This window comes from Meles meles, chromosome 12 (genome assembly GCF_922984935.1).
Source record: "Meles meles chromosome 12, mMelMel3.1 paternal haplotype, whole genome shotgun sequence".
Classification (NCBI taxonomy): Eukaryota; Metazoa; Chordata; class Mammalia; order Carnivora; family Mustelidae; genus Meles; species Meles meles.
Window position 1 is genome coordinate 20,421,091 of NC_060077.1, and position 140,945 is coordinate 20,562,035.

General features: G+C 59.4%; 1 protein-coding gene and 1 long non-coding RNA gene across 8 annotated transcripts; one reads left to right on the top strand and one right to left on the bottom strand.

Annotated features, from left to right (window-relative positions):
• Positions 1-263: 263 nt before the first annotated feature.
• GALNT9 (polypeptide N-acetylgalactosaminyltransferase 9) lies at positions 264-72,288 on the bottom strand. 6 transcript variants are annotated; one of them, XM_046025833.1, is made up of 12 exons: positions 71,911-71,999; positions 57,282-59,588; positions 49,611-49,791; positions 35,478-35,644; positions 34,027-34,201; positions 30,102-30,299; positions 24,403-24,520; positions 9,014-9,199; positions 6,243-6,380; positions 5,221-5,316; positions 3,077-3,244; positions 264-1,219 (listed from the first exon to the last, which is right to left on the bottom strand). In XM_046025833.1, the coding sequence occupies exons 2-12, from the start codon at positions 57,364-57,366 to the stop codon at positions 1,073-1,075; spliced, it is 1,659 nt and encodes a 552-aa protein (XP_045881789.1). In that variant the 5' UTR covers positions 57,367-59,588; positions 71,911-71,999; the 3' UTR covers positions 264-1,072. The 6 variants fall into 6 exon arrangements, with proteins under 6 accessions (XP_045881789.1, XP_045881788.1, XP_045881791.1 ...); XM_046025832.1 differs by lacking the exon at positions 57,282-59,588 and having other exon boundaries at positions 71,911-72,288; XM_046025835.1 differs by lacking the exons at positions 57,282-59,588; positions 71,911-71,999 and adding an exon at positions 49,984-50,159.
• Positions 72,289-131,832: 59,544 nt separating this feature from the next.
• LOC123954438 lies at positions 131,833-134,986 on the top strand. Of its 2 annotated transcripts, none has more exons than XR_006821079.1 (3): positions 131,833-132,549; positions 133,405-133,673; positions 134,633-134,986. It is a non-coding gene; the product is annotated as an uncharacterized LOC123954438 (long non-coding RNA). The 2 variants fall into 2 exon arrangements; XR_006821080.1 differs by having other exon boundaries at positions 131,840-131,949.
• The last annotated feature ends 5,959 nt before the right edge of the window (positions 134,987-140,945 follow it).

The window sequence follows — 140,945 nt, forward strand, 5'->3', positions numbered from 1 at the left end:
GGCCTCGGGGTGCAGCCAGTAGTAGAAGGTGCTGGTCCCTATCAGGGAGCAGCTAGTGTTGGCGCGCACGGAGTCTGATGGGGGACGGGGACAGGCACAACTGTGTCCAGCTTCCCTCCCAGGGCCCTGCAGTGTCCGCTGCAGTCACGGAGCACGGTCCTGCCCAGAAACGACGGTCCTGTCATCTCGGAGCCCCCGGGACAGCCTCTGCGCTCCTGCCCTGGAGCAAGAAGGCTGTGCCTGCCAATGCATAAACACATGTGTGTGGCTATGTGCCAATAAAACTTTATTTATAAAAACAGGTGCAGGGCCGTTGGTCATCATCAGCTGAGCCCTGCCTCAGAGCAACGAGGGAAGGCTCCTGGCCCCAGGCGAGACACTGGAACAGGGGCCCCGACCCCGGATGACCCAGCAGCTGGGACTCCTGCAGACGGGACGAGCTCTGTCCCATTAGCTCTGCGCTGCGCTGGATCGAAGCAGCACAGTCTCCTTGTCTCCCCAGCTGGGGAGTCGTGGGGACCACTGCGCCATGGCTCCCGGCTCCCGCTCCCCAGCCTCGGAGAGGGCACTGCTCTGCTCTCCTGGGTCTTGCCCTAAAGACCAGAAGACGGAAGGGGCCGCAGTTCTGCCCGGAGCGGACGGGAGCTCGGCCACCCTCTGAGTTCACGGGGGTCATTTCCGTGAGGGGGGAATGGACAGGGGGCTTCAGCACATGCACAGTAGGCCGTCCCGGCGGCCTGGACAGGAATACCGTAGAAAAGGCACGTGATTTGGAGCTGGAGTTGGCTTCAGGGTCTGTGCTCCTGGAGAGGTGGCCAGTCCCAGCCTCTGCCTCTGGAGTGCACAGGGAGGCCCCCGCTGTCCCAGGATCATGGCCTCATGGCCTGCGGGCAGCCGAGGTGAGGTCCCGGCTGGGGATGGCACAGGGCACGGCTGGGGCCCTTTGGGTTCCAGTGGCGCGATAGGCGGGAGGGGCCCAAGTCCCAGCACCCGGCCCAGCCGGGGAGCCCGCCGCCTTCCCCAGGTGTTCAGGGTCTGCGTCAGGGAGGGGTGCGGGGTGGGGGGCTGGGGGTCAGTGCCGCCCGTGCTTGATCCAGTTCCTGATGGTCCACTTCTGCCCCGAACACCTCTGCACCACCAGCCGCAGCCCGAAGTTGGCGTCCTTGGACATTTCCACCTCCAGGCACCTGCCGGTGTCCCGGCTCACGATGGGGCCGCTCTGCGGGGAGGTGCCCCAAGTCAGCATGGATGCCCAGGGCTCCCGTCCTGAGAGCATCTCGGGAGTGGGGGTGATGACAAGCCCCACGCAGGTCACTGCATAACCACCCGCGACTCGGGGGAAGGTCCCCATCCCTCTGCCCCTTTCCCGTTCTTCTGTTCCCCCTAGTTCCTCTGCCTCCTGTCCCTCTGTCCCCTCCTGGTCCTCTGTCCTCAGGCATCTCCATCCTATCACCCATGTCACCTGCCTGCCTTGCTCCTGGGGAGTGACTAACACAAGGGAGATGGGGCCCCTCAGATGGAGGGCTCCCCCGGGTGCTTCCCACCTCCTGTCATGTCCAATTTGCCCACTGGTCACCCCTGCAGGCCTTCTGGTCCCCCAGACTCTGGCCCAAGCCTGAGAACCCCAGGACGGTACACTATGCACTCTCCATTCTTTTTCAAACAGGTCCTTCTTGCTGTCTCGACCCCAACCGGGCCTCCTAGGGACCTCTGACCCTTACAGGCTATGCCTGAATCCATGACAGCTCATTCCACAGCCTCTCCTGCAACCAGAAACCCCCAGACCCCAGTGTGGAAGGCAGGGTCCACAGTGTTTATTTGTCATGAGTCTGCTTGGTGGGACCAATGGCAGAGAGCGTGTGGGGATGAAATTGGGGGACGGAGACAGATATGTCTCCCAGAAGACACCTGCTGCCCATGGCGGGGAGGGGAGGAGCTCAGGGTGTGGGCCGGATGGTCAGGGGAGGCTGGAAGCGGGTCCCCAGGTCTCAGAGTCCCAAGAGCCTTGCAACAGAGTAGCATGGGCGGAGAGTTCTAGACAAGCAGGTCAGACACACCGAGTCCACACCCCAAACCCGGCGATGTGACCTTAGGGTCTGAGCAGCCATGACTGGACAAGGAGGTCACAGCAGAGCAGGTGGCCCTCCTCCCCTGTGGTTGTCCTCGCCGGGGGAGAGATGTGGAGACAGGGAGGGGGACACAGCAGGTGGTGGGAGGAGGGACGGAGCCTGGGGAGGCTAGAGAGGCAGAAAGGATCCTCCCGCCCCCAGAGCCCGCAGCCGGAGCACTGCCCTGCAGAGCCCGGTTTCACACGGAATTGCCGCTGCACGAAGACAGCGAGAGCGTGCGTGTCTGTGGTCGTTTGCGGCAGCAGCCCCGCGAGACAGCGGGGATTTCGGACCCAAGCGGGTTTTAGGGAGAGGGGTCGGGTGCTGCTCAGGGCTGGAGGGAGATAGGGGCTCCAGGCGAGGTCATGCGAGGACGCGTCCTTGGCTGAGCTGGGGGGACACATGGGAGGCCATACCATGGAGCATGAGCCAGTGGAGGCGACGTCTGGTCGCCCAGAGAAGGGTGTGTGGTACCAGGATGGACGCAGTGCAGGGGTGGGGGGAGGGGAGCTGAGGGAGGACAGAGGGCAGGAGGGGCTGTGGAGGGGGCTGTCGGCAGGAATGCCAGCCGCGCAGAAGGACAAGCAGGAGTCCGCCCACAGGCGGCCCAGAGCCAGCGGGGCTGGGAGGTGCTGGAGGGCCCCTCCCTGGGTGCGGGCGGCACCCTAGGGATCAGTGTGGGGTTCCTACCCAGACACCCCCCCATGCACCACGGAGGCCGCCCGAACGTTTGCTCTGGGGCTGGAACTGCTCACCCCTCGTGCCCGAAGCCCCAGAACCCCACAGGGGCTGGTTCCAGCAGAGCTCAGCCGGCAGCCACTACGAGGCCGTCTGGGGGTTGCCCACACCGTGTCTTCCATCTAAACCCCGTCCCTGGGGGACCGACGAGGCAGGAGTGCGGAGCCGCCGCAGCGATGTGACCGGACCGGCGGGCCCCTCCCCACCGCTGGCCCCGCAGCCCCCCTGACCTGGGTGAAGTCCCACAGCCGCTGCGCGGGCCGGGCCACGTCCTCGCACTTTTTCAGGGCAGGTGCACGGGTCCTGCCGTCGTCCACCAGGCACTTGGAGTCGGGCAGGAAGGCGGTGGAGCCCAGGGGGCCCAGCTGCAGCAGCCCCTCGGCGCTGTACCGCACCAGCTAGGAGAGGACGTGGGCAGCCCGGGGTCAGGGAACGGAGCGGGTGGGGCACCCCTGGCCGCCAGTCCGGCCTCTGGAGCTTCCTTGGGGAGGGCCAGGCCCAGGGGGAGTGGGGAGGGTGCACAGGGAGCCCACCTGCGGACGCCATCCAGACCGCCCTGCTCCCCCAGCCCCTGCCGCCCCCCAGGGCTCCCCAACAGCACTGCCTCAACCTCCTTTCCAGAACTTTCCTCGGACCCCGATTGTTGGAGAGAGAATTTTACACACCCCCTTAGGGTGCCCCCTCACAGAGCCACGAGGTGAGCACTTATTTCCACGGGGAGAGCAGCCCCAAGTCCACGCACGCCTGGATCCTACTTCACACTGTTCGCAAACCACCACGGAAAGAACAAGCAAGCGCTCAGGAGGAAAACCCGCCCTAGAGGTCCTGCCGCTCCGGCTGGCTGCGCGGCCTGGGGCAAGTCACGTGACCCCTCCCTGCCTGGGATGCTGGTCTGGAAGCAGGTGGTCCCAAGGGCACCTGCCCAGGGGTGACGGTGGGGATCCAGGGGACACGACCCAGAGGTGCTCAAGAGTAGTGCGAGCTCGTCCACCAGCAGGTGTTGCCGCACCCCTCCCCCTCCCATCCCTCCTCTTCCCTCTGACCGAGCACGCGTGCACACACACGCGTGCACACATGCCTGTGCGGCCAGTGTGTGCACGGCGGCTCCCCACTGAAGGCTAGGTGTTCCCGCACAAGCCGCCACGCTGCCTCCCACCCTGCATGCCCCGCAGCGGGGACTTGGGTCCCCCAGGAAGGCTGGGGGTCTGCAGTCTCCCCTGGATCTCTGTGTCTGGCTCTCCCGGGGTGCCTGCCCTCAGAACTGGGCAGCCTGTGCGGAGGCCACGTGTGGAGGGTCCGAGGCCCCCTGAGCTGAGGGCCAGTGCGGCTCACCGGCCAGGGGAACAGGGGCCGGGGCTGCTCGAGCCGAGACTGCACATGTATGAGCCACATCTAGAGGGGTCTCCCACCCGTCTAGAGGGGTCTCCCAGGGCACATGGTGTGCGGCATCTCTCCTCACACTGCGGGACTCTGGGGGAACCTCAGTCTGCCTGGTCACCTTCCGTGGCTGCTCACTGGCTGTGTTCAGAGGACCCGGCAGGACGGGGCCTCTCACGTGGGCTGCGGCCCCAGAATGGCCTCTGACCAGCCCGGTGGATTCCTTCCCAGAGGCCACGTTTGACTCTGTGATGCGTGATGGGTGATTCTGTCTTCTTTGCATGGCGGGGGTCCTGGGACGATGCGCGGGAGGTGGGGGCACACCCTCCGCCCCAGCCTCACAGGCTGGGTGCTCACGCCCGAGATGCACCGCCGGGCGGGCAGTGTGGACGGGGCATCTCTCAATGCCCAGGCCTGGCACAGGTCCCCGTGCGTTTCCACTGGAGGGATGTGTGTGAGTGAGGCTCAGCCCCGCAGAGTGCTTGGAGTGGAGCAGAAAATCACTTGGGGAAAGTCCTCTGGGGCTTAATTTTAAACGACACTAACGCTCCTTCTGGAGAAGTGTTGTCTTTACCAGCCGGGATTCACGGGGACCAGAGTCCTAACCCAGAGCTCTCAGAAAACACACCTGTCCCTGGGCCATCTGGTTCTCCGGGAGGCCTGGCGTCTGGACGTGGGTGTAGACCTTTTTAAAGCCCCATCCCTGGGGAGGAGCTCAGCATCAGAACCAGGGCTGACCCTTCTTCTAGGCAGCGCTTCTGGTTCCGTCCACAGGGTGGCAAACGTGTTCTTCCCACACGACCCACCTTGGCCCGCACGATGGCCCTGACGGGTTTTCACCCCAGCTGGCTGGACAGAGACGGAGGCAAGCAATGTGCCGTGCCTGCCCAAGGTCTGCTGGGCCCCAGAAGCCCTGCTCTTAGTCCCCCAGGGCGGGCCCTGCCCGAGGATCCCCACGCTACCCCGAGAGCCCACTCACAGCCTGCCGCGCCCCTACCTGGGAGGACATCCCATGGCAGGGGTAGAGGATGGCGCGGTCATCGTCTTCCGCTCCCTGGTCCAGGCAGTAGCCGCTGGCTTTGCTGTTTCTCACCTACAGCCAGAAACCAAGGGAGAAACCCCATGGTGGGGGGTCCCTGAGGTCAGGGCAAGGCCACCCCGTCCCCACTCAGGGGCAGAGGGCCCCGCTGGGCGGCCAGCGCCTCGGGAAGGTGTGCGCTGTAGTCCCGGCCAGCCAGGACTGTCCGCCCCGGACACCCCTTTGCCCAGCCTCCCGCTGAGCACTCGCCCAGGGCCGGCATGCTGGTGGGGGTGCTGGGTTCCCCAGACAGCTGGAGCCCCGAGGGAAGGGAGGCCGCCCCCCCAGCACAGACCAGGGTGACAGTGTGTGTGGGGGGGCTCAGCACCCTCTTACCAGCTTCAAAGAGACCTGTGTGTGTAGTCGTGCACGCGAGGGCTGGCGTGACGTGCGTGTGTCTGTGCAGCGGCTGTCTCATGCTGTTTGCACTTACACGCGTGCACTGTGCCTTCTGAACACAACGGTTTACGTGAGTGTGTCAGTGTGTCCGGTAAGGGAGCACCTGCTGACGTGGCAGCTGGTCTGGACGAGGGTGTCTGCACGTCTCTGTGCACAGGCAGGCACCTTTGGGTTTGTGCACACGAGTGAGCTCTATCAGAAACTGTGTGCACACGTAGAATTTCATGTGAACGTGCACTTGTACACATGTGTGTACAGACTCTAACGTATTTGTATGGATCCGCGTGCACACACGTGAATATGTGGGCACACTCGCGCGTGTATTGCGCACACGTGTGTGCAAATGCATGTACGTGTCTCCGCATCTACTAGCGTGTGCTTCTGTATGCACGTACACGGGTGGGTCTGCGCTCGTCCTCTGCTAGGCGCCAGGTACGCATGAACGTGCCCGCGCCTGTGCCCACTGCCGTCTATGCCCGGGAGCCCTCATGTGGGTGTGGGTGAGGGTGCGGGCCGTGGGCCCCTCCCGGCGGAGGCGGTACCTCTCCGTACGTGAGGGTGTCGTTGTAGGTCCTCATCTCCGGGTACACGTTCTCCAGGTACCACTTAAAGCTGCGGCATTTCAGCCGCTGGCGCAGGGCCAGCCGCTCAGACACGTCCCCGATGTCCACCCCTGGGTTCTGTGAGGGGGAAGCGAGGCAGGAAGGGAGCCGGTGTGGAGAAGTGCCCACGACCCAGGTCTCTGCCCAAGACGGGGGAGCCCCAGGCCCTGGGAGCAGCCCCACCCCTCAGGGTGTGACTAGGGGTGGCCTCTGCCTCCTTGCTCCAGGGACCCTTGGCCAAGCTGCTCCGGGTGCTCCGGGAGGGAAGGGTCTGCTTCTCCAGCCTGGACGGATTGTCCCTGGCTGTGGGCTGGCTCATCCACAGGCTGCACACTCCAAACAAAAGACTTGCCCTTGGCCCACCCCAGGGCGGGGGGGTGGTGACCTCCAAAGTCTTGGAACGTCCTGCATGGTTAGAGTGTGGTTGTTTATCTGGGGTCTAGGTCAGAGAGTCACGGCTGGAGGGTGATGTATGGGGGGGGCTTTGGGCTGTGGTGGGCTCTCAGCTTGACTTCTGCAGGGGCTAGAGACTGTCAGCCCCGTGGGAGGCTGGCCATGTGTGGATGGAGAAACAGAGGCTTGGTGGGCGTCCCTGGTCAGCGACATGCTGTGCACAGTGTCACACGGCATCACCGTGAGTGGTAAGTGCTGTCTGTCCAACCCCCAGGAGTCTGTATCCCTCACTCAAGAACCCGCAACCCTGAGCACAACAGCTTTGCTGGTTCTGGGTCCTTCTAGCCCAACACTGAACCTGAGGTGGCCTTGGGGCCCCTGAGGTGGCGGTGGGCACAAGCCTTTTGTGGGTGTGAGTGGGCTTGAGCAAGCGCCTTCCCCTAGCCAGTGGGCTCGGGGCGCCCCTATCAGCCGTGGCAGGCGTGCTGCCCTTGGGGGCCCCCTCTCCCTCATCCGTGTGATGGGTGTGGCCACAGAGGAGCCCCTTCCAGCCTTCCCTCCAGTATCGGGTGAGCCGTGGGTGTGGAGGGCCCCCAGAGGGCCCTGAGAATGTGATGTGGGAGGGCATCTGCTGGGTTGTGGCTCAGAGCTGGTGGCCCCTCCCCCACATGTGGCCTGCACCCGGGTTCCCTTTCAAGTAGTAATGGGTACATTTCGGAATCAGTCACCTTGGTGGACAATGAGGCTTTACGAGAGATGGTGAGCCCTCCTTCTGTGTCTGATACGTGTGTGCGTGTTTGCATCCAGTCCTCATTCGCTAGAAACTGCTGCATGAGGGGCCCGTGGGGAAGGAGGTCAGGCTTGAGCAGCTGCTGGTCGCTCCTCAGAGGTACGGTGTGAGCTGGTGACCCAGCCGGGCGCCCTAGCAGCCTCAGCCAAAGGCTGGGCACGCCCCGCCGGGGGTGTGGTGGGCTGGCTTAGGAGGCGCAGAGAGAAATGCATAGAACAGACGTGAGGGCTGTTTCTGTGACTTCTGTACGAGTCTGAGGCTCTGCATGTCGACAGGTGAGCGCATGGACACAGACGCACACATGTGCACAGGGTCTGACAAGGTGAGCTCTTACTGGGGCTGACTCAGAAGTCATTTCCAGCCTGGGCGCAGCAGGGAGCTAGAGCCTGGCACTCGCCCATCCCCGGGAAGCAGCATGGGAGTGAGGGCTGGTGGCGGAGCAGGTGGGGGTGGCGGGGGGTACCCCATGTAAGGGGCCGCCTCTCTCAACACCTGCCCTCATTACTGTCACGGAGGCAGGGAGCCCATGTTTTAGGTTCCCAAGAAAAACCAGAATAGGGGCTATCTTTGGGAAATCAGCTGATCACCAAGTAAATCGAAAGCCCAAACAGCAACCCCTAACTAGATGTGGCTCGAAACTGCATGGACCAAAACCAAAGGCACAGGGAGCACCCCTGGCATCTGCGGTGGGTGGGGGGTCCACCAACGGCAGCCATGCACACCCCGGAATGCGAGTCGGCCACAGAACGGAAGAGGCGAGGTCACACGCGGACCGACCCTGAGAACCTGAGACGTCAGACACAACAGGGGCAACGCTGTAGGGACCCGTTTGTGGGATGCGTCCAGAACGGGTACATCCAAAGACAGAGCAGGCTGCTGGCTCTGAGGGCTGGGAGTGGGCGAACAGGGAGCTAGCCGCTCATTGGGCACAGCAGCTCTTTCTGGGGTGGTCTTTGAAACTAGGTAGTGTCGATGGCTGTCTGGCTCGCGCGTGCTCAGTGCCAGGAACCGCGCGCTTTGAAAAGGTCCAAGTGGCAGAACTTAGATCACGTGTATTGGCCGCAAAACCCAAGGAGACCCCCACATGATGTGCGGGCTGACCGGCGGCGCGCTGGGGCTGCGCGGCGCCAAAGGACCGGCTGCGTGGCGGGTGTGCTGCCTCGCCCACACATTTGTGGGTGCGTTTCTAGGTGGATGATGTCAGCACCAAGTGCAGCCAGTGGGGAAGAGCCAACCCTCACTTCCAGCCATCGGCAGTGCCTCCTACCAGGGAAAACATTCATCAAAAAGCGTGTGTCACCTAACCCACTGGGCCCGCGTTCAGAGAGCCCTGTCCTAGACCGGCCCCACACGGGGCAGAGGTAGGGGGTACCCCAGGCTGCCTGCCATGTGCCTGTTCTCTGGCTGGCTCAGCTATGCGGTGGCCCCAACCCCTCCAGCTCTCCCAGCCCACTCCGCGCCTTGGCCCCGCCTTCTCTCCCCTAGCCCCGCCCCTCCCCTCGGCCCCGCCCTCTCCTGCCAGGCGTACTGTCATAGGGATGTTCCAGGCCATGTACACGTGGGACTTGAAGCTGTCCATCCACACCTCAGCTGCCCGCAGGGCGTTGCGCTTGGCATAGTAGTCGATGTCATTGTTGTAGGGCTTCTTGGTGCGCTCGATGTGGGCCACGCGGGAGCAGGGCAGCACCTCCATGCTCCCGCCACACTGCCACACCTGTGGGGGGAGACCAGGGCGGCTGGGTGGCCCACGTCCCTACTCACAGGCCCCAGGACACGGGTTCCAGAAGGCGCCAGCCTGGTCTTGTTCCAAGGAAGACGGCCCAGGAGGAGCTGTCCAGGGCATTAGGCTAAGTGTCCCAGAGCCTGGGCACAGGGCTGCCACCCTGTTGGGTTTCCTACCCAATTCCATTCCCCACCCCACCCCCAGGCCTGTTCGGTGCAGGGGGCCTGGTCCCAGGGGGCTTTACACACCAGCAGCTGCCCCCTGCCGGGGGGACAAACCCACAGTCTAGTTTGAGAAGAGCACGCCAACCTCCCGCACAGCTCGATCCAGCACTCACCCCACAGAACCCTGCCTCGAGCACTCTTACAGCTGCTTCCTCGACAACAAAACCCCCTGAAGAGCCTCACTCATGATGCCCTTGACATGTGCCCTCGTCTGTCTTGTCTCAGCGTGCTGCCCGACCTTCCTGACAGCTTTCCAGGCTGTCTCTCCTTCCTACAGAGCCCCGTCCTTGTTCAGGCATAATGACAGCGCGGACCCCCGCCTCCTCCCTCGCCTGACGTCACCTTCGGGAAGCAGAGGAAGGTGGGGGAACCCCACAGCTGAGGACTGGGGCCCCTCCTGATGTCACCCACAGCCGGAACGCGTCATATCTGCGCGGGTCGGATGCCCTACATGTCGGGGCAAGCTATGGGATCTTCACGGTCTGGGCTCACAGAGGCACAAATTCCCAGCACACAGTCACCACCATCTCTCCCTGCTTCGCTCCCAGCCTGCCCACACCACCCCTCTGCAGCCCGTGAAGAGCCCAGCGCACAGCTCCTTCACGAAGCTGGTGCAGACCCTGCCCCTGGGACGAGGGCGCGGGCTCAAGTTCGCTTCTTTGTGTTGAGCGACGGGATGAGAGGCTGCACTGTGTCCTGCTTCCACAGCCTGGTGCCGGGAGGACGTGGAGGGGGACACTTATACCACTTCTGCTCACAAGCCTCCGGCTGGACTGCCAGGGCGCTGGGAACACAGGTGCACATGTGGTGAGCCAGGAATCTTCCAGAAGGCCAACATGGAGGTGTAGGGACAGTGCTGTGCTTCCTGCACCCTCCTATGGTGGCCACCGCCTCCCTCCATCTCTGGAGGGACCGCCACGCTCAGCTGCTGTTCCTGCCGCTGGCCCTGTGCTCCCACAGCTCCCAGGGCTCTCCAGCTTCACCGTTCTCTCTCCCTCCCCATGGCCCCAGGGCCTGTGCACCTGTTCTGCCCTCTGGGGGCACGCCATCCCCTGATTTCTGCGCCAGGCTGCCCACAAGCCTTTGCTCAGATGGCGCCCTTCATGGCGCCCTCCTCACCCTCCCATCTGAAGCTGCAGCCCCTCAGAGCTCCTGGTTCCCCTGGTCTGTCCTTCCCACTAATGTGTGAGCTCCAGGACCACCGCCCCACCTGCCACTTTCAGAACACAACTTGTACCACGGCCGGGGCTCAGGGAACAGTTGTTCAATGAATGAATGCATTCCCTCTTAGGGGTTTGCTAGCAACTGCCAGCCCTGTGCTGCCCAACAGAATCCCACAGGACCTGGGCAGTCAGGCATGATAGCCACAGCCATTCGTGGCCACTGCGCCCTTGAAATGTGGCTGGCATGGCTGGCTTGGCCGAGGAGCTGGTGTCTTTATTTTATTAGATGTTAATTAATTTGGAATTGATTTACACAGCCGCATGTGGCTAGCACAGCCATGCGACGGGACGGCTGGACAGGACTTACCACATCTGGCTCAGCGATGTCAAGCTTTAGTCATGTGAGGACGGCTCATGTGGGCTTTTTGGGGAGTTCAGGGCCCTTCAGCTCCCCACCACTTTGTTGGGTGAACCTGGCCTCGGAGGGAGGGAAGGGTGCCGTGGCAGGGCGCTGTGTGGCCCCCGAGCCAGGACATCGTGTGCAGGAAGTGAGCAGGCAAGCTCAGCCTGGGGGTTCTGGGCACGACCCCGTGGGCAACTTCTGTGGGGGGCAGGAGGAGGTAGGGTCGGTGGGGGCATTTCTATGTGGAGGTGCAGGATCACAGCTCCCAACCCTGACTCAAGTCGCATGTTCCCGGCCCCTCTGCGGCTAGAGGGGACCTGCCAGACTGTTCTGGCCTTTGAGATGAGGCGGGGCTTTAGGGAGGCTATGATTTGTGGACGAGAGGTCCAGGGGGCGGCAGCCGTCTCGTGGCCATGACGCAGCCCACACGAGGCTCGAGGTCTATACACCAAGGACGGCCAATGGAAAGTTAGAGCCTATCAGCTGTCAGCTTTGTGAGAGGCCTGGATCCCCCCCGGTCCAGCTTCCCGTAGTGGGATTTCTGTCCCTACGTTCCCAGCACAGGAAGCTGGACTAGGATGTGCCGCTGGGAGGTGCCGTGGGGGTTAATGTCGTTCTCATTACCGAGGTACTGTGCGGTCATGAGACGGGTCAAAGGTCACACGGCAGCTTCATGGGCGGAGGGGGGACAGGGAGCCGGAACTATTGCGTGACCCCCAAAGCTGCCTCTTCACCCAGAACGGAGGGGCAGAATCACAGGGGCTGGATGTGACCGTCACACCCACCTCGCGCCTCAACCACTAATTACTTCAATCAGCTTGCTTAATTGGCACCCAAACAGAAACAGCAAACACAATGGGAGGACCAGGTGTCAGGCCTGCCGGCAGCTGCTCAGGGGCGGGGGATGCCCTCCGCACCCCCAGATCAGAGCTCCTCCGACGTCGAGCCCGCGTCTGATGGAGGGTTCCAGAACTGTCCTCCGCCCTTGCAGGCGAGACCTACTGCTTAAACTGTGATGGGTCAGCACAGATGCAAGGGAGGGGGGCTCAAATGGGCCCCGCTGCCGCTCTTGGGTGGTGTGAGCCCGCAGGGCCGGGACCGAGCCCCACGGGGGCCTGGCCACCACGGTGCCTGCACATCGGGACACATGCAACAGCTAAAGCAAGGTGCCCTGTGTCCTGCTTGGTTCTCTGTTCTCTTTGTGCCCCTATGAACAAAACGACGCTTTTGTGGAGGGCCCCGCTATCTGCGCCGGCGCAGAGAGGGAGGACCGGCACCGCGGCGTGGCTCTGCCCTGGCCTGTAGGGCTCCGGGAGGAGGCTGTGCCTGCCGTCATCTTTATGGAGATGTTTTCTGGACCCTGACTTCATTTAATTTGCACTCGGCCGCCCAGCAGCCAGAAGCGTGGCACCCGCCCCTCAGTGATGCTGTACTTCTCAGGGTGCCCTGTCCGTCCTCACCGGCCCTGAGCTGACCGGAGAAGGGACACCTCGGCCCAAGCTCACAGAGCGGGGCCTCCGGAGAGCTGCTGTCGGCCAGCCGGGGACAGGAGCCCCAGACGTTGCTAGCCATCAGAATCTGTGGGAGGAATTCAGAATCCTGTAGTTCAAGCCTCACACCTGATCGACCGCATCAGGCACACCCACACTCACACACGCACTCACATGCACACACGTGCACACTCACCCCTCCCGGTCCTTCCTGTGTCTGTCTCAGCCCCACCGGGAGCAGCCCTCCCGCCTCGCAGAGTGGACACTCAGGCGGCCACCGGGGCCTCTGCATTCTCCGGGCGGCATGGGAGCCCTGGGCCCAGCTCACTGGCCTCCAGGAACAGAGGCCACCCCACATAACAGCACAGCGGCGGGGGAGATGCCCGAGTTAGAAGATTGGGGCCTCCTTGGAGACCTGAGACTCTCGAGGCCTTCTGAGCTGGCCCTGTGCAACATTGCTGTGGTCTCAGCAGGGGGCGAGGCAGTAGGGGTCCTGACGCCCCCTCCCCTGACTCACAGTGGCCCCCATAGGCCTCACCACCTCTCCGGGAAGACCTAGTTGGAAATACTGGTCACAGGCAACCAGCTCTGGCCAAACTGAACTCCTAGAGGTACTGCGGGTGGGGGTGCACGGGAGAGGGGTCCACGGGAGAGGGGTCCATGGGAAGAGCAGTTGGTGTCGAAGCCAGGGGTGCACAGAGCAGCTCCTGGATACTCAGAGCAGCCTGGGCCTGAGAGCAGCACAGTCAGCCCGGCCCCCGGGTCTCCTCCATCAGAATCTGCACCGTGACCTTGCAGAGAGCAGTGGGAAGGGGTCCAGCCCATGGAGATCACGCTGGGGAGGAAATGCCACACAAAGGCACTGGGGTTTGCAGACCCAGGTTGTCGCAGCACCTTCTCAGCCACTGTGACAGAACGGAAGTCATTAGGCTTCACCCATGATCTACCCAAGATCCTCACCTCTTTCTCAGAGCATGTGCAGGTGGCACAGAAGGGACTTTCAGGGACAAAACCCGTCCCTTGCTCTGGGCTGCACCACAGTGTGTGCAGATACACTCAGCGTCCAAACCAAGGCTGGGCGGAGTGCGTCTCCGTGCGCCCTGATGTGAGCTCAGGTAGGAAGGACTTTCTGAGCCCTCAGCTCCCGGTGACACTGTTTCTTTGGTAGCTGCCTTGACTGAGAGTGTGCCATAAACCCTCCTAAAGACAAGTCTTTCCCCACGTCCCTCCCAACCTGTCCTTCCCCCAACCATTCGTTCACCCACCCAGCCCCCCAGCCAGCCATCCACTTGCTGTCCTCCCGCTGCTCCCCCATCTATCCATCTACATCCATCCATCTGTCCACCTGTCCATCCATTCGTCCATCATCTACCCTCCACTTACCACCCACCCATCCATCCGCCCTGGTCCAAACAACCCCGCCGGATATCCGGGTATAGTACACGGCTGTGCATGAAGACAGCACACAAGCAGAGAGGTAAGCAAGCTCCGCCTCCCAGCCCAGACCTCCAGGCCACATGCTGGAAGCTGGCAGGACCAAGGCATCTGGCCCCATAGGACATCTCACTGGTGCAAAGCCACCAGATGCCTGGCCGCCATCTTCCTTTTGGTCGTGCGGAATCTCCCCCTCCAACAAAGAACCACGGCCTCATACTCAGGAGAAAACTGTGTGTATGATTTCTGCAGATTTTGCATCTGAATCTAACTTTAAAAATTTACAATCTGCTCGATGTCCTTACAGCGTGGGCCCAACCCAGCCACGGGCTGATGCCTGCCCCTCACCACCAGGACCCTCACTCTGCAGGAGCAATCCAGTTTCAGGGCAGACAGACAAGTCCCATCTCCCAGGGTCCAGCTGGGCTCAATCCATCCATTTTTGACAAGAAAACGTCTCTCTCGGGGATGATCTGTGCATACGCATACATGCCCCAACACAGGTGCTCCCAAGTCCCATTCTCGGCGCCAGACCCCGGAAGCTTCCGAGCTGGGCCTTCATTCCAAGCTCCTGCCGTTTGTTTTCCTGAACATCGAACCCCAAACAAACAAGAAGTTAAAAAAAAAAAAAATGGTTTCCTTGCTTCCAAACGAGTGGATCTCAAAACGGGATACCAGGCCGGCAGGGGCAGCCTTGCCCGGGGTGCTCTGGAGATGGGGGTGGTCACTGCTGCAGACCTCTGAGTCGGAAACTCTGGGGTCAGCCCGGGCCGGCGGCTGCATTTTAACAAGGCCTCTGGGGGGTTCTGATGCTCATGGAGTTTGGGGGCCGCTGTGCTAAGTGCCTCCCTCCCCTCCGTCTGCCCTCTGGGCACCTTGGGCGTTGGGCACAGTCCTCTGTCCCATGGACACTTCTTGAAGGCGGGACTGCGTGTCCTTGCACGTTCTGTCCTCCAGCAGGGGTGAGGCTGTGCCTCCTGGGTCACGCCCCCGCACCGGCCCAAGTCAGAGCCCCCTACAGCTGGATGAACAACGGAGGAGGTGGGGAGAACCCCACGGACGTGGAGCTCTTCCCTGTCTCCCCCCAAACACACAGAAACGGTAGCTACATTATTTAAAAGTTAAAAGCACATATGGCTCCCCGCCTCGAGGAAGGAGCGGACACGGGCTGGCGTGTGGGGGCCAGAGATCTGGGGTGTGGGCGCCTGAGCCTAACAGAGGGCCAGGGACTGAGTGCGGGGTCCCGCGTGAGGCCTGGGGCTGGACTGGGCACCCCGACCGTGACCAAAAGCTGCTCCCCGGCCGCAGCCAGACCTGGCGAGACAGGAGGAAGCAGAGACGCACAGCCCCGGGAACTAGGAGACTCGTGTGACAGCTGGCCATGGGTCTCAGGGTGAGAGCTAAGCCACTCTGCTTTGAGCCAGGGTCTGGGGGGCCGGCACCTGTAATCCGAAACTTCCACGCAAGGACGGGTAAGCATGAAGGTACGATGCCCGCGAGCGCTGGGATCTCACAGATGTGCCAAACGCACAAGGAAAACCCAAGCCCGGAGGAGTCAGCCCCCAACCCCAGATGGGGTTCATGGAGGAGAGGGAACCGGCAGAGGGGGACGTGCGCAGACCGTGAGGCCTTCCAGAGAGGACAGAGCGGGGGCAACCAGCCATGGAGAGAGGAGAGCACAAGTTAAAACAGCCTACGAGTGGCTGCAGGTGACCAACAGGAACACAACGTGTCACACACATGAAACACACCCTCAGTGCAATGGAAACAGGGGCTTGCACAGTTGTCTGGACATGGTTGAAGAGAGCTCTTGTTCACTGGACGTGGGGCTGAGGCGATCACCCAGGACGCGGGGCCCATCAGGGCAAGGACGGCCCGCCAGCTATGCGGCTGGACCCCCGGGCCGTGAGGTCACGTGCCAGGAACACCGGATTTGTGAGAAGACATCAGCCATGGTCAATGGCGTCTACCAGGACCTGAGGAGAAGACAGGGCAACGAATGCACGGGCGGGAGGGGGTCGGGGACCTGGACGGTACCCTGGCCACTCCTGGTGGCATGCTGACTGCGGCAAGCTCGAGACGTACACAGACAAAGCAGGAGAGGCTCGGTGTTTCTAACGTCCATGTGAAAGAGAGAACACAAGATCAGAGCCACAAAAACTCTACAGCGATGACAGGGAAAGACGTACTCGCCGGCACCACCTGACCCACGATGCGGGAGCGAAAGGACAGGTGTGCGTGCCCCGATGGCACTGGGGTTGTGCCCGGCGGCGGGGAAGGGTGGCGTATTTGATGAATGCAGTGAGAAGCCGGGTCTGCTATTTTCAAACAACAGAAGGAAAGATCACAACCTTGCTTGGATAGAACATCCATCCCAAGTGGATTCAAGCCTTTACTGTGGAGAAGGGACAGCTGGTGTCAGAAGGAGCTGCGGCCGAGCGGCTGCTCAGACGGGGCTCTCTGAGTGGGACGGCGAAGGCGCGAGGATGGGGTACACGCGTGCTGACATGGTCTCTGTCTGCGAGAGGCCGGCGGCACAAGGGATGAGCGGGACAGCACCTGCATCACACCACACAGGGCCAGTGTCCCTAAAATCAACTGGAAACAAGGAACGCCACCAGAACCCACTGATAAAGGAAGAAAAACATACGGTCAACACACGTACGGAAAACGTCCACGCTCATCAGCAAGTGAAAAATGCAAATTAAGCCAACAAAGACGTTTCCTTTGTGCCTGCCCTCTTGGCGAAAAAAGTAACAATATTTATTTCCATAGCGCGGTGTCCTATTCAGGCCTGGAGACTCTCTCCCTCACGCGCGGTGGCTGAGAAGATGTGCACAGACTGACACATAGACACACACTCACGGGCACACACACAGGGCAGTGGGGCCGGGACGGGGATTTGGCGAGAGCTATCAAATGCCCTGAAAACGGGCATTCCGTCCGGCAGTGATCCTGTCTCCAGACATCCATCCTGGGGGAGCAGCTGAGCCGTGAAGCGGACACCGGGCACTGACTTCCATGTGGCACAAAGTAGCAGAGCCTGCGGACAGTCTGGAGCGCACGTAAAGCCCGGGAGCCCTGGGCGGTGAGCCCGGCGCTGTCCCAGGCTTGCAACTGTGACGGCATCCGGGGCAGCGTTCCTGTGTGTGCACGCGCACGGCGGGGGGCAGCGTTCCGCGTGTGCACGCGCATCAGGGGGCAGCGTTCCCGTGTGTGCACGCGCACCGGGGGGCAGCGTTCCAGTGTGTGCACGCGCATTGGGGGGCAGCGTTCCCGTCTGTGCACACGCATCAGGGGGCAATGTCCCCGTGTGTGCTCGTGCATTGAGGGGCAGCGTTCCCGTGTGTGCACGCACATCCGCAGGCAACGCTCCCACATACATAAACCATCTCTGAAAGGATGCGCCTCTGGACGCCGGCAGGGAACTACCGTGACTTTCCTTCTGTCCTGGTTTGCTTACTTCAGGGTTTTCCTAACAAGAACTGGTTTTCTGAAGGAGGGGGAAGCGGTGTTCAGAAGCACACCGTGTGTCATCATTGTTACAGTCACTGTGAGCCCTCATTCAGGCGCTGTGAGCTTCTGTTTCACCAAATCCGCGCCAGCCCTGCAGGGCGGCACACCTGCCCACGACAGACGGAGAAACGAAGCTCAGAGAGAGGGCTACTGGCTGGCTGGCAGAGGGCTCTCTGAAGGGTTTTTCCACCGAGACGTCCAAGTGGACGGAGGTGCTCCCCTGGCCCAGAGGTCTGACCCTCTGCTCGGGGGGACTTGGCAGGCAGTGGGGAGTGGACTGTGGACTGTGTCCCGTGGGCTGTGGGGAGCAGGAAGGCACCCTCGCTGTGCTAGGCAGACCCACCGCTTGCAACTAGAGCAACCCCTTCCTGAAAGTCGCTAGAGCAGGACTTCACTATCAGATCCCCATACTCCCCTGTGCCCGCTGCCCGTGGAAGAGCATCCAGGACCGGCCCCAAGCACTCCCTGCACCCTCTGACATCCGGTGGCAGTGTGGTCACACATCCCTTGAGCCCTCCTGGAGTGACCGCACCGCTCCGCCGCTCTGGCGAGACAGGAGCACATCTAACTCCCCTCTGGGACGACAAGGAAAGTCCTGCCACCCAGCCCCCAGGGGGTTGACACCCATGCCCCATTGAAAAGGCCGGGTCTGAAGGCGTGGTGGACGCCCCCAGCACTGTGAAGGCTTTCCCATTACACCACGGAGAAGCAGCGAGTCCAAGAGTCTCCAAATAGGCAATGATTTCCAGCTTGCGTTCTGCTGATGGCTCTCCCAGACGGGACACACACCGCTTGGATTTGGCTTGACCTTTATTAGCCTAATGGAGGCTATGGATTCATCTCCCCTAATGGCTTCGTGAACTCTCGCATTAGGGGAGGAACTGCTGGCATTTCTACAATCACAGAAGTGGAATGTGGCCCTAGGACCACAGAATTACTCCTCTGAGTGGGCCGTGCTCCATGGCCACCTTGCCAAGGATGGACCAGAAACAGCGTGGCTGCAAGGTGCATCTGTGCCGGAAGGTGGGAGAAAGAACGCGGGGCCATGGGCTGCCTGCGGTCTCTGCCATGAGGGCCATATGCCTGCCAGGCACGCTCCTGCCTCAGGGCCTTTGCACATGTCGCCCCCCCATTGCACATGCCTTTCCCCTCAGCTGCCTGGCTTGCTTCCTCTCCTCCTTCACACCTGCTCAGATATGGTGTTCCTGCCCAGACTATCCCATGTAAACCGACAACTGGCTGTCCCTCCCCTGCCTGTGTTTTTCCGCAGGTGCCACAGACAGCATGCCATGCACTGGATACACAGGCCTCAGGTGAGCAGAGACCCTGCGGAATCCCTAGCACCTGGGACTGCATGGGAGATGCCCATAAGAAATTGTTCCACAAAAGGACAGTTTGCTTTCCCTCGACGTGTCCCCACCCTGGGCTCTGGCGTCCAGCAGGTCACAGAGAGGCCCTCTCCCTCCCAAGTGATTCCTGTGTTCATTCACAAAGGCGTGGGACACGGACTTACAGGGTCACCCGCAGAAGCTAATGGATGTGAACGAGACAGGTGCAGGCCTGGCCTTTCCGGACTTAGTCCCAGTCCACTGGGGCAGGCAGGGGGAGGTGTCAACGAGGGGCCACGGACAGAGCTATGTTGTGGGAGGAGCATGCTGTGGGGCTGAGAGCTGGGTTTGGAAGCAGCAGGGCTGGAAGGGAACCCACCAGAGAGGGGCCAGCTGGGCCTGGCTGCAGGAGGGGAGGCCGGGCGGCTGACTGTGCGCCGAGGTGGGCGGGTGTTGGGCAGGGAGGCTGTGGGTCCCACGGATCAGGAGGGGGAGTTTGGGCTTTGTTCTCAGGGCGTGGGGAGCCCTGGGGCTCTGAGGGCTTGTGTAGGGAACAGATAAGAGGGACGGGGTGAGGCCTTCACAGACTCCCCTGCTCCTAGCCGTCAGCATCTCTATGGGGACAGTGGCAGGTTCCTGCTCTGGGGACACGGAGGGAGTGTGCTGGTCACCCTGCCTCGCCCCTCTGCGCCTGTCTCAGGCCCGTGGCAGGAGGGTTTTTGGGCAGACGCTGCTCTAAACCTGGGGACGGGGCCGGGGCCCCAGGTTGGCGGCGGGTGCGGGTGAGCCGCTGTCCCGACACCACCACCAGCTGATGGCGTCCGCCACGTCCCGACTGTGGAGGTGCTGGGGTGGGAGTGACTCGGGACCTCTGCGGCGGGCCTGCCTGCACCTGGGTCCTCCCCGCTGGCTCGTGTCATACTTACAATCTACCTCATCCTGCTGGGATGTTCCTGTTACCCGGGACACTACCTTGAACGCCGCAGCAACAGAAATAAAAAGGAACATGTATGCACGCACACGTCCACGCGGTTTGTATGTGTAAAACTACTTAACACATGTGAAGCGGTGCTGTGTGAGCACGTCCACCTCTAGCGTCTACACTGGCGTCTGCTCGTGTGTCTACACTGTAGTCATATCTGTATCCGTACCGTGTCCATGCCACGTCGCCTCCCTCTGCAAACCAGTCCGAGGCCCCCTGGCAGCCCTCCCCACAGCTGACAGGACCTGCACACCCCTGAGTCCGGAGCCCACCATGCAAAGTGGACACCGAGGTGGGGGACGTCCCGGTCCCACCCATGGTCACAGCACCGGGGCCTGATCACAGCTGGGCACTGGGGTGTCCTCATGCTGACACCCCTCTTCAAAGGTCCCAGAGGGCTCCTGTTTCTGCTAATGCCCGCCTCCCATGCCCCGTTGGCCACCCAGGTGAGAGCCGTCCTTCCCCCATCTCCCAACACCAAAACCAGCAGCGGCTGCTGGCTGTTACCTGCGGGCTGGGGGTGCTTTGCCCTTCTCTGTCACCCCGTGTCCTTGCATTTGCCACGCATCAACCCCACTTCTGGACGTCACCATGCAGACGCCCCCTCCCTGCGGTCACCACGTGTAGCCTCTGCTGGGCGCCCTCTTCCCAGTGGGGCGTCCCCATGCCACGGTTCCCCGACACGCAGCACTCCACCTGTCCTCCGGGAGAGCCTCCCTCATGGGACGTAGTTCCTTCCCCATTCCCTGACCTGCCGGATTCTCAGGGAGGACGTGCTGTCACAGTGACATCCAGGGACAGCTCCTCCCCACCCTCCGGCCAGTCTCTGCTCAGCTCCGTCCGGCTCCCAGGGGTCGCTATCTGAGCAGGACCTGGTTCCTGGCATCGTGGACCCCTGGTCTTGGGAGAACCACATCATGCCGGTGTGGGGAGCTCAGCCTGCCCTCCCTGCTTCCTCTGGGGATGGGTCTGTCCACCTCCCCTGCCCCTGTGTGTCCTCATCCTGGACCTCTCTGCTCTGTTTCTCCCTCCCTGTCCTGTTTCCCAGGCCAGCTTCTGCCCAACCCCGCAGGCCCCTCTGAAGCCACAGCCCCTGCCTGGCCTCCTGCCACAGCAGACTGACATTCCCTGCCTGGCCCACTGGGCTGGCTTGACCTCCCTCTGTCCCCCAGGGAGGGCCCTGGAGGGGGCTCTGCTCTGAGCGGAGGGAGGTCCTCAGGGTTGCACAGACCCTCCTTCCCTCAGCCCAGCCGGGCTTGCCTTGGAAGGAGAGAAGGGAGCAGAAAGTAGTCGGGGCTTCCCGCTGGCCCTGCATGGACACCTTGTTGTCCCTGCAACCCTAGCTGGATGGGGTCTCCCCAGCGCTGTTCCCCACCCTGCAGCTCCCCGGGCTCCTGCTCCCTCTACCCAGCCAAAGACGCAGGGGACAGCCGCAGCCCAGCTCCCCGGCCCCCTCGGAGTCTGCTGCACATGCCGACTGCTCCTAGGACCCCCGTGTGCGTGCGCAGACCCGTGGCGGCCTCCCCGGGGCTCCCAGCCCAGAGCACGGCCCACACTGAGCTCACGCCTCATGCAAGGATGGGGATCGTTAGCGAAGGATTCGTGTCCAATGACCAGCGCGGTCGAGAAAAGTCAGCGTACGGCAGAACCTGCCAGCGGAGCTTCCTGCTTCCGTTTCTAATATGCATGATTGAAAGTTGACTCTAAATTTTCTATTTAAAATTAGTCTGTGTCAGAGAATTAAAGAGAATGGCAAACATTTCTGAAATGCTTCGGAGAATCTGAGGTTTGGTAGACGTTCCAGGGATCAGATACGCTAGAACTTTCCAAGCACCTGGGGTGGGGTGGGGGGGTTTTGGCTGTGATATCAGACCTTCAAAGGGCTCGAGCAGGAGAGTAAACAGATTATATCATAAGTGTCATTTTAAAAGATTCAAGGGAATTTAATTAACTCAAGGCAGAAATGGAACTGATTGTTGTTTAACGGCATTTAATCTGTTCAACCTGAGTTAATCAAACATTAATCAGAGGGAAAGGGGAGGTGAGTGTTCTTACCGGATTAGATTTATAACTGTAATCATCGGGCCCGAGGTTTAACTTAAGAGCTTAAAGCAAACAGGTTTAGAAAGGAGTGACTTCTACAGACTGGGTGGCAAGTTTTCAAGCCCAGCCTTTGTCTCCGTGAGAAAAGACTCCATAAGCAAAGGCAAACAACGCCCCCCAGAAGCCCAAACCAGCCGCAGTGCAGCCCGCTGAGCCCCAGCCAGGCTCCCCACCCCCAGCTCTGCTCCTGGGCATTTGCGGGGTGCCGGCGCCCCGCTCCCCACTGGGTGTAACCCTCCGGGGTGGAGACCGGGGGTCGACATTTTAAGGAAGCCTTTGGAGGCTGGAGGTGCAGCCCGGGCCCGGGCCCCTGCCCACGGACAGCTGTCTGGTCATCCCGTCCCCGAGTCACAGTCCCAGACCCTCGAGGGCCTCCTGTCCCTGCTAGGCCCCAAGTGAAGTTTAGAGAAGCGCGGCTGCCGGGCTGTGGCTTCACGGCCCAAGCACAGCAGGCCCCAAGGTGGACACCGTGGCCCCTGAGAGGGGACCTGGTTCCCAAGCCCCACGAGCAGAGCCTCTCCACTGTCGGACCCATGACCTAGTTAACCAGCAGCGCCGAGGAAGGGGTCTGTGCCCTGGGGGAGAGTGGTGGGGCAGGAAGGAATGCCACCGGAGTAGGACATGGGGAGCAGAGGCAGGGCGGGGAGACTGGGTCACTGAGGGCCCAGCCCGTCCCCAGAAGCCGCGCTGGTTTTCAGGAGTGACGGCCTGGGCGCTGCAGGTCCCATGGCTTTGGAAAATCAGCCCCCCGGCCTTGCCGGGGACACCAGCCTTCGAGCACACTGTGCACTCCAAATTAAAACCTGATTCATTACTTTCAGATGGAAACGCAGCACTGAACCATTTTTTCTTGAAGCAGAGGAGAGTCAGCGCCCACGCCGGCCCCGTGGTGGGGAGGGACCCGGCCTCTACAAGCACCGGGCTCCAGGGGACAGCCGGTGTCTCCATCGCCACGGGGACCTCTCTGCCAGCCCAGCTGCTCAGGCCAACTACTAGCAAGGCAGCTCTGACCTCCCTGAGTGCTCACCCCACCCCCCCCAAGCAAACCCCGGAGGGGCGCTTCCTCAAGAATGCACCAGACCACGCAGGATCTCACCACCCCCTCCCTGGTCCCCGCCACCTCACCTCCCCACATCGCTCCAGAAGCCCCCACTCCCTCCACCCTGGAATCCCAGGGGCCAGAGGGACCCCAGAAACATGGAAGCCAAGCCTGTGCTCAGAGCCGCCAATGCCTCCTGGCTTCCTCAGAGCAGAAGCCGACCCTCTCCTCCTCCCCACTTCCCCTCAGCTCTAACTGCACACGTGTGTTTGCTTTTGGAGCGCATCAGGCATGCTCCTGCCCCAGGGCCTTTGCACTGGCCATCCCCTCTGCCGGGAACACCCTTCCCTTCCCCTGATCATCCACAGCTCCCTCATGGCACCTGGAGGTCTCTCTATAGATGTCCCTTCTCGGGGGAGGCTTCCCTGACTGCCACCTCTAAAACTGCCCCCTCCTCTGCGCTCCTGCCCCTCACTGCCTCCTTTCTCCATTTGGTGCTTCTCACTAAATGACACACTTTCTCTTCTCACCTCCTCGCTGGAAGGTGAGCTGCAGGGAAACAGGATCTACGCCATCTGTTCCCTCCGTAGCCGGAGGCGGGCGCAGAGCCGGCGCTCACAGAGCTGGTAAATGAGGCTCAGCTCCCTGCAGGCAACGTGGGCTCCGGGGAGGAGGGTCTCGCCCAGCGTTGGCAGGGAGCTGGCTCTCTGAGTGCTTCAGATCTCCAAAGCCGCCTGCTCAGATCTGTCAAGTGCTGGTTCTGAGGGCTGTCGGGCCGCTGCCCCTGAAGGGGACCTGTGTTCCCGCCACCGACATTCCCAAAGGCCTGAGCGACAAAGTGCCCTCCCTGGGGGGCAAGGTCAGACCTCAGCTTCGGGCACCCGAGACAGAAGAGCTCTGCCACCCCAGAGACCCGGATTTGCAACCAAGATTCTTCCAGAACTTTCTATTAGTTCTCCAAGTTGCCAGGTGAGGAAGTTTGAAACCAGGAGGGGCTCCTGGGGCGCAGGGAAGAGGGTGGGAGGGGGGGGGGCGAGGGCGCATAGATCTCAGCTCGCGGCCTCCCTCGGAGATGCCCCTGGCCATGCAGCCCCATGCTCTCCCCCGTGGGGCCCCAGTGGCCCAGTCCTGCCTGGGGCCTTTGCACGAGCTGCCTCCACGCCCACCAGGAGCAGCCATGGGGCCTGCAGTGCCCATGACCCCCACCAGCACCCCTGCCTTCCACGTCCAACTGAGATGAACCTAGACCCCGTGCACGACAGGTGGAACAGCTCGAGGGCAGTTGTCCCACTGCAGACACTCGGTTCCCTGAGCTGAAGGAGCAGCTTTGAATGTTTCCAACCTCCCCACAGCACCGTGCGCACCCAAGAGCGGGTGGCGTTTGCAACGGAGCTAACACAGCATGGTGTCCCACGCAGTGCGGTTCCTCACACTGACTCCACGGACTCTCCCTAACCGGTCTGCACACCTGTTCTCCGGACAGGTCCGGGGGTCCCATGCGGTGCCACTTACCCTCATGCCCAGCTCGATGTTCTCGCCGCCATACACCTCCATACCCGGGTCCAGCAGCCCAATGTCCGCGAAGTACTCCCGGTCCACCACGAACGAGCAGCCGATCATGGCGGGGGTCCTGGCGGGGGCAGACACAACTGTGAGTGGGTGACAGGCATGCGGCCCCGGCCCCATCTGCTGCGGCGCTGGACACAGACCAGGCCGGCAGCTGGAGAGCCCGGGACTCAGGATAGCGGCTTCTCACCTCCCAGACCCAGGCGGGCCCCCCTCAGGGTCGTGCTTGTCCCCTTCTGAGCCCAGGAATGCTCCCAGCACAGGCCAAGTCCGAAGGCTAACTGAAGAGCATCAGCAGTCGATGAAAACCAGCACTTGACTCAGGCAAATTAGCATAGGGGATTTTACAGACACTAGTTTACTTAGTGAGTTATTTGACTGCCCTGAACATCATTTCCCAAGCCTGAGTCACTTGCTTTCCTCCTTCATCATTTTGTCCATTCTCTACACCAGGACTCAGGGCAGCACTGGGCCGTGGCATAGGTTGTGCACTGCTACGTGCTAAGGAACCTCACTGATACCAGGCTCTTTCTGAATGACACACCTTGAAGTTGTAGAGCGCACAACCCGAGCAGCTGTAGACCATAGACAGCCATCTGTTCTATTATTTCTATAATTATCCACACCCACACGTTTAAAAACCGTCAATCTTGCCTCGTCTGCAGAAATTCTATCTGTGGAATCAAACATCTCTGTGCTAGTTACATTTTCTCTAGTATGCCTCACAAATCTACCGGGTTGTGGGTCCCGGGGAAGTGGTCTCACAGAGCACCATGAGTGAAGCGGGGCATGGTGAGCCAGCATCACTGTGTCTGCTCTCACATAGTCATTCACTCTTCATTCAATCACGAATTGAGGGAACAGTGAGCATCCCCAGGCGGTAAGGATAAAAAGAGAGTGCAAGTTGTCTCCAGCAAGAAGGAGGCACAGTCTAGATGGCGCAAGGAAGCAGGACCTCTAGGCTTTGATGAAAGATTTTTGCCTCAAAACAGAGACGAGTCCCATCAGCTTGTAGGCTGAGGGGCTGGCGTCTTCTAGACCCTGCGAGGAGGCGGCAAAGGCCTTCCGGTGTCTACAAAGGCCCTGGGGTCGCTGCAGAGCAAAGCTTCCCCCTCCTCTTGCCACTGCTTCTACAGAGACATCCCTCCTCACTAAAAACAACAGGGAAGGAGGGTCTCCATCACAACTCAGGAGAAGCATTTCTGCTCAGCGAGTGGCTAGTCGGAAGTAAGTGCCCGTCAGCTGTCCAAGAATAACAGAGGCATTAAAAAACGATTATCCTTTTATTTGTGCAAAGAGTTGATTTGCTCTGTCACTAGATTTTGGTCACAAATCTAATGGTAATGAAATTTTAATCCTGCTTTTGACTTTTAATAGCAAGGGTTTGATGGGTTAAGTTATAATGCACCGACGTATCTCAGACACTTCTCTCGTTTTCTTCCCGGCAACGAAAATCTCCGGGCGGGCTCTAGTGAATTAGAGTGCCAGATTCCCTGCCAAGTCTGCAGTAGCTGGTAATGATTTTTTTTATTATTGCTCAGAATTCCAAAATAAACAGAAAATAAACGCACTAGGTGACGGGAGTGGAACCAACGGCCTCAGAGTTTGCCAGCGTGAGAAGATCGTGCAGTGATCACAGAACGCAGCAAGCCTCGGGCTGCTTTGGCTGAGGGGCTTCTGGGTTCCGGGGGAGACGTCATCGGGGGGCACCTTACATGGGCTGTTGCGTGACACGCCCGGCCCACGGCCGGGGCCCCACTGAGGTTCCTGCCTTGTAACAGACACGCAGACATGCACAGATGCACGCTCCCAAGCCACGGGCCTCTGGAGCCCTATGCGGGGGTGCTGATGAAACGAAGACCCCCAAACATGCCCTTTGGCCGCTGGGAGACCAACAAGGGTCAGGGTGAGCCCGCTCAGGCATCGAGAGGAACACATGCTCAGGGGTGCGGCCAGGCACCCTCAGGCACACTCAGGCTCAGTGAGTGAGCACGGGGATGGCACCCAGGGCAACGCACAGCATGCAGTCACGTAGAGCATGAGAGGCCTGCCTGCACGTGTTCCACGCGAGTGTGTGCAGGAACCGGTGTGGATGGGATCGGCCCTCCCGGGAAAGTCTGAAGCCACGGCTGGAAGGCCAGAAGCACCCCGTGCGCCCCGAGAGGTATCGAGAGCGGGCGTGGGGGCCCGGTGGGCTCTGAGCCCACGGGCCATGTGGCCTTCCCTGCGCTAACTTGGCTCCTCCGCCTGCACCCCACGGGCTGGTCGCCGCCTCCTCCAGCCGCCCCGCCCGCCAACACGGACTGCAGAAGCTGTCTGGAACCCGGGAGCCTCGGCGAGGACTGCTGTTGCCCACCCCGCCACGGGCATCTGTCCTGGGCACTAAGCTGGCGCGGTCTGCGGGAAGCTGCAGCACGGAGGAGGTCAGCTCAGAGGCCATCTGCACGGATGTGACATGAACTCGGGGGACGGGACCAGCCACCCAGCCTGCGGCAGCAGGGACCACCCAGCACCCCTGCAAGCACCTCAGAAGACAAGCGAGAAAGTCAGAGGTAAACGGTCACTGTTCTTCCACAGGGATTGGAGGAGCGTCCTGTGTGCACCCGGGAGTGCGCCCGTGTCTGTGCACGGATGTGTGTCTGCACACTTGTGCGTGTGGTGTGTGTGCAAGTGTGTCTGTGTGTGCAAGCAACTTTACGTGCCTGTCTCTGTGTGGTTTGTGTGTGCAGCTGTGAGTGTGTCTATCTATGCATGGTGTGTGTGTGTGTGAGATTCGGGCCCTGGCCCTGCACACCTCTGGCTGTGGGAGGGTCCTGACAGCTAGACCCGGAGGTCTCCCTTCCTGCAGGCCTGTCTTGGGGTCCCCCGGGCCTGCGGGAAGCCAGTTCATGCCCACAGGGCCCTCACCGCCCCCTGCATGCATATGTGGGACTCTGCTCCGGTCCTGGGGATGAGAGCTCCAGCGCTGGCCACGGGTTCACGGCCACGGGATGCACGCGGTTCCTGCACGCGGCCCCACACGCCACTCGCTGGGACGTGAGGTGGCAGCCGGGCTGACACGCTTCGCCCACGTCCACTCTCCCACTTCCTTGAGCTTCAAGTATGAGGAACAGCAAGAAAATTTCCTCAAGTAAATCTTCACACACCTGCCTCTCGGGCCGCGGGTGGGAGGGACAGTTCTTAGACTGCTTTCCAGAAGAGACCCGTGTGGACCCTCATGGACCCTCCACTGGGCTCGGGGAAGCGATCCGTCCAGTCGGGGTGGGTCGTACGACCTCCAAGAGCGCCTTCTGCCGGGAGTCAGGCACAGCCGGGCTCTGCCAAGTGGGCAGCGGTAGGAAGCCCAGTCTGGGGTGGGGAGGGGGCGGCCAGGGGATCCTCTCGGTGAGGACAAGGATGAGGGGAAACGGGCTTCAAAGCTCCTCCCTGGCCTGGGTCAGCCGAGGGCTCAGTACTCTGGCGCGTGACCCCAGCCACCTGAGAACCAGGGGAACAACCCAGAAACCCACTAGCCCCACCACCACGGGCCTGAGCAAAGCCCCTGTTCCCCGACATCTGCCGGAAGTCCCACGGGACATGGGGTCTCCAGGAATTAGTGGCAGCTCAAAGCTGACATCCAGCTCTCTAAAAGCCGGTCATGTCTCCTTCCTGCGCCCGTCACCGGCCCAGCCCAACGGTCCTGAGTCTCACCCGTGTTGTTACACGGATGACAGTTGGTCCCTTCAGCTCCACGAAGGGCGCTGGCAGCCGGACCGAGGCCGCTCAGCCTCCCGTTCATATCTGCCAGACATGGGCGGCGTTTCCAAGACTGGGAAAAGTGCGGCCATAGTGAGTGCCCGCAGGGGTCTCTACGTGGACACAGGCTTCCCCCGCTTCTAGCCCGACAGCCACGGGGATGGTGCGCAAGTGGGACGTGGCTACACCTTTAGGAGAAACGGCCAAACCTGTCTTCCCAAGCGGTATTGCCAATTCTGCCTCGGGGCTCAGGCAGAGCTCAGCAGCGCCCAGCGCGGCCTCCCCACGGCCCCAGGCACCTCCCTGCGGTCTGTCCATGCGTCCCTCCTGGCGGAGGCCGGCATCTCTGTGACCTGCGGGCCTCCCCATCTCCTTTGGCAGCGCGTCTGTCTAAAGGCTTCGCCTGTGTTTGATTTGGAGTTTTGGCCTCGGGGTTTTCAGAAGCTCTCGGGTAGGGCCAGTGAGGAAGGAAGTTTGAGACAAGACCCCATCTGGCCAGAAAATCCTGCTTCCCGGGTGGCTCAGGGCGTCCAGAGGTCGCCAAAAATTTCAGGTGCTTCCCCTCAGGCTGACTTCACTGAGTCCTACGACGGGAAACACTGGGCCCCGGTTTTGTGAACGAGGGATCAAGTGTATCTTGAACGAAGAAAAATTCCTTTCGAACTGCTCCTCCTTGCTCTGAGTGAGGCTGGGGCCCCGGTGGCCCGCTTCTGGGCATGGGTGGCTCTGCACCCCGCGTCCCCTGCAGAGGCCCCGGAGCCCCAGGTCCTGCTCCCTGTGGCTCTCGGAACATCGGGGCTGTCTCTGAGGATGTGGCTGCTGGGACAGGGCCAAGCCCCGAGGGGCTGCTCTCCAGGTCCTGGGAATTACTGCTCCGGGCAGCTCTCTGCGTCGACAACATTATTTTCCTCAAAATCCGCAAAACGCCGGGCTCTGGCTGAGCTGTTCATCCCCAGGGTCCGCAGACGTCACAGTGGGATGTCCCGGCTGCTCTAGGCCAGCAGGGGCTGCTACTTGGAAGTCCCCGCAAGGCCCTCCTAGGGGAGAGGCTTTCAAAGGCCTTGGTGGTTCCCGGGCTCAGTGGGCTGTTTCAGTGGGATTTGGGCAGGGACATGCCAGTTTGAACGGGGGGGGGGGGGGGAGCGTGATTCCCAGCCCCGGAAATCTCGAGCCCCTGTGGGGGCCCCCAGAGGTCAGCGAGTGACAGGCAGCCCCAGGACAGAGTTATGAAGCCTGGATTCCCAGGGCTCCGGCAACGGGGAAGGGGCTGCTGAGACAGAGCGGAGCTGCGGATGGACTGGGCTCAGCAGGAGGCAGCGGCTCTGGGGCGACGGGGAGCAGGGGTGCTGTGGCCGTTGGAGGCCTGAGCCTGCTCAGGCGCGGCCCTGCTCAGCTCCGGCCCATGGCCGCCTTGTGAGAGTGCGGGCCTTCCCACCTCCCAAAACGTGTGGGGTCTGTGTATTTTCAACATGGAAAACTCTCTGTTTTCATGTTTAGGAATCGATTTAAATAAATACACGCGTTTGAGGACAGCCGTGGAGTCCCTGTCTGCAGCCCTGCTGGCCTCTCGGCCCGCTGCCCGTGCCTGCGGCTCCCGCTCCGTGCCTGGCTCTCATGGCCTCTCTGTGCAGCTCCATCTCCCTCCCGCTCTCCTGCCTCTCTCTCTGGGTTCCTGTCCTCTTTCACTGGTTCCTCCTTTCTGCTCCTCCGCCTCTGTCTCCCTCCTGTTCCCGCCCTCCCCCCACCCTGCCCACAGCAGTCCCTGTGCCCCCCCCACCACCCCGCCCCCGCGGCAGCCCCTGCACACCCCCCTCGTGGCAGCCCCCCTCCCGGTCCCGGCTCCCACCCCCCTCACTGTCTCCCCCCACTGCCCCCATGGCAGCCTTGCCCCCACCCCACGGTGGGCTCACCTGATGGGTGCGGCCTCATCACCGCGGTCCAGCCAGTCCTGGGGTGGGATGATGTACATGCACCAGAGGCCCCAGTTGTAGCCGTGGGCCGCACTGGCGTACTGCTGCACCTCGAACGTGTCGTACTTGATGTTGTCGATGGCTGGCAGGACGATGCGCCGCCGGTCCTCCTGGATGCGCGCGAGCGCCGGCTCAGCCCTGCAGGGAGGCACGTGCCTGTGAGGAGGGCCACGGTGCCGGGATCCCCAGCTTGCTCCTGAAGATGGGTCCACCACCCACAGACAGGGTGACGTGGTCAGGCCCGCTAGACCGTGGCCCGCTGCGGGGCAAGGGCGTCGGCCCTGGGAGCCCAGGGGCGTCTGGCCGCAGACTTGCCCTGCCTGGGGCCTCGACCTCACCTTCCTGCCCTGATCCCCGCCAACGCCTGTCTGACCCCAAGGACATAAAGACCACCTGGGCTCCAGTCCATGACACCCCCTGAAAGGCAGCCCGCAGACTCTGCCACTGGCCTGGTTCACGGCTCCAGATCCCACTCCCTGCTCCTTCTGCTCTGCTCCTGTGAGAGCAGAGGTACACGCACAAGCCTAATCTGAGGACCAATTATGTATCACACTCTGGTCTAACAAACTGGAAAACATCCATGCCTCTGAGAGCTTATGGACTGTTGCAAGGATGAGACAGGCTATTGGACACTGTTGTGCAGTGCGCAACCAACACAACAGTACGCAGTGGTCCTGAGAGGGTGGGGGGCAGACATCAACATATAAGGGAAGGTACAAGAAGGTGACAGGTATTGTGCAGGAAAAAGAACAAGATAAGGCTGACTTGGGGGTTGCAGTTTAAAATAGGGAGTCAGTGTAGGTTGCCCTGGGTAAGGAGCGGGAGGGGTGTGATGGGTGTTGGAGGGATGGATGAGGGCACGGGCAGCACTGAGGCCCTGGGATGTGAGCCTGGAGTGGAGAGGTGGGACAGCGTATGCAGTAAAGCCAGAGAGCAGAGGGACTCGAGGGCCTGGGCTCTTGGGTGACCTCTCTGGCCAGCAGCGTGAGTTGCAGACTGTGGGGAGTCCCTGGGGAAGCAGGGACTTGGACGTGCCGCTTCTCCTGCAAGGACAAGCATGAGACAGCGCCAGAAGCCAGGGCTCTGAGCTGGAGTTCAGCTGTGGCCATTGGCGGTCCACTGCCTGGGGACCAGGGGCGGGAGCTGCAGGGAGGGCTGCTTGTGGGGACAGGTCCTCTGGTCCCACCTGGCAACACCTGCCACACGGCCTGTCCTCTTTCCCATCCTGCTGAGCGACAGCCGGGTACTTACTTGCCTTCCAGCTTTGAGACGAGGATTAATTAATAACTGTTAGCAAAGTGCCCAGAGATGAAGAACCCTCTGCAAATGCCACATCTGCTAACAAGGCAACGTCTTTGTGGAGGCCACTCCTGGGGGAGGGGAGACGCTATTTGCAGACGGATAACTGGGTTTTCGGTTGTGAAAATTAAAGTTACACTAATTTAAAATTGCATTTGAAGTGACTGACTTGTAGCTCTCCCAGATGGCTTCCAAATGCCCGAGGGAGCTCACGATACGGTAGCGGGAGGAACAGCTACCATGTATGGTTGTGCAGTGTGCAACCTACACAACCCCGTGGAGTGACCCTGGTGGGGGGCAGGCAGTGATCCGTAATGAAAGATAGAAGGTGATACATATTGTGGGAGAAAAAGGGCTGTCTCACGAGGGCAGCAGAGCAGAGAGAAAAAGGGGCCCTCGGAGGGGAAGTGAAGCAGAAGAAACTCGCATCTCTGCCAAATGTGCGGGAACAGAACCAACCCTTGGGACAAAAGCATGGTCCTGGGGCGACTGAGACGCTGCAGGAGAGGGAAAGGAGAAGGCTCCACTGGCCTAGGAGATGCCAAGCCCCTGTTGGAGCCAGCGGCAGCCGGCGGAAAACCACGACCTTGGAGACCCTGGGATGCCAGACCCTTGCAGACCAGCTGGGGACACCAGAGCCACGCACAGCCCTGGTCCAGCCCAGCCGCGCAGACTCAGGACTGCACCCAGCCTACGGGTCCCCAGTCAGCACGGCCACCACCGACCCCTCATTTCCTGCGGCTGGTATCCCAGGGAATGTCTTACGTTGGGCTTTGCAGTGTTTGAAAATATGCGTGGGGAGATTTGATACGGAAATTGTGAGTTTTAGTTTCTACTGAAATAGGGCAAGCTGCCACCGTGGGCCTACTTCTCCCTGCGGCTCAGCGGGTGGGCACCACGGCCCCTGTTCGTGCAGCCCCTGCAGAACCCCCACTGAAGGTTTAACCTCGATCACGTCACCCTAAATCCAACAATGAAGACCTTCTTGAGAAGCAGAAGAGGAAAGTCATGGACACACGGGGGAGAAGCTGTGGGAGGACAGAGGCCATGGGGATGCGGCCACAGCCCAAGGACACCATGGACTCTGGAGGCTGGAGGAGACAAGGAAGGACCCCTCCTCCCCAGGTGCCTTGGCTGATGCCTGTGTCCCCCCAGTGGACATTGAGCCCCAGAATGGAGAGAGTAGTTTCTGTTGTTTAAAGCCTCCTGGCTTGTGTGGCTCAGAGCCCCAGGACACCGATACACATGGTCAAACCTCCCTCTGTCCATGGGCCACTCCTGTGGGCACATCCTGTGTCCAAGGTGTCCCCTTGGTTCCCAGGCCACCTCAAACCAGGCCGGCCCCTGGGGGCTGTCTGCCATCCCAGGGAAGCTCTGATCTGACCCTGAGGCCTGGAGCCAGGTGCCCGCGGGGGCCTCCTGGACGGCAACCACCCAGTCTTGGCAACAGCCCCCACCCCTGGCACACGTCCAGCATCCCACCTGAACGCAGGGAGATGGGCGTGCCTCCCCCGCCCGCCCCCTGCCCTCCCCTGCCCATGCCATGCTGACTCGTTGTGCTGACTCGTTGTGCTGGCATGTCGTGCTGGCACACCGGACATCCCACCGTGACCGTCCCCTATCTAGAGTGTCCCTGCAGGATTGCTGCCCCCGCTCCCTCCCCTGGCCACGATAAAGCCCTCTCTCATCTGCGCAGGGCACCCCCCACATGCAGTCATCGGAGAGGTTAAGGGACCAGCTTGCCGTTGTCTAGAAAGCTCTGAAGCATGTCCTGCTATTTGCTCAAGACGTCCTCAGACACCTGCTCTGAGGACATCAGCACACCCCCTGTCTCGGGACAGTGGGGTCTGGACAGAGGTGGCAGGAGCAGCCCTGGTCCGACACTCTCTGGAGAACCGGCCTCCCCCTGGACTGGGGATAACGCACTAGGCAGCAGACACCATTCTTAAGGCTGCTGCAGAGCTGCACCAGGCTTCCAGGTGGCCTAGGCTGTACCCGTGGCACCTATGAGGACTCCAGGGCCTCACGCTGCAGACCCGAGGCTGCACAGACCTGCACTTCCAGCCGCCCCTCAGGGGATATTGGGGCTGCTGGCCGGGAGGCCTCACGGAGCACCAGGCCCGCAGGGCAAGCACTAGCCCAGGGAGAGCGCCCTAGCCTCCCCGCCGGGGTGTGGGGTCACACCTGCTCCTGACTCACCCTACAGCCTGGCCACTCCCTGGCCACGTGCCCCTGCAGGTGTCTGTTAGAGGCCCACTCCCCCCCAACATGGTGCACAAGAGGGCTCCCCAGGGCAAGAAACTGCTTCCAACTGGTGCTCGGAGCTTGGGCTGCTGACAGCGCGCCAGGACCCCGCGGGGGGCGTGAGCACACAGCTGTGTGTGGCCGTGCTCTCTGTGCGCGGTGGTGTGCCAGGCACATGGTGTCCTGCCGTCTGCGCCTCACAAGCGGCTTCCCGCCCGGGAGCCAGACTCGGATGCCCTGGTCCCCAGGCTCATGCTCTACTGGTCCCCGGGGAGTGCCCTCAGCCAGCCCCCGGCCCTGCCCCCCCGCACCCTGCTCTCACCAGCCTGTGCCGAACTCCACGTGGGCATCGAAGAAGCCCACCACGGGGGCCGTGGCCGCCTTCCAGCCCTGCAGCCGCGCCCGGATCAGGCCTTCCCGCCGGCTATTGCGCACGATCTTCACCAGGCCCGGGTACCGCCTGTGGACGTACTGGTCCAGGCTGGCCTTGAGCTCCACTGCAGCAGACACAGAATCGCCTCAGCAACCCGCGCCCGGGAGGGCCCCGAGGTCGCCCCAGGTCAGCGTGGGCAGGCTGGGGAGCTGTGTGCCCCGGGCCCGTCCTCCACAGTCCCTGAAGGGCACCCGCGGCGGCCAGACGTGCTTCGGGGGGCTGGGGATACGGTGGGGCTCACCCTCCCGTGTGGGCACAACAGGCAAAACCAGCCAAATGGGACTGACTGGACTGAGGTGTCTGTCACGGAGACAGGCACCCCCTGGGGCTGGGTTCCTCCCCCATGAAGAGGAAGGAAGGCCTCTCACAGACGCATGGGCAAGCACACGGGGTTGGCCCACACTGGGCGGTATACAGCCGTGACACCCGCTGCTACATGCATGAGCCCTGAGGACAGACACTGTGGGACCCCAGTTCCCCAAGGCCCCAACAGTCGCCACCTTCTGAGAGATGGCCGATCTTGGCTCCTTTCACAGGGTCAGCTTGGGGTCCCACAGTGTAGACAAGTAGCCGGCCCTGGGTTGGACGCAGCACCTCCTGCCCTTGGAGGGCTCCAGAGATGTCCCCCGAATTTCCTCCACTTCCCTCCCTCCAGAGGTGCAGAGGAGAGCCCCGCATGGTAAGCCCACAGGACCTCAGTCTCGGGGACGCCTATGGTGGGTTCAGGCTCCTGGCTTGATTGGTGCCCAGGTGTCTCTGGACCCCCAGCAGGGGCTTTGAGCCCTCTGCGCTTGGTGGGCATGGGATGCTTGCGGGGTCCCCGCAGTGATTGCCGACCCAGCTCCCCCACCAGCAGACCCTCACTGGAGCCCATACCCCCCCCCACAGGCAAGAGGCAGGAGGTGTGATCAGCAGATACGGAACTCAGCCCACCTGGGCTCTTCTGGGCAACATCTGTAGGGCATGAACAGAGCCCCCACTTTAAGGTCCATCCACAGGCTCAGAACGGGATGAGTTTCAACATAGGGTCTTTGTGGGTGTAACTGGCTAAGGATCTTGAGACGAAATCCTCCTGGACTTTGGGTGGGCCTCGTCCAACAACAGGTGTTGGTACAAGAGGAGACACACAGGGGGAGGTTGGGTGAAGATGAGGCAGGGGGGAGGGGTGTAGCTCCAGCCAGAGCTCGAAGGACACCAGCCGTCCCCAGAGCTAGGAGAGGCAGGGAGGATTCCGTCCTGGAGCTCCCGGGCGTATAGCCTGGCCCACCCTAACTCCAGGCTTCTGGCCCCAAGCTCCAGGCTGTTTGTGCTGTTGGGGTCCATCACTGGCCCCCACTCACCGCTGTCACTGTTGTCGTCCACCAGGATGACCTCCTTGAGGAGCCGCGAGGGCGTGCGGTTCACCACACTGTGCACGGAGCGCAGGATGACGGAGAGGGCCTCGTTGACAAAAATGAAGACCACGGAGATCTGGGGCAGGTCAGTGGCATGGGTCATCTGTCTGCACCTGCGGGAGACACAGTTTGTGGTCAGTGGTCAGTGGTCAGCGTGGGGCGTGCCCTCTCAGCTGCTTCTTGATCTTATACCCAATGGAAGAGCAACAAGGCCGTGGGGGAACGCCCAGACTCAGTGATGACGTCCGTCCAAAGCCACGGGCTCCAGTGCTCTGAGCCTCAGTCTGCTGTGTCCATGCTGAAAGTCAGGGAATGGCAGTCATGTCAGGTCGTGGTCCAGTGGTGAGTGGGGCCCAGCCCTGAGCCCAGTGCCATCAACACGTGGTTCCAACTGCAGGGGGTGTGCAGTGGGGGGCTGAGGGAGCAGCGTCCACAGTGAACCCTGCACCTTGAGTGTGGTGCGGAAAGTGAAACCCGGGTAGCTGGCGATGGGCTGAGGGGGGCCGGGTCAACGTCAGTGGAGGGCCACTGAAGTGGACATGAAGCAGGGACGGCCTCGTCATCGGGGCTGAAGGTAACAGCCTCGGCCAAACCTAAGGACTGAGGGGCACAAGGGGGGGATGTGTGGTTTTCCCAGGGGCCTCGATGCAGGGGCTGGGCGTGGGGCAAGGGACATCTGGTTCCTCGATCTGATTAAATGATACATATTTGCTAAGGGGCCTGCAGAAGGCAAGGGGCTGTTGGGGTAATAATGTGGTGGAATGAATTCACCAGGGGCTAAGGGAGACAGACAGGAACTAACTTAGCAAACGGTCAAAAATAACGTGAGGGAAAAAAAGAGGAAACAAGAGCAAAGGAAATAGAAAGATACACGTGGAGGAGCCCAGTCGTGTACATTTGCTGCCAAAATAAACGTAAATATACCAAATCTCTCCTTAAGATGGTAGAGGCCACTCAACTAGACACAGGCGCTCACACATTCACACACGCTCTCACACGGACTCACACTCACACATTCTCACACTGACCACATTGACACACATTCTCACACTGACACACACATTCATACACTCACACATGTTCTTACATGGACACATACGCTTTCACACTGACTCACACTACATTCACACACACACACCCTCACACTGACTCATACTCACACGCTCTCACATGGACTCACACTCACACATGTTCTCACACTGATGCACACTGACACATTCTCACACTGACCACATTGACACACATCTCACACATTCACACGTGTCCTTACACAGACACACATGCTCTCACACGGACTTACACATTCTTACACTGACTCACACTCTCACATGTTCTCACATCGACTCACACTCACCCGTGTTCTTACACTGACACATGCTCTCACACTGACTCACACTCACATACATTCTCACAATGACTCATACTCACACACAACCCTCCTCAAAAGGGCCAACTTCCCTCCTACGGAGTGAGTACAGCTGCAGTTAGAACCTGAGCCAGCAGTCGTGCCCAGGGCCAGCCACCCCAGCGCCGGCAGGAGAGTGCCAGTGACCCCTCCTAGCCCACAGTACGCTAGCATCTCTGCCCTCACAACGACGCACAGACAAGAACAGTGGACATGGCAGCGTGACTTTGCAGAGGAAGGGGCAGAGGCAGTGGCCACACAGGGTCATGGGTGGGGACCCTGGGGCTGTCTCTAGACCAGGCAGCCAAGGAAGAGCCATGAGTAGCCGGGCAGTGAGGTGAGCCCTGGCCTGCTCAGCTTGACTGCAGAACAAACACCACAGACACAGTGGCCTAAGCCACACACACACATGTGCTCACGGTCTGGAGTCCAGATCCAGGGCAGTGGAGCCGGCTCCTCCCGAGGCTTCCCCTCAGTGGGCAGACGCGGTCTTCCCACCTTCCCACCATGTCTCAGTGGCTGTGCCCTGCGTGTGTCTGCACCCTGCTCTGCTCTCCACAGGGACTCAGCCATAGGGGACAGGCCCACCTGGGAGACCCCACTTCACCTGTCACCTCTGTAAGGCCCTGCCTCCACATGGTCACATCCTGAGGTGCTGGGGGTCAGGGCTCCCAAGTATGAACTTGAGGGACACAGTTCAGTCAGAAACGGACCCGACAGGGAGGAACCAACACGTGGAGGATGAGGGGACAGGGAGGAACCGGCAGGTGGGGTGCACTGGGTGTGATGAGAAATGGGCTGCGCTGGTGAGGAGGGCTGTGGAGGGCAGCGTGCCCCTCTCCCATGGGACACTCAGTGCCCCTTTCTGCCCTCCGCACTGTGCACACATGCACTGACAGCCTCCCCCGCAGCTCTGGCTGTGAGTCCCAGGATTGATTACCACGTGGCATTGGAGGAGGCAGCAGCAGGACACAGGGGCCCCTGCGAGATGGCTGTTCTCACGACCTTCCACGGGGTGTAGACGTTCCTGCCAGCCACCTGCACTTCACCCTGGGGGTCATGGCAGCCGCTAACCTTAGAACACGCCGCCCTCACCGGATGGAAAATGCTCTTTGTGCAGGCTCATGCCCCTGCAGGTTCCTGACACAGACACTCCGGGGAGATCACAAGACTCCCGGGAATCCAGGGCAATAGAACCCTCCAGATACACTCTCCATCCTCTGCTCCGCAGGTCCATCAAGCGGGAACAAGGCCCAGGGGCTCAGAGGACATGGGCAGGACCACAGGCTCTTCTCGCTCCACAGCTTCATGGGGCTGAGAGATGCTCTGGGGAGCACAGTCCGGTTCCGGCACAGGTGGGAAAGCCCCCTCTGACTCCTTGGCTCTGATTGGGCGGCACGCCCTGCCTTGGACCAATCACCGTGGCCCGAGGAGACAGGACGCTCTGATTGGCTTACATTTGGATTCCTCACTTCTTGAGTCCCACAGTCTGGCAGGGGCTACACCAGGACCTCAGCCAAGGACGGTGGCTGTTTCAGGGAAGATGGGGGACCCTGATGCCGCGGCCCCGCACTGGGTCTCTGTGCTCCTGCAGATAAGGGAGCTCGCTGTGCTAATGATTTGTTCCAGGGCTTTCCACTTTGAAGAGTCCTCCCTTGCCTGTGGGTTGAAAGGTGCCACCTCCCCCACAAGAGACTCCACGAATATGACCCTCTGTGCTGTGGTGGTCCCCAGATAACCTCTCTGCCTTTCTCTGCTGTAGAAGCCACGGCCGGGAAGGAATTCTTCACACAAAGTGATGTTCCTTCTCACTTAGTTCCTCCAGGGACTTTGTGGATATACATAGTTCCCACATCCCAAGGGGAGAACATGCTGGGCTTCGGGTGGCCCCAACTCCAGTGACAGGTGCCACAAGGAGAAAGGCAGGGCTGGGTCTGCAGCCAGACCTGTGGGAGGCGGGAGACCTGCACAAGGACCACCCCATCCGAGGCTGGCTGGCGTCGTCATGACTAGGGGTCTTCGGGCACCCACCCAGCCATGCAGATCTGAGAACAGTGGGCATCATAGAAATGCCAAGTCCAGGTGTGTTTTGGGGCTGAGAGTCCATCCTGTTCATCTCTGATGGGGGTAACCAGGAAGGAGGTGGGCCTTGGGGCCATGGGGAGTGTGGTGGAGCTGCACCCCAGCGAGCACGAGGGGCAGAGGCAGGGACATAGTGTCAGGGTCAGACGTGGTCTCTGCTCAAACCAGGGGGACCAATGAACGAGCAGAGTGCCATCACGGAGACCTGCAGCTGACCCTTGTCCCAAGGGCCACGGAGCGGAATCACCCATATGGAACTCATAGGAGAGGTGGGACCCAGGCTGGGAGTCCACAGGGAACTCACGTCGGGGCACCACTCCCTAGGCCCAGACAACGTGCCCCGAGTTTCTAACTGACACAGCAGGATGCTGCTCCCAGATTAGCTCTCCACAGCCTGGACACACGTCTCACGGGGTTAGGTCAGTTCCCAGAAGCATACAAGCCCAGTCTATTCCATGAATTTAGTTCTGAGAGCCTGGATTCCGTGCTGGGCCCTCTGTGTGGTGGCGGTCCCCAGATAACCTCTCTGCCTTTCTGTCCTGCCTTAGAAGCCATGGCCGGGAAGGAATTCTTCACACGAAGTGATGTTCCTTCTTGAGGTTTTTTTCACTTAGTTCCTCCAGCAAGAATGAGTCTAGAAAATCCACAGAGTCATGTCTGTTATGGGACCTGGTGCTGTCCAGACAGGCTTTGTAAAAACAGCGTGACTGTGGTCACGATGATTGTAAAGCACGGGACAGATTACCTTGGAGCTTGGCAAACAGAAGCATGTAACCTCGAAGTGACAGAGTAAGCTGACTCCAACCCTGTGTCTGGGCTGTCCCCTCCCTGAGCCCAGTAACACTCAAGTATGTCTGGGTGCGGCTGTACGGGGACACACTGGGGGGATGGGGCAGTTGCGGGGACAGCCCAGGAGGGCACGGCTGTAGGGACACATTGGGGGAAGGGCCTGGGGGGACATGACTGAAGGACAGTCTGGGGGTCACAGGTGTGATAATAACAAAGCAGATGCTGGTTTCTGTGTTGGCGCACTGTGGAGCTGTGGTCTGGGGCGACTGGAGACTGGGATGCTGGCAGCCGGGCCCTTCTGTCTCATCATTGTGCTGAGTGTGGGGTGGTCCCCAAGCCTGCATGTACCGGCAGCCCCAGTGCCATCGCAGGAAGCAGGGAAGGAGAGAAAGGTCATGCCCTCCCCACCTGGCACATGCTCCCCACATCCACATATGTCCCACTGGCCACGACTCGGCCCCCTGCGAGGTTTGCAGACATCAGCCTTCATACGGGCTTCGCCCAGCCACGTCTGGGGTTCAGTTAAGGAGGAAGAAAGGGAGAAAAGATGGGAGGGGTGCCTGGGGGCACCACTGGCCAGGACGTGGCCCCTATGGGAACGGTGGGCTCCATGCAGGGGAGGGTGAGCCTTAACCCCATACAGCGTGGGAAGGTCAGCGTGGCTTGAGGCTCCTTCCCATCTCCACACTGGGGGGCCGGGGTGGTCAGGGGTGTTCCCCACATGAGCCCCGCTCATGGTACAGAGCCCTGGGGACGCCGGAGTCCGTGGGCACCTCACTCATCAACGAGAGTCTGCCTGCCCTCGCCAGACTCTCCCATGCTTGCCTGCCCACCATAGCACCCCCTCAAGGCAGCCCAGGCTGAGCCCCCATCACATAGCAGAGACACTGGCCCCCCAAGGACCACAGGCAGGACACCATGGGCCTGACCGCTGTCCTGTCCAAGGGCTCGAGCGGGCAGTGGGGAGCAGGCGCACAGACAGTCCTGGACTTTGGGCACCCCGGTCCACAGTCACGTGGTTCCACGGGCCAATCCCTGCAGGCATCGTATGGATGAGTGTGGCTGTCCGCCTGCTGTGGGACGCTTAAATTAGCACTTCTGAGAGCACGGGCCTTTCCCAGGCACACCTGCTGGGCAGGGAGAGGTTGTCTTTGCCTGCAGCGTTCATCTGCCCTGACCAGTCACCCCACTGGGAACGTGTGTACTTTCTAAGTTGCTGGAATTAGAAACAGCACAATGCATACGGTCCATTTTGTCCCAGTGCAATACTGCTCTAAAATAGCCTCTTCGGGGAGCCCTCCTACACTGTTGGTGGGAATGCAAGCTGGGGCAGCCACTCTGGAAAGCAGCACAGAGGTTCCTCAAAAAGCTGAAAATAGAGCTACCCTATGACCCAGCAATCACACTGCTGGGTATTTACCCTAAATATACAAACGTAGTCATCCGAAGGGGCACGTGCACCTGAATGTTCATAGCAGCAATGTCCACAATAGCCAAACTATGGAAAGAACCTAGATGTCCATCAACAGATGAATGGATAAAAGATGAAAGAAGAGGTGATATATATACACAATGGAACACTACGCAGCCATCAAAAGAAATGAAATCTTGCCATTTGCAACAATGTGGATAGAACTAGAGGGTATTACGCTGAGGGAAATAAGTCAATCAGAGAAAGACAATTATGATATGATCTCCCCGATATGAGGAATTTGAGAGGCAGGGTGGAGGGGTCATGAGGGGAAGGAAAGGAAAAAATGAAACAAGATGAGATCGGGAGGGAGACAAACCATAAGAGACTCTTAATCTCAGGAAACAAAGAGTTGCTGGAAGGGAGCGGGGTGGGTAGGCATGGGGTGGCTGGGTGAGGGACACTGGGGAGGGCACGTGCATTGTGTAAGCCTGACAATTGGCAGACATGTACCCCTGAAGCAAATAATACATTATATGTTAATAAGTTAAAAAAAAAAAAAAACCCTCTTCTACTCATAATGCAATCCCTATCCCGTTAGAGAAAGTTTGTGCTCAACAGGCAGACGGAAAGGGCTGTTATCAGGGAAGACTCATGGCTAACGAAAAGATAAGAACCAGGCCCCACTGAAGGCAGCATTCCTCCCAGCCTACCTGCATCACCTCCCTTCTGCCTCCTCAGGGGACAGGCCGTAGGTGATGGGGCTTAGTGTGGCCACGCGTCACCTGAGGTGGGGCCCTCCCGACCGGCTCTCTCTGCCATGTGCTAAGTACCCATTGCTGCTGGGCTGTGGCTGCCCTCGGGATTGTGTGGCACAGGGACTCAGGCCCTGCACGTCCACCCTCTCCACTGGCCATTGTGGCCCCCCGCGACCCCTGCCCCATCTCTCATTCCACCTAAAGCCAGATGATCTTCTGCCACGTGCGATGAAGGGGTCCTGACCCGGCGCTGGCCCTGGAATGCACATCCCCGAGCTCGCCATGCGGTGGGAGGGCTCTGCCTGGACATGCGGTGAGCTTCTCCCTCAGCAGACAGGACAGCCGGGAACAGTGGGCTCGGCACGGTGCTCGTGGTCACACATCTGACCACCGCCTCGTCTCAAGGAGGTTCTGTCCATGGGAGCTGGGGTTCCCTCGGCAACAGGGCTTTGTCCTGACCCTGCCCTCTGCCAGGACAGGCAGTCCCAGCTTGGGGCCTCAGCTCTGTGGGTGCAGGGAGAGGGCCACCTGCCAACCCGTCCGCTGAAGTCTCAGCCAGCCCCCAGGATCTGAGAGGCCAGAGAGCGAGCGGACCGAACAGCACAAGCACCTGAGAGAAGCAGACAAGCACCCCTGCCTCTCATAGCTCACAGAGCAGACGGGCAGACGGCGGGCAGACGGCCCAGGACACATGAGGCAGGGTCTGCAGAGCCTTCCGGCAGAGGGTCCTCTGTTCTTAGGACACACAAGATGCAGACACATATTTTTCTAGCCCCTCGGGAGGGTGTGAGGATGTGACACTGGGAGCTGCAGCAGCCACGTTGTGACTACGAGGATGGGTGTGACAGAGCAGAGAACTGGGGAGAGCTGGGGCCCTGACGCAGTCAGCCGCTGCCAGTTGAACGCCTCTGGACCCTCACTGCAGCAGCTGGTTACGGGAGGTTGGGAATTCCTTCCTTGTGCAGCCACTTCTAGCTGAAGTGTGGGATGTTGATGTGACATTATTGTCACTGACAGAGAACATCCACTCTCTCTGGGGGACCCCAGTCCTCCTGGGGTGTCATCCAGCCCATGTACCTCAAACACTGTGATGCACGGTCTCAAATAGGGGCAGTGGCCACCGTGCTTCCCGAAGAGGCCACAGCAGCAGGCTGCACCCCTGCATGCCTCGTCGGGACCCTCCCACCGCAGCCACTCCCACCCACAGAGCACAGCAAAGTGAGGCCACGTGCCTCTGGGCAGAGTCACGGAGAGCAGGATGCCTTTGTTTTCGGGGTCCTGAGGTACCACAGAGGCAACCCGACCGCCATACAGTGGTTCTCTGGTGGACAGCTGGGATCGCATCCACACGTGCGACCACCCCCGGACGACGCCAGCCCTGCCACTGCCCCGCCACGGAGCTCCCAGCCATGAAGGCCCCTGACATCACAGCCCCTGCTGAGTTCAGAAGGTCCGTGTCCATGACACCCAGTGTCCATGCAGCTGTGGCGGGGGGTGGGCTCAGCAAGCAGACGCTGGCACACAGTATGTGCTTCCTACAGGTGCGCTGGGCAGACGCGTGTGCGGCAGGTGCCGGCTGGCCGGGCAGCTGAGCTTGGCGCACGGCGACAACGGCTCAGACTCCGCGTCCCCCACCCACAGCCAGAGCCACAGGCAATCCTCAACCGCAGGGACAGCTCTGAGAGGATTTATAAACCCACAGAGGAGCAGGGCTGGTTACGAGGCCCTGAAGAGCCTCTTCCAAGGTCTCGGTTAGAGCGCATGGCAGGCACGTCCCAGCTGGCCTCTCAGGAAACAGGGCCATGGCAGCGACACTAATGGAAATTTATGGGGACGCCCTTTGTACTGCTGGAGGAATGAGTGCAGGACAGAGATGCAGCACCCCTCCCGGGGGAGCAGCAGGCTTTGCCTGCTGACAGCAGGATGCGGATCTATCTCCCGTCAGGGGCGCCTGTCCAGGGGCTGCGCCTTCCAGAGACATGACAGATGTTTCTGGGAACAGCTGCGGGCGGGTTCTCAGAAGCATGTCACCCAGGGAGTGTTTCCGCCTCCTGGTGGATACCTTCCTGGGGTGGCCCCTGCCTGCTGTGGGGGACACGCTCCCACCCTCACAGGAGCGTCCACACAAACACAGAGACCTTGATAGGCAAGGCCACACCTCTGCGAGGCCTTCCCGCTGGCCAGGCGGCAGAGGGGGCTGAGGCAGGCAGGACGCAGGGTGCCAAGAGGCAGAACGGCCCCCACCGCGAGCAGCATGGGGCAGACCCGTGCGACCCCTGCAGCCTGTCGCCTGCCTTAACCGATCACCCGTCCGCTCAGGACGCCTCGGGGCTGCCGTTCCGTGCTCCCTGGCCAGTAAGGGAACCCGGTGCCTTCCTCACCCCGCACACTCCCATGACGATTCCCGGTCTCCCCGTTGGAGGCGCCTGCCTCCTCCGACCGACCCCAAACCCAGGAGCCTCAGGAGCCTCAGGAGCCGGGACCCGGCACGAGGTACTGGATCCAGCTCCGCTCGCAGCCCAGGCTCTCCATCTGACTGACCAGCACCGGCAGCCAAGCTGTGCATGGCACAGACGGTTAACACGCACGGAGACTCTGCAAACAGGCAGCAGGGGGCACGTTACTGCACATGATGGAGGACGGCTCGGGCTCGGCCGCTCGCGTTTATGATCCTGGTTAATTTGGATCTGCCAGTCTCCCTTTTATTATCCCGTGGGCCGGTCTTAATAATCAAGATCTATGTTATGTGCTTTGTGGCATAATTAAAGCTGCTGCTTAATTGGAAAAGCTACCCGCTCCAGACAAAGGGAATCAATAATTACCTACCATGAGAAAGCGAGTGAGAACTTTGGTTTGAGAGTGGACAGACCGTCAGTCGGGGCAGGCACACACGCGGACACATGTACACACACACGCACGCATGCACACATGGAGACACATGGGTGCACACGCATTAACACAAGGACCTCGCACAGACATTAACACACGCACGCACGTGCAGCACGCCCACACCCCACGTGTGTTTCTAGTGGCGACACTGGTCAGCATCCAGCACGAGGCCATTTCTCACTGGACAGGTGGGCTCCGCGGGGGCTGAGGCTATTTAGGGAGTCAAAATCTGAAAGCTAAAGGCGGGCAGAGACGAGCTTCCATTTACGTGTCTGTTCAGTCGGTCATGCAGAGATGTTTGCTGGGGGCCTCCTGAGCTCACGAGGGCCCCCACAAACAGCCGCCAGCGTCACAAACCGAGAGGTCAGCATTCTGCAGTGGCCCATCCCGACCTTCCTCCCACGGGCTCCTGTCACCGACAACGGTGTGACTACCACCAGCCCAGACCCTCCTGGTCACAGCAACTGTGACCTGATTCCCCATTGCAGCTCCTGGAGGGCCTCCGCTGCGGGTCGTGGGCCAGCAAGGGTGCGTGGCCATCAGGTGGGCTGGATGGGGCCGTGGGGGTGGCAGCAGCCGGTCCCGCTGGCCGTGCTCTCCCTGTGTGCTCTCGGGCCAGTCCCTGGATGCTCTGAACGGGCACGTCTGGGCTTCCTCCCTATACAGAGGCATCAGGACAGGCAGACTGCTTCTGTGGCGGCTCACAGGCCAAGGCCAGGGCTGAGCTGGGCAGGGTGGAAGCCGCGGGCGCCTCACCACTTCACCTCTACCCTCCACTACTGGATGACCAGCCACAAAGCCCATCCAATCTAGGGGAGGGACGTAGAGTCCCCAGCCCTTGAGGCAGGAGAGAGAGCAGATTCTGGAAGACAGTTTCCCTTCCATGTTTGACTTATGTGGAGAAGGTGAGATTCTGGGGGGAAATGCACGTGGGGTTCGTGCAAACTATGGCCCATGGGCCCAATCCAGGTACTCGACTCTTCCTGCCTTGGTTTCCTCATCTGCAAAATGTGGGCCCTGTCTGTCCTCACAGCCTTGCTACAGGGTTGAATGAGTCAGTGCCTGGTCTGTAGGCAGTGCTCTGCAGCACACGGGTCTCAAACAAGTCCTGGGGCAATGATCAGGCACCCCACTCACTGAGCTGCACAGGGTGTGGGTCTCCCCTGGGATGGCTGGGGCTGTGTTCAAAGCCAAGGTCACATGCAGGCTGTCACCACATGACTACACCCCTGGCCCAGGAGCCTGGCGGGAGAGTAAGGGCTCAGAAGAGCTTCTCTCTGGTTTCTAGTTTGTCATCCACACGTGCACGGGGCAGGGGGTCTGTGCATGTCACAATCATCAAAGCCTCCCCATTTCTTTTTGGGAAAGCAACGGATATAAATAAACATGTAAGAAAATGGAACCCACATTCTCTGTTACAAGTACCCCTTCCAATCGGGGTCTGTAAATCAGATCTCTATCAATTAAGGCATATTGTAAATGTCAGCTCTTTCAAAGTTTGCCGTGATGTCTTCTTCTGTAACATGAGGCTGAGAGGGAACTGGTCACTCCCATCTGGCTTTATTTCAGCAGATGGAGCCTTCCTAAAGAGGGAGCCTCTGCCACAGGAGGGAAGGAGGGAAGGCCTCAGTCCTCAAAGGGAAAGCCAAAGGAACACCTTCCCCTCAGGCAAATGCCGGCACAGTGAGGTGCCAGAGGAAAGTGCTCTGAGGACTCAGGAGTGTGCTGGGTTGTGCTAGACGGAGCAGGGAGAGCCCGTTCAGAAGCAAGAAATAGGGTGCCTGGGTGGCTCAGTTGGTTGAGCGACTGCCTTTGGCTCAGGTCATCATCCTGGAGTCCCAGGATCAAGTCCCTTATCAGGATCCCAGCTCCATAGGAAGTCTGCTTCTCCCTCTGACCTTCTCCTCTCTCATGCTCTCTCTAACTCTCTCAAATAGATAAAGAAAATCTTTTTTAAAAAATGCAAGAAGTACAATCTAAATATTTGAGCAAAAGATTTAGAAATATATGCGTGTATGTGTGCTAATTTACAACAGAGCCTAGGGAAGTTTTCATTTATTTATAATTTATTGTGATGTTGACTTCAGGAACAGCTTGATCTAGGTGCTCCAATGATGGCCCTGGAACCTGATTCCTCCCTACCTCCCAGTTTGGCCACACTCTGCACTGGGTTTTTCCTTGAGTTCCACAAGTGGGCTGTGGGAACTCCAAGCTTTCTGCTCATAATAGTAAGATGGTATAGCTCCCCATGTTCCCATTTTTGCAGTTTTACTTTGACGGAAAAGCCTGATTTTTTTCCCCCAGTGACCGCAGATAATTCCAACATGCACTCTGATTGGACTGGCCCAGACCACATGACACCACTGACCTGTAGATGTGGCTGGCGGACATAACGCTCTAATTGCCGTAATCCTGAGTCACGTGACCTGCCCTGTGGCTGGAGCGGAAAGTTTGCACGGGTTCCCTGTGGGAACGAGGAGCTGGAGCTCAAGGAAAGAGAACCACATTTCAGGGCAGCCAACAATGGCATCCATGACACACACTCACATCTGCTCTATGCTCTGATGGCTCAAGATGCAGCAGGACCACCGGGAGAACCCTGCCCCAGCCCGGGGCTGGCGACAGCTGGACAGGGGAGGGCCAGCACTGTAAACTGTGTGAGATTACGGGAGGTGGGAGCCACTCACTTGCCTCGTCAATACTACCGCGTGCACAGGAAGGGGTTCACACAGCAGGCTGGCTTGCCCATAAATACCCTCCCTGCGCAGCAGAAGTGTGGGACACCGTGCGTGACCAGAGCGTCACTGGTTACGAGCATCCACGTAACCAGTGGAACGTCATTGGTTACCACATGGGGTGGTCTATGCTGGAGCTCGAGCCACAGTGTCAGCCTGACCTCTGGGGGTTGGGGACGAAGGTCAGTCGGCCACCGAAACCCTGGACAGCAGGGCCATTGTCATACTTCATGGGGGCAGTCACTTGCCAGGGCTGGGAGGGCTCCTCACCGTCTCTGTGACTGCCCAGGGAGGGGCAGCTGGAAACTGCCTCCTGTACCCTCACCCCTGACCTCTGCACTCCTCTGCATGATGTCATTCTGTCCTTCCACAAAGCACAGCGGCAGTAAAACGGCGCTGCTCAGGGCGGAGTCACTGAGCCCGGGTGGTCCTGGGGGGACTCCGGAGGGTGCTGTGTGCCCAGAAGCCCAGAGCCAAGGGTTCAGTTCCAGCCACTGAGTGAGCCTTACTGAGGCCACGCTCCAGAGGTGAGGGCGCCCTGGGGAGCGCTCAGAAAATGCCACGCACAATCATGCACGTGCATACACCACACACGCACACGCACACACAAGCATGTTCACCCAGTGCACACACAAGCATGCCCGCGCACGCACCACGCACACACGTGCGCACACACGCCCTTAGAGCACAGACTGGGCACGTCCCGAACCCGAGCCACTCAAGCCCGTGTCGGTGCCTTTGTCACGTCCGGACGTCACCTGCATTACTCACTTAGCGTGTTTCTCCAAATTGGCCTGTTTCATAGCGAACCGCATTTTTTACCCAGAAAAGGAATCTTTACAACATCTCGCGAAAGGAAAGCTGACATTCCTTATGCTTTGATGGTACCCATGAAGTAAAACCGCGTTCTCTCGTGTGGCGCGGGGCTGAGGCCATGGGGGCGCGTGTGCTTGGGGTCTGCCGGGACAAAGGGGAATTCCTCTGGGATGAAGTCCCACGAGGAACAGGAGAGGTGGACGGTGTCCTCTAACTTGCGGACGGTACTGTCCAGGGAACAGGCCACTCCTACTGTCTGTTCTGGGTGAAGGGATCCCCCAGGGCCATGCCACAGGGAGGCCCACTCCATGCACCCATCCTCACTCGGACACCTGGCCCAGGGCACCTCACTCCTCGGTCTGGGGAGTCTGCAGTGAGTTCCCACCTGCAATTGTGCCCCACCTGTACCGCCCCCACAATGCACCTGCTCAGGCTTCCTCCTCCCAGGGCAGGGTGGGGGGGCCGCGCAGACCTTCCACCCAGCTCCCTGGACCACTTCCCAAACACAGTCTCAAACACACTCTGAAAACGTCCCCCAAGCCGCTGTGCTGGGTTTTGCTCCACAGCCAGCCCCGCCTCCCCACTTGGCCCCACCCCCCCCCCCCACTGTTAGCCCCCAGGGTCCCCGCTGCCCCAGGGCTTTCCACAGACAGAGCCACAGCGAGGAGCCCGGCCAAGCTCGCCTTTCCTTCCCAGGGCCATGTCCCAGCCTGAGGGACTTTTTTCAAGTAATCATGTCCACTTAATATGGCATTTTGTTCAAATGTCATCCCCGCCAAGGTACCTAATGAGCTTTCAAACAGGAGGCCATGTCCTGAGAGGTCACGAGGCAAGGCCACAGCCAGTGGCAGACCGGGTGGCGGGGGGGCAGGGGCTCGAGGATGGAGAGCGCAGACAGCTTTAGCTGGGGGGTGCCGTCAAGCAAGTGAGCCCTGAGGTCCCCGCATTTCACCGGTGTCCTGGTACAGAGCGGAGACAAGTCTCCTCCAGCTCCCAGGTCTGCGCATGTCTGCGTGGGCCGGATGCCCGAGACCCACCGACAGCGAGACCCCAGATTACAGAGCGTGGCTAGGGTGGACACGCTGCGCCCGGGGTACCTGCCTGCGCGTCTGTGCACATCCGTGTCCATGCTCTGAGAGCCGACAGTGCATGGGGGCTGGGCCGGGGGTGCCTGGGAGGCGGCCACATACTCACTTTTTGGGCCTGTAGTCTGGGATGGTCCTGTCCAGGGAGATGCGGTCGCTGAGCTGCGCGTTGTACCCGTACTCCTCATACTTGCTCTCTGTCTCCTGGCTGTCCTCATGCAGCGTGGCCGCCATGCCGCCCTGGCCCAGGCCCCCCGGCCCCTCCACCAGGCCAATGGGCTTGGCGAGGCCTGGCGGGAAATGGGAAAGGAGGGCGGTCAAGCAGGTCCCTGGACCCTCCTGCCCTCCCCAGCCCGTCCCCAGCCTTAGGCTGCAGCTTTTCTCCCAGGCCCAACTCCAGGAATTCAAGGAAAGTCTATTAATTGAAAAAAGATGTTTCAATAAAAATAAGTTAATTTTAAGAATGCAAAGCGGTTGCCCACCTGCTCCCGGACCCTTGACGCTGTTGGTCTTTCTGATGTCACTGTACTCATACAATGGGACTCGACCGGGTATGCCCACGGTCCTCTGGGAGCCCTAGAATGCCCGACAGAAGACTTGGCACCGTGGGGCCCTGCTTTGGAGGGCGGAGAGGGACGGAGCTGACCTGGGAGACCAGGCAGGAAAGGAGGCATGTGCGTACATGGGCTGCCTGGGAAAGTCAGGCCTGGGGCTTGTTGTTCTGGAACGTTCCCTGGAGGGGTCACATGTGACAGAGAGGAGCAGGGCCGGAGTGCCCACTGCGCGCGGGGACAGCACCCTGGCTCTCTCTGGGATGGGTGACTGGGACATGCTGGTTCTGGGAGTGAGGCCCCAGGGCACTGTCCTTCAACCGGCAGAAAGGCGGGATGGGGGTCCACCGGCCCGTCAGCCCCCCACGTGCAGGCTCCCTGGTGCATGGGCAGGGGGCTCCTCTCTGTGCCAACTGCCCCCTTAGGTTTGGGTTGTGACTGAAACAAGAAGGCCACGCCTGTACTGGGCCGAGGCTGCCCGACGAACCCCACTGACGGCTGGTGGAGCATGTGTCCCAGCCTGGGAGCCGCACACACCTTCCCATTGGCCTGCGCTGGGGCCCCACTGAGTCTGGGAGTAGGAGGGGAGCCCCAGCACCTGGACCTCCATTTTCTGGAATATTCCATCTTGAACCAGCAAACCTGTGTTGGTGTTTATGTAGGACCGAAGGACACACATTGCATATAAAATCGAAAAATTGCTTGACACAGAAATCACTTCCTCTTATTTTAATATACCAAAAATATATATATATATAATCATGCTACTTTTAAATGTCTGTGCTGCATTTTCTACTTTGGAAAGCCTGTAAATAGCCACCTCCCAAAGGCAGATGTGCCCCCAGACCTGAGGGAACAGCAGTGTCGATGATCATGGCCGGACACTCCCAGAGGGCTCTGGGGCCCAGGTGGGGGCCTGGGGGGTGGAGCCCAGGGGTGGGGGAACCCAGAGTGGGGCAGGACCTGTGGTGGAGGCCAGGGTGGGGGGGCCCTGGGGGTGGGTTCTGGTGGGGTTGGGGGCCTGAGGGTGGGGTCGGGAGGTGGGGATGGGGGCCGGGTGAGGTTAAGGGGTGGGGGCATGGGGAATGGGAGGAGCCCTAGGGCGTGGGCTCCAGGGGATGGGGCCTGGGGATGGGGCCTGAGGATGTGGACAGAGCAGGGACTGGGAGGCTGGGGCACTCCGGAACGGGGTGGGTCTGGGGTTGGGGCGGGGCTGGGCCAGGGCTTGTGGTGGAGCCTGAGGGTTGGGGCTCCCTCCCCTGAGTGAGGTGGTCAGACGGGGTGGGGGGGGGGTGGCTGGAGGAGAGGGAGGACCCAGCTTGAGCGGGGTCAGGCCCTGGAACTCATAGGGCTGCTTCTCGCCACTTTTTCACTTATAATAGTGAGACATACACATGTGAGAAACTCCAACGGTGCACAAAGCTACGAAAAGGAAGAGTTGGGGTGTCCTGGGCCAGCCCCAGTCTGCAAATGACTGTTCTGGCTGTCCACACATGTGGGGTGCTCTGCGGGCAGACCGCGTCCCTGTAGGGCTGCCCAGAGCCTGAGGTCCGGTTGCCCGCCCTCCTCCTCCCTCCACTCTGCCCCGCTGCGCCTTTGTCCTCCGTTAACCTGGGGGTGACTTTGTGACCTTAAAAGGAACACTTTCGGCTCTATTTCTGGAAGTGTCACATCAGACAGCGTCCGTCCACGTCCTCGTGGGCTAAAGGAAACATTAGCATTTCCCCCGGGCCTTCCCCTCGACGGGTGTCTCTGTCATTTATAGATTTTTTTCAGCTACAGAGCCGTCGGAACCTCCAGGGGTAAGCAAGAGGTCTGTCGTACGTCACCGCGCCTAGTTAGCAACACTTAAAATTTTGTCACGAAGGTAGATGGCACGGTAAGTGTTCTTACAATAATAAAAATTTTAAAAATAAGCTGTTGAATTACCCCCAGAGGGACAGAAATAGCTACGCCGTGCCTTCCACATTGTCAGCCGCTGGCAAAGTCACTTAGAACAGCTAATTTTGCTGCACAACAGAGACCCAGCTCCCCATGGCTGGAGGTTGCTTCCACGATGAGGAGCGAACCCACCTCCACCACCCCGTGCCCGCTGCAGGGCGGGCCTCGGGTGAGCAAGCCACGGAGGCCACGCGGCCCGGCCTGACCACGCACATGCCCCTTGGTGGAATGTCCAGGTAGCCTCGTTTGCTCTCTAGACACTACTCATTCCCCCAACTTATGTGCATTTTTGTTGGCGTTAGGCTTGGATCTTGACTTTCGGTGCACTTTTCTGGGCGGAGAGGTAAGGATAATTAGTAACAATATTCACATAGCTCAGGCTTTGGACACATGGCCGTGGCCAGCAGCCACGCACCACCACGCCTTGGGCCCCAGACAAGAGCCGTGTGCTCAGAGGAGGCCAGCCGAGTCCAAGGGGAAGGGAGGCGGGAAGCCCGTGACACAGGGCAGCCCACGACGCGAGTGCCCCAGAAAACCTGTGAAGTTTGCACATGGGTGTTTCCTTGCTTTTGATGCTTTTACAGAAAGTGAAAGATGGATGTCCCCATCATGAGGGAGCCCCCAAACACGGACATGGAGGGAGGCACAGATGGCAAGGCCCTGGGAGCCCCAAATGTTCCCAGGCCCCCTGGGGTTAGGGACCCTCATAGCCAGAGGCTGAGGGCTGGACTGGCATTCGGTCTGGTTGGAGGCTCACAGCTCGTCCTGAGTGCCCGGGGTGGGTAGGGGGCTACTGGGGCTCCTCATCGGCTCTGAGAGACGTCCCAGACTCTCCTCGGTGGGGATCGAGCTATAAAGCCCCAAGCATGGAACCCTCAGACACCGAGCTGTTGCTCCTGGGGACACACGGGGTCGGGTTCCCGCGAGGCCCTGTTCGCCACATTTCCATCGATCCGCCAAAATGCCACCTGGTGTTACATGTGTTTCTGTAAACGTCCCCTCCCTGAACACGTCCTGCGACCTCGTTAGCCAGCGGCGTGTGGCTCACGTGGGAACCAAGCGCTCATGGCGCCCGCGAGTTCTCAGCAAGGCACAGCGTCCGTGCTCACTGACACCCGCCTCGAAACAGCGAAACCCCAGCAAGGACATGACCGGGTGGGAAAGCGGCGTGGGCAGACCTTGAACGGAGGCTGGCTCAGGTGGGAGCGCTGAGGCCTGAACACGCCTCCCCTCGTCACCACGGGGCGGCCTCAGGCTTCCTGCCATTCCGAGAAGCTGTCCCCCAGGGCAGGGGGCACCCCTGGGTTGCCCCAGCTCTCTTACAACTCCCCTGATTAAAAACCCGTGGAGTCCCGCCCATCGGCGCTTCCCCGTGGGGCTCTGGGGACCTTCATCTTCCCTCCTTTCTGGGATGACCTTCGTGGGCACCTGTCTCTTTCACGAAGACTTCGTTCTGAAGAGGCAGGACTGCTTGACCCCTGGGTGATGAGGACAGACAGAACCACAAGAAACTTGTAAAGACTGAAGGTGGCCCGGCCGTTACTGGGGGTCCACAGCCCAAGCACCGCCAAGGCCCCTGGAGTCAACACAGACACCTACAGAACCGGCTTTTGTCCTCACGTCCCGAAGTCCTGGCTTCCCCAGCTGGGCCTGGTGCTGGGTGGGGGTGGGGCACAATGTCCCCTGTCCTGCTGCCGCCCTCCAGGGCTCATCTCTCATCCCATCTGTCAAGCCACTGGATGGGGGACAGGCAGGCTCTGCAGCCTGTGGGCTGAACGGTGGTGAGCTCTGGTCCTGGCCTTCAGGACCTGTGGAAATGGGGTCCCTGCAGAGGTCACCAGCTAAGACGGAGGCATCCTCAATTGGGGTGGGGTCCTTTTAGGAAGAGGGGATTTTGGACACAGACGCTGGCAAAGGGAAGATGGCCACATGACAACCCCCGACAGAGACTGGGGGGCCGAGGTCACCAGCCAGGGAATCCAACAGGCTGCCAGGAGCTCCAGGAGCTCGAGGAAGCCGGAGCCCCCTCCCCCGGGGCCCTGGCCTGCTGGAGCTTCCAGGCTGTGGAAGAATGAGTGTCTGTGGTTTCAGACATCCAGAGCTCCTGCTTTGTCCCGGCAGTCCTGGAGAACCCACGCTGACCTGCCGCCCCCAGACTGTGACAGCCGGACACACAGATGAGAGCTGTCCCTTGTGTGGGACGGCCCTCAGTCCCTCCGGGAGCGGCACAGGGACAGGCCAGATCACAAAGGCGCCGAGGCCTCCAGAATGGGAGGGAGAGAAGGCTTTTCTGGTTTGCAATGTTCCACTGCCTCCTGTGGGGGAATCAGAGCCCCAGACTCTTCATTTGCTGTGAATGAGAAGGAATTTTGAGAACAATGGGAAATCTACATGCGTCATCATCACGGCCTCTGGAATGTCCACCCAGCTGACTTCTCTGACAGTGAAGCAGAAACCACCCCTCCTTGTTACTCTGGGACTTGATGGGGGGGGGTCACAGGCTGGTCGTGACAGCTGGCGGTCATTACACTGGTCCCCGGGCCTGTGGGACCTACTCCGGGTGCTTTTATCTCCACATTTCACAGAAGGACACCCCCTGCTCAGGCTCACCCAGCCTCCTACCCATGCGCTTTCAACTTCAAATCACCTCAAAGAAGCATTTTAGAGGGAACCAGGAAAGGTCCCCAATTTTGCATTTTGACATCAAGGACGTTAATTACAACTGCCTGTCACTTTCAGCACCATTTCACGCTGCGCCGAGGCAGAGGCAGGAAGGACACCCCCTCATGGCAGAGCGTTTTAAGGGGTGTCCCTGGGCTAAAACCAAGACTTTCCAAGACAGACGACTCTGAATATTAGCAACTTGTTCACGTTTTTTTAAAAAAATAGCATGCAATTAACAGAGAGGGTCTCCCTCTGCCCGCTTGGGATGGCAGGCCACAGAAGGCTACAGGACAGCTCTCAAAGATACCCCATAATTGAGGCTTTGCAGACGGGATCACCGTATGGACCCTGAGATGCAGGGTGTCTGGGACCATCCAGGAGGGACCTACGCGCCATCAGGAGCCCTTAAGGCACAGAGTCTGTGGGAGGTTTGATGTACACGGTTGAGGGGACCGTGAGATCTGAAGACAGAGCCTGGACAGACGGGACGCCTGGGCCCCTGAAGCTGGAAGGGCAGGAAGGTCCAGCCCAGAGCGTCCAGAGAGCCCAGCCCTGCCCACACCGTGGTTCCAGCCCAGGGACACCCATTTTGGGCTTCGGAGCTCCAGGACGGTAAGAGAATAACTCTGGGCTGCTTTAAGCCCGTCGGCATGCGATGATGGGTCCCGGCAGCCCCGGCACAGGGCAGAGGACCCAGGCAGAGTGCAGGCCATCGGTGCGGCCTCCCACAGGCATGCCCAGGCCGGGAGCAGGCTTCTGGAGCAGTGTGTAACCACTGCACCACCTGCCTCGGCCCTGGGGCTCCTCACAGTGGCACAGCAACCTTGTGGGCAGCCTGCAGTCCCCCAACGGCTTCCCCAAACCTGGGTGCCAGCGGAGTCTGTGCTCCCAGAGGCGGAGGACCCCAGGCAGGTGCAGGGGTGGCTCACAGTGACCACATTCAGGGCCAGAAGGATAGATCCGGATTTGTCCGTGGACCCACGGAGCAGTCGCCCCAGCAGCTGTTTCTATGGATGGCCCGGACGTTTCAGAGAAGAGCGGCCGATGCGGAGAGACTGGGAGGGCCTTGGGGCTTAGAGCAAGTCTCCGGGCACTGCCCAATGAGAGAGATTTCAGGTGCAAGCCTGAGCTCCCAGCTCCAGTGGAAGGTTCCAGCCGCCCGACGTCACGCATGTGCTTGGGCACAGGGCCCTACCCTGGCACAGGTGGTCAGTTCCCTACCCCCAGGCTGTTTCTCAAGGCTGCCTGGAGGCTGAGAGGTTGTGCCCCTGGTTTAGACGGATGGGGAGGTGGCGGTTCGGATAGAGGCCCCAGAAGCTGGAACTTGTGGGGTGGCCTTCCTGGGAAGAGGGTGTTTGCTGGTGTAACTAGAGTAAGGACTTTGGGTGAGAGCATCTGGGATTCGGGTGGGTCGTAAATTCAAGGACATGTGTCCTGGTAACTTAGAGGGGCTCAGAGGGCCACACGCAGAGGAGAAGCCTCATGATGATGGAGACAGAGACGGAGTCCGGTGTTCACAAGCCAAAGATCGCCAAGGATTGCCAAGAGCCACTAGAAGCTGGAGGGACGCCTGGAACCAATTCTCCCTCCGAGCCTCAGGAAGGAATCAACCTGCCAGCACTGATTTCAGGCTTCCGGCCTCCAGACCCTGAGAGAACAAATCCCTGCTGTTTAATGCTACCCCGTTTGCGGTCATTTGTTATGGCAGCCAAGAGAACACTTGTGGGGCAGGGGGAGGGGACGGAGAAGAGGGGGAGTGGGGAGGGGCAGAAGGGGAGGTTGGGGGGAGGGGAAGAGAGGGAAGAGGAGGGGGGGGAGGGGTGAGAAGGGGCAGAAGGGAAGGATACAGGCGGGTGAATGGGAGAGGCAGAGGGGGAGAGTGTGAAAGGGGAAGGGGAGGGAAGGGAGGGAAGAGGAGAGGAGAGGGGATGGGGGAGGGGTGGGGGTGGGGGGGGGGCCGGGGCAGGGATGGGGGTGGGGAGCAGAGGGAAGTTCTAAGGAAAGGGACAGGACAGACACTCCACAGGCTCGCCAGCATCTATCCTCTCCGTCCCTTTCGTTGGTAGAAGCACAGTTCATTTGGGGTGGAAATGAGTTCAGCTGAAAGGCTCGCATCCTGGGTCAACCTTGCAGCCAGGGGTGGCATGGCACCAAGATCTGATCGATAAGACTTAAGTGGAGTTTGCTGGGTGGGATTTCTGGGAAACGTGTCTAAAAGGCACAGTCTCAGCTGGTGTATGTGGGTTTTTGCCTCTTACCTGCAGTCCCTCCCCCTTTCTCCTGCCTGGAACTAGGACTCCGTGCCCAGGGCTGGAAAGCCACCCTAAGACCACGAGGGCCACTCACTCTGAAGGGAGAGGCTGGAGCCAAACGGGGCTGGGCCCTTGCGCACGTCGCTGAGGGAAACAGACCCCACAGCCGTCAGGCCGTGCGCTGGGGCTGCGAGCAGACCCTGAATTCCCTCTCCCAGAGACGCAGGGGAGTGGGCCCTGCAGCAGGGGGAGGGGGGCGTTCCCTGAGGCGCCCCTCCCCCCCATCCTGGGGCCCCTTTCCAGCCGCCCTCCCCAGAGGAGTCACGTCACACCTGCGACCCACGCCTTCTAGATAGGGCGCCCAGCACATACCGGTGGCTGCGTGGCTGCGAGGGTTTTCAGCGCGGGAGGAAGCGTGGCTCTCGGGCTCCCAGCTTCCTTGAGTCACGGACTCCATCTGTCACAGTGACGTCAGCCAGTGTTCCAGGAGGAGACAGTCCCACTACAGACGCTGCCTCAAAGGCAGAGCAGACGGGCGAGGCCGGCGGGCGCGCCCTCGGCAGCCAGGTCCCCCCACCCTGCACCTCTGCAGCAGCAGGCCAGGCCAGCTGATGGACCACCGGCCTCCCCGGAGACCACCAGGAATCTCAGATTTCAATCAACACCACCACCAATTGCTAAAAAGCAAAAAACATCTCTGGCAAGTGGGAAGAAATGACAAGGACAGACGTGAGGAAAAATGGGAATCTGTGAGACGAGTGCTTTTTCAGAGGGGCGGGCATCGTCTCGAATACCGCGAACGTAGCATTCGCAGATGCCCCTGATGTGGGGCACACAGCCTTGGACGGGGCAGGAGGGCCCACTCACGGCCCCAGGAGCCCAGAAGGGCAGATGCAAAACTCCTGTCCACTGCGGGTCCAAGGACTGACCTTCCCTACGGCCACCACCCTGTCACACACTCCAGGGACCCTGCCCTGAGGCAGAGGACGGGCTGCCCACACTGACCACACCAGCGGTCTCCTGCACTTCAGGTCGCCCGGCAGGTGGGACTCCGAGGCCCGTGGAGGACAGACTGCTGGTCACCTGCCAGGGCCCCAGACCGTGCCCTCCTGCACCCTCCACCTCAGCGGCTGCCTTCCCCAGGAGGGTGGGGCAGAAGGAGCAGGGAGCAGAGCACCCGCCAGCTCCAGCTCCTCTCTTGCTCTGTGCTATAAAAATGTAGGACAATCCAACACGCCTGCTATTAATTTTGACGATTGCAAAGTCAAAGCAACGGGCCCCGCGTGGCTTTGCGGGCGCCGGCTCCGCCGCAGGTTCTGCGAACCCGCTCTCCCCACGCGCTGCGGCAAATTCCATCTCCCGGGAGTGTGTTAAGGACCTCTGGGGACCCAAACTAGCGTTGAGCTGTCAAGAGCCAAAGACGGACCGGCCTTCTGGAACCGTGGAGCCATGAATATCTTGCAGGACGTGGCAAAGCCTGTGAGATACATTGTCACGGAGACCCGCTGGGCGCTGGATAAATCTTCATTTGTAATGGCAATATTTATGGGGCCAAAGCAGGCGAAATAAGGAGGGGCCGCAAATATCTGGCAAAATGGGTTTCCTGGCTGCCTCCCTGTAAGCATGCCCTGTGGCCTGATCCAACTGGCTCCAGTTTGGGTCTCCTGATTTCTGGGGAGCGGGCACAGGGACAGTTGGGTGTCCTGTCCCTCAGTGGCCACCTAGCTCCCAGTACGGCTGCACAGTCAGGTCCCCGGCCTCTGACGATAGATGTGCTCTGGCTGCACTGGGCTGGGTTCTCTGCTCAGATCCCGACTGCCGAACATCCCGGGAAATGCAGGGGATACAGAGGACAGGAGGAGATCGAGGGCCCGTGCTCTGGGGACAGATGTGGGGATGTAGGGCCGAACCCCAGGGAGCTGAGGGTCTGGCTGGCTCTGGCCAGGAGCCCCTTCAGATGGGGACAGAGGATCCAGCCCCTGCTTCAGCTGGCCTCCCGACCCCGGGGGCAGGACTGCTTGCCTCGCTGGCTGCCCCAGCCCCAGGATCCGGTTCGCAGCAGGTGCTCACTGAGCAGGCACAGGGAGAGAATGCAGGCGTGTGAGTGAGTGACTGGAGGGCGGGCAGCTGCAGGCTCCCAGTTTGAAGGACACAGAGCCAGTGTGGGTGCTGCTCCCAGGGTCCCATCCAGGGGAACGGTGGGCAAGCACAAAGTGTCCCCGTCTCACCCCGCCCAGGCTACCGTAGGAAACACGCACGCGGGGTGCTTGCACGCCCGTATTTCTCCCAGCTCTGAAGGCTGCGAGTCCACAGCAAGGCACCGGGGCGCCTCCCGGTCAGAGCCTGTTTCTGGGACTGCTCCCTGGCTGGAAGTTCTTGCCATGTCCCCTAGAGTCTGTCTTTGGTGTGTGCGTTCAGAGCAACAAACGGACATCCCTCTCTTCCTCTTCCTGCGAGGTCACTGACGCTCCCAGGGCGCATCGGAGCCCGTCCGCCTCTCAGAGACCCGCCTCCTCCATGCGGTCCCACCGCGCGGAGGGCTCCCATGGCGGAGTCTGGGGGCGCACGCCTCCGTCGCTGGAGTCCACCTCTGTCCCCCGGAACTCATGCTTCTCTCAGGCCAAGTGCTGCACTCCTCACTCCCCGAGATGTCAGTCATCCCGGCACCAGCTCTGCAGCCTGAAATCGAAGCCAGAGTCCGCATGGGCACGCATGCCTCTGCAGACCCAAGCCCACCGGGCCGCAGATGCCCCTCATGGCTGCCAGGCAGGCGTCTGGGCTGGCTCTGCCCGGTGACCCCACCTTCACCCAGGTCCTGACTGTGCTTAAAATACTTAACCTTTGTGAGCGTCGGCTTCCCCATCTGAGTTAAGGTGACAGCGGCTCCCTCATGGGACCCACACACCCCCAGGGGTGCCCCTCTACTCTTCAGAGCCCCCATCCAGGCACAGGGCCTTCCGTGGTAGGCAGTCCTGGGCCAGAAGAGCTGTCTGGAGGTGGGGACAGAGCAAAGAATACCCGGTCTAAGCCAGCCCCCACTGAGTGCCCCCTGACCCCAAAGGCCCCACATCAGGGACAGAGGCCGGAGCTGGGTGTCTGCCCTCCCAATGACTGGCAGGACCCTCAGGAGAGGGGAGATGGGGAAGGTCTAGAGTCTGGCCCCATGATTTCTGCAGGACTCAAACACCTAGCCGTCTCTTCTCATCTGACCTTCTGCAGCTCTGGGAAGGAGAACATTCCCCACAACTCTGTTTTCAGGGGTAGCTGAAGCCCTGGGTGGTGCCTACAGTTCCATGTCTCTGCCCCCACCGGGAAACAGTCTTCTGCCAGGGTCACACTGGACATGAGGCTATCAGACCCACACTTGCGCCTCACAGGCTCTTTGCACTTTGCTCTTTGACTTGTCTTCCTGGCCTTCTGTCTTCCTCCTGGACAATTATCCTCCGCCATTCAGGATACTCGTTTCCCTTTCTCAATGCTTGACTTTTCTCACTGTGCAGGATCTCTTCCCAAAGCCATCCACCCTCTCCCTCATCCGTCCACCCACTCATCCACCCACCCAACCATCCACTCACCTACCCATCCACCCTCTCACTCATCCATCCATCCATCCATCCATCCATCCATCCATCCATCCACACACTCATCTATCCATCCACACAGTCATCCAGTCACCTACACAGTCATCCAGCCACCCACCGATCATTCATCCTTTCATCTACCCATCCACCCACTCATCCAACCATCCAACCATCATCCATCCACCCACCCATCCACCCACCCATCCATCCACTCACCGATTCATCCATCCATCCACCTATCTATGCCACCCATCCATCCATCTACCCATCCATTCAATTATCCATCTACCTACCCACCCGCTCATCCAATCATCATCCATGAACCCATCCATCCACCTTACCCATCCATCCATCCACCCACTCAACCATCCATCCACTCATCCAACCATCATCCATCCACTCATCCCTCTACCTTCCATCTACCCACCCACTCATCCATTCATCCACCCACCCATCCATCCACATGTCCATCCAACTACCCATCTACCCACCCATCCACCCACTTATCCATCCAACCATCATCCATCCATTCATCCATCCATCTACCCACCCACTCACTCATCTATCCACCCACAAACTCATCCATCCACCCAGCCACCCATCCATCCACTCATCCAACCATAATCCACCACCCATCCCTCTACCTTCCATCTACCAACCCACTCATCCATTCATCCACCCACATGTCCATCCACACATCCATCCATCCAACTACCCATCTACCCACCCATCCACCCACTTATCCATCCATCCATCTATCCACCCATCCATTCACCCACCCATCCACTCATCCACCACTCAAACATCTTTTCACCCGTCCAGTGAACAAATATGTATTAAGAACCGGTCAGGTGGCAGGCACCATGCTATCCATCTGTCAAACACCACCCAGTTTCAGCTATTTTTCTTCCTTTGTCTTTGCTCACATTTCTGAGGACCAACTATGTGTCAGGCACTTGGCTAAACATTTTGTATGCATTATCTTTTTTAAAAAATTATTTATTTGAGAGTGAGAGAGGGCACAAGCAGGGGGGAGCGGTGAAGGAGAGGGCAGAGCAGACTCCCTGCTGAGCTGGCAGGTCTCAATCCTAGGACCCCCGAGATCATGACCTGAGCTGAAGGCAGTCGCTTTACTGACCTGAGTCACCCAGGGGACCCATTCATATGCATTCTCTCATCTAATCTCAAGATCTAAATGTGGGAGGATAATCATTCTTCCCATTTCACTGACATGGAAACCAAGGCAAAGGGAGAAAGTGACCTGCTCAAGGCCACCTAACTGGGTTTTGACCCAGATCCACCTCCTCCTTGTACAGCTCAAATACTTACCCTTCCATAAAGCCCCCCTGACCACTCCATCAATGTCCCCCACTCTCCCTCCTGTGTGCCTCTGAATTTCTGCACTACTGGTAACTCACTACCTTCCACCTGACTGTAAACTCTCAGAGGAAGGCCCCGTATCTGAGCCAGCTTTCTGTGAAAGAAGTGAGAGCAGGATGAAGCCCCTCCCTGACCCCCCCCCCAGCTGACCGGGGAAGCCAGGGCGCCATGCACGGTGGGCTGCATCAGGAGAGGAACTCCCGGGTTGGTCACTGGGGTTGGCTGGGAAGATGGGTGCCCTGGAGGTGGGCAGGCTGAGCCGTGGCAGCGTCAGCCTCTCATCGTACTGAGTGGGGCCCACAAGCTGGGCGGCACTCCAAGGGCTTACCCCTGGCTCTTTTCTGCAGACATGACTGTGACCCCCTCGTGTGGGAAGAAGCTGAAAGCAAGGAAGCACCTGACCCAGGCAGTGAGGGGCGGCGTGGCCGCAGTCCACGTTTTAACCACAACAGCCTCCTCCTACCAATTAAGATAAGCGTGTTTGCTTCTGTGTCCACCGCTGAGTGCTCAAGCACGCAGAATATTAACAGGCATTTTCCACAATCTGCTCGAAATGGTGTGAAAATAGTCCCTGCATAAGCCAGGCCGTTTCTCTGAAATGAAGTCAAGGCTTGCTGGTTTCAGACCTGGGCTGCACGCAGAGTCAATCTGACCGAACCATTCTGTTAAAAAATAAAAATAGTCCTTTTTCCTGCTGCAAGAGGCAGGAGCTGTAATACACGGCACCGATCTAAGCTCACGTCTGCACCCATCCCCCGGGAGGCGCACAGGGCAGGACTCCTAGAGCCAGACATGTCTGACTCAAATCCCACCTCGGCCAGCACCTGACCTGCCCGGGCCCAGGTGATGGGGAGATCACCTCCCCACCAGGTGGCTTTGGGGGCGGCGTGGTCGGGGCCCCAGGCACTCTGCAGCTGCTGTTAACACCAGGTGTGTGGGAGAGTCCAACCAGACCCCATCCTGGGGTCTCCCTCAGCAACGTGGAGGCTGGGAGGGGCCAGGTGTGGGGAGGGGAGCAACCTTCCCCTGAGAAGGTTCCCTGGGAGCCCCACCCCCGCCTGGGAGCCTGCTGCCTCATTCCCCAGCCTCCCACCTGTGCCCCCAGCAGACACCTGGATGGAACCGCCTGGATGGGGGTAGAGGCCGGAGATCAGACTCCTCCCCAGATGTGGTGGGGGGCAAGGCAGCCGAGCAGCACCCGCTCCCTGCTCCCTGTGGGCCTCCTCCCAGTCTTCCTCCCACCCCCAATCCCCCTCCCCCCCACCCTTACCACCCATCTCCATCTTGCAGACCGGGCCATCCCTCAGCCTCCCAGTGTCCCCATGGCCCAACGTGCACTTGTCACGCCGCTGTTCTGAGAGGAATTGCTCAGACTGAACGCAACCTAACACACACGTGCTTTTCAAACATCCATTTACGGCTGCGGCACAACCTTAGAAGGAGGAGGGAGGGGTGATGTGGACCTCCACCCCCAGCCGATGACCTGGCTTCTTGCCTCCCTGAGAAAACAGCAGAAACAGAAGAGAACCCCAGAGTTCCCGCCTTGTCTGCCGCCCCAGAACTGGCCCCGAGAGCTGAGGTCTCACCACCATCGCGCTCTTGGGACGAGCTCCTTCCCTGCACCCTGGTGCCCCTCCTGCCTGAGAAATGTCACCCACCCGTCACTTCAGGCTGACCTGTGTCGCCCCTGTTCAAGGCAAGCGGGAGTCCCCCGGGGATACTGGACAGTATGGGGAGGGGTGACCCTGGCATCACAGGTGGAGGCCAGGGGTGCCATTGGGCACCCTGCTCCATGCACACGGCGGCCGAGCTGGGAGACGACATGGGCGGAGAACCATCTACCCGCGCCTCCTCCCCATAGAGCAGCACATTTGCAGGGTCTAACCCCTCCCCGCCCGCCCCTTCCACTCAACAGACCATCGGGTCACCTGCACCCTTCGAGAGGGCGGCAGGACTGTGCGAGGACTGGCCTCACAGAGGGAGAGACCAGGACCGTGTGCACAGGGAGGAAAGGCCATCTGTAAGCCAGAAAGAGCATTCCCTCTGAAAATGGGTCCTGCCAGCACCTTGACCCTGGACTACCAGGCTCTAGAGCCATGAGACAATGACCTGTTGTGCACACCACCTGGTCCGGGATGGCAGCCTGAGCGACAGCCACAGCTCCCTGATGGGTCTCCAGCACAGACTCCCCCAACCAGCTTTCTAGCCCTCTTGCCAATGCACTGAGCCCACGCTGCCCCAGGACCTTGACACCTGCTGGGCCTGGAGCATTTCCCACCACCCATGCATGCCCTGCCTACGCTTTAGTTTTCGTTTACAAGCCGGTCTCTCTCCAAGGCCTCGTCGGGCACCGAGCGAAGATGCCGGTGTCTTTTGGGACGCTGTCCTTCCCCACCTTATTTTGCTCCTTAGCGTTTCTCCGGATGGTGGATGGTGCGTCTCCTGTGGTCGGCCCAGAGACAGCCTCCAGCTCCAGAGCCTGGGGACAGCTCAGCCACGTGGTAAAGAGAATAGGCTGCTGGTCAGCTGACCCTGGGCTGGGGAGGTGGCCCCGGCTTATCGGGGGTGGTGGTGCTGAGGCAGTCGTGGAGCCTTCAATGTGGAAGAGGGAGGCCGAGGAGGGTGAGGCAAGGAGGCCTGGGGCCTGGACGCTGGGACTCCTCCCCCCCACCACGCCTCCACAAGGAGCCAGCCCCGGAGACACCCTGATTTTGGCGCAGGGAGAACCGCGGTGGATGGCAACTTCCGGAACCGAGAGAATTCGTATGCGCCGTGTTGAGCCACTACATCAGTGCTCACTGGTTACAGCAAGAAGAGAGGAAATCTGCCTGTGTTTCTGCCTCCTCACCGGACGCGAGAACTGCAAGGGGTGTCCACATGGCACGTCGCCATTCAGTGTTGCTGCCTCTGGTTCGGCCTGGAACACACTGGAGGGATCAGCACAGAGATCGCCCAGGGGACCTCAGCAGGAGCCGCAGTGAAGGCCTCCATGAGGCTGGGGCCCCCGGGGGTCCTGGCACCCCTGCCTCAGGGGACCTGAGGATACGTGCATGACTGACCCTTTCGTACATCTTGGGCGAAAACCGTATGATCTTCCCAGGAACACTCTAAAGATGTAATTGAGTTTAACACTGTGAAAGACATTTGCGTTTATACGACACACAGTTGGGTTTCGGCTCATGCTGCCTGGGTGCTGGGCCCGGGCTGGGTGCTGTAGACATGTGGCACCCCCATCCGCTGACCTCCGAACGCCCAGGATCCTGCTGTGTGTGACCGGCACCCCTCTGGAGCCGGTCAGGTCAACACTGTCCACTCGTGCGTTGCTCTCGGGCCAACACCAGGGTGGGGGTCGCTGGGCAGCGTCCCCACTGCCACCCCAGGGCCCTCGCAGGGCTGCGGAGGACGTGGCCTGCGTTCGTCCACGGCATGGAAGAGGCCCTCACTGCCTGAAGGACGGTGCCGCTCAGCAACTCTCCAGCCCCCAACTCCTGGACCGCCATCCCGCAGAAACATGTCTGCGAATGCCCCATCTTCTCGGGAGCAGCAGGACACAGCAGACATCGAAGATCACGGCAGTTTGGGGAGGCTGGCCTTGACATGTCTGCCCTCTTCTGATACACCTGGCAGGTCACAAACTGGTCGTGACCACAGCCCCTCCGAACATCCCCGGCATCATTGCCAGGCAAGGCAGACCTGGCCTTGGATGGCCAAGGCTTTGCCCCCACACTCGACCCCTGTGCTCGGCACCCCCATGTCTCCGCCTTCTGCCACACGCTCCCACCCCTGTGTCCCACCTTCCACCACACAGCCCCCTGTGTCCCTGCCTTCCACAGCGTGCTGCCCTGCGTCCCCCACAAACCCCTCCACCCCATGTCCCTGCCTTCTACCATGTGCATCCCCCACCCCGTGTCCTCCGTTCTCAGCATCCCCCGTGTCCCCCAGCTCCCCATGTCCCCACCCTCCATGTGCCCCTGTGTCCCCCACATCACCCCTGCACCCCCATGTCCCCATTTTCTACCACACGCCTCCCCATTCCCCGCCTTCTACCATGTGCCCCCTGTCCTACTTCTACCATTGCCCCCACTGTGTCCCTGCCTTCCCCCTTGCATCCCCCACCCCTCACCCAGTTGGGCCCCACAGCCAGGCCCCACTTCTAACCAGGATCTCACAGGTGCAGCCCCGCGAGGACCCATCGTTGGCCTGACGCCTCGCACACTGCGCTGTTTCCCTGGCACAGTGCCGGGCCCTGGGACAGCATTTTAAGGAAGGAAAGCACTTCGCTTATTCACTGAGGAATAACACGCCAACTGCTGAGACCTCTGGGAGCCCACACCCACGTGGCAGGAGTGAGTCAGAACTGACCTGACCCGGGGGACCAGGCAGGTGGGCCTGGGAGGCAGGGCTGCTGGGAGCCTACTGGCCCCTTTGGCGGGGAAGAGAACCGTGGTCCGAAGATGTGGATCCCAGCCTAGGATGCCCCCACGGGACACTGGATAGGGAAACATCTAACGTAGACATGTGGCATCTAAGAACTTATTTTCATCGTGTTTCAGGCAATGAAGGATAAACCGTCCTTTCAGAAAGTAGGGCCTTTGAAATATGCAGATTGCGGAGCTGAATTGTAAATGCAATCACTTAGTCCGCTCCTCCAAGCCCGGGGGTCTCCGCCGGCATGAATTATTCCTAGAAGTGTGGCTGCAGATTTGCAGGCACACGTCTCCGCACAGAACCAGGGCTGGGGGTCCGCCTCCCACCCTGAGAGCCAGGAGAGGTGTTTATCATGGGCTGGAGCGTCCTGCCGCCTGCTGCTCCCAAACACAAGGGGCCCGGTCCACCAGAGCAGAGCCCTGTGCCCAGGAAGTGGCCTCGGCCACCCTGCCTCATCCGTGGCTGGACGGGGCCAGCAGGTCGAGAAGCAGAGGCAAAGAGGAGGGAAAAGCAAAACCAACTGTTCTCCACCTTCTTGGAGTGAGGGAGGCTGTCCCTGTGCTGTGCCCGGGGCAGCTGGAGGGGGACAGAAAGGGCAGGTCCCACCAAACGGCAGGCAGCCCTGCCCTGGCACGGGCAGGAGACCTGGCTGCAGGCGAATGCCCTAGTTTCTCACTCACAGTAGTAACTCAACAGCAGCAGAGCAGGGGGGACGCGAGGAACACCAGGGACGCAGACCTGGGGCCAAAGGGCCTGCCGAGTTCCCGCCACCACCGCAGTGAAGCCAGACCTGCCAGGACCCCCCAGGCCTCGCAGACACACTGCGCCGTCTCTCCAGCCGAGGCCAGCCGAGGCCAATGTGCAGGACAGTGTGACTCGCGAAGGTGAGGACCAGTGAGCTCAAGCTCCAGAGGCCCCAAACCCAGTGGGAAACCGTTGGAGGGACTGAAACGCAGCGAACGGGAAAGCTTTCCGGCAGAATGCACACTCCCCAACACGGGGAGTATCTTGGAGCATTTCCCATGTGGACCTGCTTCTGTGCACAGAAAAGCCCAGAACCTCCCTCCAGAAACCAGCACCTTCTCCACACGCAGGGCTCCCAGGCGACAGTGTGTGGGCAGGCACCTGGCGGGGGCGAGGGGGTCTGGCCGGGATACCTAGACCCTGGCGGCCCCAGGAACTCTTGGGTGTTCTCAGACCCCCGTGACCCTCCTCTGCAGGCTCTCAGGGCCCGATTTACTCATCATTAGAGGATGCAAACAGAACGCACCGGGGGCGTGAGAGCCCCTCATGGTCCTCATGCAGCTTCTGTTCCCTCAGTCAGGGCTGCGGCCGGCCGAGAACTCCACCCACGACGCACGGTTCACCGCAACATGGACGGTCTCCGGACAGGCTCCCTACCTCCGCTTCCCAGCCCTGAGGTGGCCAGTCGGTGAGACGCACAGCACAGCGGGAGATGCAGGACACCTACGTGGCTCGTCTGCGGCCAGACGCTCAAGGCAAACGCTGGGTCAGAGTCTGCCGTCTCAGTCTGCCATCTCTGCCTCATCTCCGCAGCTCAGCGAGGGTTTCGTTATCAAAACTCAGCATTGGCCTCCCGGTCAGAAATCGGGGACCCTGCGGCCGTGGACACGTGCCCCTTAACACCCGACCATCCCTGTCCTCCAGGGACAGGTGGCTGCTCAGGACATGGTCTGCCATAGACCAGGTGTCCCAAGGCAGAGCCACAGCCCAGGCAGGGGCCACACGCCAGTCAGGATTTTTGGCAAAAGAAGGACACAGGGTTGAGTAACACTGACTCTCACCATGAGACGTATTCCCTTCTAAGGTCTGTCTTGATCGCCTGATCTCTGCAAGGATAGAGTCTGCATTTCCCACTAGTATCTCCCTACACGTCCCTTTCACCCAAGCGTGGCACTGGGCTCAGAGCTCCGGGGCAACAGCACGGCCCAGCTGGGCTGGACCCCAGCCCATGTCTTGTCTTCCGCACTCTGGTCACCTCCTGCTTGTGGGTGTGGGGCTGATTTGTAGCTTTTTAAATAAATTCACTAGCATAGCAGCGAATTGTTCAGAGAAAGATCTGCTCACTTGCTCATTCGGCAAATATTTATGGAGCCGCAAGAATATGCAGGGTCCGGCCCGGGACCCTGGGGTTAGAGCTGCGCACAGAGCAGACAAACCCTCAGATGAACTCGGGCATCGTGCACAAATAGGGTGAAGATGGCATCAGTCACACACGGGTTTCGGAACCTCGAGGGGAAGCGGAGTCAGAATCATCTCTTTCCCAGAGGAGGGCGAGTGGCTGGAGGTTGGGGCTGCCCACACCCTGGAGGCCTTAGACCCACTAGACCCTCTGTTGTTTTAACTTGACCGCTGAACAGCAGTAGAGGCGCAGATCATTTTTAACATAAGTGCTGCCCTCAGCTGCGGCCACTGCTGACTTATGGCAAGCCGCGCTCTCCCACGGGCTCTGGGCTTGGCTGTCTGCACACCAGACCCAGGCCTTGCCCTCCAGCTGCACAGGCTTGGGCAGGGCTGGGTCGAGGTAGCAGGGTGAACTCGAGTGCACTCTGAATCATAGAAAGGACCTCCGTCTACAGGGGCCAGCCACCCACGACGGACAGCTCACCCTCCACAGTCCACACCGGTCAGACCCGCAGCCCCTAAAGGTCAGAAGAACGCATCAGGAGGCACGAAAGGAGGAGAGTGGCCAAGTGGCGGGCACCTTCTCCCCCGCAGGGAGGAGGTCCCATCCTGGCTGGGCATGAGGCCTGTTAGCCTGTGACGCTTGCACCGTGTAACACTCACGACCACAGGGGCAGAGCCATGGGGCCACATGCTTTGCTTGGTGGCAGCTCACCTGCGAAAGAGAAGTGAGCGTGGGTTCTCCCCTGGCCTCCCCGCCCCCGGACGGCTGCACTCCTAAGGGCAGAGGGCTTGCTGGCCAGGCAGCAGAATGGGGACATGCCCTCCCCGTTCCCCTCATGGGGCTGGAGGCTCTCAAATCCACGATCACGAGACGCCCCGCGCCAGCCACACACACACGACCGTGGAAGCTGTACTTCATGTGCGACGTAACATATCCAGAAGGATGGGTTTTGGCTATAAACATTTTTTTTTCTTGCCTTGAGCACTGAATTTAGAAGCGAAGTCTCATGTACACACAGGATGTGGCTGCATCGCATTTGCTAAAAGATGACTTTCTCCCCAGTCCTGCGACTCTGGGTGTGCACACCCCAGTCGCCAGGTCTTTGTTGAGGGCATTCAGACATCACAGAGAAGAAAGGGCGTGGGGAGCGCCTCCTGCTTCCAGACACCCTCGCCTCCCCCAGCTCCCGTAAGCCAGGAGAGACGTTTCCAGGAAGCACTCAAGGCTGAGGAAACAGAAGTGATGTTCCCTTGGTTTGGATGTCTTCCCTCTTTTCCACACTCGGTGGAGACTCCCAGGGGTCATTTCTAAGTGGGACAGGCGGTCACGGGAAGCGTGGCTGGCCCGCAGTACCTGTCACACGGGAGCCGGCACGAGGCTGGAGGGCTAAGCCCTGCTTTCAAATGGCCCCTTGTGGGCAAATGTCCACTCATTCCTGCCCTGGCCCTCCTTAGGGACCAACTCCAGATGCAGGAAAGACTGGCTCTCGTTGTCTCCAAGAACAAATACCGAGTGACTCCTGGGGGGGGACATTGTGTTGGGTACATGGCCTAGAAGTGGGAAGCAGTACCCTCATTTGAGAGGAGCAGGAAGGAGGAGGAAGGGAGAGAGAAAGACAGAGACCAAGACACAGAAAGACAGGCACATACTAAGAGACAGACAGAGGGATGGGGCAGAGAGACAGGGACACACTTGGAGAGAGAGGTGGGTGAAGGAAGGAGAGAGGGGAGAGGCTGGGTGGGCAGGGGGTCTTCCGAAACCCTTGGTGACATCCTGCTACTGTCAGGAGTGTCCATCCGAGGTCCTGACCTGTGCCACGCAGAGCTGGCTCCCTCTCACCTTGAAGGACGAGGTGGGGAGCCGCTCACAGCGCTGAGCTGGGCGTCAGGATGTTACACAACCCAGTATGCTGCCAATGTTTTTATATAATCCTCCGGTTCTCCCCATAAAACAGACCATAACACCCTGGCAAATACACTTCAGTAAAGCTAGGTGCGATCAGCGGGCCGCGCGGCTTCCAGAGATCCGTCACCCCGCCACAGCAGCCAAGTGGCAGTCGGGCTAAACTTTTCTCCCCTCGTGGCTTTGGCTGCACAGGAGAGATCAGAAAAGCCACAGAGCTCACTCACGGAAGGGGAAGTCACGTCTGGAGGAGAACCAGGACCCAGGGGCTGGGGTGGGGGGCGGGAGGGAGCCCGGGGACTCAGAGGACGCTCTGCTCCCTCCCAGACAGGCAGTCGGCTGCGTGCAGACAGTGCCCTCCTCCGCTGTGTCCCCAAGCCCCTGGGTCTCTGGCTGCTGCTTCCTACCACAGGAAGCCTCAAGAAGACCCCCATACTGGCAGGAAGCACGCAGACCCCCCCACTGGTGCAGTCCAGCTCCCAAGCACCCCCGCCCAGAGCCTGTTACCCACGCTTCCGACGAGATTTGCTGGGGCTGCCGGTGCAGAAACCAGAATAGCACAGAACAGAAGGAAAAAGCCCACTAATGAGGTAAACACACGAACTTTTCTCCTTCCTCCTTATATCTCAGCACAGAGAGAGCCCAGGGAGTGGCAGGGACTTTATTCCGTCTGCTGCATCCCAAAGTGGAAAAATACCCATTCCTCCCAGCCTGACCCAGCCTGACCCTCAGCCACATTGATGTGGACTCTTGCAAGGGGCCCACACCTATGGGGAAGAAGTAAGGAGCCCATTCCCGGAGCTGGGCTTGCTGTGGGAGCTCCAAGGGCTGTGGGCTTCCATGCATCACAGCCCAGCATCCCTCTACGGTGTGAACACTGGCCAAGCCCCTGCTGGACTCTCTCTGTCCAGGAGTTACTAGCCCCTGGCCTCCTGCTTGCCCCACAGCAACACTTTCTGGAGGGAGCCCTGCATATCCCCAGGACAGGAGGTGGCACAGGCCCAGGGGTCCCAGGGAGGCACCTTTCCCCACCAGCATTCAAGACACCACATCAGCAACCTCTGAGGGCAGCACTGCCCTCCCTCCAGTCTCCACGTCCTCCAGCAGGGAGAGGAGTGGCTCCAGGCGAAGACCTCCTCTCCCACAGCTTCTAGGAAAGTGGTATGTGCCCCCTCACTCTTGGACCTGGGCACTGCCTGCTCTTAAAGCAAGTCCTAGACCCTCTTGAGAAGTTCTTTCAAGTTCTCTCAAGGAATAAGTTGGAGACATTGCATGTGTGGTTGGGGGGTTGGTTCTCAAGAATCCACTGGGGGAGTGAATGAATGAGTGGCCATCCAGGCCAATGCTCTGCTGAAGGGACCCCTTCTCTTCCTCATCTGCCTCCTACCTAGTCTCCACCCAAAGTAACACAGAAGGAGTTTGATCCCAGCCCCTGCTGGCCATCAGGCCCTGGGGTCAGCAAGGGTTTCAGCGGCTGGAACACACAGCCGCGTCTCCCGCGCTGTGTGCCAGTTCCCCTGTCCAGCCCCTTTGTTCCCAGCGGGACACCGCCTCGGCTCACCATTCAGCTGGTTGTAGACCACCTCCTCCAGGTGGTCCAGGCGCTGCAGGATGGCTTCGCGGTCCACCAGCGCGCCCACCTTGGCGTGCCGGCTCCGCACCCGGCGGTCAGCGCTGCGCACGATCTGCACCAGCCCCTCCGAGCGGTCCTGCAGGCGGCAGTACACGGAGAAGAGGATGATGCCCACGAACACCACGATGTTGACCGTCAGCAAAGTTTTGATCTTCCTGGCCACCGCCATGAACGCGGCTGGAAGCGGGGGGCTGCCTCACCCGCGGGGCATCCCCGTGGGCCCAGCGGCCGCAGGAGCCTCCGCCCGGCCCGCCGCTTCGGGGACCATGAGCCAGCCCGGCTGACCGCGGGGCGGCGGGGGCTGCGGGTGGGGTGGGGGAAGGGCACGGGCGGGGGGGGGGGCTGGGGGCTGCGGGCACCGGGCTGCGGCAGGGGGGCTGCGGGCGGGGCCGCGGGGCAGTAGCCTGGGGGGCTTGGGGCCGCGGTCTGCGTGCAGGGGCCGGGGTCTGCGGGCTGGCTGCGCGCTCCGCCCGCGCCCGGGAGCTGTCCCTTCAGCACCACCCGCGCCCGCTCAGCGCTCCCGGCCGCCGCCGCCCGGGGTCCCCACGCGCAGGGGCTGCCCGGGGCCGCGCGCAGGGGGCAACCGGCATCCTCCGCAGAGGGGCGCGGCCCCGTCCCGGGGGGCGGCGGGCGGGCCTGCGGGTGGGAGGGGAGAGGGAGGCGCGGACCGGGCGGGCGCTCCGGCTGCCGTGTGGCTCCTGCCCGCCCCGCAGCCACGGCGCCGGTGCGGAGTGACGCGGCCGCCCAGCTCATCAGCATGCACGCGGGGCCTCCGCGCCCGCCCCCCGCCAGGACGGCCCTTGTCGGGACCGCCCCTGCCCCCTCTTGCCGGGCGCAGGGTCCCGGACGAGCTCCGGCTAGCGCGAGCCCGGCCCGCGGGTGGGAGGGGAGGGGCGGGGCGGGGCCACACGCTCTGGAGACCCGGACCAAGGGCATTAGGGCGGAAGCCGTGGGGGTGGGGGATGCTGCACGGACCTTCCTTCTCAGGCCCCTTTCCCCAAATAAACCCGAACCTTAACCCCAGGAAGTGAAGCCTAAGGCAGTGCCTGGTCAAGTCCACCTTGTCTGCGTGAATGGGCCTGGGGTGGGGTTGCCTTTGTGGGGAGGAGGGCGGGCAGCAGGGTCAGAGTCATCTCCGCGGTCTCCCCATTGACCCAGGCCAAACGGAATCAACTCCCGCTTCCTTCCCCCCATCCTCCACCCCCTAGTCCCAACCCCTCACCGCGCCCCCCCCCCCCGTCCCAACCCCCCAGTCCCAACAATGCACCCCCACCCCCCACCCCTCCTTACCTGTCATGGAGCTAAGAGGGTGGAAAAGCTGATTTCAAGGATGGGTGGACAGGGAGCCTGGGATTCAGGGGGACCTAGCAGCCCCACCAGGCTGCACCTGACCACCTACTGGGACAGGAAGAAGGTTCAGACCACTGGGCGTCAGGTTCTCTTGTGCTCAGACCTCAGGGGAGAGCAAACCTGGCTGTCCCCCATCCCCCACTGCCCTTCCCAGGGATCTAGCCCCTTGCAGGCTTTTACAGATGAGGCAGCTGGGTCATGAGGGGGGAACGACCTGCACAAATCCCACAGAGTGGGCGCCATGAGCACCCCCAGGCAGGGCTTCCTGTCTGTCTGCTTCTGGCTGCATTCTAGTGCTGGAAACAGCACCTGACACTCAGTGGGTGCTTGGCAAAGATTTGTGGAATGAATAAATGATAGAGCATTTATTAGGAGCTAACTTTGTACGGGGTCCCCAGTGTACAGGGATGAGTACGACAAGGACCTTGGGCTTCAGGGAGCTCTGGCTATGTACGTGTGTGCGCCTGTGTCTGTGTGTCCGTGCGTGCATTTGTACGGGTGTTTGTCTTGTATCTGTACGTCAGGGGATGTTAGGGTTTTCTGACTCTTGACCCCTCCTGTCTTCTCTTACATTCGTGACCTCAGGCAGGCCAGCCTGCCCAGCTTGGACATTTATGCCTCCTGGTGGATTCTGGTGAGAGTGGCAACACCCATTTCTCCTCCTCCTCATCAACACTTTCTCTTCTTTCTTGGGACATTTGTCTCAAGAGAGTCAGAGGACCACCAGCAGGAAGGAACCAGCTGCTGGGCCTCGGGGCCAGCTGTCTCCAGAGTGTTTACCGTGTAAAGCACTTGTTCTGAGAGGAGCCTGGGAATTCTGTTTTTAATTATCAGGAGAGTCTTACGATGCAGCTAGTTTCATAAACACTGGTCTATTTTTGAAAAAGAGCCAATCCCATGTCCCTTCTGAGGAAATGCCATATTTTTTTCTGTTTGTAAAATGCCAGGTTGTAAGATGCTTCCCAATTTTACAAGGATAGCTTTGAGAAGAATAATACAAAAAGCTAACACTCACAGTGGTAAGATGGACCAGGCACCGTTCTGGGTCCTTTATGGCAGTTAACAGAATGAGAATGACAGCGATCACACCCATGTAACCTGATATCCTCTAATTCTACAAAAGTGGAAACTGAGTCACCAAGGGGGCCAATGCCATGCCCAAGGTCACACTGATGGCAAAGCGTGGATCTGGGATTCCAGCCCAGACAATTTGGCTCCAGAATCCAATTTATTAGCTACTGTCGCTCAAGAAAAAAATCAAGCACTTTTCATTATATGTTTATTGAAAGTGATTTTAAAGTGGTTTTGCAGGAGAAAACATTATTTCGCTCATGTAAATACATTGTACTGCATCCTGAAATTTAGCAGGAAACAATACATCCGAACTCTGCATCGATGTTCGGCTAAACATTGCATGCCAGATACAAGCACTTTGAAAATGTGGGGGACCTTGGGCGCCTGGGTGGCTCAGTGGGTAAAAGCCTCTGCCTTCGGCTCAGGTCATGATCTCAGGGTCCTGGGATCGAGCCCCACATCGGGCTCTCTGCTCAGTGGGGAGCCTGCTTCCCCCTCTCTCTGCCTGCCTCTCTGCCTACTTGTGATCTCTCTCTGTCAAATAAATAAATAAAATCTTTAAAAAAAAAAAAAAGATAATGTGGGAACCCTGCAGAGAGGGAATGAATCTGATAGTATAGCAAGCCGGTATTGGTTTGGTTTTCGACCACACTGATGCTTGCCATGACGTGTGCCACAATCCTGTGGGAGGAGGCAGTGTCCATGCAAGGATAGGCAGACCCCCGGAGGGGCACCAGGGTTTGAGAACACACACCTGCTCAGGGCACACGCACCCCTCCCACCACCACAAAGCCCTGCCTCTCAGGAATCTCAGGTAGACAGCCAGCCCTTCAGAAGCCCCAAGCATGTCCGAGGTCCAGAGTGCTGCTTTGTGGGTGTAGGACAACGTCTCCTGGTATTGCCAGCATCCCGTGTGAAGGCATCGACGGGTCCTGGGGGAGTCACCATGTTGGCGCAGGCAAGGGGAAGGTGAGGCAGTGGAATGTAAAGAGACACCAGTTCAGAGAAATGCCAAGGTCTCTGATGTTAAAGAGATCACACTCTGCTGGGAGTCTGGCCTTGCGACCACACGCAGGTCTGAAAAGAATTTCCTCCAAGCTGGGCCACAAATTGGGCCCCAAGCTGGACCATAAGCTGAAATTTGGCAGAACCTAAAGTAGTTCCCTCCCACTTCATGGAAAGCAAGGCATTTCTTTTTCCCAGTTCAGCCCATGCATGAGGCGTGTCATGCTCACTGTCTAGCACATCAGTCAGGATATGTCAGGTTCTGCTGCAGGGACAAGCGATCCTCAAGTCTCAAACCCTTCAACAGTGTGAGGCCACTTCTCACTCCTGCCCCATATCCCCTCTAGTTGCTCTGGGACCAACCTTCAGAGAGTAGCACCAGCATCCCCAAGGTTCAGCCAAAGAGGGAGAAGAGACTACGAAGGTCTTGTACTGGCCATTAAGTGCCCAGCCTAGAAGTGATACCTGCTATTTCCACTCATGACTTATAGCCCAGAACGATGTCCCGTGAGCCTCCTCAACACCAACAGTGTGGGTAGGAAGTGAAATTCTACCATGTACTTTGGAGACAAGCACTCATGACCACATAGCATCCCTCCAGAGGGTCAGGATTTTACTCCAAATTCACCCCAACTCCCAGATACCAGGCTACCCAGAGTTGCAATACATGATCATTGTTAAGTCAAAATTTAATGCAACCATCACACAGCAGGGAACCCTAAAGCCAGCAATGACTGCAATGAATCTTGATGTAGACACAGTCATTTTTTATGATGCTTTGTTACAAATTTATTTTTTTAATTTCCTCTTTTAATTTAAATTCAATTAACATATAGTGTATTATTAGTTTCAGAGGTAGAGGTCAGTGATTCATCAGTCTTATATAACACCCAGTGATCATTTTATCATGTGCCCTCCTTAATGCCCAGCACCCAGTTACCCTGTCCCCACAGCCACCTCCCCTCCAGCAACACTCAGTGTGTTTCCTAGAGTTAGGGGTGTCTTATGGTTTGTCTCCCTCTCTGATTTTTTCTTATTTTTCTCTCCCTTCCCCTATGATCCTCTGTTTTGATTCTTAAATTCCTCATATCAGTGAGATCATATGATAATTTTCTTTCTTTTGACTTATTTCGCTCAGCATAATGCCCTCTAGTTCCATCCACATTGTTGCAAATGGCGAGATTTCAATTTTTGATGGCTGAATAGTATTCCTCTGTGTGTGTGTGTGTGTGTGTGTGTAAAACATCTTTATCCATTCACCTGTTGATGGACATCTGGGTTCTTTCCACAGTTTAACTGTTGCGGACATGTTGTTCTAAACATTGGGTTGCTCTAAACCTCCATACTGGTTTCCAGAGTGGCTGCACCAGCTTGCATTCCCACCAACAGTGTAGGAGGGCTCCCCTTTCTCCACATCCTTGTCAGCATCTGTTGTTACCTGACTCGTTAATTTTAGCCATTCCGGCTGGTGTGAGGTGGTATCTCACTGTGGTTTTGATTTGAAATACACTGGTGGCTAATGACATTGAACTTTGTTTCATGTGTCTGTTGGCCATCTGTGTATCTTCTTTGGAGAAATATCTGTTTGTGTCTTCTATCCATTTCTTGACTAGCTTATTTGTTTTTGGGTGTTGAGTTTGATAAGTTACATATAGATTTTGGATACTAACCCTTTATCTGATACGTCATTTGTAAATATCTTCTCCTATTCTGTTGGTTGTCTTTTGGTTTTGTCAACTATTTCCTTGGCTGTGCAGAAGATTTTTATATTGGTGAAACCCTAATAATTCATTTTTGCCTTTGTTTCCCTTGTCTTTGACATGTGTCTAGCAAGAACTTCCTGAAGCTGAGGTCACAGAGGTTGCTGCCTGTGTTCTACTCTAGTATTTTGATGGATTCCTGTCTCACATGGAGGTCTTTCATCCATTTAGAGTTTATCTTTGTGTGTGGTGTAAGAGAATGGTTGAGTTTCATTCTTCTGTCTGTATTTTTCCAGCACCATTTATTGAAGAGACTTTCTTTTTTCCATTGGACATTCTTTCCTGCTTTGTCGAAGGTGAGTTGACCAGAGAGTTGAGGGTCTATTTCTGGGCTCTCTATTCTGTTCCGTGGATCTCTGTGTCTGTTGCTGTGCCAGTACCACGCTGTCTTGATGATGACAGCTTTATAATGGAGCTTGAAGTCTGGAATTGTGATGCCACCAACTTTGGTTTTCTTTTTCAACACTCCTCTGGCTATTTGGGGTCTTTTCTGCTTCCATACAAATTTTGGGATTATTTGTTCCAGTTCTGCGAAAAAGATTGATGGTATTAAATAGGGATTGCATTAAGCATGTTGATTGCTTTAGGTAGCATAGGCATTTTCACAATATTTGTTCTTCCAATCCATGAGCATGGAACAATTTTCCATTTCTTTGTGTCTTCCTCAATTTCTTTCATGAGTACTTGACAGTTTTCTGAGTACAGATTCTTTTCCTCTTTGGTTGGGTTTATTCCTAGGTACCTTATGGTTTTGGGTGCAATTGTAAATGGGACTGACTCCTTAATTTCTCTTTCTTCTCTCTTGCTGTTGGTGTATAGAAATGCAACTGATTTCTGTGCATTGATTTTATATCCTGACACTTTCCTGAATTCCTGGTTGAGTTCTAGAAGCTTTGGGTTGGAGTCTTTGGGGTTTTCCACCTAGCGTGTCCTATCATCTATGATTGACCCAGTCAGCGATGAGGCTGTGTCTCAGGCCTCTGCTCCATGTTCCTGAGCCAGGAGCATGACGTCGAGCGCCCACGTGGCGACAATTTCTCCTCCTGCAGTCTCCCTCTTGGAGGCCTGAGGAGGCGTGGCCAGGGGCTGTGCCAGCCACATTCTCACTCCATAACTGACCTCCAGAAACCCACTGGCGGCTTGGACCCATTCTGAAGACAAATTAGGGTGCTAATGATACCCAGAACCCCAGCTTCGATCCTATCTGCCCCCCTGCCCAACTTGGGCCACCAATCTGACCTCTCACCCCACAGAGCCAGCAGAGATGTGTGTGAAATCCATTCATTAACCAAGGATGCCCCTCACGGACACCCCCTGTGACAGCTGCTGAGTCCACAGCCCATTACCCCTGCAGGTGTTGCGGGTTTGCAGTGAGCTGAAAATCGGGGGTTAGGAGGCCAGGAGAGTCCAAGTCTGCAGGCCAAGCCACCAGCTGCCTTCCCCAGGAAGGTTCCAGTGGGTCAAGGAAAGGAGAAGTAGCGCCAGGATGAGAATGTGCTCGTGGGAGGGGGGCAGAGGGTGAGTGTGCCTGTGTGCATGTGTGAGAGGGGTGTGGAAGGGGTGTGTTGCCTTGTGCCTTGTGAAGGGATGTGTGCATGTGCACATGCTTCTACGTGTGTGTGGTGCATATGTGTGAGGGTGTGTGGTGCACGTGTGTGTATGTGTGCACGTGTGTGGTTCATGTCTGCATGTATGAGAGTGTGTGTGCATGTGTGTGGTGCATTGTGCATGTGTGTGAGGGTGTGTGTATGTGTGTGAGGGGGTACATGTGTGTGGGTGTATGTGTGTGCATATGTGGGGTGTGCATGTGAGAGGGTTATGTGTGCACACATGCGTGTAAGGGGTGCTTGAGTGTGTGCATGGTTGTGTGCGTGTGTAAGTGTGTGAGAGGTGTGTGTGGGAGGTGCATATGTGTGCATGTGGAGGTGAGGGTGCTTACATGTGTGAGGTGTGTGTGTAAGGGGTACATGTGTGTGCGTGTGTGCATGTGCATGTGCGGGATGGGGGTGTGACCAGCTGGGAGCAGGGCAGGCGGGCTGTGTGGCCAGGACCCAATGCCGGCAGCAAGGCCCTGGGCCACGCCCCTGCGTCTACGCTCTGCGGGAAGGAAGCAAACCTGGGCATCCCCAGTGTGGGACCTCCATTGTGAGGGACCAGGCTGCCACCTTCACCTCTCCTGGGGGGCATGCATCCAGGTGGCTCATGGCTGGTGGGGGGGTGAGGACAGTGGGGGCCTGCCCATGTCTCAGGCCCGGCCGGGTCGGGGTGGGGAACAGAAGGTCTCCGTGCAGGGTCTCCATGGCTGGCAGCCCGGGCAGGAACATGACCTTGGGTCTGGGCGTTATCAAAGAGCACCGGCACCTCCGAGGGGGAAGCAGCACATCAGGGACCTGAAATCACCATCCTCGGCAGAGACATCTTTGATCTCCCTCTCTGCTAGAGGGAGAATTAGCTCAAAGCTCACAGAGAACATTTCGGCCAGAAAAAGGCGGCTACTGGATGCTCTTCCCTCTGTCAGAGGAAAAAATAGTCATCAAAATGGCTTTCATTTCCACCGACTCTGGCCTGGCCTCCCTCATCTGAGTCCCTTGAAAGGTTTCAGATGACCCCGCAGCCCTGAAGGTCCACCATGGTCCAGGGCCATGGTTCCCGTGGGTTCACTACTCAGGCTCCGTGAGGTCCTGTCCAGCTCACCGAGACCCCGCGCCTTCGGGCAGCAAACAGCACATGGGGCAGCCCTGCTGCACCTGAGCTCCAGGCGTCGGGCGCCAGCCACCCACGGCCCCCAGGACAGAAAAGGCCCAGGGGAGCGCACAGACATTGTCCCCGCACCGCTGACCGCCTGGCCTGTACCTTCACCAGCAGACGGACGACGCCTGAGCACTGGGCGGGTTCCTTCTCCCAGGCACCAGCCCGCAGCTCTGGCCACGCGCCAGTGCCGTGGTTACCGCCTAGGCAACTGGCTGCGGGACGTCCACACAATAAGACCTGTGTTTTTCAACTTTATGGGGTATAACTGACAAATAAAAATTGTAGATACTTAGGACACATGATGTGACAATTTGATACTTCTTGAGCCTGTCACTGAAGTTACAGTGCTTCTCCCTGGTTACGGTTTTGTGCGTGTGGTGAGAATAATTCAAGTCCCCGGAACATTTCTGGGGAAACATGCCCTGCCCAGCCCCCACCCCCCCACCACCCCCCAACCCCCCGCCCCACTTCTGTGCTTCTGGGAGTTCGGCCTTTCAGATGGCACATGCGAGGTCCTGCAGGGCTGGTCTGTCTGGGTCTGGCTTATTCCACCAAGCATCCCATCTTCCGGTGCACCCGTGTGGTGGCAGAGGACAGCATCTCCTCCTTTGTTAGAGTCGAACAATGCTGCACCATGTCTGCCCCACACAAATTCTCTGTGATGCGGTTTTGTTTTTTCCACTCCATAGGAACACACAGAAACTCATCGGGATGGACATGTGTCTGATGGCTCACGCAGGGGTGTGGGGCAGGGGGACAGCAGCTGATGTTTGTGAGAACCACCCCTCACTCAGCCTCACTCCAGGGTCCAGGTTCTGGCTGGCACTGGGCAGCCCATCAGATTAGCATTACCCTGGCGGCTATGATTCACTTACGCATGATCCTGGCCGAGCTATGGGGTCTGGTCAGAGCTAACCCGTCATTTTCATTTGAGTGACAGGACAGAGGGATGCAGGGGCTAAGCTGTGACCATGGAGCTGCGGCCGTGAGGTCAGTGTTATTGAACCAACAGTGTAGATTAAAAACATGTCTTGAAACAAACACACATTAAACAAAATTATGTGTCCATTAAATTGATGGAAATTGATGTGACCAAAAGCTAATAGGAATCTAATCCTGCTTTTCCCCTAGGAGCAACAATTTAGTATCCACTAAATAAGTACTTGCAGTGACTTTACAGAGTATCGCTACTGAGGATAAAGATACTACCTCACACATACACACACAGTGGCAGACTGTGAGGACATCACATAAGCCCCTGGATCCAGCTATGCCTGAGGCTGCTTCCATCACACAAGCTCCACCTGTCACATAAGTTCCACTACATAAATCAACATGCTTCCTGTTTGTAAGCTTGTGTGGGCTGGGTCTGTGCTTGCTTGTTAACAGAATCTCCCTTAATGGCCCCAAACCCCACTGGCTGTGCTCCCAGCAAGTGGCTTTTTTGTTCTAAGCTGTGGTGCCCATGAACGTCACAAAAGGACGTTGACTTCCCAAGGACTCTTTCCAAGCTGGAGACAGGAAAGCTCAGCACTGTCAGGGAGCCTGGGGAGCAGTGAGCAGCAGGAGTGGGGCTCGGATGCAGGCAACCCCCACACCTACAGCAGACGTTCCTCTCCCCTACCCCAGCTTTCTCGTCGAACTCCCCAAAGACAGGCCATGAAGCAAAGCCACGATGCCGACAGATTTATGACAGCCATCGGTCTACACGAGTGTACCTGCAGACAAGGCGCCCCACCACCGCCTTCTCATTTTATTTAGTACGAAGGAGCAAGCTGTTCCCAAACCACATTTACACATCCCTCGTAAATCAGACCTTGTGGAGTGCCTCCCAGGACGGGCGGCTCCGGGAACTGGGGTGGGGAGACCCTGTGCAGAGCACGGGACTCCACGCCTGCTCCAGGGTGCATCCCGGAACCTGCCGTGGGCCCCAGTGGTGTGCAGACAGAGGAAAGGTGCAGCCTCTGGGTTCCTCGGGGCTGAGCTCCCACTGCCCATCTCTGCCTGACGCGGAAAGCGTTTACACCCGAATGCCTGGAAGAAAACCTAGTGGGCACCCCCATCTGCACCCCTGCCTGCTGGGGTGTCTCTGATCCAAGGGACCGCTGCCCGGTTCTTACACAACTCGCTCCCCACTGCGCACGTCCCAGCTCTGATGTCATCGCCCCCCAGGGGATGCACATGCCCCCACCGAGGCCCCCCACGCCCAGCCCGTGACGGTCCTCGTCACCCAGGAGCAGGCGCTGTGGGGCTCCTGGGTTTTGGCGCTGGTGCCCTGCCTCAATTCTGACATGGCTCCCGGGCAGGGACGGCGACTGCACTTGGGGGAAGTGAAACAAACACTTGCCTTGAGTTTCCAGGGCCCGGAGGGCAGGGGAGCTGTGCCCATCTTCCACGGAGAAGCCCGTGGGCGAGGCTGCCCACCACCCTGCACCAAGTGCAGGTGGCAGAGACCGGACCCCAGCAAGGTCCCCGCAGCCGCTGCGGACTTGGAGGGTGGATACTTACCTCTGGGAAGTTGCCCGTTCCTGGCTGGAGCTCCGGGGTGTCTGTACACGCAGATCCGGAAAGCAGGGGCCGGAGCTGGCGGGGCGCACTCCCGAGAGACGGGGGGAGCCAAGCTGGCTCTAATAAGATCTCAGAAGGGCATGCTGGGAAGGATGGCGGGGGCGGACGGGGGTGGATGTGGGGGTGTGGGCGGCAGGGGCAGTGGCCAGGCTCTGAGATAGGGGGGACACCTGGCCTCCTGCACTGCCCCAACTCCACGAATTCATTTCTCGGGGAACTCACCGCTCTTCTGTGCCAGCAAAGAAGACATTTCTGCAGGTCTTCCCTCCCCTCCCCCGGTGGGATGTGTTTTGGCCAAAGCAGCCTCACCTGGTCCCGGCCCCCAGCCCACACACCCGCACATACACGTGCACGCTCCCGGGGTGCCGTGGATGTCTCAGGTGACCGTTCCGGGACCTGCCACCATGGGTCCCGTGTCCCAGGCTCTGCTGAAGAGGACTGGCGCCACAGTGTGTCTCGCACAGAGCCGGGCGCCTCCGGGTCAACTGCGAACAGGCTCCCGGCGGTAAATAAAGACGGAAAACAGGAGGCTTCGGGCAGCCCTGAGCCGCTCGCGTCTCTAGGCTTGTCTGCAGACAGGGGGTCCCAAGGAGGTGGGGAAACGGGGGCAAATGGGGACCGGGGCCCAGGAGAGACTTCGCCACTAGCACACACCACGCGCCTCCTCGGTGCACGCCACAGATGGCGGCGAGGCCTTGGGATGTAGGGACGCCACCTGCATGCCGTTTTAAACGAACCAACTGGAATAACCTGTAACAACCTCATTTTCAAAAATAAATCCGTGCCGGCGTCAAGGTCTTCTGGGGCCGGGAGCGTGGGCTATTGAAATCCTGCGAGCTCTGGCCTGGGCCTTTGCCAGCCCTCACGACTGTATAATTTAATCTAATTGATCAATTAAATCCGAATAATTTTTAAACAAGCTGCACTAACAGTTATATAATTTCAGCACGACATATAATTTTCTTAACGACTTTACCAAAGGAAATTGCTCACTGGGGTTTGCCGGGTGCCTTGTGGAAACCGCCGTCTCCCCGGAGGCCCATGGGCTTCTGGAACAGGCTGATCTCAGCACTCACGGCCCTGGGCAGAGGTCATGACCCCCGCAGGGCGGAGGCAGCCTCCGGTCGGTCTGACTCAGTGGTCCCTCTGGGTCATTCTCGGTGTCACGTGCTGGGATGGGTTGGTCAGCCGACCGCGTGGAGATCTGGCAGTTCTCCCCATCTGGCTGGTGGAATGACGGATCTGCCGGCTATCTCCCAGGCTAGGCGGAACCCCAGACCCCCAGGAATTATTTCCATGTGCTCAGTGGTGGCCGGTCAGTTCTGGCCTCGGCTGAGCTCCCCACGCGGCTGCGGTCAGCTGCGGTCAGTCGTCAGTGCTGCTCACTCATGTCTGCGGCCTTGGCTCCCTGGTAACAGGTGTGTGTTCTGAGGGTGCTCACGGACAGTGAGGGAGGTGCAGAGACGCACAAGGGAGTCCCAGCTCTCTTGGCACCGAGCTGGCTCCTGCCCCAGCCGCCGGGGTCCTGCACCCGAGGGGGGATTCGCAATGTGCCAGGCCATGGCCTGGAGTGCGGGGACCATGCCTTCGTCCCTGGGGCCACCAGTCTACACAAGGTTCCTTGGTGGCAGGTAGCAGACTGATCCAGAAGAACGTGAGCAGGGACGGGGGTTACTGGGAAGGCCTGAGCAAGATAGATGGGGGCGTAAGGAACCAAGCTTGGACAAGAGCCAGGAGCATCTTTGCTATGAGTTGGGGAGACAACAGGGATGGAGGGACAGTGGCTTCAGGCTGTCCCCTCCGGTTGAAGAAACATTACCTTTTTCAGGCTCCAAGTACTCTGCACAGGAGCCACATCCCAAGAAGAAAGAGGCTGATCAGCTTCTCTGTGGAGGGCAGGAAACAGTGTCGACCGGCCCCTCCAAGACCTCACACCCTGGGAAGCAACGACCCCAGAAGAGAAGAGGGTGTAGCATTGCACATCAGTGATAGGTCATTGAAAAGAGAGACAGACACAGAGACAGAGACAGAGACAGAGAGGGAGATCTAGAGACAGACAGAGGCACAGAGACAGAGAGGACAGGTGCCGTCCCCAGGAGCAGAGGAATGGGTATCATCGCGCAAACGACAAAGCTCCATGTGAAGCCGCGGGCGCCAGACACCCAGACCCCCTCACTGTCTGTGTCTCGTGCACATGTGTTCACAGGTGAGCACAGCGTCGGGGTCCCTCCAGCATGCAGAGAAGGCAGTTGTGTGTGCGGAGGGGAGAGAAGCCCCATCGGGTGCCTCCTGCCCAGCCCCCAGCTGTGTCTGGAGGTGCCTGCCTGGGAGACCCCATAGCCCCATTCTGGGGGGTGGGGACAGCTGGGGCCACCATGGCACACGTCTGCCTATCTGCCCTTGCCAGCGCCGCGCACGGATGGCTGGCACATAGACGCTGCTGAACGCTGGACGTCTAAGGCCCGTGCTCCTTCTGAGGTTAGGGGCAGGGTCTGCGCCCTCCTCCCCTCCAGCTGCTACTGGCTGGTAATCCTCCGGGTTTCCTGGCTTTTAGATGCAAAGGAGAGGTCACCCCAGTTTCTGCCCTGTCTTTATGTAGCCTTTTCCCTACATGTGTGTCTGTGATCAAATCTCCCTTTTCATAAGGACACAGTCCTGTGAATTTGGGCCCACTCCCATTTTAACTTGACTGATTACGTCAGCAAGGACTCACAGTGAGGTCACATTCTGAGGTCGTGGGGGATTGGGATGTCAGCAAACGATTCAACGGGACCCGTAACAGCCAGCTAAGAGAGCGTCAGGCAGATCACATAAGCTCTCTGGGGCCCCCTTCTTCTCTGAGGAACATCATCACTGTTCCAGCAGAGGCTGCTGGAGGGTTTCAGGAGTAAACCCCCCCTAAAGGAGAACAGTAGGGCCCAGCAGAGGAGCTCAGGGCCTTCTGGCCATCACGGTCTCCAATAGGTTCGAGGACCAGCCTCACAGCTCCCAGCACTTGCAGATAAACCCCAGCACCTCTGGGCTCTACCTCCCTCCCTGTCCCTCCGGTCACCTGGTAGCCAAGGCCAGGGGAGTGATATTATCACTCCCGGCCAGGCCCACGGGGGAAGAGCACCTGCCTTTCCGGTGCTCTGTCTCCTCATTATCCTTTCAAGGGCCTGGGGGCTCTCAGAACACCTCGTGGTGGAATTTCCAAGATTTCTCCTTAAAGTCTTCCGTTAACTCTCTGTAAGTGTGAATGTCTCCACAGCTGTAATCACAGGGTCCCGTGGAGCTGAGCTTTCCCAAACAAGCCCCATTTTCCTCTGAATATCAAACACTTTGCACAGCAGGTCACTGAGCCCCCCTGCCCCCCAGACAGGGAGAGCCGGGTGCCCTCGGACCCCTGGGCCCCAGAAGCTCAGGCTGTGGAGATGGAGGACAGACAGACTGGGAGAGAGGTGGAGCCCTGGTGGGGACCTTGACCCACCTTCCTGGAGTGGGGCAGAGGCCACGTGTCTTGCTCCCCGGGCCCCTCGGATTTTGTTTCCATTCTCCACTGCAACTTCGCTTCAAAGGAGCTTCAAGTATTTCCAGCAGATCTGTTTTCTTTAGTTCACCAACACTCTCTTCCAAAATCCGAGTTATTTGTCCATTTTGCAAGTCAGGTTTTTTTTTTTTATTTTAATTTTTTTTTCTTTTTTTACAGATAGAGAGAGAGAGAGAGAGAGATTACAAGTAGGCAGAGCAGCAGCCAGAGAGGGGAGGAAGCAGACTCCCTGCCAAGCAGAGAGCCCGATACGGGGCTCGATCCCAGAGACCCTGAGATCATGACCTGAGCTGAAGGCAGAGGCTTAACCCACTGAGCCACCCAGGCGCCCCAAGTTTTTCTTTTTTTTTAAAGAGGATCCCTGCCCAGCGCAGAGCTCAACATGAGGCCCAAGCTCACTACCCTGAGACCAAGAGTTGGATGCACAACCAACGGAGCCACCCAGGTACCCCAGATTATTTCACATCTAAAAGAATTTGTGATGTCTCTAGAAGTATGGAGAAATAGGGCCCCAGACTACTCCTGTTTCCTCATGGAAAGGGGGATGCAGACAGTGCAGTCTGCCGCATCTGCTATCTGGCCCACGTCAGGCATTTATTATACCTCCCTGGCCTCTGTGCTTTTAAGTTTAGAATCACTTTTTTAGACCCCTGACTCCTCTTCAAGTATTCTGCGCCAGGAACAAAGTGCAAACACCATCACCACCATCATTACCATCACCATCACCATCATCGCCATCACCACCACCATCACCAACATCATCGCCAACACCACCATGATAAGCACCAGCACCACCATCATCATCTCACCACCATGATCACCATCACCATCATGATCATCACCACCATCACTATCACCATCACCATCATGATCATCACCACCATGATCACCACCATCACCACCATCATCATCACCATCACCATCACCATCATCGCCATCACCACCATCATCATCGCCACCACCACCACCATCACCACCATCATCACTATCATCATCGCCATCACCATCATCATCGCCACACCACCATGATAAGCACCAGCACCACCATCATCATCTCACCACCATGATCACCATCATCACCATGATCATCACCACCATCACTATCACCATCACCATCATGATCATCACCACCATGATCACCACCATCACCACCATCATCATCACCATCACCATCATCATCACCATCATCACCATCATCTTCGTCATCACCATCATCACCATCACCATCATCATCATCATCACCATCATCACCATCACCATCATCATCATCATCACCATCATCACCATCATCACCATCATCATCGCCATCACCATCATCATCATCGCCATCACCACCATCATCATCGCCACCACCACCACCATCACCACCATCATCACTATCATCATCGCCATCACCATCATCATCGCCAACACCACCATGATAAGCACCAGCACCACCATCATCATCTCACCACCATGATCACCATCACCATCATGATCATCACCACCATCACTATCACCATCACCATCATGATCATCACCACCATGATCACCACCATCACCACCATCATCATCACCATCACCATCACCATCATCGCCATCACCATCATCATCATCGCCACCACCACCACCGTCACCACCATCATCACTATCATCATCGCCATCACCATCATCATCGCCAACACCACCATGATAAGCACCAGCACCACCATCATCATCTCACCACCATGATCACCATCATCACCATGATCATCACCACCATCACTATCACCATCACCATCATGATCATCACCACCATGATCACCACCATCACCACCATCATCATCACCATCACCATCATCATCACCATCATCACCATCATCATCATCACCATCATCATCACCATCATCACCATCATCACCATCACCATCATCATCACCATCATCACCATCATCATCATCACCATCATCATCACCATCATCACCATCATCACCATCATCATCGCCATCACCATCATCATCGCCAACACCACCATGATAAGCACCAGCACCACCATCATCATCTCACCACCATGATCACCATCACCACCATGATCACCACCATCATCACCATCACCATCATCATCACCATCATCACCATCATCATCGTCATCACCATCATCACCATCATCATCATCATCACCATCATCACCATCACCATCACCATCATCACCACCACCACCATCATCATCATCACCATCACCATCATCGTCATCATCACCATCATCATCGTCATCACCATCACCATCATCATCGTCATCACCACCATCATCATCATCACCACCTCCGTCACTTCACCCAACACGTATGTAAAATACACACATAGAGATTTCCTCTCTCTCTTCGGATTCATTTCTTTAACTCGATTCATTTAATTCAATTCATTTAACTTAATTCATTTCTTTACTACCTCTACTGGTACAAGTGCATGCAGCTGGGTCAGAGCTGCTAAACGTGGCATGGGTGGCGGCGAGGTTGGAGCCTGCATTAAGAATGTCCACCTTGCACAGAGCCAAAGAAGATGCGCTGGTGAGAGGAGCTCACGCGGTGCGACCCGGACTTAGAGCTAGCTGTGCAAGGAAGCTCACGCCATTTGTTTCTGTGACAGCTGTCTGTTACTTGGCTGGGCCCGCATCCATTTCTCCTCCTCACACAACTGTTCTCCAAGCTTCCTTGAGGAGTTGCCTATTCTAAGTCTATTGATTGATGTGGGGGAGCCCCCACTCCCAGATTCAGAAATAGCCCGTGACTCATCCGGCCAGTTAGCATATTCCCATGCTTCCAGTCCAAGGACTGGTTTGCAGTTGCCCAACACACAACAATGAAACTCAATTCTTTGAATTTTGTGTTGTGGAAGACTGGCAAATGGTGCCTTTTCCCCACTACGCTTGCACCCCTGTGGGACATGGGTAAGGAGCCGATGGGGTTCACCTTCCCTGGCCGCCGAGGCCCAGCGGAGAATGAAGAGCTCAGCAGAGAGAGGGACCCTAGGAAGCGTGTGAACCCCTGAACCCAGCTGAGTCTGAATCCAGCTTCAAGACCAATGAACCTGCTCTGTCTGCCACTCTCATCTGGGCTTCTGTCACTTATAACCAGAACAGTCTTGGCGCATTCATATTCATTTCCTTTCCTGGAAGATGTTTCTGGAAATGTTCCAGCCCTGCCTGGCCTCTGCAGGGCTCAGAGGTCACTATATCCTCTCAGCTTCAATTTCCTTCTCCAAGAAATGTCAGGTAAGTGCACCTACATCCGTGAGGAAACACTGTCCACCAGCAGCCTCCTCAGCGCCTGCGGGCAGTGGACACTCAGGGTGTGGTTCTGCCGTCCGCCCAGCCCCCCGGCTCCATGCCGGGTCCTCTGCTTGGGGTTCCTGGGCACCATGACGAGCATGTTCTCCCTACCCTCGTGTCCAGCTCACGCAGCCAAACACAACCATGCCCTCTGGGGACAGACTGCAAAGGGTACCCGTTCCTTGAGAGTCAAGGCCAGACCTCCTGACACAGCCCTAGAGGCAGGCACGACGGGAGTGCCCAAGGAACAATTCCAGCCCCTCTGTCCCGGGAGTCATGCAAAGACCACCACAGCCGTGGGTGAGCGAGTCCCCCAGGCTCCTGCCGACTCCCGAAGGCATGGGTTTGGTGAGACATCTGTGCCCCATTCCACCTCCTGCCCCTTCTTCCGGGGAGCCTGAGCACTCTCTTCCTTCAGCTCAAGTGACCAAGATACCCTCTCCAGATGGCTTCAGCTTTTCCTGTTGCTTCAGAAGTGCTGGTCCCTGGTCCTCACTCACTAGCTGGGTGGTCTTGGACAAGCATCAGATTTTCACATCTGCAACACAGGCCTGAAAACCTAAGGGTGACAATTTGAGAGAGGGAGAAAGAGTTTGTCCTGTTTCGCACAGTCCACACACACTGGCCACCACAAGTGCACTGACACACACGTGTGCAGGACAAGGGCCCCCACACGGATCTCTTTCAGGTCTAGATCACCCCTGTGGCGAACAAGGCAGAGAGGGCAGTGATTTCGTAGATAAAACTGATTCCCGAAGACCGACCCAATTGCAGACCCTGCAAAGAATTAGAAACAGGAGGGGAAAGAGCCCGGATGTTCTGCTTCTGTGCGTGGCTCCTCTTGCCACATGGATACCCAGACCCCCAGACCCTGAGCTGCCGGCCGTGTCTGAGTGCCCAAGCCAAGAGCCACGGGCCCCCGTCCTTCCACAGACCCCACAGGGACCCCTGCATGACCGTTCCCTTTTTCCTTCCTCCCTCATCCGTGCTTCTCCCCAGGGCCCCAGCACTACCCTCAGTCTCCCAGTGAGAAAGACGTGGAGGGGATGAGGGGCCTTGGTTGAACAAGTGCGCACGCTCCTTCCAAACCGTTTGTCAGGCGGGTGAAGGCAAACGCCCTCCCCCTGCCAGTACTCAGGGCACAGTGTGTCCCACACCAGGGGTCCAAACCTTCCTTCCTTCCTGGCCTCCCCCGCCCCACCCCAACCAGGGCAGGAGGGAAGAAGGAGGTGAAGCAGGAAGAGAAAAAAAAAATAAACGGGAGAAGAATGTGTGTCTGAAGCAGGTTTGGGGCTTCGGAGCCTGTGCTCTCCCTCCACACCATACCCCCCGCCGGAGAAGGAGGAAGGATTGCAGCAAACAGCTTGAAATCTGGCTTCCCCCGAGAGACAGTCTTCCTCTGGGTCTGTGGCCCTGGGAAAAGGCGGTGATCAGTTGGTGATCCTGAATGGGGCCAGAGAGCAGCCCAGGCTCAGTTTCTAAGCTCACCTCCCCTCTCCAGACAGCCATGAAGGTCCGGGACAGCGCCCTCGTGCTGCTCCAACACCGCACTTGGAAATAGGGGACCTATCAGCTTCCTGGTGGGATGGCTTCCCTTTGCCATGTCTTAAATGTCTCCTTAAAAGCCTGCCCAGGGGGCGCCTGGGTGGCTCAGTGGGTTAAAGCCTCTGCCTTCGGCTCAGGTCATGATCTCAGGGTCCTGGGATCGAGCCCCGCATCGGGCTCTCTGCTCAGCAGGGAGTCTGCTTCCCCCTCTCTCTCTCTGCCTGCCTCTCTGCCTACTTGTGCTCTCTATCTGTCAAATAAATAAAAAATCTTTAAAAAAAAAAAAAAAAAAGCCTGCCCAGATGTTCCCAGAACCTGCTGCTTGCTCCTATCAAACTGGTATCCCAGGTACGCAATGTTGCATGATCAGGCCTCTGGTAAGAGGCAAACCCACGATGTGTGCAGGTGAGCTGCAGAGCTAAGCAGAGCCCACCTTCTCTCCTCTTCCACCTGGACACACAGCTAGACTATGTTTCCCAGACTCCCCAGCAGCAGGGTGTAGCCATGTGACCGAGTTCTGACCAAAAATTGATGGGTTTCCCTTCCAGGACCAGACCTGATCCCCACTCTGTCCCAGCTCCATCCCCAGCCCCGGCTGAGTGGAGAGGCTCTCGGGGCTGAGAGGAGGGACAGAACCACAGGTCGACCCTGCTCCTGCCGACCAGCCCCTGATGACCTACACTGGACAGCAGCATGAGATTTTAATGCTGAAAGTAAACATTTTCTGTATTAAGCCCTGGAGATTTCATAGTTGTGGCTATCCGCACAGTGGGCCTCTTTTGCATTTGTTAATATAATGCCCTAAGTCAATATCTGCTGATTGGTCAGGACTTTATCTGTGGCAAATAACAGAAAACCCAGCATGAAGGGGCTTGAGCAGAATAAACAGGGTCTGTCAGCTCCTGTAACTGGGAATGGGGGCAGGCTGGGTCCAGGCACGGCTTGATCAGGGCTCCAAAGCAGCCCAGGGAGCGACTGTCTGTCTCAGTGTAGCCCTCCAGGCTGGCTCCGACTCAGCGAAGCTCCTGTCCACGGGGGCCAAGGGGCACCTGGCCACGTCCAGCGGGGGCTGTCCCCAGGGTTCCCCTTATGTCTGGAGGGGTCGCACATCCAGGGGGACACGCGCTCCCACTGTCCCAGCTGAGGCACACCAACCCCTCAGTGCAGGGTCACGGGGCGGGGAGGCGCAGAGGAGCAGCTGAAGGCCAGTGCCTGGATAGTCATGGGACGCTACTACTGGTTTCCAGGGACCAGGGGCACAGATGCAGTGGGAGGGACTGTACAAGAACGGCATGTGGGGTGTGGGCACAGAGCACGACCCTCCTCCTCTGGGCCCCTACGCTTTCGGGAAATGCCGGCGGCCTCCACGTCCACAATCATCCCCACCAGCCGACCCTGTGTGGCCTGCATCTGCCCTGAGATTTCTGTTCTGTACAGGGGACGGGGGACTAGAGTAAGGTGGGCCAGTGACAGGTGCTGGGAGCATGTCTGTGGGAGGGCCCGCTGCAGGAGGGAGCTAAGTGCACCAGACTCTGGGGCTGGAGGACCGTCCTGTCCTGGACACTTCCAGCACAGCCCCCCTCTGCCTGCTGGTGCGTGGCTTTTCCAGCGCTTGAGGCCAACGAACCATGAACGCTACAGCCTAGTTCCACAGACAGTATTTTTCCTTCTCTGCTGTGCTCAGATTTCGGATTTATCTCGTTAAGTTGGTCTGTGACCCTACGTGACACAGACCCGTGCTGGGGAACAGAGTCCCCCAAGGGCACGTGGGGCCAGGCCTGTCCTGAAGAAGTCCCTGAAGTCTGGCCTCGAGATTCTGCCCAGGACCCCCCCCACTTCCTCCCCAACGCGCCCTGAACCTACCCCCAATCAGAAATATCTCTGGCAACACTCCCAATGCGGCAGACAGTGAATTTCCTCCATCGCATAGAAACATAGCTTTGGAAACGCTGGCTGCTTTCGGGGTCTCTGACACACAGTCACTATGTGAAAATAGAGTTGCATACTGTGATCTGGTCTCCCCTCTTACCCAAATGCAGATGGAGCCCTCGCCCTCCCCTCTGGGCCACCCAGAGCCACCATTGCCCAATGCTCAGGAACCTGCGTGGCCGGCTCACACCTTCACGCCCTTCAAGCAGGGGTGAGGACACCAGGCACAAGCACCAGACCGCACCACTACTTCATGCCCACAAGGAGACAGAAATGCTGGTGACTCGTGTTTCCGGCACTTCACGCAGCCTCTGTTCGGCACGGCAGTTTCCAGCTTCCGAGGGAGCCGGTGCAGCCCAGCCATCTGGAACGTTCTGACTCCGATCCGTTGCTGTTTACTTTCTAAAACTTTGCATTCCTGGGGCCTGAGATGGGGAGCAACTGTGTGTGGAAAATATGTGCTTCCTTTCATATGTTGCTGTGACACATGACAGCTTGCCTTCAGTCTTTTAAAAAACACAAACCAAAAAAAGAAGGAAAGAAGGAAAGAGGCGCCTTGCCAAGTGCTTTCCTCCTAGAGGAGAGACCCTGGGGATTCTGGAAGAACGGAAATTGTTCTGAAAGGTGGAGACGGCTGCTGGCAGGCGAGCTTTCCAGGGGCCTGGTTGGTGCGGAGGAAGGTCACGCGCGAGCACCTTCGAGAGGGGACAACATCACATTTGTACAGGGTCAGCAGGCCCTGGCCAGCAGGAAGCCCACACGGATCTGGCTGGACTGCTCTGAGATGTGGGGCTGGGGGAGGGGCGACCGAGGGCGAGTCCCTGGGAGTCATGAGAGGGGTCAGTGGGGTCTCAGCACCACGCTGACCCCGTTGGCCCACATTTGTCCAGGCTCCTGGTGGTAAGTGGTGGTGACCAAGTTAGAACTCAGTTCTTAGAAGCTGTAATATTAACCCATGAAATCTGAGTTGTGGAATGGCAGGTGAGCCTCTGGTTGGGTCTCGCCAAGCCCCCTCTCCAACTCACACCTTGACTTTCTTGTCTCCCTGGCTTCCTCCATGCCAAGCTTCCAGACCCACACTCCATAAGGCTTGGTGTCTGTGGCCGTCCTGCTCTAGACTGGCCCTCTTGGTCCCCCACCTGGCGACAGAACCCAAGGGTCCATGGCTGCCAGATGAAGACTACATTCCCCAGACTGCCTTGCAGCAAGGTGTAACCATGTGACACATCCTGGCCAATCATCTGTAATGAGGTTGATTCCCAGATGGCCAGTCCGATGTCTTCCCTTCCCAGGTGGGAAGCCATCCTTAGGACCACACAGGTGCAGAGGAAGAAAACGAACCCAAGAAAGGAAGCTGGATGTTGTGGGGCAGACCTCTCCCCATCAGAGATCTTGCTCAGGCCACAGATGACCTGGGAAATGTCCCAGCTGGACACAGATGAGCCAGAAAAGAGTTCCCTCAGCGTCCATCTCCCTAGGTCTGCATCTCTTACAAAGTCTGTAGAAATGTAACCCTGTGACCGCTTAATGAGTGTCTTTCCTTCCTGCTGGACTGGAAGGCCCCTGAAAACCCAACTGTACACCCCGCCCACCACCACATCTCCAGATACCGGTGTTTGTTGAATGAATGAAGGAGGGGTACGCAGGCAGACAGCCCACTCAGACGCTGGTGAAGCAGACTGGCTCTCTGTGGTTCCCTCCACGGGGAGTGGTCCCAAAGCAAGGGATTCGCCCCCAGGTCAGAGCCACCGTCAGAGCCGAGCGAAGTTTCTATCTATGGTCTTGACACTGTACCAGGTACACAGTCATTTTTAATTCAACCCAAGTTGCCCATATGGAGGAGCCAGGAAGCTTGGCTTCAAGGAAGGATCCATCAGACAGGACATCTCTCGTGTCACCTAGGACAAAGCAGTTTAATTGTTTCCATTATCTGTGGGCTTTTATTATCCTGGCTATTGATCTTCCCTTTTAATGAATCCCATAATTAAGCGACCAGGAGGCTTGCCTGGTCTTAATGAATACGCTCTCAGGCCTGGCTCAGCCAGGGAGCCCAGGCGGCCAGGTGGCCGGGGCGGCCGGGAAGGATAATCACCATCTCCTTGCCACTCCTGATCTCTGCTGGTCCTTGGCTGGCAAAGGGACAAAGGCGGAGGGAGCCCCTGGGGCTGCCCCAGGGACACTGTCATCAGGGGGCATCGGGAAGGAGTAGAACCATCGGGAAGGAGTAGAACAGAGAGGCAGAACAAGCTTCCCCCCGAGCCTGGTGTCCAGCGAGTGGAGGCTGGCTGCAGCTTCCAGACCCAGGTCACAGCAGTGACCATCTCTCAGCTCAGGAATCTCATCTTCCCCTTATTTCCAGTGACCTCTCACTCATGCGCCTGACCTCATTTGTCCCTTGTGTAACAGACTCCTGCTCCTTCTGCCGATGAGAACCCAGTGAGTGTCCCTGTCATGACAGCAGACAGCTTTCCTCTGTGAGGTGGTTCCCGTCCTCAGTGTCCCCTTCTCTGCTCCCACGGTGGAGTGACAACCAGGACAGGGGACACGACCTGGCCAGGTGAGGTCAGGTGCGATCATTGTCTCTGTAGCCTCTATGGAGAGAGACGCTTGGAGGCTTCCAGGCCTGCGGAGGAAGCCAACCCAGGAGAGGGCCTGGCTGAGAATGACAGAGAGAAGCCCCCCAACAGCATGGCTCCACGCCTGGAGAAAGCAGAGCCTGAAACTCGGGCCGTCAGAAGTGTCAGGGACCTGAGCCCTTTTGGGTCGGACCCAGTATGAGCTGAGCTGCTCTCAGGATAGAAACAGGGCTCACGGTGCCTGAGGCTTTTCCCACCCCCCAAAAGCACAGCGGGTAGAGAGGTCCGTTCACAGGGCAGAGCCAGCTCCAGAAGCGGGCGGAGGGCAGAGGTGATGCCGCTACACGTGGGCCCTGCATGGATGGCCCCCTGACACCCATGCCCAGCCAGTGGCCCCATGCTGTCCTTCAGGAGGACGACTAGGAGATGCCCTCCAGCCTCCCAGTGTGCCAGGCCTGGTGACAGGGCCAAGGCAGGGGCACCCCAGCTGTGCCCAGAGCCTGCCTATTGCACGGGATCCGCCCCCCCCCAACTCTCTCCGCATCTTCTCATTCCAGGTTCTTAAAGCAGGTTGTCTGTGTGAATTGCTAAAAAGCTTCCCTGTCTGACAAATGGGCCCAGAGGTGACTGTTCTCCCAGAACAGCCCCCCTCCCAAGTCTCCATCCTGAGAGCCTAGGTTCCACACATGCGCAAGGCCACATCCTCTCAACAAGGCGCCTTGAGCACACACTGCCTGAAGGCCATCCTCTCCTACCACTCCCACCCCCTGCCGCCAGCCCTCAGGAGCCCACAAGCTTACTCCCTTCACAATCAGAGGCCAGGAGCAAGTCCTCTTATGCAAAGGTGGCCTACCCCGAGCTGGCCTGTGCTGTCTAACTGCACAGAAAGCTTCTCTTATTGCAAGTGGGACAGTCCCCTCAGGCAGACATCCTGTCACGCAGCATGCGGGTGGAGGCAGCTGCTGTGACAGGGAGGGCAGGATATTTGGCCAGATTACCCTGGGGACGGCTCCAGCAGAACCCCCAAGTCTAGACTGCGGACACGCCCTGAGGGTGCCCCGCAGGATGCAGCCGGGAATCGCTGCCCCCCACGCACCCCACATTCTGCACTCGCTCCCCCCCTCCCTGCGGAGGCTCCCTGTGGTAAGAGCTGGTTCATCAGTTTAGGATGCTTCTGCAAATTGCAAGGCAAATACAGGATTCTTCCCCTCCTCGAATTATGGGTAATTACACCTGGACTAAGTGTAATAATTACAGACGAAGCGCTGTTGATGCAACTGTCAGGGACAATGTTTACTCAGCAAAGCCTGCCCTGCCTCTGAGGAGGAGGAGGAGGCCGGCTGGAGCCGCAGAAGAGAACAATAAGATTGCACCCGAAATATTTCTGTGCCCCGCCTCTGCAGGAGAGAGATCGGGCTGTGACACCTTCTCTCTATCAGGAAGGGCTGGGCTGCTTCCTGGTGGGATGCTGCAGGACGGGTGCCTGGGGATGGGGGGACACTCTGCAGGAGGGAGGGGACCCCACTGTGACTCCAGGCAGCACAGGACAGAGGCTCTCAGGACACAGACTCGATGCTGTCTCTGCTCCTGGGGGCCCGCATGTCCCTGGGGTGACCTGGTTCACACCTCCGTGTGCCAGTTTCCTCTTTGGTGAAATGGGTTCAGTAACACCCCCTTCCTTTGTAAACATGGAGTTGGTACATGCAGGGAACATGTATAGGGCAGCAGAGCTCCTCCGACGTCCTGGCAGAGACGTCCCTTTGTCCAGACCCATCGACTGTGCACAGCAGAGCAGAGCTGATCGTTGGTAACAATGTGTTAATACGGTTCCATCCATTGCAACAAAGATGCCACGCTAATGGGAGATGTTAACTATAGGAGAACCTGTTGGGGGGGGGACGGTGCATAAGGGAACTCTGTACCTTCTGCTCCATTTTCTGTAATCCTAAAACTGCTCTAAAAAAAAAAATCCCAAATCTATTAATTTTTAAAATAAATCCAAAAATGTGAATTTCATTTACTCAGTGCAGTTCCTCCCTCACTGGTCTCCCCACTTTGTCTCATGGCCCCTGCCCACTTGGCCCCTTTCAGTGGGTAGCTTGGTTATCCATGCTCTGTCCCATCCTGGTTTCTCCCCAGTGTATAAGGGCCAGTGAAGCCAAAGGAGACATCTCCTGGGGATATCTGGGAAGGCTGTTTTGTTTGTTTCATTTTTTGTTTTCCTCTGACTTAAGCGTTGCCTCTTCTTCCTGTTTGGAATATAGATGTAATGCATGGCGGTACAGCAGCTATTTTGTGCCTGTGAAGTCAAAAAGACATACATTAAAGATGGTGGGGCAGGAAGTGAGTCTGAGGTCTCAGGGACATCCTCAAGCAGTTGTTTGAACATTGTGCTACCAATTTGCCCTCCTTGGCTTAACCTGCTATAGTCAGCTTTTTGTTAGATGCAGTTGAACATAATCCCAATTAATGTGTACTGCCTTTGGGGCTGGCCGCCTCAGGTCTACACGGCCTGATACACAGCCAGATGCCCTTGTGCCCATGCCTTGGCCTCAGTGCCCCAGCCCCTGATTAGCAGCCAGGTCAGTGCCAAGGAACCCCCATGACTTGGGCTTTCAACCAAGTAATGGGGTTGCTGAGTAATCAAAACTGGACAAAAGAAAAATATTTTCTTCAGCGGGAGTTCTCCACAGAGCTGGGGCATGAGGGAGTACCAGAGCAGGTCTTCAGGATGGGTGTTAGTCCGTGCAGGAAGGGAGGGAGCCGCTCGTTCCAGCTGGACCTGGAAAGCCCCCCGCTCAGCCTGGAGATGCTTGGCCAAGCACCTCTAGGTCATCCAGGAAGGCCCAAGACAGAGCTGATGAGTGGGTCTGTGCCCTAGAGACATATAGATGCACCAGGACGGGATGCAGAGATGAAAGAGAGCCTTCTGTGGGCACCAGGTCTGTGTGGCTGTGCCAGCAGATAGACACACAGACCCACTTCTTAATTTGCTTAATTTCAACAAAAAGGAAATTTTGCATTTTGTGGGAATTCCCACCCTACATGAGCCTTTCCCAGAAAATGAGGAGGGAGATCTCCCCAGCCTACCTAACCAGGCCAGCGCCATCTCAATGGTGACATGGTCAAGATGACGATACCACGCAGCTTCCCAGGTGATAAGCCCTAACTCTGGAGGAAACGCTCTCTATGCCTGGAGCCATCTGAACGCACTCTGAAACAGAAACCCAGCAGAAAAGCAGCTAGAAGGATGAGGGATAAAGGTTTCTCATCCATACCTGCAAAAGCAGCTAGCTGGGGGCAGGCTGAGGAAAGGCTGGGGAGCATTTCTCCAGGGATCCTGTGGTCACCCCTGGGTGTCACCAGCAGAAAGCCTCGGGGAGCCCCTCCTTTCCTCCTGCCCCTTCTCAAGAACGCAGTCTCCCAGCAGCCCCTGGTGGTCTCTGCCTGAGCCCATCAGCCAGGCTGGGTGATGACTGATGTCTGATCCCTGGACGGCTGGCCCCCGGGGTCAGGGGTCCCCGGTCATTGGCACAGCTGACTGCGTTGCCGGATTGGCTGCCCGGGACTGAGAATCAGCTGGGGGCTGGGGAGGGCCTTCCTCCCTGAGCGCAGTGCTGCTGCCTAAACAGAATTGGGGTTTGGATCGCCCTGGAGAATGTTGCCTGGCAACCAAGAGCGCCAGCCACCTTCTCACTCACTGCCATCCTCCCGGCCGGACGTAGCCTCAGAGGTGTGAGAGCAGGAGGGCAGGGCCCTGGGCAAGTCCAGGATGGCCCGGGGGCTGCATCGGGAGAGCCGGTGGCCACTCCCGAGGTCGCCCTCCTGGGTGCCCAGGGCCAAGCCCATGCAGCCTGGGGCCATCACTAGTGACTCTGTCCCAAACAGCAGAATCTGCAGGAGCTCCCCTAGCGGTTCCCTGGGGAGGGCTCCTGTCTTCCCTGCATGTGGGTCCTCCCGAGTCCCACCCTCTGCCGCTGAGAAGAATGAGGCTGGGCCCCGGCCCTGGGCCCCATCCAAAGAGGGAGGGAGTCTTGCTTGTTTACTTTGATTTGCCTAGGTTACGTCAGGGTGCGGTGAGAGAAGTTTCCTCGGGAAATACTGGCTGGCAGGTGCACGCACATGCACACGCACACAAACAGGCACACACGCGCATATGTACACCACACATGCTCACACATACCAAACATGCACACCTATGCCACATGCACACACACATCACACGTGCACACACACAAAACATGCACGCACATGCCCACATGCACACACATCACACGTGCACACATACCAAACATGCACACCCATGCCCACATGCACACACACATCGCATGTGCACACACACACCAAACATGCATGCCCATGCACACGTGCGCATGTACATCAACACGCCAAATGTGCACTCATACGCACATGCACACGTACGCATGTGTGCACATGCGTGTACATCACACTCACACATACACGTGTGTGCGTGGACATGCTCATGTACACACACCAAAACACACACTCGCACACACATGCATGTACATCATACACATGAGCCCATGCACACATGCACATGTACACTACACACTACACACACCAAGCACACTCATGCACACTCACACTCATACACATGTACACTCACACGTGTGCACGGGTACACCACACGTACGTGTATACACACATGCACATCTACATCGCACGCGCGCGTGTGCGCACACACATGCCACTAACATTTAGATCCAGACTCACAGAAGAAGCAGCTAATTTGTGTTCCCAATTATCAATATAATTACATTTCTGAATCCATTAGCATGACTATTCTCGAACGCGTGACTTGCCGTGTGGCACACAGAGATGAGATTCATGATTGCAGATGAGCCAGCACCGAGAATTTTAATTCTTATTTTACTTGAAATTCAACCCCAAACAAGAACGGTGCCGCAGGACAGAATGCATTTCCACGTTCAATTAAAAGAGAAGTGATCATTCTTAGTGGGACCCCTGAGGCGGTCGGCCTAGAGGCTGTGCGATGGAGCCACAGGGAAGGAAGAGGTCCTTGGGGGCCAGCCCTCGGGGAGAAATCTCAGAGCACGGGAAGTCGTGGCTATCAGGCACAGCACGCGGGCACGTGGCCCCAGGGGCTGGACCTGTGGCAAGCCCAAAGTACAGCAGAGGTCGGGACGCGTTTCTGGGCTCAGGTGAGGGTTGGGGGAGGTTGGGGGAGGAGCCGACTGGTGGCCCCTGGACTTTCAACGTCATCCCATGGACCACAGGAACACAGAGCTGGCCTTGAGGACGCCCCTAGAGCATCACCCCTAGTAGGAAGTCAGGACCACGTTCTGTGGCTTGCAGACTTGTGGCCACTGGCCATAAGGACACACCTCTGTGGGGCGTGAGGGATGGGGTGACTGGCTGGCAAGCCCGTGTGCTTTTTCCCCACTGCCCACTGTCCCCTTTCACTGGCCCCCGGGCTCCCCTAGGGCTTTGTGAGGGTGCAGGGACAGGAAGGCAGCCCCGGCCAGAATGAGCCTCCGAGCACACAGACGGAGCGGTACAGGGCCGTGTGCCCAGAGCTGCCAGCCCCGGCCTGGGAGACAGCAGGATGAGTGCCGTCTGGGAGGCTGGGGCCGCATGCACACAGGCATCTCCCTGTGGTCTCTACAGACGCAGCCCCCACCCCTGCATCCCCTCCCAGGACTCCAGCCTCCGGCCTCTGTGTCTGTGCTGTTCGTCTTGTGTCTCAACCCGGCGAGGCCATGGTGCCCAGCTTTGCCTCAAAACCAGCGTAAATGTTGCTGCAAGGTACTTTTCAGATGCGAGGAACACTGTTTAAGTCATAGTAAAATAAGCATAACTCGAAAATTGGCATCTTAGCTTACAATTTAAGTGGACAGTTCGGGGGTACTAAGCACATTCACACCATTGTCAGCCGCCGCCAGCATCCACCTCCAGAACTTTCTCGTCTTCCCAAACTGACGCTCTGTCCCCACTAAACACGGACCCAGCCCAGCCCTGGCGCCCACCATCCGCTCCGTCTCTAGGAGCCCGAGGGCTCAGGGGCCCCTGGGTAGGTGGGATCACGCAGCGTCTGACGATGACTGGCTCATTGCCCTCGAGTCCCCAAACTTCATCCACACTGAGGCCGGGGTCCGAAGTCGCCTCCTTCTGAGGCTGAGCGGTAGCCCGCTGCGTGTGCACCCCACATTCTGTTCATCCTCCGTCTGTCACGGGGGTGCAAATTGAAGCCACTGAGCATCTTCTCAAGTCCTCACCGTTTACTATGTCTTCTTTGGAGAAATGTCAAGTCCTGTGTCCATTTTTGAATCAAAATTGTTGGTGGGTTTATGTTGCTGTTGTTGGGTTTTAGAATTCTTTCTATATTCCGATGTCAATCCCTTACCAGATGTGTGATGGGCAAATATTTCCTCCCACCCTGGGGGCTCCCTCTTCACTCTCTCGAAGGTGTCCTCTGGCGCCCAGAAGGGTTTTGTCTTTGGGAAGTGCGGTTTGTGTGCTCTGTTCTGCTGTTTGGTGTCCTGGCAAATCCAATGTCACAAAGCTTTCCCCCTGTGTTTTCTTCTCAGGGTTTTATAGTTTGAAGTCTTACATTGAAGTCTTTGATCTATTCAGGGCTAAGTTTTGTACAGGAGGCCTGGCACGGCCCCCACTTCTCTCCTTTGCGTGGGGAGACCCAGCTGCCTGGCACACCTTGTGGAAAAGACCGTCCGTCCCCAGTGGGATGGGATCGGCACCCTTGGCAGACACATTCTGACCACGAAGTGAGGATTTCTTTCTGGGCTCTCTATTCTATTCCACTGGCCTCTGTGTTGGTCCTTAGGCACCATTTGGATTACTGTAGCCTTGCAGAAAGTTCTGAAATCAGGAAGCGTGAGACACCCCAGCTTTGTTCTTCTTTTTCAAGAGTTGTGTTGCCCATTCAGGGCCCATGGGGGTTCCACAGGAATTGTAGAAGAGAGTTTTCTATTTTTGGAGGGAAAAGACTAACATTTCACTCAGTAGACTGCGAGTAAAGCAGATGAGCCTCCAGAATGTGGGTGGGCCTTGCCTGATCAGTTGAAGGCTGACGGGTTTGGGGGAAGGACTGAGGTCCCCAGCGGGGAGGGAATTGTACCTACAGACTCAAGACACAGCATCGGCTCTCCCCCAGGTCTCCGTCCTGCCTCCTTCCCTGCAGATCCGGGATTGGCCCCTCCACAGCTATGCACACATGTCCTCTGCTCCTATTCCTCCAGTGGACCCCAATGAACGCACCCGTGGACCCAACCATGGGTAAGGTGTGCGGTATGTGCTGGGAGCACCAGGAGGCTGTTGGCAGGTTTGCTGTGGGGAGACTTCCATTTCCCCAGTGCCTGCTCTGGCAGAAGGAGGAGGGAGGGGGAAGAGGGAGAGGGAGGGAGTGGGGGAAGTAAGGAGGGAAAGGAAGAGGGGGAGGAGGGAGGGAGGTGAGGGAGGGGGAAGTGGGAGGGAGAGAGAGTGGAGATGAGGGAGGGGGAGAGAGTGAAGGAGATGAGGGAGGAGGGGGAGGAAGTGGCTAGAGAGGAGGGAGGAGAAGGACAGGGAGGGGGGAGAGTGGGAGAGAGTAGGGAGATGAAGGAGGGGGCCGTGGGAGGAGGGAGAGGGAGAAAGTGGGGAGGTTAAGGAGGGGGAGGGGGGAGAGAATGAAGGTGGAGGAGGGAGGGGGAGAGTGGCGGGAGGCTGTACAGGGTGGGAGAGAGGCGGGAGGGCAGGACAAGAAGGAAGGACGGCCCCAGCGGAGCAGGCCATCTGGGCAGGAGAAGAGAACACGCAGCGCTGTGAGGAGGCGTCAGTGAGGGACGCGGCTGCCCGGGGTGTTAGCCGGAGTCCCCAGCACCGACTTTGCTCCGGAGCCGACAGCCAGCACCATGGGTGGGACCCGCAAGCCCACAGCCGCAGGTTCCTCTGACAGTTTCCCGTGTCAAGGCTGGGGCCCTGGGTCCCTGGTTCTCTGTAGGGGTGAAACACAACTCGCCATGCGGCCCCACACCCTGGGGGCGGCTGACCTGTGGGATCAGCCGTGTGTGGTGTCCTCCTCCATCTCCCACATCCTGCGCGACCCCTCCCTGGGTGGGGGGTGACAGCTCCAGCTGTGCGTGACCTAAGGAATTTCCCATCCCTGCAACCGCCCCAGTGAGTGGCGGGTCCGGCCCCATCCAGCTTTCCAGGCCCACCAGCAGCCCAGCGGCAACTTCATGAGACCCCAGGTCAGGTCCCCTGCCAGGCCTCTCCTGAAGTCCCAGCCCCAAAACCATGTGAGGGAGTGACCACACACGGAGCTGGCTGCCGGGTCAGGATGCCTGTTGCCCTCATGTGCACCACCCTCAGTGAAAATAGCTCCTTGGCCAGAGGGTCCCTGGAGCACGGTGGCTTGTGCCCCCCACGTCACAGTCTGGGGGACAAGACTTTCCTTTTCTATCTGTGGTCCATCGTGGGCCGGACTGTGTCCCCTCAAAACTCACCAGTTGCCATCCTAGCCCCCGGCCCCTTAGAAGGTCCCTGTAGATGTGGTTAGTTCCAATGAGGTCATGCTGGAAAGGGGGGGACCCAATATGACTGTGTCCTTATCAAGGGGGACATTGGGACACAGAGACACAGGGAGAAGGCTGTGTGACCGTGAGGGGTGCCGTGGACAGCACGGTGTCAGGGAAGCAGGAAGGACCTTCCCCCCGGAGCACAGCCGCGAGGGGACACCCGGACGTCAGGCTTCTGGGCTCTGGAACTGCAGGGCGGTGTGTGCCTGTGGGTTAAGCCCCCAGCTCCGTGGGCCTTATCACCACAGCCCCCGCAACCCGGACCAGCGAGTGGTCGGATTACATCTTTCCAGGATGCTCACCACGGTGTTATCTCTGATGCAGGAGACGGTGTTACCATCACAGGGATTTGCTGGCTCTGCTGGTGTGGCCCTGTGCTGGCGGCCACAGCCAGGGTCTCACTTGGGACAAAGGTGTGAGTGGAAGCTTCTGGAGCCCGGGAGTGGCACTGGAACCCAGTGGCCCGGTCAGGACTCGCTGCTCAGCTGTGTCCAGGAGGGAAAGCCAGAAGGGACCCATGTTGGAATAACCTGACCTTGTTGGAAGCCGCTGACGTGGGGGGCAGCTCTGTGTGGGGACGCCTGGCCTCGGTGACCCATATGCCAAAGCCTCTTGGACGGAGAAACGTGCGACAGCGAGACAATGGGGCACCCATTTCCACGAGGGAACACTCTCAGGTCACTGCCATCAGGGAGAGAAATACGACGTGTGGGACACGTTGCACGTGGCTGACTCGAGGAGCACAGTTATTCCAGAAGCCCAACACCGGGGACGTCCGCTGGGCAGCAGCCTGGGGGCCGTGCTCATGCACGCCTCTCCCTCCCAGCATTTCTCCCATAAACGCAATCTCCCAATACGATCAGGACAAAGGATGCTCGACTCGTACACACCTCCAAACACAGAGAATAATAGACATGTCACGAGGGGCGCGCCTCCCGCACACGCCTTCACTGAGCCTCCCCCTCCCACACCCTGCCCCCAACAGACCCTGGTGCGCACGCTCGCTCCAGCTGGGCTCAGCGAGGGCTGCGGTCAGGACAGATAAAGCTCATCTCTCTTTCCAGGCAATGCATTTAAGAGCCTCCTAAAATCCACTAACTTCCGGGCTGAAAATCACTGAAATCAAATGAGTTTTTGCAAAGATAAAACCCGAGATCATCTCTCAGTCCGGGAGAGGGCAGACCGGAGTGGCGGTCCCCCTCCTGCAGGAGGCTGAGCGATGGAGGGGTCGGAGCGGCGCCTTTTCTCCAGAGCCTGGCGCTGTGTCCACAGCCCACGCAGGACACACCCAGAGGCACCTCCCGCTGGCTGGTGTGGTGACCTGAGCCCCTGAGTTCCCTCCGGCAGATCCTGGCCTCCCTGAGCTCCCCGTGCGCGCACACGCCAAACACTCCCCGTGGAGCAGGGTCCCCGGAGCCCTCCCGTGTGGCAGGGGAGGGGGACTCTCCATGGCTATCTGCAGAGAGCAAAGTGCACGGATCACATCTGCAGCCGGACGCCCCGTGTTCCCAATCCTCTCCGTGCCACCCCCCCGCCACGGGCTTCGCAGGGTGGCCTCCAGGCTTTGGCCCCTTTTTATCCACCTCAGGGACTCAGCCATCTTCTGCCAAACACGCTTTGTTACAAGTTACCCCCAAAACTCAGCAGTTGTCAGCAAGTGTCCCCCAGCTCACAAGTTGGCCGGCCAGCAGAACTGACACTGGCCAGCCAAATGAACAGAGCTCAGGCCCCGTGCCTCACTCGAGTCAGAGTGACACATTGGGGGTCCGCTGTCTTGGGTTTAATCCTCGGCAAAGGGCTCCAGGGCCACCGGTGCCCCTTCCTTCCTCCTTCCCTGGGGAGGGGCATTTAGGGATGACCTGTAGTCTTCCCCAGCCTCCTCCCTGTCCCAGGCTCTGTCTCCCAGTTCTCGGCCTCTACCCCCATCCAAGCTCTGGTTGTGAATTTGTGCAAAGCAGAGACAGGCGTCCTGGTCCCGTCTGAGAGCGGCTGCTGCTTCTTCCAGACGCCGCGGGCTGTGCCGGGGACCCCTGTGCCTGGGGGCTGGAGGCTGAATGATGTGGACAAATTATATGCACCAGAAGAGACAAGCGGACGGTAGTTATTGGCTGTAATAGGTCGGGAGCAACATCCTCCAGGTGATTATTGCCATTTTGATACTAAAATAAATGATTTTAGGGGCTCCTGGGTGGCTCAGTGGGTTAAGTCTCTGCCTTCGGCTCAGGTCATGATCTCAGGGTCCTGGGATCGAGCCCCACATCGGGCTCCCTGCTCAGCGGGGAGCCTAATTCCCCCTCTCTTTGCCTGCTGCTCTGCCCACGTGTGATCTCTGTCTGTCAAATAAATAAATAAAATCTTTAAAAATAATAAATAAATAAATGATTATACCGGGAAAGACTGGTGAGTTAGCGAAGTCCTACACGTGCTCTTAAACATCTCTTCTCCAGGGAGCAAACCCAGGGGTCTTTGTATTTTTCCCTCCTTCCAGCGGAGGCCTCGGGACGAGGCTGGCAGCTCCATGGAGAGGCAGGAGGGTGGGAAGGAAGGAGGCTCCGGGCTTCCCAGGGAACTTCTCAGGAGACCCAGAGAGGCTGCAAGCCCAACTGAGGGATGCTGGGCCCAGGATGGGGCTCAGACTGGGCCCCCCAGGTCAGCAGCGCGGGCGACCCTGTGAACCACAGTCATTGCCTTTAGCTGCGCTCATCACTGCGCAGAACAGAGCACAGGTTTTGTAAGAAGTGGCAGCATCTGAAGTACGCACCCGTCGTCCTCGAGCACAGCCCCCCTCCAAAGTGCGAGTCCCAGGGTGACCCCAGGGGGAGGGGGCAGCAAGTCTATCCCTGGTCCCGGGGGCGGAGTGAGGAATCCCTCACGTCACAGCAGAGACAAGCAAGTGACCACAAACACGCCCAATCCATCCCGGCCAGGGTCCCCCCAACACCCACCCAGGGAGACCCCAAGAGATGGCACAACCGTGCAGCAGACACGGCCTGGGGAGAACTGACTTCTAGGACTGAAGGAAGCTCTAGTAACTTCTCATGGTAAAACGCTCGTGGTATGAATTCAACAAGAAACGCGTAAGGCAAGACAATGAAATTGCCAAGTAATCCGAGAGGCGGGAGGGCAGATCAGAGAGACTCACACGGGGACGGTCTAAGAAACCACCCAGAGCAGAAGGAAGGCAGGGATGCCCCCGAAGAGGGACGTTCTCTGACTCCGTGCCCTACTCTACTCGTAACCAGCCCCGCCATCCTACAGGACTGATGGGACTGCCCTGCAAAGTGTCGGGAGACAAAATTAAAAAACATGACTTTGAGTTCCCACCCCCCAGGGGTCTTGGCCACCTATGTAGGCAGCACAGCTTTCCAGACCTTCCTCGCGCAGATCGGTGTGTGTGCGTATATACACACATTTTTGCACAAACTGAGACCATACTGTACGTTTTTGTTCACTACCTGCCTGCATCAGTCGGTGGTTTTCATCTTCCCGTTTCACTGCATTTTGCCGCATTTCATCCCCAGACCATGTCCGTGTTTCCTGAGCCGCCCTGGAGTCGCCCCATGCTGCCGCCCGTTGAACCATTTCCGGGGCCCAGGTGCATCGGGGGTCAAGTCCCTCAAGGGTCCTCGGACCAGGCAAGGTCCCCATCTGACCAGCGTGACCACAAGGGGCCCGGCCGGTTGTGTGTGGTCACCCGCTGCCCCTGCATGTCTGGGAGCCACGCCAGAAGCCTCACGTGCTCAGGGAGGAGTCTGAGGGGTTCACGCGACGGACACAGTATGTGCGGGGGTCCCAGGGAGCGCCCTGGATTCAGGCAGTGACCATCTGATCTCTCCGCTGGCCTTGTATCTTCAAGGTCACACCCACAAGGGTATCTTCGTGGTCTCATCAGGGCACGAGATGAACCCGTGGCTCCTCGTCCACCATTCTCTGAACTGTCTCAACAGCACTTTCTAGTCCTGGCCCGGAACCGTAACTTCGTGAGCCTGCGCTAAATTGTATTTGTCTAATTCTCTCATTCCCGTATGTATGCCACCGAACGTCAAGTTTTTGCCACCAAAGGAAGAAACAAAGCAAAGCACAGATGAACAAGACGAGAGAGAAGCTGATCAATGCAGGAGACGCAGGGGACAGTCCAGCACGAGGAACCCCGATCTCCCCGAGGGCCCCGGCTCCATGACCGAGACATGTAATGCCTTCAACGGTAGAACTCGAGAAATTTCCCTGAATAGTGACAATCAACCACATCGGGCTGGTAGATCTAACGGTGGTGTTGTTTCCCAGGAAATTCTGATAAGAAATACCCAACTCTGTGACCCATCTTAGCTAACACTTTAACACCAAGAGCGTCTAGAGAGGACGGCTTTAGGGAGCACAGAAGAAATCATCTGCAAGACCGGCCTCAGCGGATGCCACCAAAGGTTAGCGCCTGGGTGCGGGGAGGGTAAGGGGGAGGCTGGGTGGAGGGGGTGGGACCCCCAGCAGCTCCCCACTAGGACACATGCTCCCCCACCCCCAGGAGGGAGGTGGAGGCAGGCGGCCCCCGCTGAAGAACTCGGGACACTCAGAGTCCTTCCTGAGGAAGGAGACTCTGCCAGCAACCAACCCAGACTCCAATTCCAGGGACAAAAGAGCTCTGGAGAGCGTTGTGAGCCCTGGGTCCACGGGAAAATGTGTTCACTTCTGTGCAATCCCGGAACAGCACCCAGAACCGACCACCGATGTTGTAAAGTGGGACCACATTAAACAAGGGTGCAGCCAACCGAAGCCAGAGGGGGGAGAAGAAGACGGGCAGAGCGAGCAGACTGATGAAAGGGAAGACTGGGTTTCTCCTTTTCCACGCCCTCTCAGGGCCCCTCCACGCACTCGGCAGCCCGGAAGCCCTCCTCACCCTGGGGATGGCTCTACGGGTGTCATCATGTGGGCATTGTTGACTAACCGGTGGCCGCTGGGCAGGAATTCCGTCGGCAGCTCCGAATCCCGGGGTCTGTTCCCTCCTGCCAGCCCATCCCGAGGCCCGGCCCCTGGAGCCGTGTGGTAGGAAAGGGGCAGAGATGGAATATATATATTTCTTATTATGTCACAACCAAGTGTTCCTATTTTACAGCCACCTCTGAAATTAAGCCAGGCATTCTAAAACCTTTTACTGTTCTTCATAAACTTTTTTTTAAAATATTTTATTTATTTGACAGAGAGAAATCACAACTAGGCAGAGAGGCAGGCAGAGAGAGAGGAGGAAGCAGGCTCCCCACGGAGCAGAGAGCCCGATGTGGGGCTCGATCCCAGGACCCTGAGATCATGACCTGAGCTGAAGGCAGAGGCTTTAACCCACTGAGCCACCCAGGTGCCCCTCTTCATAAACTTTTTAAAAGGACATTTAGAGAGCTCTTTCAAGAAATGAGAGTTGACAGAAAGATATTTGTGTTTCAAAAATGTCTTTCATCCTTTGTCGTCTGAAGTTCAGGCAGATGGGACGGGGCTCTCCTGCTGAAGAGCTTCTCAGCTCGGCCACGGCTGCGCTCTGGGCGTCCACTCGCACGCATCTGCCCACCTGTGCACCTGCGGCATCTGCCCACCTGCGCACCTGTGGCACCTGCCCACCTGCGCACCTGCGCACCTGCCCACCTGTGCACCTGCCCACCTGTCCACCTGTGCACCTGCCCACCAGCACACCTGTCCACATGCACACCTGCCCACCTATCCACCTGTACACCTGCATACCTGCCCACCTGCCCACCTTCAGGGCGTCACCAAGCGTGAAAGTAGACATTCTGGGAAAGGTGCCTGCAGTACGTTTCTATCTGTGGACTTTCCCAGTTACGTTATTTGTGATGAGAATGCCTTCTTTCACAAAAACCGGAGTACTTTCCTCCCAAGATAGATTTTGGAGGCGCGGGGAGTGGATGTGCCCGGAGCTGGGCAGTTAATGCCAGGTCAGAAACCACATAAGGATGTTCCTTCTCTTCTGCATCCCCCTCCCTAACCCTGCCCTAACCATAACCCTGACCCCAACCCCAACCACAACAGCTGTTCTTTTCATCTGCCTCTGGACAGATCCACCCTAACCCAGGAATCACCCTCCGCAGACAGGGCATCGGAGGCCAGCTGCCCTTGGGGTGCAGGGAAAGGGAACTGGGGGCTCCACTGACCTCTGCCTGGCTAGCGGGCAAGAGGGGAGGCCCATCAGCACAGCTGCAAATGCCCTGCAGGGGGACTGGGCGTAGGAGAGGGGCAAAGGGAAGGAGAACTTAAGGTTTCAGCCACTGCAGGCACAGGCCCCAATCTGGGAGGAGGTCAGGGTGATAAGAGCATTCCCGCCGTCCCCAGACATGGAGCTCAACACCCCTAGGTGAGTAGGGTCTCCTCATGCTCAGCCCTGAAGGCGACTTGAACCTTCTACTCCCAGCAAGGCTATGTGTCCATGTGTCCTCTCTCCCTCCTCCTTCCTTCCTCCCCACCACCCACGGCTGCCACTGGGCTCAAACAGGAGGGGTCATGCACCCCTCAGTAGGGAAGGACCCCTGCACCCCCAGTGGGGAGGGGTCACCCCCCACCCCCTGCAGGAGAAGGTGGCAGCGGCCCGTGGGTCAGAGCGTCATTTATAAACAAACCTGCGGAAACGGGCTTCCTAAAACCACGGGAGGAACAGGCGTGGGCGCCGACCACCTCCAGGTGCCCTTCCGGAAGTCCGAGGATGCGCTGGGAAGGGCAGCCAGGAGCGCCGACCCCCTCCCCCAGGGGCCCGCCGGGAATCAGGCCTGCTCAGGTTCGGTGAGAAGGAGGGTTCAGGTTCGCACCTGGCTGGGTGGCCCCCAGCTGGAGCGCTGCCCTGTGCCCCCGGATCCAGGCACCACCGGAGCTATGACTTCGTAACACACGTGTGAGAACAATCAGCAATCGGGCAATGCCTCTCTGTCCACAAGTTGAGATTTGATTACTTTTTTATCACTAAATTAAATTCCTTCTCTTGCCTGTCTCCTGACATTAAATCTCTTTAAATCTTAATAGACTGCAGCTTCTCCCCGCAGCTCAGGCCACTGATAAGGCGTGCGGGGCTCTAGGAGCCCGTGGCCAGGAGACCTGGAGGGAGGCGGGTGAGCCAGGGAGAGAGGAGGTGCCCCGGTTCTGGGGGCTGGGAGGCTCTGAGGGGCTTCGAGTTCCTCATACCCAGATGAGTCTTGGTGTCTCAGAACACAAGCTAGGACAAGCTAGAACAGCACAGAAATGGCCGGGAGCCCCGGACCTGCCCCCACCTGCCCTCACCTGGCCTCACCTGGCTTCACCCACCCTCCCCTGCCCTTGTCCGCCCTCACCTGCCCTCACCTGGCCGCTCTGATGCGTGGGGCATCGGGAGCTCCCTGCAGGCATCAGAGACTCTGCGGAAACCCACCTGGAGGTTTGACATGTTTACTCCGACAAGCGACAGGGGTCGGGCTCATTCTCAGCGCTTGGCTGACGGCACTTGCTGCAAACCGAGGGTAGGCCTCGGCGCTCACACCCGCCCTGACTCGGCATGTGCGCAGCTGCCTGGGAACCGCGTTCTTGCGCCAGGACTAGGCACATCAGAGAGCGTGTCGGGGGCAAACCTGCCACAGCCTCGGGAAGTCAACTCACAGGGCCGAGCTGCTCTGCGGAAGGGGGGGCCCCCCATCTCAGCCTCCTCCTGGGGGGGCTGCACACACAACCCTCGCTGCTGAGCCTCCGCTTCCCGTGGGGACATCGGCCGGAGCACCTCAGCACCATCCACACGGGCTGCACTGGCCCCACGGCGTGCCCAGCCCTGGGGTGGGAAGAGCCCAGAGGCCGGATCCAGATGGAGCCCAGAGGCCGGATCCAGACTGGACTCGGAGAAGCCGGGAGAGGCACGCGGCCAGACGTCAGAGGGCAGCACGCGGCCTGTGCTAGAACGGGCCGCCAAATTCCCACGTTGGTCCCTCACTGCCCAGGGGCTGGGGCCCGGGGGAGGGGAGGGGTCGTGAAGGTGGAGCCCCAGGACAGAGCGCTCCAGAGAAGACACCATCCGTGTCCGCGAGCCAGGAGGCAAACCCTGCCAGACGCCCCGCCTGCAGGCAGCGAGCTCTGGCCGCCAGGACTCGTGGAAACACCTGTTGTCCCAGCCCTGGTCTGTGGGGTTTGTGGCCACATACTGAGTCGACATGGATAGAGGACCACCTGAAGGTCTCAGGGGACAGATGGGGACCTCAGGACAGGGCTGGGCTCCATGTGCTCATGGCCCAGCGGGAGCAGAGGAAGGGAATCCGTGCATCAGGACCCATGAGGAGGGCGCTGGGCTGTCCGCGTGGGTACCTGCCGGCTGATCTCCATGAGGAGCCCCAAGGCCGTGACCAGAGCCTCTTCAGGGGGACCTTGGCCGTGAGCCACAAAGGGTGTGACTGCCAAGGACCTGGGGATCTGATCATCGTTGGCACCCGTCTTGGGTCCCAGGAACGCTGTCCTCCCTCAGTGGCCTCCCTGAGGCCAAACGCACCTGAGAAGACAGGGCTCGTTGTGCTCAAAATGCAAATGGTGGGTTAATAAATTACACCCGTGTTTCGTCCATAGCTTGGGACCTGATGGACGCCCACGCGCCCCGGGTACAACCACGTGTTTGTGCGCGCCTTCTGTGTCCCACGGCGTCCTTAGGGCAGGACAGGGTGTCATTCGCCCCTGCAGCTCCCAAGTTGAGTGCAGTCGGGTCAGACACAGCAAGGACTTCCTGAGCCACCAGGGGGCTGGCGCGTGCCAAGCTCCAAGCCCGAGACGCGAAGGTGCGGCCGGCACGGTCCATCCCCTCAGAGATTCTGCAAGGAATGACTACACCGGAGGCCTTGGAACGGAAACAGGCTATTTTCTCAGTTCTGGGGCCACGAGTCTGAGATCCAGGCTGGATCACGGTCTCTCCAGAACCTCCCGGGGAGGGGTCCTTGTTGCCTCTCCCCGCCACTGGGGGCTCCAGGCGTCCTGGACTTGTGGCCGCGTCCCTCCCACCTCTGCCTCTGCCCCCACATGGCTTCTCCCCGGCACGTCTGCGTCTCTCCTAGGAACACCAGTTGTTAGAGCTGGGAAGACCCTCATCTCGCCACCCTTAACAGGGTCATATCTGCAAAGACCTTTTCTCCATATAAGGCCACGTCCCCAGGTACTCAGGACCAGGGCTCGGACATATCTTTTTGGGGTACACAGTTCAACCCACTGCATCGACCTTCGGTTTAGTGTGACCGTACTTGACCTGTCAAACCCAGGGAACTCCTGGCCACCCCCATGTCGTGGACAGGGACAGAGGACCTGGACTCGGTAGGGAGGAGGCACCCACCCCAGCCCCACCCACAGGGCGATGGTGCCTAGCCGTCCAGAGGACGCACGAGGGTAGCACCCCCCACCCTATCCCGTGTGGCCAGGCTTAGTCGGAGATGCCCTACTGCGTGCAGACACTCCCCGCCGGCAAGGCTGGTGCCCTCAGCACACACCTTCCGGGGAAGGCGGAGCACAGTGACCGTCTCTCTCCACGGGACACTGATGATGGTCCTTGCAGCAGAATCACCCACAACCTGCTGCTCCCAGGTTCAAGACCAGAGCACTATCTGCCCAGGATGGAGTAAACCACCTCCCCTTCCAGCCACATCAGGCTCCTGGGACGATCACGCCCACTGTCATCAACAACCGGAAAACCGGACAACACTGCAGTCTGCAGACCTCAGGCTGCAGGCGCTGAGCCCGCTGCCGGGGCAGCTCCCTCCATGCACAGCTGTCTCCCTGCGCTGAGAGGACAGAGAGCCGAGGTCACGGAGGCGGAACGTGCAAGGTGAGTGTCAGAGAAGAGGACTGCGTGCTCGTCAGACTGGGGCCAGGGATGTGAGTGTCCGCAGGGACCCGTCGGGCTGGGCCGGGGAGAGCGGCCAGCGAGTCACAGACGCCCAGCACAGCCACGTGATGGCAGAAGGCCACCATGTCCAACATCCAATCCCATGGGAGTCGACGCATGAAGAAGCAGGAGTCTCGGAGAAAGACCAGCGGATAGAAGCTTGTCCCTGGGCAACGTGGCTGCTGCCGGTCTCATAGGCCCTGGGCCAAGGTACCCGCCGGAGGCGGCGGTGGGCGTGAGGCTAAGCAGAGGCAGTGGACAGCAACGCTGCGGTTTCAGGTGGCCCAGAGATGGGACGCGCGGTCTCCCAGCGACTCTGAATCCCCCCGCCGGGCCACCTCCTGTGGCCGCAGCAGCTCCGGCCTCGGGACCCCAGGCCAGGAACAGCTGAACCATTGGAAAGCTACCGGCATGCCTCTCAGGAACAAATGAGGGCCAGCTCTTACCGAGCTCAGACGTCGAGCTCTCCTCTCCCCCGGGCCCCGGGGGCTTGCACGCTTGACATCGGCAGGAGGCATGCAGGCACAGCCGGCCGTAGCTTGTGCCTTTGGGGCCCCGTCCCTGCGGGTGGGTAGGACGCAGTCCACACTAAGACAAGCCGTAACTTGTTTTGTTCTCGGAGCAGGTTGACTGCTGAGGCCCCAGAGCCTGGCATGTTTGCTTAGGTTTGAGTGTGCCTCTCACTCGGGCAGAGCCCGGCCTGGACGCTGCCCATTAGGCAGCCTCTTGGGCGTTTACCCTGAGGCCCGAGGCCCCAGATCCTCCTGAGGCTGTGAGGGACACTGTCCCAGCCCCACAGGGCTCCTGCTGTCGCTCCCTGGCCTGCCCCCGCATCCCTCCCCACGTGCCTTTCTCCCTGAACACCCTACAGGCCCTCGACCTCCTCTTCTTCTAAACCACCGGTCATTGGATCAGTGCCCCCCACTCCCAGGCCACTAAGACCTCACCCAACCTGCTCACACCTGCCAAGGTCTGTTCCCACATAAGGTCAGCTTCTCGGAAGGTCAGGACTTGAACGTGTCTCTACGGGGGATTTAATTCTACCCAGCTGTTCTGGCCTGAATGTTTGTGCTTCCCCAAAACTCGTGTGTTCACACTGACCTCCCGGGATGTCGGGACCTGGGCCTCGGGGGCAATGAGGCTGCAGGTGTGGAGCCCCGAGAGGAGACGGATGTCCCTATAACGGAGGCTCCGCGGAGCCCCAGCCCCTTCCACACTGCGTGGACGCAGCGAGGAGGCCGGCGATGTCCTAGAAGAGGCTCCCTGCAGACCGCGGCCGTGTCAGTCCCGACCCGGATCTCCCGCTCCGAGCTTGGAGAAAGACGTGTGCTGTTTCTCAGCCGGTCTGCGGCCTCTGTTACCACAGTCCAACCACACTTAGACTCGGTACGGGAGGCCTTCTCGGGAAGGGAGGCTTGGAGGACCCGACTGTGCCCCACCAAGGTCACCCCAGAGGGTGGCTGTGCTCGGAGAGGGGGCTCTTCCAGAGGCGGGCAAGGGGATCAGCAGTCACCCACTCTGACTGCTGTCCTTGACACATATTTTCTTTCTTCTCCCCAGTGTTTCCCCTCAGTGCCTACGGTTTAGCGTCTTCCAACAAAGTAGGTCAGGAACAAAGCGGCTCTTCTGGAAGACGGCAAAAGCCTCAGAGTCCGCAGGCTTCCATGACAGCCCCGGGCGCGCTCAGCCCCAGGGATGCAGCCCCGCGTGTGACCGGAGAAGACCCTGGCGGCCGGAGGCCCCCCACCCTGCTGCTCAGGGCCCCACGTGACTCCACAAGCAAGGACGTGGGGTGCACGAATCCTAGTCCGGAGGCGAGGGACAGCAAGCGGGTCAGCGTCACTGCATGCGTGGTGGGGGGAAATCTGAGTCTGCGGGGTTGGGGGGCAAAGCTTCCAGGAAGAGTTGATGTTTGAGCTGCGACTGGGGAGCCGAGCAGGGTCAGCTCCATGATGTGGGATGGGGGTCGGAGAGGATGGAACATTCCAGAAGGCACCTGCCAGGCTGTGTGCGGTGGGAGGAGCCAGGCAGAGAGGCTCAGAGCCCCGGGGATGCCCTGCATTTAGAAGTCGGGGAGACAAGGACCGGCTGGGAAGAGCGGAGGTCAGAAGGGGAGTCGCAGACCTTGAGGCCCCTGCCGCCAGTGCGGGAAGACGGCATCACGGCTCCACACTGGGGGCTGCGGAGGACACAGAGGCAGGAAGTAAGGTGTCACACGTGGGACAGCCAGCACATGGCACGTCCTCCGGACCCTGACAGGGCAGGAGGAAGGAGGGAGACGCAGCAGGGCGCCCCGGACCAGGCAACGGAGGGGGCGCCCGGGATCCGTGAACCGTGCTGACCATGGGAGAGAACGTGGCATTTCCTGTGGTGCCCGCAGCCCTCCTGGCAAATAGAACCCTGACTTTGTTCAGGACAGGGGAGGGCAGCGGGCAGCCCCACAGCACAAAGTGGGAACTCTGCCTGGCCATAGTCAGGGGCCCTGAGAGGAGCCTCAGCTGGACATCTCCCAGGGGACCCACGTGGGACATGGCAGGGGCTCCGGCTGACCCTGACAGTGAGGTAGGTGCAGAGCTAGCCTGGGATGGGGGATGGGGTACAGTTAGCCTGGGATGGGGGATGGGGTGCAGTTAGCCTGGGATGGGGGATGGGAAGGGGTGAAGAGCTAGCCTGAGATGGGGGATGGGGGTGAGGTGCGGAGCTAGCTTGGGATAGGGGATGGGTGCAGAGCTAGCCTGGAATGGGAAGTGGGGTGCGTTACCCTGGGATGGGGGATGGGAAGGTGCAGAGCTAGCCCTCTTGCGTGGTGAACTCAGTCTACAGACCCCAGAACCTCCTCCCGCGTCGGAGAGCAGCCTGCGCAGCGTACTAGGCCTGTGGCAAAGCACCTTTTCTCCAGAGGCAGCTTGGGTGTGTCACGCGTATTGTACCGATTGTAGGAAACGCTCCTCGCTCTCGTGGGTTTGCTGGGTTACTTGGGCTGAGGAATTGGTGATTCTTGTAACTCTCATTAAATGCTTACTTTTCACTTCCATGGTCTACTGGGATTTGTCTCTATTCAGACAGTTTTCTCGGTGACCCCACATAGACGCCGATTTCCTGAGGTCAGCTCGAGAGCTGGACCCAGCAACCACAGCAGAACTTGTCTGTGGTGTGTGCTCTGCCCCGCCGTAGGGACCCAGGCCCACCCTGTCCAGTCACTGCCCATTCCCCTGTGGGGCTCCCTCTATTGGGCCATGTGGTCCCGGCCCTGAGCTATCCCTGCGCCAGGTGACTGGGGGGCTGGCCACACACCCCCATGGGAAGCCAGCCCTGCTGGACTGGGTCCCAGGAGCTGACGCCCTGGGCTGGCCCAGTGGGATTTTTCAAGAAATGTCGGACAGAGCACAGTGGCCTGATGGACCGGGGATGGCCTCACAGGTGCACAACAGGGAGGGGGGCCTCAAAAGACAGACAGTCTCCAACTTATGGTGGTTTCACTCGTGACTTCTCAGCTTTATGATGCGAAATGATCCACATCCAGTAGGAACCATACCGGAATTCTGAATTTGGATCTAGTCCCAGGCGTGCTGTCTACCTCCCATCCTCTCCCAGCAGGTTGGGCCCGGCCGCAACAGCTGGTCGACCAGACCCACGGCCAGCAGGGTCCACCGCTGATACCCCGACAGCCGTTCTGCTTGTCCCTTTCAGCACAGTGCTGGATAAGTGAGGGAGCTGGTCACTTTACCATATACGAGGCTCACGTCATGAGTCTGCCCAACCGCAGGCTGACGTCCGTGCTCCTGCCCCATGTGTCTACAGCGGGCCAGCCCAGGGGCGATGTTCCATATGTGTGTCACGTGCATTTCCAGCTCACGGTGCGTTTATCAGGACAGGACCCCTCTCCTGGGTGGAGGGAGGCTGTGTGTCCGGAAGTTCTGGGACGCGTCTCCCCTCGAGAGGCAGGGCTGGCCACGTGGCTGCCAGCAGACAGGGTGCAGCGAGGCTGGTGGTCCCTCTGGCACCGCGGCTTCGGGAACCGCTCTCCATCTGGGATGCTAATCTCCACCCACTGACGTGCGGTGACAACCCGGAAGGAGGAGGGGTGGGTCAGGAGGGCCCAGGAGCAGTCCCCGCTGTGGGCTCCAGGCACCCTGCCTAGGAGGCAAGTCCTGACCCGTGGTCTCTGCCACCTCCTCCAGTGCCCAGGAGGAGCGAGAAAGGGGCACGCCGCAGGCCACTGCGCCTTTCAGGGAGGCCGGGCCCCCTTGTGGAGGCGGAAATGATTGAGAATAACATGACTGGAGAAGGAAGGGGTCCTGGGCCCCCTGCTCAGCCCTGCCCCTCCCCATGAACCCCCCCCAACCCTGCCCCGGGCACAAGGTCACATACAGGACTGGCGGCTCCCGGACATAGGGAAAACGCTGGACAAATTTCTTTCCCAAAAGCTCACAAGAGACCACTGGGGCAGCCGAAGGACATGGTCAGAGGCTCCCAGCCCCAGCGTTCTGCTTCTAAGACATCCTCCTTCTTAGGGCACCTGGGTGGCTCAGTGGGTTAAGCCTTTCCTTCGGCTCAGGTCATGATCTCAGGGTCCTGGGATCGAACCCCGTCTCAGGCTCTCTGCTCGTCGGGGAGCCTGCTTCCCCCCTCTCTCTGCCTGCCTCTCTGCCTACTTGTGATCTCTCTCTCTCTGTCAAATGAATAAATAAAATCTTTTTTAAAAAGAAAGAAAAGAAATCCTCCTTCTTAACTTCCTCCTTATGTCTTTATTCCCTGGGTTCTGCCTCGTGTTATTTTAGACTGAAACACAGAATCCAAATAAGTCCCCTTTCCAATGAAAGAAAAAAGAAAGTGGCATCAATTTCAATGATAAGGATATAAATTTAGGGTGAGGGAAACCTGCCCCTATGGCCAAAGGAGAGGCTCCCCCGCCACGGACATGCCACCCATCCCATGGTCAGGTGCCCCGCTAAAGTCAGAGTAGGCGAGAGGGGTACTGGGGACCCTGCCCCACAGCCGTGTACGGAGATGGAGCCGTCCTGTTCCTGACGCAGAGGCAAGCTCATACCGTGTCTCGGTCCATCCTATAACAGAACACGTACGCTGGGGGTATGGGGGCGCTCGTCAACACACACTGATCTCCCATGGTTCTGGGGGACGGAAAGTCAAAGATCGGGGGCCAGCATGGTCACACTCTGGAGAAGGCCCTCTTCCAGACTTCCAGCCGGGACCTCTCGCTGGGACCTATTAAAAGGGCTCCAGTCCCACGCATGGGGCCCCACCTTCAAGGCCTCGTCTCCTCCCCAAGACCCCACCACCATCATCTCCGGACATCCGGATTCAACACCCGGACTGGGTCGGGCACAAACGCTCAGACCACCACAGGCCAGACTCTGAAGGAAGAGATCTCTGCACGCATGGGCAGGAAGGCATTTGAAAACCCAGAGAGAGAACTCACGAGAGTGAAAGGCATTTCCTCTCCAAGCCCAGCCAGACCCCCAGCCTGTGCCTGTCTCCAAGTCCTTGGATGCCATTCGGATGACAATCCTTTCTGCATCCTTTCTCGTGCCCCGCCCCATAACTGAGGGAGTCCTCTCCCTCCCCAGCAGTCGTCCCCCACCAAGGAGACACGTTCTTCCAGGGGAATTAGCTAATTGCTATTTGCTGAGTGGGAAACACGGAATTTGGACCACAGGGTATTTTGTTTTCCTGCCTCTCCCGGCAGGGTGGGCCAGGCCCTATGGGTAGCCTGATGCTGAGCCCCGGTGCATGCGGTGACAGTGGGCTGCTCGTTCCCGGCCCTGCTCCCTGCCTGCCCGGCGTCCCCCCTTGGGGCAGCCCCAGCTCCCTGGGTCCAGGCCAGTCCTACCCCAAGGCTCAAGGTGTCCTCTCGATCTACCCCAGGCCAATCAAAATCAATGTTGATTTGGGGATAGACAGGACAGACGTCCAGGCCCCTTAAAGACACCCTGGAACTCTCGGGGAGATTATGGGGACAAGGTGCTCCTCCTGCTGGGTTGTAACCCGATGGGATGTATGTGTGGGGGGCTGGGAGCGAACCGCACCCCCCGTCAAATTTCTCTGGAGGATGAAACCAGTCCAGGAAAAGAGCCGCAGATCCTGACGTCTTGGGCGTGCGGGGAACCCGTCGTGATGTCATGGGCGTGCGAGGAACCCGTCATGATGTCATGGGCATGCCGGGAACCCGTCGTGGGGAAGACACAGGCTTCAGTGACCTGTGCAAACAAAGGGAGCGCTCACCGCCTTTTCCTTAGGCTAGTCCAAGTCGTATTCCCGTCCCTTGCGGACTACAGAGGTGCCGTGAGCTCAGACATTATACTGCGTGACGAGAGGGACATCCCGGCTGGTGCTGGGGAGCGGGCCAGCTGACTAAGACACTGGGCGGGGACAGGTGTGCGGCCGTGGACCGGCACCCAGAGCCTGGGCCCTGGCAGGACCGGCCCCCTCCTGTCTCCGGGGGAGAAGGCAGTGGCCCCACGCCAGGAGGCGTGTCCAGACGCCCTCGTCCAGGCAGCCCCGCGTGACACCCTCACCACTGTCGGTGCCGCAGACCTGCAGACGACCCAGGCCCCCAGTACCTTGCTGGGGCTCCGGCAGCTCAGCCGACAAGACCAGCCCCGCTGCCAAGGGCACAGGTGAAATGAGGGTGGACCCAGGCAGCGTGGAGGGCGGCCTCAGGCAGGGTGGGCAGAAGGGTGTGGGGGCCCAACCTCAGCCTGCGAGTCCAAGAGACGGGCATGCTCACTGCTCGGGGACAGCATCAGCGACAGGAGCGAAGCCAGACATGCTTGTGGCCTGGGAGCAGGAGAGCCGGACAAGACTGCCTCCACAAGCCCCCCACCCTTTCCCCTGCTCCCACTCACGTGGATTCCACCATCCCGATCACAGGCCTCTGCCCCCCAGGTGAGGTTGGGGTGTCTAGCTCTGAGGGAAGCTGGTGTGGATGGGGCTCTCAGCTCTGCTGGGAAGACCACTGGCCAGGACCTGGGCTTTGCTGGCTGGCTTTGTCAGCCCGAGGCTGGGGGGCATCAGAGGGGAGGTCAGGGGGCATTGGGCGGGAGGTTGGGGCATCAGGCTGGAAGTCGGGGGCATTGGGCGGGGGTCAAGCGGCATCACGTGGGAGGTTGGGGGAATCCGGTGGGAGGTGAGGGGCATCGTGCAGGAAGTCAGGGGACTTCAGGCGGGGGTTGGGCGGCATCATGTTGGAGGTCGGGGGCATCAGGCCAATCACACGTGTGCTTCTCAGACAGCTGCATAGTGAGCATTTTAGGGAGAAATTAGAGGGGTCCCAAAGATACATGGGCATACACACCACACCCCGGGGATTTCCAACCCTGAGGCCATAGCCCCTGGGCTGGATGCTGGACACCAGTCCCTCTGCCTTCAAGGGCTTTCAGCAGAAGCCTGTGGGATAAGGGCTGGCTGCTGGGGCCTCCAGTGGTCAGCACCAGGAGTGAGAGCCTGGGGCAGGCAGTCCCCGCTGGGCCCTGGTTTCTCACCCAGACCCAGAGGACTTGGAAGAGCGCCGAGGGCAGTGCTGGACGCATCCCTGTTGGAGACAAGGACCTGGGACCCAGGACCTGGGGGCAGCACCCTCCACATAATGGGGCAGGGGTCTGGACGTCGTCTGACAACTTGACACAGACAAGGACAGCGCAGGCCACGCCCCAGGCACTTTTCCTACAGTGGCTTGTCTGATGCTTCCAGCAGCCCTGTCCACAGAGCCTGTTTCCACCCCGTACTGAGATGGGCCCTGACGCAAGGGAAGGCCGGTCATTGACCCAAAACAGGGGGACCTGGGGCTTGGACCCAGACAGTCTGACTCAGGTCTGGAAAGAGACAGAAAGAGACAGAAACAGAGAGAGACAGAAAATGACAGAAAAAGAGATGGAGAGAGAAACAGAGACAGAGAGAATGAGACAGAGACAGAGACAGAGAGACAGAGATACAAAGAATGACAGCGAAAGAGAAACAGAGACACAGAGATGGAGAGATACAGCGACTAAGAGACAGAGACAGAGAGGGAGAGAGAGAGCCAGAGCTAAAGAGATACAGAGACAGGACTGAGAGACAGACAGCATGGCAGGCAGGGCTGACCCTGAGCAGCGCAGGTTTCCTTATGAGGAGGCCCTCCCCTTGCCCCCCAGGTCCCCTTCCTAGCTGCCAACCCTGGCGTCCGCCTGGAGGAAGGCCAGTGCCCCAGCCCTGCGGCCCTGACCCAGCCCCTCCGGGGTTGGAGGGAGTCCGGGCTGCAGGGCGCTGCTGCCATCTAGTGGGAGCACATGGTCCTGCAGGACACAGGGTGCACCCACCCAGCTCCCCCGGACCCCCTCCCTGTGTGTGGGAAGGCTCACCCCCCATAGTCCGCGGTCAAAACAATGAGTGACCACAGTAACTGCCGTTCCCAAGACAAGAGGCCGCTTCATGCCTGCCCTGTGCCCAGGGCCCTCTGCACCGCCTCCCACCGGGCTCAGGCTTGTATCTGGCCCTCACATCCACAGCTTTGAACAGCGCTGGTCAGGGGTTCCCAGACTGGCCTCAGTCTGTCCGGGTTGCTCTGATGCTTTCTCGTGATTCTCTGCGGGTGTGGGTTTGGGGACGATCCTACAGAGGAGAAACACTTTCCCATTGGGACACCTTGGGTTCGTGTTGCCAAAGTGACCTTGACCCCAGGGCTAGGGCCCCTCCTGTCTTTCAGAAGTGAGTCATTCAGTCAACGCACCACACCCAAGAGGAGGGGCCGTCACCTTCACGGGGCCCCTGACTCCCCCGGGGCCTCCGGAGAGCTGCAATGAGGACGTGGCTCTGCCCAGCAGGAGCGTCCCCGGGAGAAGTCACGGTTTGGGCTGAACGTGGCTCTGCCACATCCACGGAAGACCCAAGTGGGAACAGGAACAGAGCAGGTGGCGAGAGCTGGCGGCAAGAGCAGGCCACCGGGTCCTAGTGAGGACCTGAGCAGGAAGCTGTGTGGGCTGGGGGTAGGAACATCTAGGACAGCTCCGGAAACCAGAGAGGAAGCCATGCGTCCCAGCGTGGGGACACCACTCTTGCCAGCCCTGCCCCCACCTGACTGAAGCTGTGGAACAGCCCCCACACCCAGCATGGGCGAGGGTCTCAACCCCCCATCCCTAGGCCAGGGCAGGCTTACCCTGGATGAAGAGCACAGCCGGGCAGTGAGTCTGGGGTCAGGAGTCAGTCCCCCAGGTGGCCAGGCTTCCGTGATTTCCCCAGGGAAAGGGGAGTCCTGCAGCCTGTGCTGGTCTCCTGCTAGTCCCCCCAACAAGCAGAAGTTTCTGTGAAAGTCATGAGCCACTGGGCTGGTAGGGGTGAGGGTCCTCCCAGGCTGAGGGTCTTCCCGGCCCACGGAAGCACGAGGAGCAACGTTCCCTCTGTCCGCTAGGTGTCGCGCTGGGCCGCGCTATGTGCGGGTGCCCCCGGAGCAGTTCCTATCCGTGGGTGGGAACCTGGAGGGACCACACCGCGCCTGGAGCTGGAGCACGGGGACAGTCCCCCTCCATGGGCACGCACCCGACTCTGTCCGCAAGCTCTCACCGCAGCAGGTCGGCTGCTTGGCCAAGCTGGTGCCCCCTGGGCTGCCCTTCCCGTCCCCGGTAAAGGGAGGGGCTCAGACTGGAGCCCATGACCGTCCCCACCCCGCACATCCTTGGCCCCGGGAGGGTCTCCCCGCTCATCTCCAGGCCACTCCTGCCCAGGGCCTGGGTGTTTGGGACTCAGTCTCCCAGGCAGCCAGGCTTCTGGGATTTCAGGTCTGCTGTGGGCTGTGCTCCTACAAGCCCCGGGGGTGCTCCCGGCCCCGGAAACCCCCGCAGAAGCCCCGAGCCGGAGGACATGGTGTCCACCCGCCCACTCTGATGCCACCCAGCGTGAGTGCAGTGACCTGGGGAGGGACGGGGTCCTCCGGGGCCTGGGAGCTAGAGGGCCCAGTTCTCCATTAATCTGCGCAGTTCTGGGTGTGAAATCGTGGGTCGGGTCCGGTCAGCGGAGATTTGACTGGTGGTAACCTCAGGCAATGACTCCCGCCCAGGGCCCACTGACCTTGAGGAGGAGGAAACAAAGTCTGGTTGATCTAGTCCTGGGCCCTAAGTGGCCCATCAGTCACGGAGCACGCAGGCCGGGATACCCACCGTGAGATGGGTGGGGCTGGGGGGAGAAGCAGAAGGACGAGAGGGAAGGAGAGAGGCAGAAGCCATCCTCTGCGGCCTCCCAGCCTTCCCGAGCTCCCCTGGGGCTGCTCAGCCCCCAGGGGCCCCCATCCCTCAAGGCCCAGACACTTTGGGGATCACTTGGGGCAAAGCTGCCCCCGTGTTACAGGGGAGCAGGCCAGACCAGAGCCCTCAGCCGACCCTCCAGGTCCCTCCTCTGGGGAGACGCACCCTGTGGCCAGACTGAGGCCACTAGCTGGCCTCCGGGATCAGCGAGGAAGGCAGAGTTGGCAGGGTCTCCGGGGAGGTCGGGTCTCGGCTCCCCACAAGGCGAGGGGAGGCTCTGCAGGCCGAGGGCATGTGCTGCCTTCTAGGGCTCGGTGGACGGCGCCCCTCACTGTCCCGACTCCAAAAGGGGATGGAGGCGATGCTAATCCAAGGCTCAGACCTACTGAACGTCTGACCAGCAGACTAACTAAAGGCCTGGGGAAATGCTCTCGGGGCATCCGGGGGCTCGGACCCCAGCCAGCCTCACTGCCCTCCTTCCTTGAACAGAAGCGTCGCCAAGGGCACACTGGCGGCGCACCCTACTGCCAGGCCCGGCCGAAAATCGGCTGCACATTTGGGTCAGAAAGACAGCGTTTTGGAGAACCTGCCAGCACTGCGGGGTTCCTGATGGGTCCATGTGTCTCACCCCCTGCACACTCTGTGCCGCCCACGCTTTGCACCAGTGGCCTCGAGCTGGTGGGAGAGCGGTCACCAGCCACCAGGGTCCACCCCGAGGGGCCCGGCGGCCAGGGGCTCTGCTCCCGAGAGGCCGGGGCACACTGTCCCCAGCTTCAGATCCGTAGGAAATCTCCGTGCCTTCCTTCATTTATTGGAGGAGGCAGGGACTATTATGGGTAATTTCGTCGCCATGGCAACACCGGGGTCTGAAGCGCTGGGAGAAACCTGATTAGGCCATGGTGACTGTGGTGACGGGAAGTGATAGGGACAGCAAATCAATGGGTCCTGACGGCTACGCCAAGCCGGCTGCAGGGAAGGCTCCAGGCAGGGGGTTAATACGGTCCCAGTGGCAGCTCACGCCCAGCGGGAGCTGATGAGGCGGCGGGACACACGGGCCACTGCCCTTCTATCCGGCCTTTGTGTGTCCGGTAACAAGCCTCCTGCGGGGGAGTGGGAACGCTGCCACTGCCCTCCTGGCACACTGCCCCAGCGTGACACTGTGCATCTCAGGTGGGGCCATCCTCACCGACACCCCAGTCTCCCAGGACCTCATATGCCTCGTGAGAAATCAGGAAAAAAACCCACACGTGTTATAAAATCGCTAGCGGCCCCTGAGTCCAAGACAGTCTCCCGTCCTGTTTCTGGGTCATGCTGTTACCGTCCTGTCCTCGGACGATCGTCCTTCCGGGTACGGACAGTAACGGGCCGGTGCTGACACCGTTGTGCTCTGTGCCGCGGGTGGATACCCCGACCAGGGGTACAGTCACTCCCTGTTATACAGAAGAGCAAACGGCCCGCACGGTCAGTGAGGGCCGAAGGCAGAGGCAGCTGGCCGTCTTGTTGCTGACCGGGGAGATCCACGTGTGGCCACCCGGCCTGCGGTCCAACCCTCTTCGGACCCGCACTCGCGGGCGGCCTCCAGCCCCAGGCGGCATCTGTGGAAGGGAAGGGGAAGCCGTCCTGGCTTTTGCAGCAGCCCCCAGGAGCACAGAGAGAGCGGGTCTGCTGGGGGCTCATCCTGGTCTGCGTGCCTCCAGGCCCTCTGGCGGATCCTCTACTCTCCCTTTCACAGGGCAACAAATTAGGGCTCCAAACAAAGCAAGAGGGAGCTTGGCCCAGGCAGTCGGCTCTGTGGCCTTCCTTCCCTGAGCCTCTCTCCCGGGGCTCACTCAGAGAAGGACGGTCACGCCGAGCTCTGCAGTCTCCCTGAGCCGTCCTGGTGAGCACGCACATGGTGCCCATGGAAGTGGCCCGTGAGCCCAGCCCCACCTGCTCCAGGCACTGCGCAGGCACACATACCCACGTGGGCACGTGCACACAGGGGCAGGCGTCACAGCACTCAGTCACGCAGATGCTAAAGCAGAGCAGGGAAATGGAGCTGCATAAGGGACCCCGAGCAGCGTCCCCCCACACGCCAGTCCCATCTCTTGCTGCCCGTGGACAGCCCCTCCTGCCACCCCCCGCCCAGAGTCCCAGGCCCGACTTTGGTTGGTGCTGCATGAACCCCGGGCTCACCCATGGCTCCAGAGGTTAGGCGCTGCTGCCAGCCCCGAGGCTGGGCAGGGGCTGTGTCCACTCAGTGCCCAACTGGCCCAGAGGCAGCGGTGGTTCTAGAAGGGGACCCTGGGGCTCTCAGCAAAAAGGTAAGCATGCTGGCTGCCCACGGAACCAGGCAGGATGGTGTGGTGCCCCCAGGAGCTCACAAGAGTCCAAATCACCTCGGGAAGCGTTTCCTGGCTCTGCTGCCCGCTATGGGGCCGAGGGCGCCTTACTTACCAGCTCCGTGCCTGTTTCCCACGTGTGGAATGGGGTAAGAACAGATGTACATCTCAGGGACCTGTGGCATTCAATGACCGGTGTGTGCACCGCACTCGGAATGTGGCCACTGTCATCACTGCGGCGGAAGGACAGACCAAGGACAAAAAGCCATGTAGCCGATCCATGGGGCTAAGGTGCCCCCAGAATGCCATAGAGAGACTTCCCCCCTCAGCTGCAGCCCAGGGGAAAGGCCAACAGGTGTCACTGGGGTAGTCAAAGCACGTCATCCACGGCCATGGCTGGAGGAGAGGCGGCGGCCTCGGCCCCAGCGCCCAGGAGCAGCCTCCAGGCCCCAGGCTCTGTGCCCCCTTCACACCTAACCAGATTTCCTCATGAAGAGAGCAAAGCTGTGACTTTGTACCAGCGCATCTTTGTCTGCAGGGCTGAGTTCCTGAGAGGGGAGAGCCAGACAGGGGCTGGAGGGAAGGAGCTGGCATTGATAGACTCCAGAGTCAGATCCCGACAGGCTCAAATTGATTCTGCAGCCTGAGAAAATTGAACGCACGGGGAATTGGATTTATGCCCTGTTATGCGTAGCTGCCTCCCGGTGTCTATACCCAAAGCTGTTAGAACGGTGATCTTTAGAGATGCACGGAAATTGTGTGTGAACAGACCAGCGGGCCGTCCCGGGGGACCCCTTCCATGGGAGGCGGGCCCGAGGCGGCATCTGCGTGACCAACAGCGGCGCGAACACCTCGCGTTACAGCTGTAATTTAATCAGAGCGCCTAAAAGTACAAGCAAACCCCAGGCTTGGACCCACTTCTTCAAGGGCGGGGTCACTCAGGCTACTGGGAGCCCCAGGGGCGGGCTCTGGGGCTGTCGATCCTGGGGTCTCCGGGTTTGGAGTGCGGAGGGCAGGATCGGCCTGGATCCAGGATGCACTCAGAGGAGGACCCGTCCCTTCCTCAGGACAGAGCCCAGGGGATGCTCATGACCCGGAAGCCTCGCATGCTCGCGGGGTCAGCGCTGTGCCCCCACCCCCGCTGTCTGGCCCTGCACCCCCGCGGACGCCCCACTGTGCCTCTCCCTGTCTCTGAGGGGCCCAGGAGTAAGCGGTTTTGAGCCTCCCCAAAGAACAGCCCCACCACCGCTGCCCCCAGACTGGGAGGGGAGAGGCAGAGCCCGGTCATGGCAGGGGCTGAGGCTCACAGTGGGGCTGCAGTAGACTCTGTCCCCCTCTGTGCATGTACACACCACCCCCTCCTGCTCCCCTGGGTCCAGGCTCAGCCCGCGGAGGCTTTTACTGTGCGTTCACCGGGGGGTCGGGACCCCAAGCTGACACAGCTCTCCACCACAGCCAAAGCAGGAAATGCCGTGACCGGGACTTTGAAGGCTCAAAGCCGGCCACACAGCCAGGCCTAACTTCAGGAAGCAGGGGCACGTGTCTAGAGAGAGGCCAAATGATCTGTGAGCAGCTCCAAAGACTCTCGAGGTCCTATTCCAGACCGGCGAATCCTGCTGGCCGTGTCCCATGTGCCGGCCGCATGGAGCCGGGGCCTGTGGCTGATGCCTGCCTGGCAGGGTGCTTTCCAGGCCCACTAGGGGCACCTGTCGTCTGAAGACCCCTCAACCGAGAGGACAAACCGTTTCCTCCACCTGCTCTGTGCCCCAGAATGTACATGAGCCTGTCTCCTGGCTTAGGGTCAGGCGTGCGTCCCAGTGAGGACACGGTCTGGGACACGACCCACACGCCCTCGGACCCGGCTGGATCTGGGGGTCTGGAGACCGGTCAGGGGTCCCGGCACTGAGGGGCACAGTATCTGCCGCCTCGTCGTCCCTCCTCCCTGCTCCATGCTGGCAGCTCCTGACTGAGTCTGGCTCCTTCTCAGCGTCTGGCCAAAGGCCATGCAGCCACAGCTGCTCATGCCCTCCTCCCCACCCCCTTTCCCCCCCCACTTCCACCCGCTGCCCCAGGGGCCTGTGGCTGGCGTCCATCCGAGCTCTGGCCCCACCTCCTGTCTCACCGTGTGCACAGACCTTCCTCTCTGTCTGCCACACGGGTGGGCCTGCCCAGCCGCTGTCCAGGCTACGCCTTGATCAATGCCCGTGCCTGCAGCGGTCAGGGCGAGCTAGGCTCCATCCCCAGACTTCAAAGACTTGAGGACTGCTTCTCACTCAAGCACCGCGGGTCCTGGGGGCACTCGGACACTTGGTCAGCACACCCTGCCACAGGCGTGGGGCCAGAAAGGCCGCGAGGCCCCCGCCTCCCGGGCCCTTGGGTTTCCCCACACTCATGGGCCCCAGAGAGGGGACTCAGGAGGCAGGGGCCAGAGCCAGTGGCTTTATCAGCTCTCTTTGAGTTTTTTGCAAGAACATATTCAGGCAATAACTAGTGGAGTTAAAAAATGTTTCTTGCCAGTTTTTAAGGAGAAAACGGGGAAGACAGGTTGGGAGTCGATGGTGGCAGAGAGCTCCCTCTGCACAATGGGTCAAGGGAGGAAGACGGAGGAGCGAGAGGGACTCAGCCCCCGCAGCAGTCAGGGCGGCCATGTCCCGCCTTCTCCTTCCTTCCCGTCTCTCAGCAGAGCCTTTCGGGAACAGACACGCGGGGCAGGCCCGAGGATTGTTTCCTCCGGTGCGCTCAGGCTGTCAAGTCCTCGGCGGCATCCTGTGGGACACAGAGACGGGGACCACCTGACGCCCGCTGAGGGCCTGAGATCCCCTTCTGGGGGCCGGGCTGGATTCGCCCTGTGCCTTTGTGACCGTGTGCTCCCAGCCCTTGACTAAGGGCCTGCCGGCGAGGATCCAGGTGCTACAGATGCAGCCGGGGGGTGGGGGGGGACGGGGCCTACAGAGACACCTCCATTGTCCCCAAAGCACAGGAGGAGGGGACGACAGAGGACAGGGCGGGTGCAGATGGATCCTGTGGAGTCCAGCATGCAGGGAAAGGAAGGTGCCGGGAGGGGAAGGTTGGGCAGGTGACCTGTGGGAGGTGAGCAGCGAGCTCCTCACACGGCTCTGGGAAAAGCACCCCAGGCAGAGGTAACAGCCCGCGCCCAGGCCCGGAGACAGAAGCACGTGGAAGGTGGGAAGACGGTAGCTGCGCCTGGGGCTGGAGAAGAGGGCGCTCAGGAGGCCGGTCGGCCAGAGGGGGCTGCAGGAAGGCCTCTGCTGTGCTCGGGGTGGACAGGGGCTGGGGCTGCTGGGAGGGAATAGGGTGCCCGCGTGTGGCTGTTATTGCTGGTGGCAAATGACCCCGAACCTGGCAGGCGGTGTTGGGGGGCCGAGGTCCATCTGGAGGCTCCACCGGGGAAGTAGACCCTGCTGACCTGACTCACGGGCCCTGTGGCGGGACCAACTCCTCGCTGGCCGGCAGCGGGACGCTGTCCTCGGTCTCCTGTCTGTGGGCCTCTCCCAGGGCAGCTCTCAAGGGGGCGGCCACTGGCTTCATCAGACAGAACGGGAAGCAGAGCAGGAAGGAGAGACAGACCCAGCCCGTGTTTATAAGCTGACGCAGGAGTGAGGCCCATCATGGGCACCATGGCTTGTCATCGGTCCCACACACACAGGACGGGCACCGCCCAGACACAGGGACAGCAGTGGGACTCCTGAGAAGAGCCTGGACTTGCACGCATTTTGAAGGTGCTGCAAACAGGATTTTTGGGCCAACATACCAAGAGAGGTGTCTTGGCTTTCGGCCTGGTGATGAGGCCGTGCTGACCTGAGATGAGGCCAACCAGGCCCACACGTCTGGGGTCCCTCCCCGCAGAGGAGAGAGGTGAGGAGGGGCGTGGAAAACCCCAAGACTCAGAGCCCCCGAGGGCAGAACCCGCCCAACGCCCCTAACCTGCCAGTGGCCTCTGACCTCATGACCACAGTCCCTGCAAGTAGAGAAGTTAATCTCCACAGGAAGGGGGAGCACAGATGTCTTGGGGGAGGTGCTGCCTGGGTCCCTAAGCCGGCGGACCCTCCCCCTTAATCCGGATTGCAGACTGGAGGCCGTGGCAGGGTAGGTAAGCAGTTGTTAAGGTTAGGTAAGCAGTCGCCCAGGGCAACAGTGGGTGCTGGGCGCTGGAGCCTGGATTCCTGTTCACCGTGCGTCCAGACGTCCAGGCGGTGGCCGCTAACCTGCTCCGCCCACCCTGAGAGGGAATCTGGGGCTGTGGCCGCCAGCGGCCGCCTGGTGTAGCTTCCGTGCAAAGCAGCCCCCAGATTGAATGTTGAGCCCCCCGCATGGGAGATGAGATTTCAGGGAAACTGAGCCACGGCAGCACCCTCTGTGACCTCCGGAGACCAGAAAGAACAGAAGCAATCCTCCGCGGGAACGCCAGTCCCGGAGGGGCAGCCCCCCAGGAAAGCTTTCTGTCGGCTGCACCTGCGTGCTCCCAGCCCCCCGCCCCATTCTGTAGGCGGCTCCCACACCCGGCCACCTCCCTCCCAGACCCCGGTCACTCCAGGGCACTTGCACTGAGCGAGGCTAACCTGTGACAAGCGTCCCACCCCAGAATGAAGGTCCCAGAGGCCCTTGTGTGTGAGTCACATCCCGACTCCTCGGGAGGGACTGAAGGGAGGGTGGGGGGAGGGCATGCGGGGTCAGGACAGGAGGGGCTGAGCATGGTAGGAAGCTCTCGGGGGGGCACCGCTGAACCACATCAGACCCTGAGGGGCATAGGGGCTGGTTAGCCAGTTCTCAGACACAAGCCCAGCCGCCCCACCGGCTCGGCCTGCCAGCGTCCAGCCCGGCCCCACTCTCTGTCCCGTAGGCCAGCGGCTGGTCACCCCTGCACCCCAGATGGAGAAAAGCCCGTGCACCGTTCACTGGGGAGGGAGCAGCTGCACAGAGGGAGGGAGTCCTCGGGGGGCTGTGACAGCCGGGATGGGGCCTCTCCTCGGTGGGGCTTCTCTGTTTGGCGGGTGTGGGCGTTCCCAGCCCGTGGCTCCAGAGGCTCCTGAGTTCTTCCCAACAGCTTCTGGACGACAGTGCCGCACGCAGGTGAAGCGTCTGGGCCAGAGCTGGTGTTAGAAACCCCTGCCGAGACCACACCTGGGCCTGGAGAAGCCACATGTGGCCCAGGTGCCCAGAACGTCTCAGGGCTCGGGCAGCGACCACCAGGTGGCAGTGTGGGGACATCCCGCGGGGCCCAGCCTCCGAGCCCTGGTGGGGCCAGGCCCACTCCGGACAGGATGCCAGGACTGCCGGACGGTGACCCGCGCTCCCTGGGCCGTGGGTCGGCAGGTCTCCCGCTCCAGGCTTCGGGCAGCAGGAGTCAGGCCACGCCGCAGTGCATGCATTCCTGGGCCTGTGCCCCTGAGCACTCCGGGGACAAAGGCCAGGCTCCACCCAGCTTTCTGTACCCCAGAGGCTGGAGCCTGGAACCACCACAGAGCTGGGAGGAGGCCCAGGCCACATGAGAGGCTGGTGTCCTGTCGAGGCCGCAGCTGACAGCCAGCTGGCTCTCAGAGAGCTTGACCCCAAGATGCAAGCCAGCACCCCCCCACCACGCCCTGCCCAAATCCACAAACCAGGTCAGTACCGGTGCTGCTGGGTGCTACCAAGTCTGGAACCACAGACAACAACGTGTCTGCTCCCCACGGGGCTCCTCGTTCATGTTCTCCACGTCTCTGCCTGTCCCACAGGGTGCTTGCATGGGGAGGATTCAAAAACGATGCGTGTGTATCATACTGGGTTGCACGGTCTTCCCCACACATGCGTGTCCCCTGGAATCTCAGAACGTGACGTTACCTGGAAAAGTGTGTTGCAGATCTCATCCGTGCAGATGAGGTCCTCCTGGACAAGGGTGGGCCCTGCGTCCAGGAGCAGGGTCTTATGAAGGGAGGAAGCAGACACACGGGGGAGGCACAGAGAGTCGCCACGTGTCCCAGGGCGGGGGGAGGAGGAGTGCGTCTACAGGCCAGGGGACACCAAGGCCACCGCAGCTGCCAGGAGCCGGGAGGGGCCAGAGGGACACTCCTGGAGCCTCCAGAGGAACGGAGTCCTGCCTACACCTTGATTGAGGCTCTGGCCCCAGAACGGCAGCCGTGACGCCCCCATGAGCATGAGAGGCCATGAGGTGGTCCCTGCCCTTCGTCCTGAGCCCACAAGAACTCTGCCACTCTGGATTCCAGGTGGGGTGAAGCAACAGTAAAATCCCACCTGCTGTTTGTCCTCCAGCTCCCAGCAGGGAGCACCTAAAAAGCCCCTTCCTCCCCAGGGGTAGGGAACTGTTCTCCAGGTGGGTTTGCACAGCACCTGAGCCTGGCAACCCCCCAGGAGGAGCCCTCAACCAGCCCAGGGGGGTCACACTGCCGCTGGCCAGTTCCCCAGACGCCACACCGAGCCTGTGTGCCAGCCGCAAAGCTCTGCCTGTCTGGTGGGCATGGCCCCAGACACCCCCACCGCAGGTCAGCCGGCAGCCCCCCACCCACCTCCCTTTCCTGGGCACATGCAGGACCCTCCCTCGCCGCCTGCATCTCCAGAACCAGGGCTCAGAGGGCCCCCCCTGCCTCCTCTGGAGAGACGTTGCCAAGTGGGGCCCGGGGGGCTGGGCTGCAGCTGTGTCGGGGGGCTTTCCTTCCAGAGCAAGGCCTCTGAGCCTCACTTCCTCCCTGCCGTTGGGAGTTGTGCCAAAGGCACTGAACGGGAGCCCCGCCTCTCGACCTGCCCCCCCTCCGCAGAGCAGAGTGCAGGTTCAGTCCGTGCCCAGACAAAGCCCCACAGAAGCCAGGGGCCAGGCCCCGTGCGCATGCAGGTCCTCATGCTCCGATAGAAAGGCCTGCCCAGGCTGGGCCTTCTGAGGTCCAAGGTCAGGGGATGTCTGTCCTGCCAGCTCCCAGAGCCCCGAGCTCAGAGCTGCACAGCTGGGCGCCGCTCACCCCACCCCCACTCCGCCCCGGCCAGGCAGGAGGGACACACGCCTCTCCAGCGGGCTGGGGTGGGGAGGCCAGCCCCAGGGTCTGCCAAAATGCACTTGTCCCCTGCAGAGGCCTTCCTGGTAGCCCTGGCCTCCCCCGCCTCCGGAGGCATCAGTCTCTGCACGGAAGGAAGCTCCGGCTGGAGGAGGAGCAAGCCCAGAAAGTGAGACAAAGAGAAACCCTCCGGAGAAATGGGGCACGTGCATGTCAGGGCCTCCTGCACACCGCAGATCCCTGCGGCCGGCGTCCTGCCCCAGTCCTCCGGCGGTGAGAACAGCCCTATTCACCAGCCTCCCTTGGGATTAACTCGGCAGCCCATGCTGTCACCGCAGCAACGGGTTTGTGAATAATAGTGATTTGTCACATTTTGTGTGTTACGTTGCCCACCTGCCGTCAGGGCTCGAGGAGGGGCTGGCTGCGGCTGGGCTGGAGGGCTGAGTCATTAGCCGCTGATTAAGTCTTCTGCAAGGTAGTCACAAGCACCCCAGCCTGGGATCGGTCGGCCTTCCTGAGGTCCGAGGGTGGGGGCCCGTCTCTCAAGTAGTAAGGCATCCGGCAGGGGGTGGGGGTGGGGGCTTCCAGAAGCTGTATCTGAGATCACGGGGCCCCTCTGTCTGCTCTCCTTCCAAGTAATGACCCCGACTCCTCCAAAGGCAGATGGGACCCAATCCTGTGGTTGGGGCATTTAAAGAGCCCTTTTTGAGGGTATCACCCCCAAATCCCCCCACCCCAAAATTGCAGGCTCTTGTAGGGCTACGGGGATGGGTCCTTCCTGGAGTGGGCTGGCCCCATCCTGCAGCCAAATCCCATCTTCGGCTACCCTGCTGTTCGGGAAACACTCCAGGGCCACCTCTCCCCAAACCCCTGCCCACCGTCTCCCACACTGGTCAGCCAGTCCTGTGGGGCGTCCCCCAGCCCCTAAGTCCCCAGCCTGCGCGGGCCGCAAGGAAGGAATGCTCACTGCACTTTGCTTTAGGGGACACGAGGCTTCCAGCTCTTGCCCGTCTGGGTGTCCCAGCTCCCCGGGCCTCGCCTGCACGGCTGTAATCCCTGTTTGTAAGATTTCTTTTTTTTTTTTTTTCAAAGATTTTATTTATTTATTTGACAGACAGAGATCACAAGTAGGCAGAGAGAGAGAAGGGGGGAAGCAGGCTCCCTGCTGAGCAGAGAGCCTGATGTGGGGCTCGATCCCAGGACCCTGAGATCATGACCTGAGCCAAAGGCAGAGGCTTTAACCCACTGAGCCACCCAGGTGCCCCTGTAAGATTTCTTGACTTGGATTCTTTCCTGCTGGTAGCCAAGGAGAGACGGCAAGAGCCCAGGTCCTCACTAAGTCCTCTCCCTGGAAACCTCGCGGGCTCTCCTCCGCTCCGCCCAGCCCACAACACCCAAGCCACCATCAACAGCACCCCAGATCCCAGCCCAGAAGCCACCGTCATCCCCACGGCAACACCCCCAGCGCTGGAGCCACCATGTCCGGGGGAGGGGGTGGTGGGGGGACCAGCCATGCAGTCCGCGGGACCCAGCGCACAGGAAAACGGTGCCATTAGGGGCCCCGCATGCGAAGTTTCTCTTTGTTCCCCTGTCCCTGTCTGCTGTTTGCCACTCGGCATTTGATGCCATTCTCGCTAAATAAAGAGTTACAATTGCTAGCATGGATTTTGCCGTCCGGGATGCTGTGAGGTTTGCCAGCTTTCCGTGCCCACATGGGAGCGTGTAACCCACACCCCGGGTCACCGAAATCCCACAGGTCACTGCGCTGCTTGGCCCTGACAGTACCTCCAGCTGCCTAAGAGAGAACGCAAGCCTGTCCGGGGACAGTCACGGGACGAAGAGGTCCCGCAAACTCGGAGCCTCACGGCCTCTGGAAAATAACAAGGTTTTGGGTTTTTTTTAAAGATTTTATTTATTTACTTATTCGTCTGACAGACAGAGATCACAAGTAGGCAGAGAAGCAGGCAGAGAGAGAGAAGGAAAGAGGCTCCCCGCCGAGCAGAGAGCCGGATGCGAGGCTCGATCCGCTCGATCCGCTCGATCCGCTCGATCCCAGGACCCTGAGATCATGACCTAAGCCGAAGGCAGAGGCTTAACCCACTGAGCCACCCAGGCGCCCCTGCAAATATCGAGTTCTGATGGGAGCTGTGAGGCTCAGCGGGCCAGCAGGGGGACGCGCTGCCACTGAGGAGAGCCCCGTTCCTGGAGGCCCAGAGGTGGGCCATGCCAGGCCACGCGGGGGCTTTCGCCGAGGCCACAGGGTTTGTTGCTCAGGGTGGGGAGGGGTAGGAGGGCTCAGTGGTTTGCACACAGAAAGGCCCCTGGACGGGTTGCCGACCACCCCTGGGAATCGGCTAGTCCCGGGAGGGCAGCCCCCCCAGGGTCAGCGCACGTCCCCCTCCTATCCGTCATACAGAGAACAGAAGAGGCAGCGGGGCATGAGGGAGATTTCTGTGGGACCCATGTGGACCCTCCCGGGGGCCCAGAGACCAGCCCTCCCACATGGGCCAGCTCTGGGACCTGACAATCACCAGCGCCACCCCCCCCCCCCGACCCCTCTGGCCTGCCAGCAGGGGCAGAATGAGGGGGTCGTCGGACGAGGCGTCCCTCCTCCCACAAGCACTCAGCATCATCCACAACAGATGGGTGACCCCTAAGAAATTAAATCTCCACATTGGGACATATGTGTTTCCTGCATCAGGATGTAGCCTCCTGACCCCCACCAGCCCTGCCGGCAGCCAGGGGAGGGGCAGTGCCTCCCCGAGAAATGGTGGGGGGCACCCCGACCCCTCTGCCCATGCCCAGGCCCCTGCGGGGGAGACTAGCCAGTGTCTGGGACCCCGGGAAAGGGAGCCAGTGGTCAGGAACCTGTCCCAGGGAGGGCTCTGGCCTTGGCACACCCTCCTTTGCCCCATTGAACTTCATCACAGAACAAACACCAAGGCAAAATTAATCAAGTTTGCACGACTTCAATCGGGGAGCACTGAAGTCCAGCAAGATGTCTTCAAGGTGGGCTGTGTGCTGACCCCGGGGGGGTGGCTTTGGAGAGATGGCATGGGTCAACGATCCCAGGAGAGCTGTGGGTCCCCACGGAGGAACCGCCGTGCAAAGACCCTGTGGTTGCAGGGGGGACGGGGTGGGGGGTGCTGTGCACTAAGAATACTGCCCGAGGGACAGGTGCGCCCAAAATGCAAATCGCGGGGCAGCTGGTGGCGGAGGGTGGGGGTCAGGGAGGGGTGCCTCCAAGTGTCATGCGAAGGGTCATGTAAAGAGACCACAGCTGGGCAGGAGAGGGAGCTGCTGGCCGAGTGCTGGGGTGCAGGCAGGAAGCAGCCTTCCTAGGAGCAGCAGCCAGCCCTCTGTAAGGGGAACGGCCTCAGGCCGCTGCAGGCTGCACCCTGCAGGCCTGAAAAAGCACCCCCCCACCCCCACCCCCCCCAAGGCTTCGCTTCTGTCAGTAAAACAGGAAGCAAGGTCTCCCAGGAGTGAGGGCGGGGGTGGGGCGGAGGCCGCTGGGGAGGGGGAGGAGAGGTGTCCTCTGTCCAGGGGCCATCCACAGCCCAGAGGACTCCCTGGAGCTCTGCGGCCCTGAGCCTAGAGTGAGGCCGGTCAGCGCGGACGTGTGCGAAGCAAAGTGAGAAGACTAAACGGGGCATTTCCTTACTTCGCACAGCCCCGCGACAAGCCCTTGGAAGGAACAGAGTGACCGTCCTCTGGGAGCTTGGCAGCCTTGCTGTGGACACTCTGCTGAGGGCAAAAGGCAATCCTAGGTTAACCTTAGCCCGACCCCCAGGGTCCTCTACGTCCACTTTCACATACAGAAATTCTTCGGAAACTTCCTTTATCTCTGCCCCAAGATAGGTGTCGGCCATCGTCCCCCAAGCATACGACCCTCCCGTACACGTCGGAAGAGTCTCATGGCTGAGTCTTTACTAAACAGTAATAAATGACCTTTTCCCAACAACAGCTCGCCCCGCGGGGTCCCAGAAACCCTGCTCCCAGATTCCTCAGAGACTCACGCTGCCCTGACCCCCTCCCAACTGGGCAGCGTGTCATGGGCCCCTCTTCTTGCCCGCGGGTCCTGTCCCTGAGCTTGAATAAAACCACCTTTTTGCACTGAGGACGGCTCGGCAATTCTTCTGAACCCCAACATTTTCTACATCAAGCCCCTCGCTTACTGTCTCTGCAGTGTCTCAGCTGAAAGGTACAAAGGGCAGGAAAAACTCAGGATTTCACCAACATCAGATTTTCAGCAGAGAAGAGCGGCAGGAGTGTGAGCCACGAGACAGGCTGATGGGGCGCAGCCTGGGGGCGGGAGAGGAGGGGGTTGGCGGCGGTGGAACCCCGGATCCCGGTGGGGACTCGAAGCAGGTGCACCAACAGAAGCCGGGACAATGGCCAGGGCGGCTCACGCCCCCAGGTGAGTGAGGAGGGAGCTTAGCCTCCGTGGAATGTGTCCAGGGGAGGGTGAGCCCAGACTCGCGGATGGGGCTGGCTGCTTCAGGCCCATTCTGGCCGCACCTCCCAACAGTAATTTGCTTCCCCCGGGAGCCGCCACGGTACTGCCCACGAGGTCCAGTCTGGAAGAGCCCAGGGAGCGTGGGAGAGGTGGCCGCTGCCCACACCAGCAGTGGAGAAACGATGGGATTAGGGGTGCCCCCTGGGCCCTCCTAAGGCCCTCCCAGGGTCAGAGCAGGATGAGGGTAGACCCCACGCCTGTGGGCCAGTGATCCTGGGGCACACACGGCTGACTGTAATTCCTTCCCCGCCACCTGCAAAGTTTGGGGGGCACAAGGACCACCCTCCTTTCTGACAGTCATGTGTAATACGCATTCCCTTTGTTCCCTGTCTCCTGCAACAGGAGGGGGCCATGGGCATGGGCAGGGACGCCCTGTCTGCAGAGGGCTGCTCCGTGGGCTTTGTGGAGGGACTGAGGCCCTGGGGGGCGGACTCACCAGGGGACAGGCCCGCACCCCCTCTCCAGGGGGCTTGCTAAAGTCCTGCCTGGCCTCCCGGTTCAGTCTTATCGTCTGGGCTCTCCTGTGGCCGCATGACCCCCACTGGGATGGACACCGGTGGAGGAACTAGATGTGGGACATGCTCTCGCAGGGGCCTGCCCCACGTCTGGTAGGACCACAGGTCAGGATCTGAGGCTGTAGGCAGCTGCTCCTGTGGGAGGAGCCAGCAAAGGATGGCCCCACAGTCCAGTGAGGGCCTGAATCAAAGCCACTGAGCTAGCATCCCCAGGAGACCCTGGTAGCAGCTGCCTTCTCACCGGCTCTGCCCACGGGAGGTACAGCAAGGGGCTGCTTCCGGTCAGTGAGACCTTGCTCCCTGTATAGCCTGGCCAATGCTCGGCGGCCCATGCCAGCCCTTCTCCTTTCCCCCGCTAGGGGCAGGCCGCAGCTACCAGTCCCTGGACACCCCTTCCCCTGAGCGGCCCCCAGTCCTCCCAGTGCCAGGTTCCCCGGGAACACTCAGAGGCTTCTGACTGACACGGGATCCCAGCTGCAGCTCCCATGGCGGGTCCTCTAAGGCTTGTCGCCCCGAGCCCTGAGGTCACTGTACTCCTATCGCACAGCCAGAGTGCCAGGAATGACCCAGACCTAGTCTCCCTGCAGGTGCAGCACCGGCCAGCCCCACTCCACCCAGGCCACCAGCCTCCGGCCCTAGAAACAGTCAGGAAATGCTGCTCATGACCTCAGCCCCAGGAGAAGCGTCGCCCACCAGACCCACCAGAAGACTTGGTCTCCTTGCAGTGATGCGTTACCCCGCGGGCGCAGCCACCCGGCGCCCCTGCTGGGGGTCCCCCATGCACCCTGGCAATGTTCCAGCTGCAGCCGGGCATCCCCATGCACTGCTGGCCCCGGAGGGCAGGCCGGCTGAGAAGCCGGGCGAACCTGGCTGGGAGCAGCGGGGAGCAGTGGAATCCGGCATCAGAGGCCATGGGCTCCCCAGCGCTCAGCGGCCGAGCAGGCATTGGTCAAACACCAGGCACGACCTCCAAAATTAAAACACAGCCCACTTCTACTCAGCTTGCTGCAGCAATGGGTGCCCTCCGGGAGGGGTAACTCACTTCCGGGAAGGATTTCCAAAGCAGGGTCACCTGAATGGGGAGCCCCTGGGCTGTGTGAGGGGCTCAGACCCCCAGCCCCGCTGCACAGACACCACCTGGTGGGATACCGCAGACCACCCTGTGGAAGGCCCCCAGGAGCTGGGTCAGGGCTCACCGCCCTTGGGACCCCCACCCCCAAGCCCAGTGGGAGGAGCCCAGTGAGCTCCTGCAAAGAAGGTGCTCCAGGACCTGCCGGACCTGCTGTGTGGTCCTCCCTCCATCCAACAGAGGCTTTCCAAGGGGCCAGACAGGGCCAATCCATCCCCTCTAAGCCCTGTGTCCCAGCCCCTCCAGAGGCCAGTGGATAGAAGGACGAGCCTGGTTTGGCGGCCAGAGGGCAGCCGGCATTTGAACTCATGCTGGGACAGGGGCACCCCTCCTGGGAGCCTCCAGGGCCTGCCCTCACCCATCCTGCACCTCAGGGCCACACCCCCTTTGTTCCCTCTCCTGCCTGCTGCTCGAGAAGTGTCTGGATAAGGAGCACTTCCCAGTATGTGATCTCTGGGGGCTTCTCCAAGGGTCTCATTGCCTTTTTTCCTGCAGCTGCAGTCCGAAAATTCTCTTAAGCGGGAAAGACTGGGCCAGGCACTCCCAGAGGCCGCTGGTGGGCGGGGCACTTAGGGGGGCACACTTGTCCTCCCCCGGAGTGACCCGCTAGCCGTGGGCTGGGGAAGGAGGGGAGCAGCCTGGGCTCGTCCATAGGGCCCACGGGGCGCTGGGCTGAGCATACTGGCACTGCCCCAGGGCGGCCCAAGGCCCACAGAGGCCAGATGGATGGCTTTGGAGGTCAGGCCCGGGGGTCATAGGACAAGACGTCTGCAGCTGCTGGGCCTCCCGGTGGGGCTGTGGTCTCCTGCTGGTCCTTCCAGTCGCTTCTGGAGCCCTGGGCATCCTGGGAAAGCCTTCCAAAGCTGCGCGGCTGTGGGTCTCAAGGAGCAGGTGTGGGGTACAGAGGAAGGGTCCCCAGATCTGCTCCGAGGGGTCACCCCACGCCGCTCCCGCCACAAGGGGCTGCTCAGCTGCGGGACGCCCCCCTTGCCTGCATTCTCAGGGGTCTCGCTTCTTGGGTGAGGCCGGATGTGTGCTGGGGTCTGTCGGCCGCAGAACCCATGACATGGTTCCTCCGGAACATGGGCTCTCCCTCTCCTAACGAGCTCTGGAGCGTGGACCACACAGACCACAGAGAAACAGCCACGGCTAGTGTCCTGGAGATAGTCTCGGAACGAGATAGCAGGCTGTCCGAGGGCTCCGTGCGGCCGCCCACCAAAGCAGCCCCTTCCTCTCGAAGCTGTGGACACCTGTGTGTTCTCCACGTGAAAAGCGCCCTTCCTCACTGACACACTCAGTGTGGGCTTGTGCACCACCCGGAGGCTCCAGGGCTCTGCGACTTCCGTCTCACGCGGGCTCATCTGTGTCTCCTCATCTTACAAAGACCTCCCCACCCTAACCCCATGTGACCTCATCTTCACTAAATGTGTCTGCAAAGACCCATGTCCAAACA

Excerpts from the sequence above, each read along its gene's own strand:
- GALNT9 (XM_046025832.1), bottom strand. The coding sequence starts at position 72,151 with ATGGCGGTGGCCAGGAAGATCAAAACTTTGCTGACGGTCAACATCGTG. Across the intron at positions 49,792-71,910 it reads GGTCTACAACCAGCTGAATG|GCCTCGCCAAGCCCATTGGC; the intron begins GTGAGCCGAGGC and ends ATTTCCCGCCAG. Across the intron at positions 34,202-35,477 it reads GGACGACAACAGTGACAGCG|TGGAGCTCAAGGCCAGCCTG; the intron begins GTGAGTGGGGGC and ends TGTCTGCTGCAG.